This window comes from Salvelinus fontinalis, chromosome 8, assembly GCF_029448725.1.
Source record: "Salvelinus fontinalis isolate EN_2023a chromosome 8, ASM2944872v1, whole genome shotgun sequence".
NCBI lineage: Eukaryota > Metazoa > Chordata > Actinopteri > Salmoniformes > Salmonidae > Salvelinus > Salvelinus fontinalis.
In genome coordinates this window covers 6456906-6601084 of record NC_074672.1, presented here as the reverse complement: position 1 = coordinate 6601084, position 144179 = coordinate 6456906, and the positions used below count along the sequence as shown (strand labels likewise).

The window sequence follows — 144179 nt, the reverse complement described above, 5'->3', positions numbered from 1 at the left end:
CGAATCGCTCCCAAGGTCAATACTCAAACATTTACATTATGTAACGCTTACCATGATGTACCTATGTTTGCCCTCTAGTTGCATGCCTTTCCTTGTTTGCTGAGATCCATACTTTTTCAATAAACGTTAATGAAATACAACCACTGATTGTTTGCTCGTTGCTTTTAGATGGCATGGTGCCAATTTGAATCTCAACAACCAGTCGGTTGTATTTGATTCATGTTTTATAAAAAAAATATGGATTTCAGCAAACAAAGGCACTCAACTACACAAGATTAAACATAGGTACAAGGTAAGCATTTCATTTTTTGTTGTTGACCTTGGACAAATCAATTTAGTCAGAGCTGAATTCCAAAAAGCCTGGTCTCTGCTCAACTCTGTTCATGGAGTTCATCAGAAACTTCCTTCACGGACCTCCTGAAAGGTGCAGCGGTCTAAGGCACAGCTAGAGGTATCACTACAGACCTGAGTTTGATCCTGGGCTGTATCACAACTGGCCGTGATCAGGAATCTCATAGGGCAGCGCATAATTGGCCCAGCATCATCTGGGTTAGGGGAGGGTTTGGCCAGAAAGGGTTTACTTGGCACATTGCGCTCTAGCGACTCCTTGTGGTGGGCCAGACGCCTGCAGGTTGACCAGTGTTTCCTCCGAAACATTGCTGCGGCTGGCTTCCGGGTTAAGCGGGCAGGTGTTAAGAAGCGCGGCTTGTTTTGGGGGATGCATGACTCAACCTTCGCCTCCTGAGCACGTTGGGGAGATGCAGCGATGAGACAAGTTCGTAATCGGGGTGAAAAAATATATAAATAAACTTCCTTTACCATGGAGTTGAGTTTAGTCAGCTAGGTTGATGAAGCATTGTTGTCGCTGTATGTGAGTTGTTGCCATGTTATTATATGTGGAAAAGGACTAACAGAATAAAGAAACTAGCTAGCTATATAGCTAGCCAATTCAAAAATTACATGTTGGGTAAGGATGATCTGCCAGTGTTAGTACTGAATATCAATAGCCTGAATATCAATAGCCTATTTGCCAAATTGCTCTGAGCTGAAGGCCAAATATCCTCAGGCTCATCTGTCCACACATTATTTATATGCAGCAAATGTAGTCATGCTTTGTGAGTCACAGCCAGGCAAGACGTTCTTATTTTGATAGCACACCACATCAACACATTGTGTCTAACACCTTACTATAAACACTTTGTCTACAGATCCATACTCACGTTGCAAACAAAAAGCCTGGTGGTGAAATCTGTTAAAGGAATACCTGTTAACAACCCTTTTCTCTCCTTCCACAGACAGAATGTCAGAAGGGGACAGTGTTGGTGAATCAATCCATGGGAAACCATCCACAATCGGAAGCTTCTTCACACGGGTTGGACAGGTACTGCTGCCAGGGCCTTTAGTTGTTCTCTCATCAAATGTCAAGAGGAAAGAAAACTAGGCCAAACCAAGGGAAACGCTGCCACCACTGTTTTGATGAAGATAACCATTGGACCCACTGTCACGGTGGTGCTGCATTGAAAAGTTAGAAATTAAACTTCAGATAAGACAATGTGAAAATGTGACGCTTTATCTAATGTTTACTGTTGCACTCCTGGTAATGGCTGTGCACTCTCTTTCTGGTTGGTGTCTTTTCCAGATCTATCAGTCATGGCTAGACAGGTCGACGCCGTTCTCCATAGGGCGATGGGGAGTCACTCTTTCGCTAACGGCCATCTACATGATCAGAGTGTACATATTACAGGTAGAGAAACACACCACACTCAGGGCTTATGCTGGATCGCGTTCAGGAGGTTGCAACGTACTGAACACTACAGATAGAAGTGTCATGAGTAGAGCTGACATTTTTCCTTTCTCAGCATGTCAAAGAGGTATGTCTGTTCTGCACAATATATTTCTATCTTAGCGTTCCACAACATTTTGCCCTACTGAATATGCATCTGACGTGTTTTGAAGGTAGACTCTAATCTGGCGTCACCATATACAGTGCGACAACTTCCTCCTTTCACGAAAACAACAACAAAAGTCAAATCTGCCACGATTTGGGTATGCCTCAATGGAGGGAGCCTGTAACTGGCTTGTCAGATTTGAATTCTATTGTTTATGACTGATCATGTTACATTTCTGAGTTTGAACGTTAAGATATTTTGGGGCTCTCCTAGGGTTCTGCAATGTGCCTTTAGGCGTAATATGCACTTGCACACATCCAAGCAGTAGAAGATCACTTTGTGTGATCATGTCTGTGTGAAAATGTAGGCTACTGTAGGCTACTGTTTTCCCTTTGACAATATCTGGGACAATACTAGTCTAATGTGATACATTTGTGAATTATGTGAGGGAATACACATGTTTACGCTTAATTTCCAGTTTGGATAAGAGCGTCTGCTAAATGAGTAACATTTTAAAATGTAATGTATGAAATTCAAATGAACACTAATATAGGTTTTCTCTGCTCCCTCCAGGGTTGGTATATTGTAACATACGCTCTGGGAATCTACCATCTCAACCTGTTCATCGCTTTTCTATCACCAAAAGTGGATCCATCAATGCTTGACGAAGGCAAGTTAGAGTTCACTGTGACATACGACATTCCTTTGGGTTGCAGTCACGTTTAAGATGTTTACTTTCTCACATAAAACGATGCACTTCTAGCGCTCACTCTTCATGAAGATACCCTCAAAGCACTCTCCATGTAGGACTGTGGCTCGAGACTATATTTAAAAAAACTTTGACTAGGGGTGTGCATCTTTGGCCGACTACGCATCTTGATACACTGGTGTGTATATTCTTCAGGAAAGATACATTATAGTTTGGGACGATTCAATACTATATGTTTCAGTTTTCATCCTTATGACTAAACAAAGACTATTAAAAATTACATTTTCTATTTGGGTAATTCTCAAGAAACTCGCAGTTCACAAAAATTCCTCTTGGATCACTAAGATTAGATCTGTATTTATCTATTTAATAATTATGTTTATTAATGAGATTGTCATTTACAACAATTTCCACATCTACCAATGCAAAAATGATCATTATTGCAACAGTTTTAGAAATCCAAAGTAGTAATAACAAATACATTTCTACTATTTGTTTTAGCATTCCTCACTTAATGAAAAGGCCTGAGTTAAACATGACACGGAAATATTTCAAATGTAATTATTATTTTGTAACTTCTCATTACCGCAACACAACCTTTTCTGAATCTTGTGTATACATGGTATTTTCAAGTACACATTTAGAAAAAGGCATAGTATCAGATTAAGCCCAAATAACTAGAGTACATTTTATTTGTTCTAATAGTTTTAAATGTTGTTGCATTACGGTAATGATGAGCAGGTTTCAGAGATGATAATGCGTGTTTGATAGTTGCCGATTTTAAAAATTATACTGAGCTCTACTAGAGATTAGATATACTTTTGTATATATAGTGTACAGTTGAAGTCGGAAGTTTACATACACCTTAGCCAAATACATTTAAACTCAGTTTTTCACAATTCCTGACATTTTAATGTAGTAAAAATTCCCTGTTTTAGGTCAGTTAGGATCACCACTTTGTTTTAAGGATGTAAAATGTCAGAATAATAATACCTTGACTTTGTTGTCCTTAAGCCATTTTGCCACAACTTTTGCCACAACTATGCTTGGGGGTCATTGTCCATTTGGAAGACCCATTTGCGACCAAGCTTTAACTTCCTGACTGAGGTCTTGAGACGTTGCTTCAAAATATCCACATCATTTTCCTACCTCATGATGCCATCTATTTTGTGAAGTGCACCAGTCCCTCCTGCAGCAAAGCACCCCCACAACATGATGCTGCCACCCCCGTGCTTCACGGTCGGGATGGTGTTCTTCAGCTTGCAAGCCTCCCCCTTTCTCCTCCAAACATAACCAAACAGTTATAGCCAAACAGTTCTAGTTTTGTTTCATCAGATCAGAGCACATTTCTCCAAAAAGTACGATCTTTGTCCCCATGTGCAGTTGCAAACAGTAGTCTGGCTTTTTTATGGCGGTTTTGGAGCAGTGGCTTCTTTCTTGCTGTGTGGCCTTTCAGGTTTTGTCGATATAGGACTCGTTTTACTGTGGATATAGATACTTTTGTACCTGTTTCCTCCAGCATCTTCACAAGGTCCTTTGCTGTAGTTCTGGGATTGATTTGCACTTTTTGCACCAAAGTACGTTCATCTCTAGAGACAGAACGCGTCTCCTTCCTGAGTGGTATGACGGCTGCATGGTCCCGTGGTGTTTATACTTGCGTACTATTGTTTGTACAGATGAACGTGGTACCTTCAAGCGTTTGGAGGATGAACTAGACTTGTGGAGGTCTACAATTTTTTTCTGAGGTCTTGGCTGATTTCTTTTGATTTTCCCATGATGTTAAGCAAAGAGGAACTGAGTTTGAAGGTAGGCCTTGAAATGCATCCACAGGTACACCCCAATTGACTCAAATTATGTCAATTAGCCTATCAGAAGCTTCTAAAGCCATGACATCATTTTCTGGAATTTTCCAAGCTGCTTAAAGGCACAGTCAACTTAGTATATGTAATCTTCTGACCCACTGGAATTGTGATACAGTGAATTATAATTGAAATAAACAATTGTTGGAAAAATGACTTGTGTCATGCACAAAGTAGATGTCCTAACCGACTTGCCAAAACTATAGTTTGTTAACAAGAAATTTGTGGAGTGGTTGAAAAACAAGTTTTAATGACTCCAACCTAAGTGTATATAAACTTCCGACTTCAACTGTATGTGGACACCCCTTCAAATTAGTGGATTTGGCTATTTCAGCTACACTCGTTGCTGATGGGTGTATACAATCGAGCACACAGCCATGCGATCTCCATAGACAAACATTAGCAGTAGACTGGCCTTACTGAAGAGCTCAATGACTTTCCACGCTTCACCGTCATAGGATGCCACCTTTCCAACAAGTCAGTTCGTCAAAGTTCTGCCCTGCTAGAGCTGCACCGGTCAACTTTAAGTGCTGTTATTGGGAGGTGGAAACGTCTAGGAGCATCAACGGCTCAGCCACGAAGTGGTAGGCCATACAAGCTCGTAAAGCGAAGCGCGTAAAAATCGTCTGTCCTTGGTTGCAACACTCACTACAGAGTTCCAAACTGCCTCTGGAAGCAACGTCAACAGAATAACTGTTCGTTGGGAGCTTCATGAAATGGTTTCCATGGCTGAACAGCCACACGCAAGCCTAAGATCACCATGCGCAATGCCAAGCGTTGGCTGGAGTGGTGTAAGGCTCGCCGCCATTGGACTCTGGAGCAGTGGAAACGAGTTCTTTGGAGTGATGAATCACGCTTCACCATCTAGCAGTCCGACGGCCGAATCTGGGTTTGGCGGATGCCAGGAGAACATTACCTGCCCCATTGCATAGTGCCAACTGTAAAGTTTGGTGGAGGAATAATGGTCTGGGGCTGTTTTTCAGGGTTCGGGCCATGCCCCTTAGTTCCAGTGAAAGGAAATCTTAACGCTACAGCTTACAATGACATTCTAGACAATTCTATGCTTCAGTTTGGGGAAGAACCTTTCCTGTTTTAGCATGACAATGCCCCTGTGCACAAAGCAAGGTCCATACAGAAATAGTTTGTCGAGATCGGTGTGGAAGAACTTGATTGGCCTGCACAGAGCCCTGACCTAAACCCCATCAAACAGCATTCATCATTTGGGATGAATTGGATTGCCGACTGCGAGCCAGGGCTAATCGCCCAACCTCAGTGCCCGACCTCACTAATGCTCTTGTGGCTGAATGGAAGCAAGTCCCCGCAGCAATATTCCAACATCTAGTGGAAAGCCTTCCCAGAAGAGTGGAGGCTGTTATAGCAGCAGAGTGGGACCAACTCCATATTAATGCCCATGATTTTGGAATGGGATGTTTGACGAGCAGGTGTCCACATACTTTTGGTCATGTACTGTATCATGGGTGAATAAAACTTTATTTAAAAAAAATTCTTTTTACAGAAACTTGAAAAAGTCTTAAGGTAATGGCAAACATGTCCACAGACAGTGTTTTTACTTAATACATATTTAGTTAAATTGTATACCATTTGAAATTCACATTAATGATTGATCAAGTCAAATGTAATTGGTCACATACACATGGTTAGCAGATGTTAATGTGAGTGTAGCGAAATGCTTGTGCTTCTAGTTCCGACAGTGCAGAAATATCCAAACTACAGCAAGTGTTTTATTCGAATACATTAGGTTTCTCGAAAGTAAAATTGTATAAAAGGAACTGAATTTATGGATGCATTTTGGTAATAATTTGGGGTGAAAATGTCCAATTCAGGCTCATATTTATTTGAAATGAGACACTAAACTACGCACCTTAGTCTTCAGAATGATTGCAGATGCAACATGGTTTTCTAAGTCCATTTGCAACTGTCAAACTGGTATCATCAGAATTACTCATTTCTGAAAACATTGCCATTGATATAGGCTAATGCCAAAATTAGATCACAAAATTCAGATATTTGTTACAGTTCAGTTCACCTACATGCAATATTTTGGATAATGGTTGGTTTACCTTGCCCTCACCAGACTTACTAATTAAAAATGTGGAAATGCATTTGGTAAGTGGCGTCTATTGTGCAAGGTTATTTTATGGCTAGGATTGTGACCGAATCGGGGGGGGGTCGTCTCATACCAGTTCTCAAAATATTGGTGAATAGTTAAACCCCTACTCTGTACACTCAAGCAGACTTTCTTTAAGTATGGTTTGCGACCCACCTGTTAATGGTGGGTTGCGACGTGTCACAGTAAATGTATAATTATTTAATTCATTACCGTAATTGATTTGGCCAAGTGCAATTGCGCTCTATGGTCAGTGCTCTCTCTGCTTAGCAGGGGTGTCTCTGCTCATTTTGGTATCTGCGGGGGTGGGAGGGAGACGCCGGTGTGCTTTGCAGTTTGATCCTGTTTCTGCAGTTTTATTGAAGATCGCTGCAGCGCTGTCTTTCAGCAGCAGAGGATGCGCTGTCAGCCACTGATTTGTTATTCTCACTCGCCATCACTCACCGCTGTCATCAAATGGACTCAAGCTAGCCACAAGTTCTGACTGAGCTCATACAGCACAAATACAGCGACGTGTTTCTCTCTCATGCAAACTTTGAGAAATGGTGAGGAGCACCCACAGTGTGTTTTATGCGGGAAGTGCTTAGTAATGAGTCTCTCAAAACAAACAAATTAAAACGACACATCCGACCAAACATCCACAGCATGATGGTAAACCCAGAGGAGTTTTTTCAGACAGGGCACAATGCTTCAGTTGACAGTGCTTCGACAGTGGAAAAGTAAGTCAGCTAGCAAGGCATTGTTGTCATTTTATAACAGGTGATGATAAGCAGAAATAAGGGAGTTCTAACTCTCATTGTAGTAGATGTGAATTTCTCTTTCAAACAATCCCCTTGTACACAGCCAAGCTCTAGCTAATGTTAGCAAAAGCAAGTTAGCTACTGTACTTTAAAAAAAAAAATTAATAATTCACTAGCGAAGTCAGTTAAGAACAAATAATTGTTTTACAATGATGGCCTACCAGAAGGCCTCTTGCGGGGACGGAGACTTGGATTAAAAATAAATATTGGACAAAACACACAACGATGAGACGACAACACTACATAAAGGGAGACCTAAGACGACAACAGCATGGTAGCAACACAACATGATAGCAGCACAAAACATGGTACAAATATTATTGGGTACAGACAACCAGCACAAAGACAAGAAGGAAAAGACAACAGTGCATCACGCGAAGCAGCCACAACTGTCAGTAAGAGTGTCCATGATTGAGTCTTTGAATGAAGAGATTGAGATAAAAACTGTCCAGTTTGAGTGTTTGTTGCAGCTCGTTCCAGTTGCTAGCTGCAGCGAACTGACAAGAGGAGCGACCCAGGGATGTGTGTGCTTTTGGGGCCTTTTAACAGAATGCGACTGGCAGAATGGGTGTTGTATGTGAAGGATGAGAGCTGCAGTAGATTTCTCAGATAGGGGGGAGTGAGGCCTAAGAGGGTTTTATAAATAAGCATCAACCGATGGGTCTTGCGACCGGTATACAGAGATGACCAGTTTACAGAAGAGTATAGAGTGCAGTGATGAAATCTAATGGCTGAATGGTAAAGAACATCTAGCCGCTCGAGAGCACCCTTACCTGCCGATCTATAAATGATTTCTCCGTAATCTAGTATGGGTAGAATGGTCCTCCTGAAATCAGGGTTCGTTTTGCAGCTGGGGTGAAAGAGGAGCGATTACGATAGAGGAATCCAAGTCTAGATTTAACTTTAGCCTGCAACTTTGATATGTGCTGAGAGAAGGACAGTGTACTGTCTAGCCATACTTCCAAGTACATGTATGAGGTGACTACCTCAAGCTCTAAACCCTCCAAGGTAGTAATCACACCTGTGGGGAGAGGGGCATTCTTCTTACCAAACCACATGCCCTTTGTTTTGGAGGTGTTCAGAACAAGGTTAAGGGCAGAGAAAGCTTGTTGGACACTAAGAAAGCTTTGTTGTAGAGCGTTTAACACAATCCGGGTAGGGGCCAGCTGAGTATGACTATCATCTACATATAAATGGTTGAAAGATCTTCCTACTGCCTGAGCTATGTTGTTGATGTAAATTGAGAAGATCGTGGAGCCTAGGATCGACCCTTGGGGTACTCCCTTGATGTGCAGTGGCTGAGACTGCAGATGTTCTGACTTTATACACTGCACTCTTTGAGAGAGGTAGTTAGCAAACCAGGCCAAAGACCCCTCAGAGACACCAATATTCCTTAGCCCGGCCCACAAGAATGGAATGGTCTACCGTATCATAAGCTTTGGCCAAGTCAATAAAAATAGCAGGACAACATTGCTTAGAATCAAGGGCAATAGTGACATCATTGAGGACCTTTAAGGTTGTAGTGACACATCCATAACCTGAGCGAAAACCAGATTGCATACCAGAGAGAATACTATAGACATCAAGAAAGCCAGTTAGTTGATTGACAAGTTTTTCCAACACTTTTGATAAACAGGGCAAAATAGAAATTGGCCTATAACAGTTAGGATCAGCTTGATCTCCCCCTTTAAGTAATGGTTGCGCTGTGGCTGCCTTCCAAGCAATGGGAACCTCCCCAGAAAGGAGAGACGGGCGTGGCTGCGATAAGTGCTGCAACCTTAAAGAAAGAATCTGACCCAGATGTTTTTTGGGGGTCAAGTTTAAAACTTCTTCAGGATTGGTGGGTCCCCTGTGGGACGGCTGAGGTAATGTAGGCTAATGTGATTAACATGAGGTTGTAAGTAACAAGAACATTTCCCAGGACATAGACACATCTGATATTGGCAGAAAGTTTAAATTATTTTTGCACTGTCCAATTTACAGTAGCTAATACAGTGAAAGAATATCATACTATTGTTTGAGGAGAGTGCACAGTTTTGAACATGAAAATATATGAATAAACAAATTAGGCACATTTGGACAGTCTTGATACAACTTTTAACAGAAATGCAATGGTTCATTGGATCAGTCTTAAACTTGCACATACACTGCTGTCATCTAGTGGCCAAAATCTCAATTGCACCTGAGCTGGAATAATACATTATGGCCTTTCTCTTGCATTTCAAAGATGATGGTACAAAATAAATACAAAAAAACGTTTTCTTTGTATTATCTTTAACCAGATCTAATGTGTTATAGTCTCCTACATTCATTTCACAGTTCCACAAACTTCAAAGGGTTTCCTTTCAAATGTTACCAAGAATATTCATATCCTTGCTTCAGGGCCTGCGCTACAGGCAGTTTTTCATCTGTATTGTTACTTAGGGTTGTATTATCAAACTGAGCCTGTGTGACGTGATCAATCTGTTTATTCCTGTTCAGAATGAAAATGATTTATTGTATTTTAACAGCAACAGTTCCAATCTAGACATATGTTCGAGTTAATGGGGAAAATAAACCTGAAATTATCTTTATATGGGTATTTAATTTCATTGTTATTTGTTTTTGTCTATATTGCATTTGTTTTAGGCACAAGGGAAATGAAATGTACCGATAATTACGTATAGTTGCATGTTTTCATTAGCTTGGGTCCCAGGAAAACAGACTTTCTAATTTGGTTCCCAGGCTGAAAAAGTTTAAGAACCCCTGAGAAACAAGATATTGGAGAGCTCCTTTCCTTTCAATGTGATGAGAGTAACTTAGAAAGGTATTTCTTTGGAAGCTCTTGGGTTACTATGTAAATACTATTTAAAATGCCTTTAGTGACATTGTATTTAAGACAGAATGCAAAGTGTCTACACCAGTGCTCTTATCAGGATTCTTTTTAGAGCCGTTTTGAAACTCTGTAGTCACTGTTCTTGTTTTGAGTCCATTTGATTGGCTAGCAACGCGATCATCGCTGTAACTTTGCTCCCCCTCCATTCACCTGTAGATGAGGGCCCGGCGCTCCCCACCAAGCAGAACGAGGAGTTCCGTCCGTTCATCCGGAGGTTGCCTGAATTCAAATTCTGGTGAGATCCCCCAAGGACCACACCATCTCTAGTTGTCATCTACCCAGCTTGGCCTGTCACTGAACTGGACTGAGTTAGAGGCTTGTGCATCATTTGTGCCCACTATTTCAGTGTCCTGTCGGAATATTCTACGAATCTTTGAGTGAATGATGTCACACAGAAAATACACACAATCCATGGAAAGTGAGAACACCCATATTAACATAGTACACTGACATGTACAATACTGTGTTCTATGTCCCACTATTCAATAGCCTGGTTCAAAGAAAAGACCTCCTGCACACTGTCCCTTGCAAATTCTCTCCTTTTTATTCTGTTTACTCACCAAGTAGCCAGCTCGCCCACCAATGTGAAGATATTCTTGGCCTGTGGAAGTATATTTCCAATAGGACACGGCACTAGGATTGCTCTACGGCCTTTTACAATGTGGCCTAGCTTTCCAGTGCAGAGCTGTATCGTTGTACATACTTTCCTTACTATCAAGGCCATTTCATTCTCAACCTGAACCTGTAACAACAATGCTAATATGTACCGGAGGTGGCACTGACAAGTATGTTGTTGCCCATACTTATTTTGATGGTAGGAAACAGAAACCTCTCGTGCTTAGCGTCGTAGCTTACTTGTGCTTTCTTTACCACTGTCTACAGGAAAGGAACTTACTATCGTTAACGCTGACCTTTTTTTGTTGTTGTGTGCATGTGTTTTTCTTTTGTCTTCAGGCATTCGGCAACAAAAGGCATCGTCATCGCCATGATTTGCACGTTCTTTGAAGCCTTCAATGTGCCAGTGTTCTGGCCCATACTTGTAATGTACTTCATCATGCTTTTCTGTATCACCATGAAGAGGCAGATCAAGGTAAGGGAAACCCAGATGACGCTGCTGCTTACTCTGCATGATATATAGTTGTGTCAGACAATTCAAAGCTAAATGGATCACAGTCATACAATCCTAATGAATTCCTCTGCTCTTGATATGCGTCTGTAATTAATCATGCTTGTCAATCTTCAAGACGTTTCACTTAGAATTCAGTCAATAAGAACATCATGTGAATGTGGCTAATTTTAATTTTCTTCTCCTACTTTCAGCATATGGTCAAGTACAGATACCTCCCCTTCACACACGGGAAGAGGACTTACAGAAGCAAGGAAGAAACCGGGAAACCTTTTGCTAGTTAAAATCAAACCCTCCCCCTTAACCCCCCCTTGAGAATTAAAAGTTATGGAAAAATAGTATATGTTGGTAAAAGGGGTCAGTGATTGTCTGAGGGGGAAAAAAGATACAATGAATAGGTTTGATCCAAAATGTTGACAGTATTGGATGGTAGTAGTGCTGAGGATTGACGTAATCACAAGAACACGCTGCCTTTGGTTATTATGGGGAGTCATCTCTCAGCCGCGGGATACCGTTGTCTTTGGTCAGTGGATGAAACGCAGTGCCGCCCTTCGCCTTGTAACCCCCTGGGGTAAGTATGAACTCTGCTGGAGGGGGCGCCACTGGACGGATTGCAGGAGAAATTCAGTTGTGGATTCTTAATGACGCTCCATTTTAACTGCTGGCTCCAAGCGAAATACAACTACTTTTGATTAAAGACATGGTACCTACTCGTTTATAACGTGTACTTGTGGGAAGTCCTTAGGTTTAGAATGAAATAACCTGATTTAGATGTACTTTTTATTTTAATTTACTTGATTTAAATTGATGTGGGTCTATGATCAAGTGTACTTTTTCACTGTCTTGAGACTCACATCAGAAATGTTCCTTTATGTAAAGCAGTTAATTTTTAGTGACTGGTTACCCTTCAGTTGAACACGAATTCACTACATACAGTACAGAACCATGGTCCAACCATCTGATGGCACAAGCAGTGATTTAGGTATAGGAGATTGGCTAGATAACAAGTTAGCGACGAGTGAAAACGCTGCACGGCTAGGACAGAGTTGGTGTACTTTCCAGAGAATATCATCATGGAGAATTATGAAATGTCATGTTTTTTTACAACATTATGTACAGAGAGGTTCAAGTTGTGTGGCTGCTAAAAAGAGAAAAAAAAAAGTATTATTAATTTGTTACTGTTTTTCCCTCTGTAGCCATAGAATCCCTTTTGTGTTTATTCCCTCTGCTTTCCCGTCATGTCAAACATACGATTTGCTTGTACAGTTGAAGAGAACTGTAATTGTCATTCAGCACTCTTGGATACTAAATGACAGATTACTTTACGTATGGGGAAGTAAATCAAGTAGTTACATTTCAGATTTATGCTTTGCGCCCCCTGTGAATATAATTTTTTTGGGTTCAGATTTCTTAAAATGTACGTCAGTATCATACTCTTATTCAAATTATTATTTCCTTACAAAAAAGTTATCCCCTGAAAGACCATATCCTTTGAACAAGCAGTTTAGGCAACTGTTTACAAACTAGGGTGTATTCCATTCAAATCTAGTAGCTTGATACTCACATTCTGTATTTTTCTTTTGACAGATGTGGTAATAGTCTAATCATTCCAAACAAAAATATTTTCTCTTTCGCTTCTTTTGCAGAGGACACATAAGAAAAGTGAGATTGAGAGCTTTTAATGTAACAAATGAATGAAGGGGGTATGCCGGGGATCTTATGAAAAGTGTGCGGTAGTATTTTTGGTAACCAGAGACATTTTGGAAAACCTTTGATCAGCAATAGGGAAGGGGGAAAAAAATAAAAATCCTGTCAAAGTACATAGTGTTTCAAGGGTTTATATCTATTTTAAAGATTACATTTGTTTTGAGATTTATTTTCAACATTTTTTTTTCTTCAAACAACTGTTGAACAAGTGTTCCAAGTCATCGTATGTCATTTAAAAAAAAAAAAACTAGTAAAATTGATTTCTAGATTTATAAACTTTCTCATGAAAGAGATTGCATGTTCTTGGTTGCTCTTGTGCTGCAATTATAAACAAAAAAAGATTTTAATAACTTTTAAGTGTAATTTTTTTCACTCCAAATGCTATTAAAGAGACTGTGTCCCTTCAAATTAGGTGTGGCTGTTTCTGCTTCATGTTTTTGGATCTCACTGACATTTGTCTGTTAACTTTAATCCATTCCTGCTTTTAGAAGTAACCATTAGGGCGGTAGGTAGACCAGCGGAGATGGACAGTTCGAATCCCAGGCCAGGCACTGAAAAAATAGGGGGAAATGATCTGGCAACTGGAGGGCTGCTGGGTTCACATCTTAAAGACCTTCCCCTACTGTTGGGCTCTTGAACAAGGGCATTAACCCCACAACTTGCTCTCCATCCAGGGGAGCTGCTCGTCTCAACTATGTGATGTTGGTGTGGACACAGGCACTCTGCCTTCACATTTAGTATCTGAAGAAAACAATGCTGTAGCATCTCCTAGCCCTGCAGGTAATGCACTACCTGAATAATTCTCTTGCCCAGCCTCTGAGTTTAAACTGGATGGAGAATATATACTGGGAGGACTTTGACATTCATCATGCCAGCAGCTCAGTTCTTTACAACAGACCGGAGACTGGATTGCTCTCTGAGTACTGTAGCACAACATACCTTTCCACATTCAGGGAACTCCCAACTCTAGACCTGGAAAGACATTGGGTGTGCAGGGTTGGGTTTTTTTACAGCCCAACACCCAATTTAATTAAGCAATGCTTGTACTGAATACCAATGTGATTATTGTAAACTGTTCTGTTGGTTTTGGAATAAAAGCCTGCATACACAGTTGGAGTTGGAGACCCCTGAGTTAAATAACACTTATATTTAAGTAAAGTTTCTTCCATAGTACTGTAAATGTATTATACTGGGGCTTTTCAACTATATTCTTACAGGGGCCAATTTGAAAAATGTTATTTACAGGGGTGGCAGACATTTTTTTTTACATGGGATTACTCTTCCTAAAACTGGTATAAAGAACAATGCAGAAACATAATTAATGACTGCTAAAACACAGACTTTATCTTAACCAATTGAAGAGTAGTATGCTTTTTCAAAGTGAATAGCTATATAAGATACACCATTTAAACAAAACCAATGGATTAATGAGTCAATGTGGTGGAATGATAGCTACTGTATACATCTGTTTCAATAACTGTCTCGATAGACTCGATCCTACAAGAGAACAGAAGAAGTGTAACTATCAACAAGAGACAAAATCAGGAGATGGAATTTGAGTCTATATATTATATCATAGGCCTATAGAGTTTATTGCTAGGCCTACTGATTTATTGTCCAAGTTGCCTGATACTCTGCTAATTGACAGCTTGGTATAATGCAGCCAGCTATCATAAACCATTTATAAAAGAGCATTAACATTGTTGTGGATAAATCTAAGAGCTACAGTACACCTGTGCGCTACATTCTTGTTAGCATTACACTGTGCTGTGTTACATGTGTTCTTTCTAGCAGCTATTTGTGCTACACGATGTAGTTGAGAGCCCAATTGGGTAATTGATTAGCAAAAGAATGGGACAAAGGTGACACAATGGTAGATGTCTTGCAGGGTTGACCGTAAGTTTGGGTTGTGTCAGGTAAAAGGGGCATGGCCATTCTTAGGTTAAGTCTCCAAATTCAGCCTTCAAGAGCCTTCATTTTCTCCACAATACTATAATTATGCTCTTTTAGTTCATTTTCATTTGGGCCACACGCCTGCAAGCGCACACACACACACACACACTCGCGCGCACACACACGCATTATACATGACTTTCTCTCACAGGTTCTCTCAAAAATGTCCTTATGGTGCTACAAGAGGTACATGATTTATAGGGAAAGCATCCTTTTATGAATGACTCTTTTCTATCTGAACACATCTGATTTAGCCTATATGTTTGATAGATTTCTTGATTGTTTATAGGAGAATAAAGGTGAATTCTGGAAGGCGGAATTTAAAGGGGAATCTGATTTTAATGTGCCAATGTTGATTGAAAATATACTTGATGCCATTACGGCTATCATTGAAAGTAATTCTATAGTTTATAGAACTGTTTCTACTGTTTTTGTTGCGATTTATTATGTAACTGTCTTCAGTTCTAGATTTTAACTTGTTTTTGAGCTTCATCAAGCCAGGTATCGGGTATCCTCTCAAGCGAAAACGCTCAAGGAGAGAGTTTTGCCCGTTTATATTCTACTTCTGTCTGTGACACAATCTATGAAGTTGGCTTACTGGTAAATCTCTTTTTAGGGGGAGCGGGTGATAACTATCAGCTGTCAATATATTTATTTGTATCTGTTGGTTTTCTGTTAAGTGTAGTTATTGTACTTGTTACAAAGGGACGATCTATATCTAAGAAATGTATAGAGTTAGTTGAAGTGATTTGCAGAGTTGGGAGCTAATGAGTTCCCATTGCTGTTCCAAAAGTCTGTAAGTAGAAATGTTTATTATATAGAAAATAGTTTTTAGTAAGCTCTAGTTGTGTAAGCTTGATTATTCAATTTGTTGGCGCATCGCTTAAGCGGTTGGAGAGGAAGAATTTGAGGGTCGCCATACCTCCATCATTCGGGGATATTGGTATATAGCGATGAGACATCAAGGGTGACTAGGCAGTCTCCTTTACTAATAACTGGTATACTTCGTAGTTTCATTTGAAAATCAGTGGTGTTTTTTTAGATAAGATTGCAACTGTTTGACTAATGGATAAATGTGAATGTCCACATAACGAGACACTTGTTCTGTTTGGGAGCCTGAAACGATAGGTCTTAATGGAGGGTCTGCGGTTGATTTTGTGAACCTTAAACGGACCATAAAGGATCAAAACTGTAGGTTTTGGGACAAAGATATTTCAATTCCTGTTCTGTCAACCAATTTATTTTCTAGTCCTTCATCAAAGACTTTATTCAATTGTATAGTTGGAGGATCGAAAATCTATTTCTTGTAACATGTTGTTTTATCATCCAACAGGCTATTCATTTTTTCGATATACATGTTGGTATTAGAAATCACTGTTTAATTAACGATGATAATGAGGCAGATTGACCAGAATGACATTTCATTCTTTTAAATCCACACACATAGTATGTAACTCACTGTATTTCAGGCATTAGTCATTTTACCTTTTCTCACCTCAGCTGACCTTTATTTTTATGGTTTTTATGTTTTGCGGTCCAGGGTCCCTATTAGACCAGCACATTAAGCTGGTCAACGGCATGCTCACCAGAAATCTGAAAAGGTCTGTATATACAGTATAGTCTTTCTTTACGTTATTTTCGCTTTAGTCCATCTCTGTCTTAATTTTTCCCTGCTTCTTTCAGAATTCCAAAGCTATTCTCTCATTTGTGATCTTCATGTTTTTTTTTCCAGAATGGTCCCATTCAGACATTGTGAAAGCCCCTGTGAAACCAACAGAGAAATGCCAGACCAGAGGTCTCTCCTCTAATGATTAAGACTAACAGGTATGGTTATTTAATGTACAGTTCCAGTCAAAAGTTTGGACACACCTACTCATTCAACGGTTTTTCTTTATTTTACTATTTTATACATTGCAGAATAGTAGTGAAGACATCAAAACTATGAAATAACACATATGGAATCATGTAGTAACCAAAAAAGTGTTAAACAAATCAAAATATATTTTAGATTTGAGATTCTTCAAAGTAGCCACCCTTTGCCTTGACAGCTTTGTACACTCTTGGCATTCTCTCAACCAGCTTCATGAGGTAGTAATTGGAATTATTTTCAATTAACAGGTGTGCCTTGTTAAAAGTTCATTTGTGGAATTTCTTTCCTTCTTGTGACAAGGTAGGGGTGGTATACAGAAGACAGCCCTATTTGGTAAAAGACCAAGTCCACATTATGGCAAGAAGAGCTCAAATAAGCAAAGAGAAACGACAGTCCGTCATTAATTTAAGACATGAAGGTCAATAAATTTGGAACATTTCAAGAACATTGAAAGTTTCTTCAAGTGCAGTCGCAAATACCATCAAGCGCTATGATGAAACTGGCTCTCATGAGGACCACCACAGGAAAGGAAGACCCAGAATTACCTCTGCTACAGAGGATAAGTTCATTAGAGTTACCAACCTCAGAAATTGCAGCCCAAATAAATGTTTCACAGAGTTCAAGTAACAGACACATCTCAACATCAACTGTTCAGAGGAGACTGTGTGAATCAGGCCGTCGTGGTCGAATTGCTGCACACAAAAAGCACTACTAAAGGACACCAATAATAAGAAGAGACTTGCTTGGGCCAAGAAACATGAGCAATGGACATTAGACCAGTGGAAATGTGTCCTTTGGTCTGGAGTCCAAATTGGAGAATTTTGGTTCCAACCGCTGTGTCTTTGTGAGACGTGGTGTGGGTGAACGGATGATCTCTACATTTGTATTTCCCACCGTAAAGCATGGAGGAGGAGGTGTTATGCTGGGTGTTATGGTGTGGGTGTGATTTGCTGACGACATTGTTGTGATTTATTTAGAATTCAAGGCACACTTAACCAGCATGGCTACCACAGCATTCTGCAGCGATACGCCATCCCATCTGGTTTGCGCTTAGTGGGACTTATTTGTTTTTCAACAGGACAATGACCCAACACACCTCCAGGCTGTGTAAGGGCTATTTGACCAAGAAGGGGAGTGGTGGAGTGCTGCATCAGATGACCTGTCCTCCACAATCACCCGACCTCAACCCAATTGAAATGATTTGGGATGAGTTGGACTGCAGAGTGAAGGAAAAGCAGCCAACAAGTGCTCAGCACATGTAGGAACTCCTTCAAGACTGTTGGAAAAGCATTCTAGGTGAAGCTGATTGAGAGAATGCCAAGAGTTTGCAAAGCTGGCAACGGGTAGCTACTTTGAAGAATCTAAAATATATTTTGATTTGTTGAACACTTTTTTAGTTACTACATGATTCCATGTGTTATTTCATAGTTATGATGCCTTCCTCATTATTCTACAATGTAGAATATAGGCTCCCAAGCGGTGCCTTCACTACAGTCCCTGGTTCAAGTCCAGGCTGTATCACATCCGGCTGTGATTGGGAGTCCCATGGGTGGCGCACAATTGCCCCAGTGTTGTCCGGGTTTGGCCGGGGTAGGCCGTCATTGTAAAAAATAATTTGTTCTTAACTGACTTGCCTAGTTAAATAAAAGTAAAATAAAATATCAAGAATTGGGCTGCCTGTGTAAACACAACTTAAAGATTTGGGAGTACATTCAAACTATTTCCCTACACTAACTTTTCAGTCAATGCTATTTTGCTTGACTAAATGGAGAGGAACAAGTCTCCCGAAGGTTTGTGCAAATTTGTTGACGAATAGTTTTATATCTCTCTGATTTAAATCAATTAAAAAAACTAAAATGCCCGTCATTTTTTCTGAAATAGCGCAACTCTACCACTAGATGGCATGGTGTCCTCATTACCTCATTAATGCATGTAAAAAAAACATGGCTGATATCACACATTTTCCAATGCATTTAACAAAACATTTCCAAGTGCTCTGGAGTAAGACTCTGCTTCTCTTTTATCACACTGTCTTTTCGGTCAGAGGTGTGTGCAGTGATTTTTATTTTAAGACCAACTTTAAAATCCCCATGTCACTGGTTTTGCTTATTATCGTTCATCTGTCATTACATAAAGAACATAAAACAAACATTTGGAATGGCTTTCCTGTTTCAGTCTGTTTCCACTGATAGGTGGTTAGAGAGGTAAGGAAACCTCACTATAAAACACACACACACAGGGAAATGTATTGCCAGACACAGAGGATGATGGTGAACAGTGCAATAATAAAGTGTGTGTGTGCGTGCGTGTGTGCGTGCGTGCGTGTGCGTAATCACACCACAGTACTTCTATGAAAATCTATTTAACAGCTGAAGGCCCATTTGGAAGGACCTGATGTCAACCTTAGAGACCAAGCTGGAACAGTTGAATTGTTTATTTTTGTAAGTTATCAATCTTTGTTAACATATCACTGTCAGTATTAGAGCTTCTATTTTTTTTATTTATGTGTAAGGTGGTTGTTCGTATTGTACGTTTGCCTGACCTATGTATAGGGCATCATAAAAAACATTGTGCGGGGACCGCGTTCGTCAGACTGCTTATCCAGACGCAAAGTACACAGGTTTATCCACACGCAAATGATAGCTCACCACACGCACAGGGAGAGGATAGTTCGCTTTTGCTTCGATGATCACCCCTCATAGCTCGCAATGGATTTTGTCGCCTGCACAACACCTGTCAGTCCAAGCGCCTATCAAAATGACACTGTGCTTGTTGTGTAAAGGACTTCGGGCTGTTTGCTAAGCGAGTACCACTTCCTCTCTGTTCTTCATACTATTCGGCCAATACCTGGCACGAACTTCTGCCTCGCTCGCACACGTGACTACTCTCCTGACGCGTCTTACCAGTCGGCGCCTCGAGAAAAGCTAGCTATCCGCTGGCGCAAGTGGGGATACTTCAGGCAGAGGTGCAAGTTTCACAGCTCCCCATGTGCTACACTTGCTCAACTGCCAAACTGCTTTCTATTTGACTAAAACCTTGTTCCTTTAAATGGCATGTTTACTATTTTTACTAACCATTTAAGGCCATATGTTTAAACGTTTGTGTGACAGTTGGTGGGTGCGTCTTGATTACACGCACTTCTGTGCGTAATGATACGTTTTCTTACTAACTAAAATGAAATAGTGGTTTGTCTCAGTCTAAGCCTAGGTTATGGCTACATATATCCTAGTCATGCCAACAAAGACAACTAAGGAAAATTGAAATGAAGAGGAATATACCACGGTATCGTAGTTTTTATTACAGCTAAATATATGTCCAATGCGTAATGGTAATACATATACAAATACATCCCTAAGAGAGACATTTTACGTTTTTAAGTAGCATAACACAACGTGCTTACATATCGTTTATCTGCACAGACCCAGAATACTGAAGTCTAAAGTGCAAATGACACATATAATAACCCTTTGGGTTTACAGAGGCGTTTTCCGTGGCCCTTTTATCATTTAACCCCCAAAGAGGACTAAATTTAGCAAAATAAAATCCATGCAGATCTTAATAAATAAGAAGAATTTCTTCAAACTTGTCCATTTACAGGACAGAAGACGTGTAATTACTTCAGTATATAATACTTAACTAACATGATTTAACGATGAAGTATAGCTTTTCATCAAGAGAATATGACAATGCATGCATCTCTATAGCCTAGTATTGATAAATACATATGCACAAGAGACGTTTCCCCGACATGTACATATCATATAATTTACATTGGCGTTATGGCTTCTTGAATCTACCAGGGTCTCCACATGTTAACATTGACAGCTTGTGGCACTGGCTGGGGCCGGTTGGGAAGCGAGTTCGAGTGGTTCTCGATTCTGGAGCCAACGTTGACTTTGAGGCTCAGGAGTCTCTGCTGAATCTGGGGGAAAGCCCTGGAGCTCTGGGCGCAACAGTTCGGACAAGCTGGGTCGACGGACGCTGACATGGACTGCTGGATGAAGTCGTTCACCCGCTGACACGAGTCTTTGTCCAGGTTTGTTTTGGGGATCAGAGCGGTGACGCGCTGCAGGCAGGCTTTGTACCCTTCTTTGAAGCTGTCTGATGTACTTTTTTTCTGAGAAGCAGGAATATCACTGAGGAATCTCACGGTCATCTCAAGGATGTCAGCTTTCTCAAGCTTCGAGTACCGAGAATTCTGCACAAAAAGAGAACAGGGGGATGGTTAAACCACTATCTATCTATACGCATAACTTCGATGATGAAATGTTTACAGCTGTGTATTCTAGACACGTATAAAGCATAGCCTATTTGTTGGTTATTTGGAACTTACATCTTTTCCTGTGAGTGGAAGGATCAGAGTCTTCAGATGGTTGATGCTGTCATTGATACGAGCGCGCCTTCTCTTTTCCAACAAAGGTTTCATTGTCTGAAAAATGGTAACACACAATTTAGAATCCAGGGCAAACCCATTTATCACGAGAATTTAGAAAAACAAAGTATTTTCTATTCTATTGTATCTATTTAGACCCTTACCTTTCTCAATTCAAGCGCCTCTTTTCTCCTGGCCACAGTTAGCCTTGGAGCAAAGGATTGGACAGATTCGGAGGTTATATTTGGAATCATTTTCATTCTCGTATGTGGAGGAGCACTATTTTCAAGTAGGAATCTTTGAGATTGGAGAGGATATGTTTCCAACGACCTCGGGCCGCAGTTTATATGGAGGTCCCGAGCGTCGGTTCTGTGCGTCACGGGTACGCCCCCAAGCTACCGTCAAATAATTTTGACTGAGGACTTTTGCATTTGAAACAACACGAGCACCAAATGTACAATAATAACCATCTGTCTCCCCATTTAATCCAAGCATAACAACTATGGTTTGTGCAAGCTACATTTGATGATACAAAGCTTGCAAAACGTCTGCGTAAATAAGCGTTGCTTTTTGGTCAAAGGGATTTGAACATCAAATGCTATTGTATACAAGCAGTCTTTAACTTCAAAGATTTCTCATTATTCTCTGGTTATTCTGAATTGCATAGTTTTTTATGTACAGCTTATTATTTACGTTTTTAAATAAGTTAAATGGTTCGATACCCATGCGTAATTACGCATAACCAATGTTCCATGGAACACCTTTTCATGGTTAGTGATTTAGAAACATATCAGCCACACATTAGGCCTACATGTTATTTGAATAAATATTAAACGTGTATGCAATTTCACGTTCAATTCGATAAATAGATGCAGGTTATAGTAGATGGACATGGTTCAATTCAATACACGTTTTTCAAATATACCGTTCAGCCTCTCACGTTTTGTAGATAGCATTAAACATGTTTTGCACAGATGTTGTTTGATATCCATTCTGTATCGTAGTCTAACATTGGTGGAGGGGCTATGGATGGATGGACGATGGAGGGGGCAGTGGGCTTTATGCATTATTTACATCTACACCGACAGATACCCAAGCCAAGCTAACTTCAAATAACATCTGCTTGTAAATTGTGATCAACAATTTTCTTAGTGTGTGATGTCTAGGCCTCTTACATTTCTGATGGGAGCTGTCTTTACCTGTAGCCTACTTGTGCTGCCTGGGGAGGGGCGTGACTTTGGGGGGGTTGCACGACAGATGACGTGTATGAACTGAAATTCGTTTAAGTTCCTACATGAACAAAGCAAATGTAGAAATGTTTAGCATTCGGCCAATATCCTGAGACACATTTAGTAGACGAACCATTGTTGATTCGAGTCATGGTGTATACATTCCATGTGGCATAGTCTACAAACCATTTACCGTTAATTCTATTCAGAAATGCCTTTAGCATGTCTTCCATAGGCTACCAGTTCCTAACAACAATCACTACTCCAGTGTTAACGACCTATCAAACTCGACGGTTCTCATGGGAATCACGCGTGCAGCACGCGCCATGGAGACCAGATGGGCGTATGTTACCGACCCCTAACCCAACCCATCTCTCCCATGTCCCCCTCCTCCCCACTACCATCCCCCTACCACCAGCCCGTGTCACCCTACTATAAGGGAAGAAGCCCCCACCCTACTTGTTCTAAACTATTTCTGCATTAAGTTTTATGAAGCATGTTTTGCTAACAATTTTGGCGTCGGTAGCCTACAAATCTGCATGCGATTGGGTGATGGTCTCCATGGTATCCATGATTAAAAACTAGGATGCCAAAATAGATTTCCCCCCACACCCCCCTTTCTATAGATGCTCTCTCCATATTGCCATAGTCCGGTCGGCTTGACTTTTACATACTTTATAGCGTCCAAGCTATATTTTTGCAAGTGTGTTTTTCAATGTTTGTGCGTAAAAGCCTGTTTGAGTGTAACGAATTGATGATGGTCGATGCCCTAGTTCAGAGACGGGTTGCATCGATGTAGTTTTAAGAAACAGAATCAAACAAATAACATAGCTTTTCATTATAAGCCTTGTATTTTTTCAAGTAATTTACAGATTGTTCGAAACTGGATATTTGCTATCACAAATCACTTTTAATTACCATGTGTACTTGACCTGTGAGGTTTGCATGTTTCAAAACATTTTCAATAAGATAAACAATTGAAATACTTCCAAGATAACCATCGTTCTAATTCTGTGGGGACAGGACCTTCTAACGATGCAGTTGAGCGGACGCTTGGCTTGGAACAAAACGAAGCCGTGAAATTGATACGCGCATTTGCTGCACGCGCCCCTATCACCCCCGCGGGGCCTTCAATTAACATTTCGGCTGTGTGAATCCAGAACTTTTCCATATAGAGCTTACGGTTAGGGTCCCCTTTGTCTTCCCAGCCAATTCGGCGTGGGTAACCCATCTGTGCAAGCTGAATGGACAGTGACCTATTGTCTAAGAATGTTCTGATACGTGAGAATGAAAAATTCAGCTTTTGGGATGGGGGACGATGTCAGCCGCACCACGACTGCCCATGACGAGGAGCTGCGTAGCTTGAGTTGGGCTCTACACTTCTTTTGTCATGGCATGACCAGCGTCTCTTTAGCCAGACAAATGGGAATGAAAAAAAACAAACTCTCAGGTCATGTCTGGTTTTCTTGTGTGAGATCCAATGTAGCATATACCCAATAGTAGATCTATTGTATCTTAACCAAACCAATTAGATGGTAAAGTAGTATTGTAATTTGGTTGAATACAATAATTGTGTGTGTGTGTGTGTGTGTATATAACTCACATAACGGTTATTGTACATCAAATGAGTTTGGAAGCTCTTTTGTACAATGTGCACCTTATAACATTTGTTAGGATCCATCCAAAACATTTCATGTCATAAAATACAGTAAGATATAAAACATCGGTAAAGTAAATCTAAACCGTTTTCGTCGAGCTTATCAGACCACAGTGATATGAGCTGGTGACAAGTGCAGAATCTGACGTTTTAGGCGTGGAACACAGCTGGGAAAAGGGGCCAGAACTCACTTAGTATAGTTGCAGCAGATATTTTGTGATTAAGTGTACGTGAAAACAGATTAATATTCTACATTTATTTTGATGGGTTTATTTATCCAGGGGTTACCAGGTAGACTTTGCACCTGAGGCGAACACTTAAGAAATCCCCGTACTTTTATGGAAGTGGAAGAGGTTTAAATTGTAATTCAAGATTGAAGAAAAGTCGAAGCAGTTAAAATAAGTGAGTGGTTGAGGGATGGATGGTTGGGGAATGTAAAAAAGTACATTTCTTGAAGAAAATGTCGTGTTTGCTAGTTTGTTTTAAAGTATTTATGGTTGTGAAATAAGTTATAATAATAGTAGTAGTAGTAGTGATGACTGCAGTAGTAATGGTAGTGACTGGCTATAGTAGAAAAATTAGGTAGATGGAAAGATATTGATTGATTGACTGATTTGATAGGATGGGATACGATGGAATTGCCGAAACATGTGAAAGTTGGTTTGGTGTCTGTAGCATAAACGGTTCAAGAGTTACTGTTGGTGGGTTATTTTAAGCAAAAATAGTGATGGTTGATAAATATTTTGTACGAATTTGAAGTTAGCATAGCCTGAACATGTGAAAGTTGTTTTCCTTACTGTTGGTGAGTTATTTTCTACAAATCTGTGCACATTTATGTAACTCTAGTTCATAAAGGTTTTAAAGAATTTGAAGTTAGGAAACCCTATATGTTTTTTTTATATCTTAATTGTCAAAGGAGCAGGACCATTTTGAATAGTCAGTATTCAATGATTCTCATTCAAACCCATGTTAATGTATGCACATTTTTAAATGGTTAGAGTTGAAGAAGTATAAATAGAATAAAAAATGGCAAGCAATCTAATTCGGGTCAGTCTGAACATCTCAAAGTGGCTTTTGTATTGATAGCTTATGTAAGAGCAGTGGCACATCCAAATAGGTCCTGTTCAATTCTATGGAGCGTTTATGAACATTTAACACGGTTATAGACTGTAGTTCAGAAAGTGTAATAATATAACAATTCTGAAAGCAGTGAATGTAAGTTGGGTCGGTCTGAACATCTCAACGTTGGTTTGGTGTTGATATGGTTAAATGGTGGAAGAGGAGATGCATGCCAACATTTTCACTGTGGAAGTCTATGGCTCTTTTATTGCCATAGACATGCATTGGGAGCTCATTTAGATCAGTGGTGTAAAGTACTGCGTACGTTTTTGGGGGGTATCTGTCCTTTAATATTTCTAGTTTTGACTTTACTTCACTACATTCCGAAAGAAAATTATGTACTTTTTACTCCATACATTTTCACTGACACCCAAAAGGTACTGGTTACATTTTGAATGCTTAGCAGGACAGAAATTGTCCAATTCGCACACTTATCAAGAGAACATCGCTGGTCATCCCTACTGCCTCTGATCAGGCGGACTCACTAAGCACACATGCTTTGTTTGTAAATGATGTCAACAGCAAAGGTTCTTGTGAAGATGCTGGAGGAAACAGGTACAAAAGAACGCGTCTCCTTCCTGAGCGGTATGACGGCTGCGTGGTCCCATGGTGTTTATACATGCGTATTATTGTTTGTACAGATGAACGTGGTACCTTCAATTCGCACACTTATCAAGAGAACATGCCTGGTCATCCCTACTGCCTCTGATCTGGCGGACTCACTAAACACAAATGCTTTGTTTGTAAATGATGTCTGAGTGTTGGCGTGTGCCCCAGGCTATCCGTAAATTAAAAAACAAGAATATTGTGCCGCCTGGTTTGCTTAATATAAGGAATTTTTAATTAGTCATACTTTTACTTTTGATACTTAAGTATATTTTAGCAACTACATTTACTTTGATACTTAAGTATATCCCTTTAAGACCATCTGCCACAGGGAAGATAGCTTTATGGCATCACAGGATGTAGGCTACACATTTTGGCGCAATGGGGTCTCATGTACTTAGTATGAAACTGACACAATGCATGAAAATGCCAAGGAAAGATGTTCACAGTGAGTTTGCTCAGTGAAGAGTTAATTCCAAGCCACTGGATGTATTAGGGGTGCTATCTGCTGTGAAGCCAATATGTTTTGTTGTAATTTTACTCCAATCATATTTTATTTGTCACATACACGTGTTCAGCTTGTATTCCTAGCTCTAACTGTGCAGTAATATCTAACAGTAATATCTAACAATTTCACAACAATACACACACATCTAAAGGAATGGAATTAAGAATATATAAATACTTGGGCAAGCAATGTCAGAGCGGCATAGACTAAGATACAGTAGAATATGATAGAATGCGTATATACATATGAGATGAGTAATACATAGACTAAGATATAGTAGAATATGATAGAATACAGTATATACATATGAGATGAGTAATACATAGACTAAGATATAGTAGAATATGATAGAATACAGTATATACATATGAGGTGAGTAATACATAGACTAAGATATAGTAGAATATGATAGAATACAGTATTATATATATATATATATTGTTTAGAACTATCATCTAGATCTCATAGACTGTCACTCCTTGCACCTGTTGCTCCTTGACTGAATATGAGTGGTTACATTTCTCTAGCCCCATCCCTCAGCTTAGGATAGACAACTGGCAGGCTCAGGCTTTTGTGCCTTTTAACTTGAATAACAAATACAGATTTTGTTAATAAAATTTTGGGAATCTATACTGAGCCCTAAAGAGACATTGAAATACAGGACAGTAAGAGCAATCTGGTTTCATAAACGGATGTGTCCAAAGACAGAACAATCCATCCATTGGCTTCACATCAACCAGAAGGCAAAGACATTTCCTAAATGTAGCATGTCTTTATACAGAAACATTTTCTGTAAATTGTCATGTTGATGGTGCATTGGTCACTTAGATTACAATCCATCATGATGCTATTATGGGACTCATACTGGTGAATTTTGAAGCACTTTATCTTAGCATTACACTACTTCGTATGGGCTCACCAAAATGTTTTCTTGAATTCGTTTTGTTTGAAATGTCTCTATGGGCTACCCCCATAGACTTTACCCCCAAAACAAACAAGCAAATGGCCTCTTTCCCGAGCAAATTCACGATCAGAAGTTATGAGCAGCGCACCACCCCACAATGGGACGAATGGGGATCAACTGATGTGCAAACAACCAAATAGTTATAGAATTATTCCTATAGCGCCATTTCAGTAAATAAAGAGATTCATATCATTTTAAAAGAAACACATGTTCAATCCAATGTTTCATGTTGTTGGAATAATGTTACCAATACTGAGAAAACACAACAAAACAGTTTCTTCTTTCTTTTTTTTTTTATAATGAGCTTTTATTGAAAGTACATGATCAATGACAAAATCGTTTAAAGTGTCATAGGATACATCAAATAAATTATGTCTTCGTCAAATAAATAATACATTACTACAACACACAGTGTTTACAGTCTACTCCTTTGCACAGACCAAAAATACTTTAAGTCAATAGCGCAAACCTCAAACAAAATAACCCGTGGGGTTTTACAATTGTGTTGTCTACAACCCAAATCTTGGAAACCCCAAAGAGGATTGCATTTAGCCTAACAAAGATCATAGAATTTGTCTGCTCATAAAATCTGTGCTCATCTGATTTTTCTGTGAATAAATAAACACATTACTATAGTCAAACGTGAAATAACTCCCTCATCTCTTCCAGTTAATATCTACATCTAACAGCGTTTATATATATATATATCACAAAACAATGCTCGCTAAGGGGAGCGTCTGTCTAATCTACCAGGGTCTCCACATGTTAACATTGACAGCTTGTGGCACTGGCTGGGGCCGGTTGGGAAGCGAGTTCGAGTGGTTCTCGATTCTGGAGCCAACGTTGGCTTTGAGGCTCAGGAGTCTCTGCTGAATCTGGGGGAAAGCCCTGGAGCTCTGGGCGCAACAGTTCTGACAAGCTGGGTCGACGGACGCTGACATGGACTGCTGGATGAAGTCGTTCACCCGCTGACACGAGTCTTTGTCCAGGTTTGTTTTGGGGATCAGAGCGGTGACGCGCTGCAGGCAGGCTTTGTACCCTTCTTTGTAGCTGTCTGATGAACCTGGAAGAAAAACAGGCGAAAGTTTAGTTTAATGACCCAATGACAAATGTACAACTTATTCATACAATACAGTACACATATACAACATGAAAGAATTAGCTTTCTGAAATAATACTCACTTTTGACTGGAGATGAAGGGAGATCTCGGAGGAATCGGACGGTCATCTCCAGAATATTGGCTTTCTCAAGCTTCGAGTATGGAGCGTTGTCTTTGCCGACCAGAGGGAGGATGAGAGTCTTCAAGTGACCGAGGCTGTCGTTGATGCGTGCGCGCCTTTTCTTTTCCAACAAAGGCTTTAGAGTCTGGAAGAAGCGATAAAAAGCCATTAGTAACTCGAAAAGGGTAGAGCATTGAACGAAAGCTACAGTATAGCGAGTTGATGATAAACACATTTGACTCTTAGTTTCTCTTACCTTTCTCAGTTCGTTCGCTTCTTTCCTCTGGGCCACCGTGGACCTTGAGGGGACAAGCTGGGTAGTCTCGGGAGTGATTCTTGGAGTCATGTCTTTAGCTAGAAGTTGTGCTTTTAGGAGAGAGGCGATGTGCTCTTTGCGAGGCGGTGAGCTGCTGTGTGCTGAGCGGAGGGAGAGCGCTCTATTTATGCGAGTCTCCCGCGTCGAGGGAGGGACCTCCACCCATTGTCTTGGAGTCTTGACGCAGGGGACTATGCCTTTGGGACAGCAACACATGCACTCGACTTGACCATCTGGCCTGTGGGGATACAGGGTTGACATTTGGCTTCCACAACTAGCATGTCTCACTGCTGGTATTGCATTTTGTGGTAGCTATAACTTGAAAGAGATTTAAGGTTTCATTCATTCATGTGCACCATCTACATTCTTGCCTATAACCTACATGCTTATATAACACGTGGGATCCTAAACTATCCTGAGATCCAATTTTAAAGCTAAAACTGTAGTTTTATGACAATATCATGTTTAATAAACAGCATGAAGGTTTATTCGGTTGCATTTATTAGATAGCCTACAGCTTGCTTATTGACACATTGTAAATTGCTTTATTTGCACAGTGGGCTACTGGAACATAATGAACTTGGGGGGGGGGGGGGGGGTCTTACAACCAAACAAGTTGTATTAATAGTTCGTATAATCATGCTTCTATTCAAGTGTAGATTCTGGGTCTAGGTTTGTTTTCTTCAGTCTTGATTCAGAGTTAGGACTCAGGCAAATGTAGCCAGACAAACGTTCTAGAATAGTAAGGCGATGCGATGCGATTCTAAAATGTTGAGAAACAGATCCCCAAGCCACGCTATGTATGGATTAACATTTGCTTGTCCTAATCAACATGTTTTCAATGCAGTCTATCTGAACAAGGACATTCACCTGTGGCCAAGACCCTTCTTAAATGGGGGGGGGGGGGGGGGGGGGGGGGGGGGTGCAGTGGAACCATAGATGTTTATAAAATAATGAAATGTAGATTGTTTGAATTATTTATTATTATTATTTATGTCAAATAGCCTACATTCTGTTGATATTTCAATGCATGACAGGAGATTTATTTCCAAATAAACACCGTTGTGTTAGCCTACTCAGATGGACTTTTCATGTATCACTATATGACTATATGTACCAAAATGCAGAAGTTGTATTTATACATTTTGTATTTTATGTAAGTCTTTGTCAATAGAGCGCTCTCGTTTGCTCTGTGCAGCTATGAGCTGCTGTTAAACTCACGCGCTCGGCACGCGCCATGGATGCGCAACAGATGGGCGTCTGTTGCACGCCCATCCCCCACGTCTCTGCCATTGCGCTGCACTTGCTCCGTGTCCCGTTGCCTACCCATGTTCTTCATTTGTGCTCCCGTCATTTGTGCTCCCGCGTGTTTTTTCAAACATATTTGGCGTCAGTAGCCTATATTCCATCTGCATGATGGTGAGTGGGGGTAGGGACAGTGGTTTACAACACCATCTCTAACAGTTTTGCACCAGAATTAGAAGCTCAAACGTCAAATTTCAAAGTGTTTAAGGTTAAGTTTAGGCATTAACCCCCAATTCTTAAGGTTAGGGTTAAGTGCAGGCATTCATGCCAAATTCTTAATGTTAGGCATTAACTCTGACAGTCAATATGTGACATAATACACCTGGTTTAGGATTGTTAAATGCTGGTGACACTATTGGCTTGTCAAATCTTCCCGAACAGGCGTGTGAAGGCTACTTAACAGTCAATTGCAGCCTATATGCTACAATGTACTGTGCCAAAGTATAGAAAAGTATATGTCCTATACTTTGTCCATTACTTCTAGATTACATTAAGCTACACAATGTATTAGGCTAAATGAAAATACAAAGTCTCTCCAAACAATTTATGCATTGGTTATTCAATATTGCTTATCGAGGTGACCTTGCACCATCCATGTGCTTTGTAAATATATGTTGCATCCTTAGCTACATTTATAGTGTAAGGGAGATGGAAGTTATCATATAGGCTTACACTGTTGCAAGCTGCCCTTGCTTGTAGTCTCTTTGTGAGACAGCTAGGGCACTAGACGGTACACTGTATGGCCAGATGGTACACTGTCCTTCTCTCAGCACATATCAAAGCTGCAGGCTAAAGTTGAATCTAGACTTGGTTTCCTCTATCGTATTCGCTCCTCTTTCCCCCCAGCTGCCAAACTAACCCTGATTCAGATGACCATCCTACCCATGCTAGATTACGGAGACATAATTTATAGATCGGCTCGAGGGTGCTCTCGAGTGGCTAGATGTTCTTTACCATTCGGCCATCATATTTGCCACCAATGCTCCTTATAGAACACATCACTGCACTCTATACTCCTCTGTAAACTGGTCATCTCTGTATATCCGTCGCAAGACCCACTGGTTAATGCTTGTTTATAAAACCCTCTTAGGCCTCACTCCCCCCTATCTGAGATATCTACTGCAGCCCTCATCATCCATATACAACACCCGTTCTGCCAGTCACACTCTGTTAAAGGTCCCCAAAGCACACACATCCCTGGGTCGCTTTTCTTTTCAGTTCGCTGCAGCTAGTGACTGGAACAAGCTGCAACAAACACTCAAACTGGACAGTTTTATCTCAATCTCTTCATTCAAAGACTCAATCATGGACACTCTTACTGACAATTGTGGCTGCTTTGAGTGATGCATTGTTGTCTCTACCTTCTTGCCCTTTGTGCTGTTGTCTGTGCCCAATAATGTTGGTCCCATGTGTTGTGCTGCTACCATGTTGTGTTGCTACCATGCTGTGTTGTCATGTGTTGCTGCCTTGCTATGTTGTCTTCTTAGGTCTCTCTTTATGTAGTGTTGTGTTGTCTCTCTTGTCGTGATGTGTGTTTTGTCCTATATTTATATAGGACAAAACACACATCACGACAAAAGATATATATATATACACACACACACACACACACTACCGGTCAAAAGTTTTAGAACACCTACTCATTCAAGGGGTTTTCTTTACTTTTACAATTTTCTACATTGTAGAATAATAGTGAGTACATCAAACCTATGAAATAACACATGGGATCATGTAGTAACCAAAAAAGTGTTAAACAAATCAAAATATATTTTATATTTGAGATTCTTCAAATAGCCACCCTTTGCCTTGATGACAGCTTTGCAAACTCTTGGCACTCTCTCAATCAGCTTCACCTAGAATGCTTTTCCAACAGTCTTGAAGGAGTTCCCACATATGCTGAGCACTTGTTAGCTGCTTTTCCTTCACTCTACGGTCCAACTCATCCCAAAACATCTCAATTTGGTTGAGGTCGGGGGATTGTGGAGGTATGTCATCTGATGCAGCACTCCATCACTCTCCTTCTTGGTAAAATAGCCCTTACACAGCCTGGAGGTATATTGGGTCATTGTCCTTTTGAAAAACAATTGATAGTCCCATTAAGCCCAAACCAGATGGGATGGCGTATCACTGCAGAATGCTGTGGTTGCCATACTGGTTAAATGTGCCTTGAATTCAAAATAAATCACAGAACGTGTCACCAGGAAAGCACCCCCACACCATAACACCTCCTTATCCATGCTTTATGGTGGGAAATACACATGCAGAGACCGTTCACCAACACCGCGTCTCACAAAGACACAGCGGTTGGAACCAAAAACCTCCAATTTGGACTCCAGACCAAAGGACAAATATCCATTGCTCGTGTTTCTTGGCCCAAGCAAGTCTCTTCTTTCTATTGGTGTCCTTTAGTAGTGTTTTTTCCTCCAGCTATTCGACCATGACGGCCTGATTCACACAGTCTCCTCTGTACAGTTGATGTTGAGATGTGTCTGTTACTTGAACTCTGTGAAGAATTGATTTGGGCTGCAATTTCGGAGGTTGGTAACTCTAATGAACTGATCCTCTGCAGCAGAGGTAACTCTGGGTCTTCCATTCCTATGGCGGTCCTCATGAGAGCCAGTTTCATCATAGCGCTTGATGGTATTTGCGACTGCACTTGAAGAAACTTTCAAAGTTCTTGAAATGTTCTGGATTGACTGACCTTGATGTCTTAAAGTAATAATGAACTGTCCTTTCTCTTTGCTTGTTTGAGCTATTCTTGCCATGATATGGACTTGGTATCTTCTGTATACCCCCCATACCTTGTCGCAACACAACTGACTTGCTCAAATGCATTAAGAAGGAAATTCCACAAATTAAAAAGGCACACCTGTTAATTGAAATGCATTCCAAGTGACTACCTCATGAAGCTGGTTGAGAGAATGCCAAGAGTGTGCAAAGCTGTCATCAAGGTAAAGGGTGGCTATTTGAAGAATCTCAAATATAAAATATAAAGTTTGTTTAACACTTTTTTGGCTAGTACATGATTCCATATGTGTTATTTCATAGTTTTGATGTCTTCACTACTATTCTACAATGTAGAAAATAGTAAAAATAAAGAAAAGCCTTGTAGGTGTTCTAAAACTTTTGACCAGTAGTGTATATATATTTATTTTTTAATCCCAGCCCCCGTAGGCCATCATGGTAAATAAGAATCTTAACTAACTTGCCTAGTTAAATAAAGGTTACATTTAAAAAATTGCCAGAAATGGATAGGCCTACGCATTGTTTTTGCGCTCGCCCTTTTACCCAAATGAACTGCCGCGAAGTCCAGTTTGAGAACAGGGCTTTCGAGATCACACACAAAATACTGGAGGGCTTTCTGTTAGGGCCCTCTTTGTCCATAATTTGGCGTGGGTATCCCATCTGTGCAAGCTGAATGGACAGTGATCCTTTGTTGGGGTATACCTCGAAATGTGGAGGAAATGATCCTGTTTTTGTTGGCCACTGTATCGGAGATGCTGTGCATCATGGATGCGCTGGATGAGGGCTCACACAGCAGCTATAGAACAGACAAGTGTTCCGTTTTAGCTGGGATAATGTCTGTGTGCATCAGGATATAGGCTACATGAGCCATCCATGTTTGTCAACGAGATGTGGGCTAGTGCATCTATTTCAGTATGACAGTACTCCCAGTGCAAGAAACCATTTCATTGCCAGATTATTTTCCAGTTAAGAGCATCCAATGACTATTTTGCACATTGAAGATCTAAACTATTTAATTTAACCTTATTCAATATTTATGCAATTGGCATATTTTCATTATCTAATTCACGTCAATGTGGTACAGGACTGCACTATGAAAGCCTTTGAATTATTGTTCTATTGGCCTATTATGTTGTAAATAAGATCATGCTATGCATCGTAAATGGTGAGATTCTGGGTTTGAGCGGGTTCGCAGACGCAGTGCACCCCCTCATTGAACTCGTTATGAAAACGGCATGAGACTGACACGAGCCAACATTTCAAGACAGATGGGGGTCAAATGAAAATTCAGTGAAGCATAAAGTGGAACATCAAGCTTCTATTTGGGGTAGACTAGCCTTGTTGGAACAGTTATTTGAATATTATAAGAATGCCATGGATTTGCCATCATGGAATGTAAATGTTCCAATATTGAATGGATCCAGATGTTAAATATGTATAGGCCTACATCAAAACTGTATTTGCTAGCATAAGTTACCTATAGTGCTATGATGGATTCATTGTTGTCCATAACGGATATTGATTGCCATTCTAGTGGCATATAGAGTCATAGGCTACCCTCCCTATAGGTCTTTAGCAGAACGATGGAGTGCTTATCTATATACAACACCCTCGTGATGACCAGCCAATGAGTACTGTTACATGCACACAATAATGCTTTACAAGAAGAATAAATTCCCTTATAATCCTGTTTACATGGACACATCTGAAACCTGATGGCATTCCGATAAGTGCAGAAAACCGCCACTCAAAATGAACGTTCTAATAAACAGCGACCATGTTACTTTTGAGAAGCATTTTTGATTCTGAGTTGGGACATATAACGTTTTAATGTGAAAACTACTTCTAAGACACATACATTCAGTTGTTCTGAACTTACTTCACTTGCCCTAAAGAGGGAGGCTCTCGGCTGGTGCTAGCACATGCGCAGATCAAATACATTGCTGAAACGCCCATGAAGGTGTTTACATGTCCTAATAATTCTAAAGATTGCTAAAAAAAACAGATGTTTTAATCGGCATATGCTTACTCCGATTTTGACCTTATGCTGATTCAGATAAGTAGAGTAAGGTGTTAACATGACTTTTGCATAATCTGCCTACTGATACTCAACACGGGGGCCCCTCAGGACTGCATACTTAGTCCCCTCCTGTACACCTTGTTTACCCACGACTGCGTAGACAAACACCATCAATAAGTTTGCTGACGGCACAACAGTGGTAGGTCTGATCACCGACAAATATGAGACAGCATATAGGAAGGATGTCAGAGACCTGGTTGTGTGGTGCCAGGACAACAACCTCTCCCTCAACGTGATCAAGACTAGGGAGATGATTGTGGACTACAGGAAAAGGAGCTGATACTCCTCATTCTCATCGAAGGGGCTGTAGTAGAGCAGGTTGAGAGCTTCAAGTTCCTTGGTGTCCACATCACCAACAAAATCACATGGACCAAGCACACCAAGACAGTCGTGAAGAGGGCATGACAAAACCTATTCCCCCTCAGCAGACTGAAAAGATTTGTCATGGGTCCTCAGATGCTCAAAAGGTCCTACAGCTGCACCATCGAGAGCATCCTGACTGGTTGCATCACTGCCTGGTATGGCGACTGCTCGTCCTCCGACCGCAAGGCACTACAGAGGGTAGTGCGTTTGGCCCAGTTCATCACTGGGGTCAAGCTTCCTGCCATCCAGGACCTCTATACCAGGCGGTGTCAGAAGAAGGCCCTAAAAAGGTTCAAAGACTCCAGCCACCCTAGTCATAGACTGTTCTCTCTGCTACTGCACGGCAAGCGGTACCGGAGCGCCAAGTCTAGGTCCAAGAGGATTCTGAACAGCTTCTAACCCCAAGCCATAAGACTACTGAACATCTAATTAGATAGTTACCCAGACTACCTGCATTCCCCCCCCCCCCCTTACACTGCTGCTACTGTCTGTTATTATCTATGCATAAGTCACTTTAATAACTCTACCTACATGTACATATTACCTCAATTACCTCGACTAACCGGTGCCCCCACACATTGACTCTGTATCGGTACCCGGCTGAGAAGTGAGTTTCACAAATCCCCATATGCTACATTCACCCCCATCTCACTCCACAGCATTAATCTGTGTGCAAACGCAGATCCGGGTCCCAGTACCATTGTAAAGAGCATCACACTGCTTGCTTAATGAGTACAGCTTTCTCCTGATTCAGCTCTTAACGAGGCTCAAAATCATCCCTTCTGGCTTGCAAACACATGCGACTGCCCTCCTAAAGCGTATGACCCTATCTCCACCAAAAAGCCAGCCTTTCGGGAGTGCAAGTGGGGACACTTCAGGCTATGGAGTGAGTTTCACAGATCCTCATCTACTACATTTAGTTCCAGCTGACCATCCTGTTTCTTTTGATCATGAAAAACTCCCCAGACCCTGCCCTTGACAAGCACTCATAACATAATGCAGCCACCACCATGATTGAAAATATGCAGGGTTAGTGATAGGATTTGCCTCAAACCTTTCCAAACAACTCTACTTTAGTTTCATCTGTCCACAGAATATTTTGCCAGTAGCGCTGTGGAACATCCAGATGCTCTTTTGCGAACTTCAGACATGCAACAATGTTTTTTTGGACAGCAGTGGCTTCTTCCGTGGTGTCCTCCCATGAACACCATTCTTGTTTAGTGTTTTACGTATCGTAGACTCGTCAACAGAGATGTTTGCACGTAACAGAGATTTCCGTAAGTCTTTAGCTGACACTCCTGCATTCTTCTTAACCTCATTGAGCATTCTGCACTATGCTCTTGCACTCATCTTTTAGGCTTTTTCTTTTCTTGACTTTATATTGCGATTGGCAACTTTCAGAAATTAGGTGCATTACTGCCACTGACCTAGTTCGTCTTTCAGTCACCCACGTGGGTATAACCAATGAGGAGATGGCACGTGGGTACCTGCTTCTATAAACCAATGAGGAGATGGGAGAGGCAGGACTTGCAGAGCGATCTATGTCACAAATAGAACTGACTTCTATTTTAGCCCTTGGCAACGCAGACGCTCGTTGGGGCGCGCGAGCAGTGTGGGTGCAATAATTGAATAATATAAATTCCTAAATTTATTTTGCAATGCTCGCGAAAGCGACACGAGCGGTGTAGTCAGCCTGTTACCGTGGACTGATGAACATCAAGGCTTTTAGAGATACCTTTTTAACACCGTCTGTGAAGATACGTGTGATGAAAGACTGAAGTGAGAAACAAGAATGATGCAGCCCATAAATAACAATAAACATAGTAGTGTCTAGTCTTCTTAACTAGAGGCTCATTTAACTATACAGGAATACATTGTGTCTCAGTAACACAATTACCAAACACTGCATCAACAGATGTTTACCAAATAACCTGTTAAGTGGGCAATTCTAAATTGGGATTGGGACCCATCATTAATATCTAATGATAAGATTAAACGTTGACACTGTCTCCAACACATTTTGACCATGATGACAGTGTCTCACAGGAGATGTTTAACAAGGTCCCTAGTAGCTATCTATAACCGTTCCCTACTCTCATGCTGTGCGGATTTTCACTCTTCCTCATGGACCTGTAACAGGCAGCCCTCACGGTGATCTCCCCTGTCAATGTATATCTGTTAGATACTGTGTAGAAGACATGAATAACAATTATTTTTTAGCTAGCAAATATAGCTAGCAAGCATAACTTAACCAAGCTAACGAAAATACACACATTCTCAGATAGATTCTGTCAACGTTACATCATTTTACAAAGTAACTAGCTATAGTTAAATTAGCTAGCTAATATGATTGTATCTAGCTAACGTTATATCTGTCACTGACTTGGTACTCACCTTCATAGTTGTCTATGTAGCTTCCTATATACATCTTGAACCCCTTTTCATTCTTGCTAGCTGGAGGCTGATTTAACAATTCGATGTACATCATTAATATTAATTTGAGGCAAGTCCTGAAAACACCTAGTAGAAAACTGCGACATAGTGGAAGTAACATTATATCGTCGATAACAACAAGACTGGCTTCCGTTCTATAGTATGCGCCACCGGACATTGCCACGCCGGTAGGAAGTGTGTTTAGAACGTTCGATCATGGAATGTGCATAAGGGCTATTCGGACTACAACCACACAGACAAACATTGAATAAAATCAATCACCATGCTTACCTTGACCAAGATTCTAGGTACTGTCTTCTCCGCTAACGCACCAGCGTTCTGTCGTGGCAATTTCCTGTATTACCAAATGAGAAGAGTTACAAACCACACACCAGTCAGAGTTATACTTAAACTTCATCTTTAATAATGTGAGCTTTACCATAGCCCTGTGACTTTCAACAATTCACTATCTATAATGAATTGTTGAGAGTCCCAACATAATGGTAACTGAGATATTTTATAGCAAAGATACACCCCTCTCAACTTACATGACGAACCACAGACCTTTAGGAACTCTTCACAAGGGCCTTTTACTTGAGAAAGGAGTATCCCATAGCCAGATAGCATTGGCTATAAATTATCGCTCAGTTTGGTCTCTAAAACGAGGTTCTAATCTCGTTCCTGGTACTTCATAGTACCAAAACATTACCTCGTCCAAGGCATAACTCAATTGTCAACTCTATATACTCCCATCTCAAGTAAACCCCCTCTTCTCCCCACTCCTGGACAAGCTCACTGAGTGACTTGCGCACAGACATTGTGGAGCCAAGAGATAATTGGTTCCCCGTTAATCACGCCATCCCTTCACATGGTTTAACAGATACATTCACATATGAAGACAATGTTCCATTCTGTACTCCTCCCTTTCTGATATTCTGCATATTACCAGAGACATGTAAAAGACAAGCCTGACCTCTCCCCTCTCTGAGAAGGGAAAAGTGCAACTGCCAATAGTATAGTCCAAAAGGATACATTCTAATGACAAGTATCTCACATAAGCATATTATGTAAATAAAACATCTTATTTATCTATGTTACCCAACTAATTCTGATTCATCCGCCACATTTCTTTCTGGAAGGTTCTTCTCTCGCGCGGTTCGAATTGTTCCTCATGACTCGTCATAAATTAACTTTATTGGTTCACACTCCCCCTACATGATTCAAACTAGCAGATCTGATTTTGCTTCATGTTGCATTGATTGCAAGCTAATGATATCGCGTTGAGATGAGAAACAAACATGTTTCAGTAAATCACACACAATATATTTTGTAAATCTGACAGCCCACCTTGTCCCGTTTTTTTCTGTGCAGGAGTACAGTCATACTGTACTTCTGGCATCTTTGTAAAGCTCATTCTCTCCTTTTTAAGGAAACTACTGTTATTTACCGCCCTTGATGGTTATGATTGGAAAATCTGAGCTGTAAATTGTTTCACCTGTAACCAAGGCCTATGGCTGTCATTGGTTACAATCTGCGACAATATCAATGTAGCCGGCTAAGGTATAGGAGGGTATAGTGGGCCTAGTTGGACAAGGCTATTCGAATGTGCACATAATGGAATTTAGAGGTAGTCTAAATATTCATTATTTGGCAGAAAAAAATGCACTGACTATTGTGACTAAAATGGCTGTGAATAATTTCTCAAGAGATTTAGGCGACTGATAAAAACTAAAACTAACAATGATAGATGAAATGACTAAAATGTGACTTAGTCTAAAAGGTATTTTAAGACTAAAATCTAAGACTAAAACAAAATAAAATAGCTGCCAAAATTAACACTGGTTTGTTTTTTTTGCTGCTTTTTATGTGTACCTATCTGTGCACATTTTTATGAGCCATTGGAAAAGGTCCTTGGTCTTTGTGGTAGGGAGGGAGCCTGATCCTAGATCAGCTCTCATACTCTAAAACACTTTAAGTACAGGCACAGGTTTCATTTAGTTTAGTTTTTTTGGATCCCCATTAGCTATTGCACATGCAGCAGCTACTTTTCCTGGGGTCCACATAAAACGTAAAACACATAGGGTTATATTACATTAAATAAAAAATCAAAGAAGAGTTATATATTGTCAAGACACCAAGAGACAACAAATAGACTATTTACACACTATTTATAAATACATATTCATATATTCGTACACTCTTATATTACAGTACAGTTAAAGATGCAGTCCGGGATCTTAAGCACTTTTTGTACGAATTGGAGTTGGAATTCATAACATAAGGTACAAACTCTTTGCAGGACCTAACATATAACACCAAATGGATGACGTAGTGCGCGACTGGCACTGGCTCGTGAACACTACTTTCAAAACTACTGGCGGAAATTATACAAAAGCTCTGGAGCATCACTTTAAATTAGATCTTTAGAAAGAGGAGAGGCGTTGCGAAACAAGAAAATGTTTTATCTGTTTTTTTAAAGCTTAACTTGCTTTTGCCTGAGTAACCTCTGGTGGCAGCGCGTTCCATGATGACATGGCTACATACATAACTGAGCGACGCATTCAATCCGTTTTTTGGTTTGGGTACCGTGAAGAAACCCACAGTGGTGTGTCTGTTGAGGTGTATGCAAATACATTTACGAGTGGTTAGGAATTTTCATAAAACACGAATGTTTTCATAACACCAGAAAATAAGTGGTCAATATCTCCTCAACCCTCAACCAGGAAAGACAAGCATGTTGTTAGTTCTGTGTTGAGCCAGTTGCAGCTTTGCTAGGTCTTTCTTTGCTAAACCTAACCATATCACTAGACAGTAATCAAGATGGGGAAAGACCAAAGCCTGAACAACTAGTACAGTTGAGCTTGAGTCAAAAACATATATTTTTAAAACAGACATACCTCTCCTGATCCTCACAACAACTTTGTCAATATGATCTGACCATGAGAACTGACCATCCAATGTTCCTACTAGGAGTTCAGCTTCTTCGACTTGCTCAACACCCTTCATGCTCGACTCCAGTTTAGGTCTTAGAGAATGTTTTGTCACCTGGTCCCCAGGAAGGTTACGCATCGCACAAGGATCTACATAGTAGTAGTGGGGAGGTGGAGTAGTCAAACATTGGAATATTTTTTTTTACATCTCAAAACATGTAACACACTGCAACAAGAGAAAGATGGTGCTATGTTAACTAAACCAAGGTGCCACGAAGCCTAATGATCTGTGCCCACCCACTTGGCAAAAACTTGTTGCGTCGACGTTGTTTCCACGTCATTTCGACAAAATAATTCAATGTGATGACATTTAACTGCCTCGCCTGGTTCAGCAACTACTTCTCAGACAGAGTTCAGTGTGTCAAATCGGAGGGCCTGTTGTCCGGACCTCTGGCAGTCTCTATGGGGGTGCCACAGGGTTCAATTCTCGGGCCGACTCTTTTCTCTGTATACATCAATGATGTCGCTCTTGATGCTGGTGATTCTCTGATTCACCTCTACGCAGACAACACCATTCTGTATACTTCTGGCCCTTCTTTGGACACTGTGTTGACTAACCTCCAGAAGAGCTTCAATGCTATACAACTCTCCTTCCGTGGCCTCCAACTGCTCTTAAATGCAAGTAAAACTAAATGCATGCTATTCAACCGATCGCTGCCCGCACCTGCCCGCCCGTCCAGCATCACTACTCTGGACGGTTCTGACTTAGAATATGTGGACAACTACAAATACCTAGGTGTCTGGTTAGACTGTAAACTCTCCTTCCAGACTTGCAATAAGCATCTCCAATCCAAAATTAAATCTAGAATCGGCTTCCTATTTTGCAACAAAGCATCCTTCCCTCATGCTGCCAAACATACCCTCGTAAAACTGACTATCCTACCGATCCTTGACTTCGGCCATGTCATTTACAAAATAGCCTCCAACACTCTACTCAGCAAATTGGATGCAGTCTATCACAGTGCCATCTGTTTTGTCACCAAAGCCCCATATACTACCCACCACTGCGACCTGTATGCTCTTGTTCACTGGCCCTCGCTTCATATTCGTCGCCAAACCCACTGGCTTCAGGTCATCTATAAGTCTTTGCTAGGTAAAGCCCTACCTTATCTCTGTTCACTGGTCACCATAGCAGCACCCACCCGTAGCACGCGCTCCAGCAGGTATATTTCACTGGTCACCCTCAAAGCCAATTCCTACTTTGGCCGCCTTTCCTTCCAGTTCTATGCTGCCAATGACTGGAACGAATTGCAAACAAATCACTGAAGCTGGAGACCCATATCTCCCTCACTAACTTTAAGCACTAGCTGTCAGAGCAGCTCACAGATCACTGCACCTGTACATAGCCCATCTGTAAATAGCCCATCCAACTACCTCATCCCCATACTGTTATTTATTATTTTTTGCTCCTTTGCACCCCAGTATCTCTACTTGCATATTCATATTTTGCACATCTATCACTGCAGTGTTTAATTGCTAAATTGTAATTATTTCACCACTATGGCTTATTTATTGCCTACCTCCCTTATCTTACATCATATATATACGTTTTCTCTATTGTGTTATTGACTATACGTTTGCTTATTCCATGTGTAACTCTGTGTTGTTGTTTGTGTCGCACTGCTTTGCTTTATCTTGGCCAGGTCGTAGTTGTAAATGAGAACTTGTTCTCAACTAGCTTACCTGGTTAAATAAAGGTGAAATTAATGAATTAATTAACGTGGAAAGCTATTTGGATTTCCAGAAAGTCATTCAACCTAAGGGGATTTCATATTTTTTACCTAAATCCAATGTCATGGTGAAATGTTTTGTTGGTTTTATATTGAATTCAATCACATGTGAATCAAAACCAGATGTTGAAATGACTTCTGTGCCCGGTGGGACACATTTTTCTTCTTTAAAAGTATTTCTTAATGAGACATATGCATTTTGATTTTGATTTAGTAAATGTTCCATTTCATCTTCCAGTGGTTTAAAAAAGTCCAACTCCTATAGGTCCAGGTGCAGAAGAAATGAAGTACCAAACTTCATTACGGACGGTTACATGTTGTAGTGGTGAAGCATTGCCAGAAGTCTCCCCTATCATACTAGGCATCATAATGGTGCAGATGTATTTCAGGCCAACTTGAATTGTCAATACATGGAACTGCAAACCTAAGAGTATACAGTGGGGAGAACAAGTATTTGATACACTGACGATTTTGCAGGTTTTCCTACTTACAAACATGTAGAGGTCTGTAATTTTTTTTTTTTTTTTTTTTTTAATCATACAATGTGATTTTCTGGATTTTTGTTTTAGATTCTCACAGTTGAAGTGTACCTATGATAAAAATTACAGACCTCTACATGCTTTGTAAGTAGGAAAACCTGCAAAATCGGCAGTGTATCAAATACTTGTTCTCCCCACTGTATGTGTTAGTCTGTGTAGCCTCTCTAGGAAAGACAATGGCCAAAAAACGAAGTTCACATGGACTGAGACATGGAATGATTTTCTCTTTATAGGGAAAAATTGAATAGTTTTATTATAAATTATCAGTATTGTGGAATCCTTTAAACCCAAACATAACAATAGAAAGTAATTCATCCTCTGTAAATCTGGGTACTTTACAATATAACTACATTGGTTTAATCGAAATGTATAGTCCTCTGGATCTGTACAAACGAGTTCCTCTTTAAACATAATTATCATCAGTGTTTCATTAGATTGTAGAAATGACAATACTGTAGTTTATAGTGAAATGCTTTTTACACTGTAACTATCAGATGATAAATCTCAATCAAGTACATTTTGTATAGCATTCAAGTCAATTACACCCTAAACAAGCAAGATCTGGTGTGTACAATGTTCCACTGCCCTTTGTGGTGCATCATATATTTACCATCTGTTTTTGTGAGTGACATGTCAATCAGAATATGCCTCTGGAGGTGTTTGAGCTTGAAACAAGAAACTGGTGTAAGAATTTATAAAACAGCTTGCCAAGCATAAACCAACGTCATTTTCAGGAAGCATCTGCCACTTAGAAGCGTAAACATATAGTAACATTTTTACACTGTAGCGAAGGACTCGAGTCAATACGACCAGGTGACGCGTCTCCTGGCCACAAAGCTTCCGCATCATTTCGAGTCAACAGGGGAACAACAAAGCGACAGGTGATTAATGTATTACTGTACAGACATGTTTATTTAATAACTAAATAAAACATATATTATGTCAACTGCAATGCTGAATACAATATGATACGAGAGTGGGTGACACTGTAATATCTAATTTGTGCTATATAGACTGTGATCACATCCTCATTTGTCTAAATATTTTTTGTTTTGGATTGTGCCATGAAAAAACAATAAACGAATTCGAGTGACATCCTGAAACAACGATTCCTAATTGAACTGACTGTAGTCTAACGGATCGGAGGTTCTTCAGAAATCTATGGTCAGTGTAGGTGAGGACCATTTTAAAACTCCATTTTAACTCGTTCGTATCTATTCTACAGTTTTCCATAGACTATATGTCTCTGAATTTAATGATTGAGCGGCAAATGAAGGGTCGCATTGTCTGCGTAATGGATGTCACGAGAACTGCACGAGCCGGGTGACTCGGGCACCAGTTGGTTGCGCATGTGTGTGTTTGACGCACACAATAACCTACAAGATGAATGTAACAAACCCAAAAGACTGTCTCAGTATGTTTTACATTTAGCCTTTTTATAACAAGTGTATATTCTTTGTTGTTTGTAGGCCACCGAACTACCGGAAAACATAGCATGCGTAAGGGGGGCATAGCGTTCATTCTAACGAGACCTAGAAAAACAAGTCAAAAGATTATATTGTGGATTCATGCATAATATGTTTGGCTTACATGTCACCGTCAAATCAAGTCAAACAACGTTCACTTCTAAATCATTTAATAGTACAGGCTAAGGCACCCCTAGTCCCCAAGCGTGGACAGATTGTAAACGCATATGAACTTCATCAATGACATGAAATGTAAATACCCAAGCCAAAATCCAAGCTAAAAAAGTACACATCTGGTGCCTCAACTTTGGTTTCCCCTTAAACCATGTCAAATGGCTCTATGGCGTCACATTAGAGACTCAAGATATATTCCTAATGTCCTCCAACAGCAGTCTCTCTGACGCATCGGCCTGTATCAGACACGAGATCACGGTAGTCTGCATTAATTCTAGGTAGTAATAACTACAATTTTACTCGTATGGCCTTTTTATAGCCTATGCTTCTATAACTGAAATTAAAGAGATCGTGCGGTATTTCATATTTCAATCCTATGTATTGGACATTGTCTTTCGGTATACAGAATTACAAGTGGGCTAAGCTGCAATCAGACATAGTCGAGGTTATTGGACAGACGGCTCGATGGCGCGTTTTTTGAATGCACGATTTCATATGGGCATTGAGGGGTCTTCATTGTGCGGCCCCTGTAGATATGGGGGGCACGAGAACGACACGAGCCTGAGGAACAAAAGGACAGATGGCCCTCCGGTCCATCTAATGAATTATGGAGAATTTGAAGGAAATTGGACCATCAAATATTTCATGAAGGGTGAGGTATCTTTCTATCTGATAATGTTGCATTATATTATTGTTATATTAGGCCTATAGGCTCCTGAAACTAAATACAATGCTCAATGCTATGGGCATCCAACGATATGATCATATTAATGATAGCCATCACATCTTTAAAAGAAGGTCTACCTTATAACATTATTTTACTGAAAATAGTGTGAGAAGGAAAGATAACTGGATTAATAAACTATATTGAGCTCATTTTGTGAAAGAATCAATCGATATAGATGTTTAACATGAAACAAATCTCGTAAACAACAACCAAAGCCAAACATGTTTTATGTTTTGATGTGGTAATATGCATACGGTTAGGCTATATTCCAGATATTCAGGTTTTGACGCTGAGGGCTTAGTCAAGCCTTAGAAGGCGTGGACCAATCGCCTCCGCCCACAAAGAGCAAACCAGCCACACTGGTTCACCAGCCTAGTGCGCTAAAAGGGCGCTCAATGCAATTCACTGTTCCAGCAATCCACGGGCAACGCCACGCTCCTGCTCCATCGAAGCTCCATCAAAGCAAGGAGGCCGATTTCTGGTATGTAATCATCAATAATATCCTCTATAGTATTATCATTACACGCTTTCCTTGAACGAACGTGTGAACTGTTTATATTATTCGGAGCACTCTCGAATTGGCAGAGCAAGTCGTTTATGTTGCACCATATAAGCATGAACGTCATTAGCATTTATCAGTACATTTGTAAATGCATTAAAGTAGTATCGTAATCATATTGGTATGAAAGTAGCCTATTGTATCGATACAATGTAATCTTGTGCTTGTGCATGATTAAGTAACATGCATATCGAGAGCCTTTATTGTTACTCTGTTATATGTAGAAGGTCTGTTCCATAATATCTGTTGTTATTAGTCGTATTCCTGTTATTCACTCATGTCAAAATGCTCAATTATGTCAAGTTAGTGTTAATTCAATCATGGATAAAGTGCTGTTGTTAATGAGATTCACGAATTTGTCAATTGAGGACAAGTGTGTGAGAAAGTTCGACCATGTAAATTCTCACCAGCAGCTCGCACGGATGACTGCATTGCTGCGGTGTGGCAGAGGAATGGTAAGTTGGTGGTCATTAAGAAAGAATGTGTTAATGTGTTGTCTCAAGGTTATATGGATGTTGGAATAGCTTGTATCTACAGTAAATAGGCTACATCTGTCTGCTAATGTAACATGAAACCTAATTGTAGTTCAATCCGTGCAGTGTCAATAAGTGCATTTTGAATGACATAGTTAGCCTTAAACACTTAATAGTATGGTCAGTAGCTTAAGTCAAACAGTGGTTTTGTCTTTAACACACGTGGCAAATACTTAAAAGCAATGTGGCATCTCAATAAACAGCTCAGATAGTTTTGCTTTATGAAATGTCAATATGTCAAAGGCATGCATTATTAGTACAAAAAAAAAATGAGGGAATCAGAGTTAGGTCTACAAGGAGTTTACAACACATTATGCAGATTCATTTAATTGGAGTTGATTTCAAAGGTCTTTCACTTACATTAGTATTTCAACTTGAAAGAGATGAACACTATATTTCTCACCATGTTAGATATCAGAAATAACACGCATACTCTTAGAAGTAAGTCCTATGACGTTTGCCAGGACATTTCCAGACGTACTTGTTATGAAAATGGGTTTGATGTTTTTATTCCCACATGTTTTTGTTTTCATTGCATTAAGATGCTATGAATATATATTTATATATATTTATATTTGATCTGTAAAAAAATATGCATGAATTATTTACTCACTAACTGTTTTTAAATCATTAGAAAACTGTCAGAATCTCAGTCATTTATAAACACCATAGTTATTTGGAAAAGTGGTTAATCAAATGTTTCATTAAAGCGGCAATCATATAGTTTTAACCATGTTTTTAGGCTATATGGTGTTTGTTTAAATGTACTTTGTTTACAAACATTGGAGTAAAACAAGCGTATATTTTGGGTTCTGATGATGGAACTAAGCTCATGAGGCATTTATAAGTAATACTTTTCAAAAATCAATAGGTAGGTATACATATCATTAATTCACAAGTCCACAAATGGATGTAGCAACAGCAGATTGCCCCTTTATGGATCTTAAAGTGAATTGACTAGTCTTTATGAATATATATATATATATATATGCTATTTATTAAACGATTTTATTCAAAGCGGCTTCCAGTCATGCGGTCCCGGGAATCAAACCCACCATCCTGGCATAGCACCAACCCAAACCAACTGAGCTACAGAGGACCACATGAATGTAGATTGCAGTGTTACCGTGTCATTTTAAACCCCATATAGAGAACAAAAACCCATTGTTTCTGGTTGACCAATTCCACTGGGCACACACTGGTTGAATCAACGTTGTTTACGGGTCATTTCAATAAAATTACGTTGAACCAACGTGGAATAGACGTTGAATTGACGTCTGTGCCCAGTATACCTGTTAGATATACACAGTTAGGTATTGCTTCACAACGTGTGTGTGTGTGTGTGTGTGTGTGTATGCGTCTGTATGTCAAGAGAGAATCCACCATTAAAGTCTTCAGGAGGATCAAACTGGACGGCCAAATAAAGTGATCTCTTGCCGTTTGTGTCTTATTTAATTGTGACAATTTCACATGATGTAGCTATGCTAAACTGAAACACACATACATGCTGAAATATTAAAGTTTTTTTTGTGGTCTGGTCTGGTTATTTATGTATAGTACGCTATGGGTTGGGGTTATAAATGCGGCATTTATAGATTGCAGAAAAGTATGGTGTTGGGATGCATATAAATCCTATTTGTCAATTATATAAGGAAATGTAGTTGTAATTTCCGTGAGAACATATTTACATATATCATTTTATATGGAAAAATTCCAATTGGTCAACGTATCGGTTTTTGTGAGAATAAATCTCCCCTCAGAGACTAGATGATGACGCACAGGACTGTGCCAAAATACATGTAAAACGGTAGGCGTCTTGGAGGTGGGATAATAACGATTGTCACAAAGGTTTAAAAAGAAAAGTGTTGAAAATGGAACCATAAAAAAAGTGACATTAAACACCCAATTGAACTCTGAATAAAAAATAAATAACACGGCCGTTTTATTTGTAATTTGATTTCAAAATGAATTTAAGGTGCTATATGAGAGGCTCTTGATTTAAGAAGCGAATCAATGAATAGGCCTCCAACTGCACGCGTGCTGTTTGCTCAACCGAGGTTAATTCATGGCACGCGCCACCCCGCTGAGCATTTGGACAGATGGGCCAACCTCTCTCTGCGGAGGCTGTGTGGAGGCACTGCCATTAGTAAAGGAATTTGGTAACTGCAGTAGACCTACACTGGAAAATATATTTAATAACATGTTTATATTTAGCCATAAAATGTAAATACATGTTTTCATTTGAATGTAAAACACAAACCTACAATATAGGCCTAGGACTAATTGCAGGGTATAATATGCAGTGATTTGTTGCTCATGTTATTGTTGTCATTGTTTTTAATTCGAGTCAATTTTGTTATCTTTTTTTATTTTGTTTTATTTTATCTGTTTTATAGATTTGGCTATTTCCACCCATAATTTTGGTTTAACTTGCCATTAAAATCTATTTGTAATATCCTACATTGTTAATTTTCACAATTTTCAATAGGTTACTAAAATGTTGAAAACAAATTGGTAGGCCTATATTGGAAACCAAAACGTCAGTGAAGTTCCCCGGGGATGCAGCAGCGTTCCTGATTTGAATGTTCCCGCGCAGGCAAGCAGCAGATGGCGATAACAACGGGCCTTCAGTTTGGCCATGCTCTGAATGTAATTGAATAACTGTCACACGTCAGACGCGTGCAAGGAATACCCCCGCGTTCCCAGACTTCGTCTTCAACGTTCAAATTGAAAAACCGTTGGAAAGCCTGTTCCAAGTCAATCGGGATTTCCAAACATTTGGAGCGTTTAAAATGACCATGGAAACAAATACCCATAAAAGACTAGTCTAGCTCCATAGTGCTTTATTTCTCTATATGGTCTATATAGCCTTATAACCCAAAATGTTTGTGCTATAAGTAGGTTATATACAGCAGCTGTTCTCTACAACAATAAAATAAAGCATATAAATAAATATGTAATATAGCATAGGTCGTTTTTTTGAAAGCCTATTGAAAGCCTAAAAAAGGCATTTTAGCCTAATAATCACAATTGCGCAAAACATATCCATTTATTTCTGGCAATAAAACTAGTGTTCCTTATTTGTGCCATCAATTAATTGCCAGTCCCTCATTGGGTTTTAAAAGTCCAATGCAGCTGTTTTTATCTCAATATCAAATCATGTCTGGGTAACAAGAGGCTACCTTGCCGAGTTTGTTTTCAATTTTTTTTTTAAATAATTTTTTACAAAAATAGCTACTTAACAAAGAGCAATTTCTCAAGCAAGGGAAACCTGAAAAGTAGCTGTTATTAGCAGAGAGGTTTGTAACTCTTTATTATTGGTCTATTAACTCATTTACAGCCTCCATCCAACAGGCTGAAACTTCCGGCAGTATTTTCAAACAGCTCTTACACTAAAAAGGGCATTATCATCATTTTCACAATCTCACAGTATTATTCCAAACTCATAGTGTGGAAATATATATAAAACACGGGGGAAAATCACGTTTTTGACTGCACTGGGCATTTAATAAGCACCTCCTCTTAGCAAGCACCCGCATGGTGTCTATAACAATTGGGCTTATGGCAACAGATTGTCCCATGAGGTACGAGTTAAGCACGGGGCTCAACCCATAGAGACCCAACCAACAGAGTGTGCTTGAGCAGAAAGTGATAAACCAGATAACATGAGGATTAAAATAGAATGCGTGCTTATGATGCAGCAACAATGCTCATATTTCTGTGCTTAAAACCGTTTGTTAAATCATCTTAAGGGCTGGAATTCTATTAAACGCCATTACATGATTCTTGCAAGTCTAACTAAACAAAACGAATAGAATATGATGGGATTAAAGTCTCTGAAAGAATATCATACATACAAATATATATACAAATATACCAATATTATATTAGGCTATACAAATGTTGGGAACTATAAGACCTCAATAATGCTTTTGTGGTAAAGATCAGCCTAACATACAAGTCTCATTTAAAGGCCCAATGCAGCCATTTTTATATTAATATCAAATAATTTCTGGGAAACAGTTAAGTACTCTACTGTAATAGATTTCCATTAAAATCGTAAAAATTTGCTTTTTAGCAAGAAAACATCTCTCAAGCAAGAATTTTGCTAGGGCTAAGACTGAGTGGGGAGGGGATAATGGAAAACTAACTGTTATTGGCAGAGAGGTTTGGAACTCTTTGTTATTGGTCTATTAGCCAATTTACCCCACGGTGATGTCACCATGGAAACCCAAAACTCATGCAAGCCTGCTGATTATAAGGTCCTGTGTTAATTGGGGCGGTTACTAGTCCAACGCTCAAATTAGTGGTTAAAGCGTTGGACTAGTAACCAAAAGGTTGCAAGATCGAATCCCCGAGCTGACAAGGTAAAAATCTGTCGTTCTGCCTCTGAACAAGGCAGTTAACCCACTTTCCTAGGCCTTCATTGAAAATAAGAATTTGTTCTTAACCTACTTGCCTAGTTAAATAAAGGTAAAATAAAATTGTATTTTCAACCAGAAACTATCAGGAAATAACACTGATCACATTTTTTCTCCCTTTTACACTTCTAACACTGAAACTAACAGTGTTAGTATCATCAGCTGTTGTACAATATCATATAAAACACAGGGACATCATTTGACTGCATTAGGGCTTTAAGGCTATATCTTATTCACAGATTATTGATGTTTTATCCAATATTGATGCATACCCAGCTAGGTTGCTTGTGTGAGCTGTGGTCCAACATATGATGATTTCCTGACACACTTTGGTGATGAAACATATTGCAATTCATCACAGTCAACCATGGAGAGGCATGTGCACAGGTATGCTACGGAGATGGAGAATAAAATAAATAAAAATATATATATATATATTTGTGAGATGCGCCGAATACAACAGGTGTAAACTTTGCCGTGAAATGCTTACTTACAAGCGGTTTCCGAACAAAGCAGAGTTAAAAAGTAATAAAACCCCCCACACAAAGTTTCAGAATTGGTCGGGAGCTCGTAAAACAGCCGCTATCCACTGCAGCGCCATCTCCTGATATTGAAATGGCCTACAAAATGCATGAAAAAACGCATGACTCTCCCACGTGTTGCTCCACCCCTACTTCCAATAAATATTATTGCAGGGTTCCCTTTACATGATGCAAGCCATACATTTTGTTTCTGGACTACATCAACAATAAGATCTGTTTTTTGATATGAGCAAAAATGATTTTAAACGTTTTCTGATATAGCATGGGCTACCTGGCCTACAGGCTATTGTGTGTCCCCTGATGCGAACCACTAATTATATTGGGTAATGCAGAGTCTATCTCGAGTATGTAAAAGGATTTCGGAATTAAAATATACATAGGACTAACACTGCTTTGAAAGACATTACAGCCCATTATAATCAGTGGTGTGTAATGATGGATGTCAAGGGAAGCCAGGCGTCCCCAAAAAAATTGACCAAGAAAAACAGAAAATTATCAAATGTTCGTGTCTCTGTTTCATAATTTTCCTTTAATTCAATAGGCTGAATGTACACTACAATGACAAATGTATGTGGACACCCCTTCAAATTAGTGGATTTGGCTATTTCAGCCACACCCATTGCTGACAGGTGTATAAATTTGAACACACAGCCATGCAATCTCCATAGACAAAAATTGGAGCTCAGTGACTTTCAATGTGGCACCGTCATAGGATGTTACCCTTCCAACAAGTCTGTTTGTAACATTTCTGGCCTGCTAGATCTGCTCCAGTCGACTGTAAGTTCTGTTATTGTGAAGTGGAAAAGTCTTGGAGCAACAACAGCTCAGCTGCGAAGTGGTAGGCTACATGTAACAGTGCAGCTTCCGTCCCTCTCCTTGCCCCTACCTGGGCTCAAACCAGGGACCCTCTGCACACAACAACTGACACCCACGACGCATCATTACCCATCGCTCCAAAAGCGGCCCTTGCAGAGAAAGGGGAAAAACTACTTTGAGGTCTCAGAGGGAGTGACGTTACCGATTGAAACGCTATTAGCGCGCACCCTGCTAACTAGCTAGCCATTTCACATTGGTTACACACACAAGATCATAGAACAGGACCGCCGAGTGCTGAAGTGCATAGCGCGTAAACATCATCTGTCCTAGGTTGCAACACTCACTACTGAGTTCCAAACTGCCTCTGGAAGCAACATCAGCACAATAACTGTTTGTCGGGAGTTTCATGAAATTAGTTTCCATGGCCGAGCAGCCGCACACAAGCCTAAGGTCACCATGCGCAATGCCAAGCATCGGCTGGAGTGGTGTAAACCTTGCCGCCATTGGACTCTGGAGCAGTGGAAATGCGTTCTCTGGAATGATGAATCACGCTTCACCATCTACCAGTCCAATGGACGATACTGGGTTTGGTGGATGCCAGGAGATTGCTAACTGCCCGAATGCAAAAATCGAATCAAATTTTATTGGTTACGTACACTTGGTTAGCAAATGTTATTGCGAGTGTAACGAAATGCTTGTAATATAATGCCAACTGTAAAGTTTGGTGGAGGAGGAATGGTCTGGGGCTGTTTTTCAAGGTTCAGGCAGCTCCTGTTTTCTTTGTTACTTTTGATTTAGCATGGGTCCTCAGATCCTCAAAAGGTTTTACAGCTGCACCATCGAGAGGATCCTGACGGGTTGCATCACTGCCTGGTATGGCAACTGCTCGGCCTCCGACTGCAAAGCACTACAGAGGGTAGTGCATACGGCCCAGTACATCACCAGGGCCAAGCTTCCTGCCATCCAGGACCTCTATACCAGGCAGTGTCAGAGGAAAGCCCTACAAATTGTCAAAGACTCCAGCCACCCTAGTCATAGACTGTTCTCTCTGCTACCGCATGGCAAGCGGTACCGGAGTGCCAAGTCTAGGTCCAGGAGGCTCCTAAACAGCTTCTACACCCAAGCCATAAGACTCCTGAACAGCTAATCAAATGGCTACCCAGACTACCTGCATTTCCCCCCCTTTACGCTGCTGCTACTGTCTGTTATTATCTATGCATAGTCACTTTAATAACTCTACCTACATGTCCATATTACCTCAATTACCTCGACACTGGTGCCCCCGCACATTGACTCTGTACCAGTAGCCCCTGTATAAAGCCTCCACATTGACTCTGTACCAGTAGCCCCTGTATAAAGCCGCCACATTGACTCTGTACCAGTAGCCCCTGTATAAAGCCGCCACATTGACTCTGTACCAGTAGCCCCTGTATAAAGCCTCCACATTGTTAATCATTTGTTATTCTTATCTCTACTTTTTTAGGTATTTTCTTAAAACTGCACTGTTGTTTAAGGGCTTGTAAGTAAGCATTTCACTCTAAGGTCTACACCTGTTGTATTTGGCGCATGTGACTAATACCATTTCATTTGATTTGATTTGAACTCTCCCTGGTTCTAAATCAATAGTTGTTTAGTAGTCTGAAAATGTCGTAAACATGAACTAGCATGACCATGCTTTTGGTCATGTAACTGTTTATTACATGCAATATGCTTTGTGGCAATCACCAGAGGTTGCTCTCAGGTTTTGTGATGAAATAAAGGTGTGGTTGAATTTATTCTGCCACTGTGTCTCGACCTTATCACGGTCGCAAGGCATATTAACTAACAGGTTATACAGCAAACAATCCAATTATCAATGCCCCATAGGTTGTAATATGGCTTTTTTTGTTGCTTGGCTTCCCCAGTGATTTTACCAAAGCACTGCTACTGCTTATAAGGGTAGATTTTGCTACAATGTTATTTATCGACCACTGAAATAGCACAATCCCAAACTAAAAAGTGGTCAACTCTCCTCCCGCAGAGCAGATGGGGTCCGGAGGTTTTGGTACCAACCCTTTCTCTAACACACCTGATTCTGCTAATCAAGGTGCTGATTAATATTTGATTAGCAGTGTCAGTGTATAAGGCTGTAGATTGGGTAGCTAGGTTGGTGCAAAAAGCTTGCAAAACAAGTATCTCTCCGTGAGGACTGGCCACCCCTGACATAGGTTACTGTCTCTTTAACTACTGATCCGATTTCTAGAGACCAACATGTTACTGCAGGAGTGATCTTCCCCTGATGGATTATTTAACAAGTGCTGAGTCCCAAATCGCAATCTGCGGCCACAGATACATGAGCCAAGATAGCCGCGCGCAATATTCTTCGTAGCTAATTTAATGGGCTACAACTTCGATAACGTTCTCAAAGCTGAGTAATATCTAAGAAAGAAGGCGATATTAAGACCAAGGAATATCCCTGCAGCAGGTGTTTGAGCTATGGTGTTGAGGCAGCGGAGAACAAGGTAGCCATCAGTTGAACACTATCGTCGTGCGCAATTACAAATCACCGGTACGCAATAATGATTCACTTCATTCGCTCAATTATACGAACATGACTGGTAATTGGTCAAGTCTGTGGATATAAAAACATATGTTTTTACGTAGTAAAATGACCAAATACATGCGCATTGAAAGACATGTCCAAAGAAATAGGCTTTTTCTCGTTCTCAAAAAGTAGGCTTACTTAGAGATGCATTTTAAAAAATCTGTCAATTCAGCAGGATAGGCTTCTAAAGACTGGACATGCATTTCTGTTCCTGTAATGAACACATGACTGAAATGACTTATCTACGAAGAAAATAGTTCTAGAGTTAAATAGAGATTAACCTCATTTAGATGGTCCGTTTATAAATACGGAGGAGTTGTCGAGCCGCAGTTATGGTGGTGGAAAGGACACTGATTGCCGCAAGGCAGGGGGATGTACAAACTCTGAAAGTGCAATTAGCGGAGAAAATACTGAACAGCGGAGTAAAGGACCTTTTGGGAGCCTCACCTGTCCACCACGCCGCCCGTACTGGAAAACTGACTTGCCTACGTTTCCTCGTGGAAGAAGTGGGTTTACCAGGCAACTGTTTGGCGAATAATGGCGCCAGCCCGGCACACGACGCTGCTGCCACTGGCAACCTATCCTGCTTACAGTGGCTATTAACTCAAGGGGGATGTCATACCGCGGTGAGTCAAGTTATTTTCTTGCCTCGGGCATACAGTACAGTAGCTTTTTAAATGGTATGATTAGTTCCCTATAGTCATCACGTAATTCACCACAGGCCTATTTTTCTCCTTTCAAACAAGAGCTTCAGACCTTCCGATATCTATACGACAACGTCTAGAGCAGCCAGGTCAAGGCCTACAGTGTATGGCATTTGTCCCAATAGTCCTGCAGCCTAGACCTGAAAACATGTATTATGTCACAAGAGTAGTCATCTTGTATAGTCCATAACCATCTCTGTCAGGTCATTATTAGTTTGTCTGTAAAATTGAGCATATTGCCACATTTCCAGCCTGAAAATTCCATTCAACACTTTTTCACACTACTTCAACATACTAACACAATTAGTCACTCAAACAGTTCTTTCACATTTGTGATAGGTCTAAAGAAATTACCTTTGTCTATACTACACCACTATGCTTGTCCAGGCTTTTGTCTCAACGAACAACACCTGGGATCATTGTAATAGCTATATCAGGGCTAAAGTGTTAGGATTTATGTTTATGCACTATAGCCTGTTTGAAGATGAATATTGTTTTGTTACACACATACACACAAGCAATACAGAGGGGTGTGTGTGTGTAGGTGTAAGGACTGACCAACACAGGCCATAAAAGTTGTGGACAGTCTGGAGAGGGGATGGGTGCATCTCTCTAGACCAACCAGGAGATTAGAATACTGGACAATACCATATTAGGAACTGTTTCAGTGTAGAATCGACAGACACAAGACTGATCTAATCTACCCAGCAACCAGATGTGGACAAAAGGAACGCGCCAAGGGGCTTGGACAAATCCGAGGGGGGGCAAAGTCTAAACCGCGCCCAGCCTCTACTGTGATAGGCCAACAGACGCGTTGGAACTACGTCATCACGGTATAAGAACAGCTGTTTACGTACTTCCTGCCAGTTCCCTGTTTACCCTGCGCGGGGATACAGCGAACCCGTATATACTAAAATTGCATTTGCCATTCATTGTTTGCGGTAATTAAACATAATTAAAGAAAGTTAGCAGACCTTGCTTTTTATTTATCCTGACACCGGATGTGTTACACGCAGCGTACACAAAAGGCACACCTGTTGCAATTGAGAACACCTGAGATTGTTATTAGTGATTACACCCAGACCCCAGGTACCCATGAGAGAGAGAATTAAGGAGACGGTATGTGTCAAAAAGTGATTGATTGAGCTATTCCTGTGTTCTTCCTGTGCAGCTGTTTCTGCGAAGTAAAGGCCTGTGGTGACATTTTTATCCGACATGTACTTTACTTGTATAAAAAGGTTGGATGGAAACTTGTTTTCAAAGTGTGACATTTGTGTTGTAAATGAATGTTCAGGGAAAGTTTTAGTAAAAAGTGAAGTATGTTCGGATGTCCTCATTTAGGGTGTGCTTATGTATCATGATGGTGCAGCTGTTTCTTCGAAGTAAAGCAAATGTTTGCAATAAAATGTAATGGCCTGATTGTGTAGAGACCTTGTTGAGCTGAAATAAAATGTGAAACAGTTTGTATTGAATGGGGGAGGCCTGAGTTTGAACAATGTGAAACAGTTTGACATTTTTGTGGTGAACTTATGGAGCTGCTGGGTAGTGAGCTTGTGACCCCTTGTATAATGGATAAGTAATTTCCGGGGTTGGTCTGCAGGGTATAAAGTAAGTGTTAGACTTGTCTTGTGAACACTACGAGCGACAAGAAACCTCCAAAAGAGACAAACCACAGAGAACTTGAAAGAAAAAAATGAAGAAAACAAATCCATGTTAATTAAGTACTGGCGACCCTAACATTGGAAGTAGGACCCTGGCTAAAACAGAGAAATATATTGGGTGAACTTCATGTAAACTGGGACATTAATGCCGAGAAGTACATTTTTTGGTCTGACAAGTGAAAATCAAAACCATTGTTACTAATGATGCTTTCAAGACAACTGGGGACTCCGGAGAGGGGGGGTTAAAACGCTTTTTCGCAGTCGGCGCTAGTTAACATTTTTTATTTTTCTTCCCAAGTTCCCAGTTGTCTTGAACACTCTGACGTCGGAAGTCTGAGATTTGCAGAGAAACCGGCAAAATCACTTCATTGGTGGGACATCATAGAGGGGGCGGAGCAAGCTTCAAACAGGAATCTCACCCAGTGAAGCACCTGCCCCCTGAGTCTGTACAGGAGTTGCAGTGATGAGACAAGACTAACTACCAATTGGATACCACGAAAATGGGGTAAAAGTTTAAAAAAAAATATATATATATATGAAGATCAGTGACAGCTTTTTTTATGTTAAGGTTATAAAGCTGTCATAAATAATAAACTGTGACAAATTGTGTTATAAATGTGCATACGATGTACTGGTGCATCAAAATAAAAAGTTGCTAATATTAGGTTCCAATTTTGTAAATCACACTTTCTTTAAATGTTTAATTTTTTTGCTTTACCAACCATAGCTAGCTAACGTAGGACAGCACGGAGTAGGTAAAGTGGCACAGTCTTATAAGCTTTTTCCAATTTAGGAAAGAGATCCAGTTTACGTTAGGGACCCCCTGTACTTAGGTTAGGCTGGGCTTTGGTTCTTGTAGTAGCCTGAAATGAGACACTTTGGTCAAAACAGTTTATAGAAGAATGAAAGACAATCAGCCTGTTACCAACCCTTAATTAACTTTTGAAAAATATTGTGTTTGACCAGATACAATGCTATTTCACAGTAAACAAATTGTCAACAGACTTTCAGCACGATTATAGGGGGAAGGGCACTAAACATGTACAGCACTTACACAATTGACTGACTGGCTGAAATTGCTAAGAAGATTTAGGGGATCTTTTTGTTTGACCTCAGTGTAGTTTTGACATTGATAATAATCTGCTGCTGTATTATGGCTATACATCTCCTGCTATATCGTGGATCAAGAGTTAACTGTCTAGCAGGTCGAGAGAAATTTGAGTAATCAAGGTGACCGACATTGACGCATTCAATACCACCTTGTACACTCCTTGCCTTCATCTAGCTGATCTAGGGTGTAGTCATTAGTCCAACATTTTGCAAATTAGTTTCTTCTATTGGACAAATGTAGGTATTTTTATCCCTGTTTTGTTCCGTTGCTTCCGTTTAAGTAAAGTTAACAGGATCAGTGGAATGAACACACCTCTGACTACACACAAACACAGTTCACTTTCATAGCAGCCACATACATACAGCAGGATCCCTTTGATCGTTGTATAATTACTTCTCACATCTACGTGCTCTCCTCTCACCTTTGTCCCTTTGCTTGTGGACTTCAGTGCACAACACGTCAGCTGTCTGACCAGGAGGAAAAATATTTCCAAGCCAAACCTTCATATCATCTTAACAGCTACACACAGCCTACATCGTTGTCACCATTTTACAACGTCATAGTCAACATAGCTACTGGAACTAACGCTTTAGTAAACCCACTACAATCATGCAGTACAGTCAGCAATGAGTTTAGCAGTTACACTGCCGGGCCCCGGTGGAAATAAAATAATAAAAACAAAAGCTTACCTTGACTTGGAAGACTTTCAGTGTTGGATAGCCAGCTAGCTACCTGACCACACGACTGAACAGTAGTCCAGGTACGACAAAACTAGGGCCTGTAGGACCTGCCTTGTTGATAGTGTTAAGAATGCAGAGTAGCGCCTTATTATGGACCGACTTCTCCCCATCCTAGCTACTGTTGTATCAATATGTTTTAACCATGACAGTTTACAATCCAGGGTTACTCCAAGCAGTTTAGTCACCTCAACTTGCATTCGTGACGAACTCTAATTCACACTGCTTTGTTCACTGACCAATGCAGCAAAAAAACTAGGGATCATTTTTCTCATTCATAAATAGGTCTCAGGGAGTTGGCTACTTATGGTGGAATTGAGGAGGCAGCGACTAGTGCCAGTGTGTGCATTGCGCTTACCTCCACTAGCCTTTCAGTGTTAAAATGTAGCCCCCAGTCCCACATGTCTGAGCTTGTCTATACATGATACAAAGGGTTGACAACAAAATAAACAGGGAGGGCCAAAGAATGCCTTGTCGCCATTTTGAAGCACCACAAATTATTACTTAAGGTGTACACCCATGCTCCTTTATTTGAATGGCGGGATTGACGCTAGTACTGAATTTGCATTAATGTCTCAAAAGGTCTGAAAAGGAAGTAAGGGCTATGGAGGGAAAATTGAGCCTTTCTCTCCTCTGGCTGTTTTACCATGTGTATCTCAGGCTTTAGAGAGAAGGTACATGGAAAGGAGGGATGAGTGACTTCTTGTATGCCATCATTCTCACTAATACTGTGCATCATCAAGCAACCTTTAATAAACACAGCTAAATTCTCTTGATGGTCTGTCTACCAACATATTAGGGGGGGGGGGGTTAAATAAGTGGTTACTCTCCCCCAAATCAATGGCATGACTACCAGTAGCGGTGCATGGGTAAAATCACTGGGGAAACCAAACACCCCCCCCAAATAAAATAAAAAAGCCCTATACGACCTGTTGTGATAATTGCATTGTTTGTTCTATAACCCGTTAATTCATATGCCTTGCGACTGTGATGTATAGGCCTAAAGGCTGAGACAGTAAGAAAACAGTGGCAGAAGAAATTCAACGATAACTTTTTTTTGTTTTATGACAACTGGATAGCAACCTCTGTCCAGTGAAGTCCACAAAGCGTATTGCATGTAACAGTTACAGTTACATGACCTTCAAGCAAGTTAATGTTTCTGACATTTTCGGACCACTAAACAACTATTACGTTAGAACCATGGAGAGTTGCTGCAAGTCACAAAGAAAACAGGAGCTGCCTCCACAATTCCAGCACCATTTCAAAATCATCTAATCACCTCTGCTTAGTCTAATACAGTGACAACTAAGATACCAAAAACGATTTAGTCCAATCAACGGAAGCTAAATATTATGTGGCTGTCCATGCTTCTGATTTGTGTGTGCAAGTAGAACAACATGTTGCAATGCCAATGCCATCCTCCTCTCATGTTGACAACCGTCTATCACTCTGTCATACAGTACACTTATTTATTAATTTTCTTGTCCTAGGCTACCTGCCTAAAATGCTTGCTCGCTAGCCTAACTTCCCTTCATGGGAAATGTTTGCTAGTTAACATTAGCCTTCTACATCTAGCTGCATGTTGAACTTCCATCCTCTCAGGCCAGGTGCACAACAATGTATGAATGGTTCGATCAGAATCACCGTCATAGTCATTGGCCAGTACGGAGAATTAAGTTAAACCACAAGTCCAAATCCCTGTCTGCATACATGGCTAATTTAGGAAAGGGACAATTTTAGCTAGCTAGCCACCGGAGGGCAACACAACGAGATGCAACAATTGTTGCTTTTCTGTCAATGACGTATGCTCTCAATGGGATTTGATGGACGTGATGCCAAATCCAAGTTGGCTTCCTTTGACATTTTAGTTTTTTGGTGCGCCAGGACCATCCCCAGTTTAGCTCAATGCTGATTTGGCTAATTCTGTTTTGTTTTTTTTGTCAAGGGAGGCCAGATGCTCAGTGGCTTCTCTTCCCTTCAATGCTACGGGCCGCAACAATGTCATAGTCGTTTGGACCAGACGGCATCAGATAAATGGCCTACTCGTAGAGAGACAGAAGGGCGCTGTTTCACTCGCTTGGATGCTTTCTCCTGTAAGATACATTCAGCCTCTTGCGATTTGAAGGAAAATGATGAAACGGAGACATTGCTTCCCTTTGCGTCCACGAATACACACTACTGACGACAACTACTACTACAATTATTTTTCCCCTTTTTTCTGCTCAATAAACTAGTGCCAGTAACGGGAGCAGCCTAATAAGAGACCCCTTCATTACCGCTACATGTTTACCATTCAATGCTAGGCTGAAGTGGTTGACCGACTACACAGCCACCACAAAGAGTGCAAGTGATAAGCAAATTGGCAAGCATTTGTATATGGCCTCTCTTACCATTAGTAATGTAGTCTAGATGAAGTTTGACACAGTGGGTGGTCCTTATTCGTTTCCACTCTATATGTCAGCGTGTCATTGACACCTCTTGTTTTGTGAGTGGTTTCAGGCACAGTGTTACCCAATTCAGATCATATATGAACGTCTTTCAAATTATTTCAGGTTCACCCCATCTCTTTTTAATAATGGTTTCATACCTGTTTTTAAATGACTTGAATCTGTTTCAGGCAGACTTGAATGCAGGGCATAATGTCATCTTTTTTAATGCTGTATAGAGCTATTTTGTTGTTTCGAAATAGTACTCTCTTGTTCCTGACATAAAGGTGAAGTGAGTCCAGTGAATTGATTGGACGATACATTAGCACAAACCAGACTGTCACGACTTCTACCGAAGTCGGTTCCTCTCCTTGTTCCGGCGGTGTTCGGCGGTCGACGTCACCGGTCTTCTAGCCATCATCGATCTATTTTTCATGTTCCATTTGTTTTGTCTGGTTGTCGCACTCACCTGGTTTCAATTCCCTAATTACATGTTGTATATGTTCCCTCTGTTTCCTCCATGTCCTTGTCGGGAATTGTTTATTGTAAGTACGTGTGCTTTATGTGATTGGTGCGATACGGGTTGTTGTGCCCATGTGTTTTGTTAGTTTTGTATGCCGGTAGTTATGTACATTAAACGGCTCCGGCTATTTACCAAGTTCTGCTCTCCTGTGTTTGACATCCGATCCACCAGTTACGCACCCATTGACACAGACATTGAATAGTCCTGTGTACGTACGTGATGTAACACGTGTCCTTGATCTAGGCTACTACTAGGATGTAACCAAACTAACCCGACACATAAGCCCTGACGCCTATTTCTAATATTTCCCACGTTTTGCAGGACAGGGATAGTTCCGGAGCCACCGTTCTCCACCTCGCCTCCCGGTTCAGCCATCACGAGATCACTGATTGGTTGCTGAAGAGCGGGGAGGCTGATGCCGGGGTGTCCACAGAGACTGGGGCCCTGCCTGTCCACTATGCTGCTGCCAAGGGAGACCTGCCCTCCCTCCGACTCCTGTTGAGACACATCCCAAAGTAAGCTAACCCACTTACCTAGCCATTATCCACAAACAGCGCTAATGTGGCTAACCCTGACAGGATTTTGGGATGTTTCCAAAAAAATTATCCAAATAATTTCTGGGTAACAATGCATAATATACACTGCTCAAAAAAATAAAGGGAACACTTAAACAACACAATGTAACTCCAAGTCAATGTTTTGGTCACTTTTGAATGCTGGCGGTGCTTTCACTCTAGTGGTAGCATGAGACGGAGTCTACAACCCACACAAGTGGCTCAGGTAGTGCAGCTCATCCAGGATGACACATCAATGCGAGCTGTGGCAAGAAGGTTTGCTGTGTCTGTCAGCGTAGTGTCCAGAGCATGGAGGCACTACCAGGAGACAGGCCAGTACATCAGGAGACGTGGAGGAGGCCGTAGGAGGGCAACAACCCAGCAGCAGGACCGCTACCTCCGCCTTTGTGCAAGGAGGAGCAGGAGGAGCACTGCCAGAGCCCTGCAAAATGACCTCCAGCAGGCCACAAATGTGCATGTGTCTGCTCAAACGGTCAGAAACAGACTCCATGAGGGTGGTATGAGGGCCCGACGTCCACAGGTGGGGGTTGTGCTTACAGCCCAACACCGTGCAGGACGTTTGGCATTTGCCAGAGAACACCAAGATTGGCAAATTCGCCACTGGCGCCCTGTGCTCTTCACAGATGAAAGCAGGTTCACACTGAGCACATGTGACAGACGTGACAGAGTCTGGAGACGCCGTGGAGAACGTTCTGCTGCCTGAAACATCCTCCAGCATGACCGGTTTGGCGGTGGGTCAGTCATGGTGTGGGGTGGCATTTCTTTGTGGGGCCGCACAGCCCTCCATGTGCTCGCCAGAGGTAGCCTGACTGCCTTTAGGTACCGAGATGAGATCCTCAGACCCCTTGTGAGACCATATGCTGACACATGCACATTTGTGGCCTGCTGGAGGTCATTTTGCAGGGCTCTGGCAGTGCTCCTCCTTGCACAAAGGCTAGGCTACACAGATGTCGATTGACCCGCACGAGCAGTTTGGATGAAATGGTTCGATAACTTATGTACATTTATGTTGCAATGGTCTTGCAACGTGGGCAGGCTGGTCAGCATGTTAGATGCCAATACGATGTGTTACGATTGGATGTTCCAAACATACTTCTCACTATACAGTATGTCTGCTGCAGAGAGAGACGAGAGGGAGCTTGAGAATTTTATTTTTGTATTATCTTTTTAAAATGTTATTTACTGTTTATCGGCCTGGGCTGAATCGGTGAATTTGTCCTCCACTGTCATCCTGTCTCTCCACAAAGCTAACAGGATGAGTCTCTGCTGATAGTGCTACTGGAACATAAAATGTGGGGAAAACTGGCAATAAACCTCTGCGAGATGGTCACACACAGAGTTTCACACATGTTTCACAATCAATTAGAGCAGATTAAGAGCTTTGCTAGAGCTTAATTGCAGAATGTGGTCAAGGGGGGCACAGCGACAGGGCCATAAAATAAGCCTTTTAGACTTTCTAAAAGCCTAAGCGACAGGGGGTGAACTTTCAACAGTGTCTCTCGCTCTCTCTGGGTCTAAAGTGTAGGATTTGGATTAGCCTAATGCACTCCCACTTTTCTGTATTGCTTTTTGTTAGATCTTCAACTTTCTAACAAGATGTATTGTTGTCTGGGTTTATCCAAGTCTGTAAGCCACTATTGATGTTTACCTTTCCCATCGCTCTGGATAAGATTGTCTGCTAAATGACTGAAATGTAACATACAGTTTCGGCCAAATATATTGGCACCCTTGCAGTTTTCTTAAATAATTCCCTTATTTCTTCTAAAATCTTTTGAAATTGAAAACTTTTGGTCACCACACCTTATTGGATTTTCTACATTGTAGAACAGATTTTATTTTATAAACATAAGTTTACAATTGTAATAAAATTAAGACAAAATTATTGGCATTCTGGAGCTAGTACCTGGTTGCACAGCCTTTGGCCAAGATAACTGCAGACAAAATGCATCTTGTAGCCATCAATGAGCTTGCTGCACCTTTCTACTGACAATTTGTCCCATGTGCAACCCATAGGTTTTGGATGTGATTCAGATCTCAAATCTTTGCTGGCCACTCCAGAACAGTCCATCTTTTTTTTTAACCCATCCTGGGTGCTTTTTGATGTGTGTTTGGGGACGTTGTCCTGCTGGAAGACCCACAACCTTCAATGGAGCCCCATTTTTAGACACTGGGTTGAACATTGGACTAGGAAACACCTGATAATGTGCCGATTTCATGCCTTGCACATGTTCAAGGCCCCCAGTACCAGAGGCAGCAAACCAACATCACAACTTTATCAAACCTCCCCCATCTTTGATTGTAGGGTCTTCTTTTTATGGAAGGCTTAATTTGGTTGTCAGTAAACACACCGCTGATCTGTATTGCCAAAGAACTCACATTTGTTCAATGGTCCACTGAACATTTCCCCCCAAAATGTAGGCTTTTTTTACTGTAGGTGGGATTTTGAGTGTCTTTTTCAGCAGAGGGATCTTCCTTTGTCTACCAATACTCAAATGAAGTGTTCAAAGAAAAGGACACCCTCCCTACAATGACATATGGGGGAGGTTCGATAATGCTGTGGGGTTGCTTTGCTGTCTCTGGTACTGGGGGTCTTGAATGTGTGCAAGACTTAATGAAATCAGAAGATTATTAAGGTGTTGGAGTGCAATTTTCAACCCAGTGTCCAAAAACAGTCTCTGTTGAAGGATGTGGATCTTCCACAAGGACAACAACCCCAAACACACATAAAAAGCACCCTGGAATGTTTCAAGTAAAAATGCTGGATTGTTCTGGAGTGAACAATGAAGAGTCCAGATTGTAGTCACATCCATAACCTATGGCGCGAGCTGAAAACAGCAGTTTGTCGAGGGCACCCCTCGACATCGAATTAGAGCAGTTTTCTGCTGAGGAGTGGTTCAAATTGCAAGTAGAACATTGCAGCAAGCTCATTGATCGCTACATGAAGAATTTGTTGGCAGTTGAAGTCGGAAGTTTACATACACTTAGGTTAGAGTCATTAAAACTCATTTTTCAACCACTCCACACATTTCTTGTTAACAAACTATTGTTTTGGCAAGTCGGTTAGGACATCTACTTTGTGCGTGACACAAGTCATTTTTCCAACAATTGTTTACAGACAGATTATTTCACTTATAATTCACTGTATCACAATTCCAGTGGGTCAGAAGTTTACATACACTAAGTTGACTGTGTCTTTTTAAACTGCTTGGAAAATCATGGCTTTAGAAGCTTCTGATAGGGTAATTGACATCATTTGAGTCAATTGGAGGTGTACCTTTGAGTTTGACGGTGGGCCTTGAAATACATTCAGTGTCAATTTGCTCGAAAATCGAAAGAAATCAGCCAAGACATCAGAAAAAAATTGTAGACCTCCACAAGTCTGGTTCATCCTTGGGAGCAATTTCCAAATGCCTAAAGGTACCACGTTCATCTGTACAAACAATAGTACGCAAGTATAAACACAATGGGACCACACAGACGTCATACCGCTCAGGAAGGAGACACGTTTTGTCTCCAAGAGACGAACGTACTTTGGTGCGAAAAGTGCAAATCAATCCCAGAACAACAGCAAAGGACCTTGTGAAGATGCTGGAGGAAACGGGTACAAAAGTATCTACAGTGGGGAGAACAAGTATTTGATACACTGCCGGTTTTCCTACTTACAAAGCATGTAGAGGTCTGTAATTTTTATCATGGGTACACTTCAACTGTGAGAGACGGAATCTAAAATCCAGAAAATCACATTGTATGATTTTTATAAGTAATTAATTTGCATTTTTATTGCATGACATAATTATTTGATACATCAGAAAAGCAGAACTTAATATTTGGTACAGAAACCTTTGTTTGTAATTCACCAACACAGCTCCCTAAATCCTCTAGGTTATATCAGAAGGGGAAAGGGATGAAGTGAAGAGGAGACTGTTATTGTGTGTGTGTGGTCTCACCTAGTGTCCACACTAAGTGGCTACACAGTACTTTATGCTGAAAAAGACACATGAGGACAAACAATAGATTATACTGTATGCGACGCAGACGCCTATCGGAGTGTACCTGAAACATTTAAATATAGAGGGCTATGTGTCTCACCTCATGGTTATTGCAAGGCTAACCCCCAGGGAAATCCTGTCTTGGTAGCAACAGATAGTCCAGTGAAAATGGCTGTGCTTATGTGGCTGTAAATCTGAAAATTAGCAATTCGCAAATTATCTTACGTTTTTTTAAATGAATGCATGTGAGACAGGTTCCATGTACAACAAGACAGGCAGAGAGGAAGAGAGAGAAAAGAACACAGAACAGTTTAATTACCTCTGGTTATGGACACTTGCCAGCAATAAAGCTTCCACGGCCTGTTCCTCGGACAGTGAACATCTGGCAATATCTACATTTTCGGCCCCTTGATCAGCTCGCTCTCTGAAAGTAAAGAAAATAGCTTATTTTTTGTAGATATGAAAACAATAACTGAGATAAGACCGAAGCAGCAGATGTCATTTTCAGGATGCGTCAATACAGCACAGAAAGCTTAACACCCGACTGCTATTGTGGTTGTTCATTAGGTGATGGGAAATATGCAATATGCATACAAAATAATATACTTACCTTCCTTGAAAATAGATCTATACCACCAAATGAGACAATGTTGTATCTTGAAATAAAGCATTGGAATTAAAAGTGAAATGTTTAACCTATTAACCTGCTTCATTATTTATCTATTACCAGTTGATGAAGAACAACTCCAGTTTCATACATCATTGAAAATGTGTCTAGGAATAAGTAAGATTAAAAAAGTTAAAATAACTTCTTAGATTTGATGGAGACATTATACATATATAACTCTTCATCTGACATATCAGAATAGCATTCCCTGACAGACTTATTGTGTTCTTTTATCCTTCTGTAAAAAATGCTAACCGTTACACTGTCATGAAATATGATTATATATCGACTATGAAACAAATAGGACATGGCCTGCTTATGAGTTGCCATGAAAGAAAGTTAGATTCATTCAACTGAAAATGGCGAGAACAGGCATTCGTAGCTAAATGCTTTTGGTTAGATTGAGAATAATAATGGCATGATTTATCATTCTACATTATGTATGTAATATAGTTATGTTATGAACCGACACTGAATCGTAGGAGCTAACTACTAGCTATGCAGAAGTTGGATGGAAGAAGGTAAGCCTAGTGCTGCTTACCTGAGATGTCATCATCACATAGTCCTTCTTCGTAGGTATCCGATATGACTTCCTTTGTGTCGGAAAGAAAGGCTGAGCAGTATTGGTTATAGCCAATCTGACACTCAAAAAATTGTCAAAATGGAGGGTGGTTCATAGCAAAATTTGTTTTGTTTTCAAATGCATTTTTTGTTCTCTAAATGACTTCCTTTGTGTCGGATAAAAGTTGCTTTCAGAACAATTATTTTTGATTGGAACTAAAAAGTTTTGCTCTCGACAAAAAGACACATGTACCTCCATAGCATATAACAATTTTCCTGTAAATAACCACACCTTCATACAAACATGCAGAATTCTTGACGCACAACCGAATATGCTCCTATATCCTGCCAGCACTGCCATATCCTGCCAGCACTGCCATATCCTGCCAGCACTGCCACATCCTGCCAGCACGCCCACAAGCAAGCCGCAGAATGATGACACGTGGAAGAGGGAAAGGAACGAGATGGGAACAACAAGAATTTGTTGCAAGTTGGGCCCCTCCCCAACAGCTAATAGCTGAACAATACACTATTCAGCCTTTACTGAAGAATAGTCTAATAACCGAGCTAGGTGTGAACACTCCCCCTCCTATCACAGACCAGATTAGTCCTAATGACCAAGGGGTAGCTTGCTACTCAATGTAATAAAGTAAGGACTTTTCAAATAAGTTATGTTGGCTGACAATTTGTTAGCTACGCTGTCCTTACGAACCACATAGCATATCATTACAGCAGTATGTACCGGTATGTTAGCTATCTAATTACCCAATGTTTATTGACTTGATTATTCCCATCATTCTTAGCTTAGCTAAATGGTATAGTCGTTGTGTGTTCTCAATGGACATTCGGGTGCTTTTGTAAATTCGCTCTGGCTATCTCCACCGATTTCAGAGCGCGCTCGTCTGAGTGTACCAGAGCGCAGAATAATTCATTTTACGAGCGCTCAACACCCATTGAATATGGCCGGTGTCAGTAAACGTCGGCAAAATTGTTTCCAGCAGCACAGTTAGTCACCAACTCTCTAGTTAACACGAGAACTGCCTTACCAGCTCTGCTAGGGTGAGTAAAATGGTCAGAGTGGTCTCATTTGTTTCTGGAAGTAGCTTGCCAGCTAACCAACTTTAGCTTGGATGCTTGACTGCCGTTGTAAGGCCAGAACGCTCAAATCAACCCTACTCCTTGGCCCAAACGTCCAGTGTGCGCTCCGAGAGCGAAACTGTCTGAATTTACGAACTGACAATCTGATAACACTCCGAATTTATGAGCGTCACGTTGTGCAGCGCCATATTTTCTGTTCCATCCTAACGGAAACCCTGAGGGTTTTTCAAATATCATGGAATTGAAACACCATAATATTAATCAAATTAATTAAGCAAGTACCAGTCAAAAGTTAACACACCTACTCATTTCAGGATTTTTCTTTATTTTTACTATTTTCTACATTGTAGAATAATAGTGAAGACATCACAACTATGAAATAACACTGGTCTCCCGCGTACCCCACATTCTGTAGTACAGACATGGTCTGCTCTCCCTTATGTAAGGATTTAGGCACTTTCCCATGTTTCCTGCAGTATGTATTGTAGACTGCACAGTAGCCTAATAAACAAAAAGACATTTAATTAATAAAATAATTATTAAAAAATACTCTTTCAAAATGCAGATGTTGATTTAGTTATGGATCCATAACGAATTACTATGGGAATAAATATCACTGATTTACAGAAATATTGGAACAAAGTTGTCTAATGAGGGCAAACAATTTAGAATCCTGTAGCCTACTCCCGACTGTCACGTTGTACAGCGCCATATTTTCCACTGCATCCTAACGGAAACCCCGAGGGTTTTGTTTTTCTCTGAATAAAAACACCATAATAGTAATCAAATTAATTAAGCCAAATTTCTTAAAATCAATCCCATATGCTATGTTATTACAAAAAGAGGTTAACATTTTCTAGTAATGACAATACGGAATAGTATCAAATGCTTCTCAACGATGCCCTCTGGTGGTCAAACTAGCTCTAACTTGCATTAACATAAATGGCTGACTTTGGCAGCAGCTAATGGGGATCCATAATAAATTCAAATAGGCAAGACAAGCAACCTTAGGCATGACATGCCAGCAACAAATGCTGACACTACACATCCAAGTATAAAGTATATGTAATTTTGAATTCGGTAAAGTGAGTGTGAAAGAGGTGAGAGTCGTTGTTGTCTATCAACAATGACAAGCCACTGGGATCTGACAACTGAGAATAATAGCGAATGATATTGCCAGTCCTATTTGCCATATCTTCAATATAAGCCTACTAGAAAGTGTGTGCCCTTAGGACTGGAGGGAAGCAAAAGTAATTCCGCTACCCAAGAATAGTAAAGCCCCCTTTACTGACTCAAATAGCCTGTTACCAACCCTTAGTAATCTTTTGGAACAAATTTTGTTTGACCGGATATAGTGCTATACAACAGACTTTGAACACACTTATAGGGAAGGACATTCAACAAGCATGGCACTTACACAAATTACTGATTGGCTGAGAGAATTTGTGGGAGCTGTTTTGTTAAACTTCAGTGCGGCTTTTGACAATATCGATCATATTCTGCTGCTGGAAAAAAGTATGTGTTATGGCTTTACATCCCATGTATATTGTGGATAAAGAGTTACCGGTCTAACAGAACACAGAGGGCGTTCTTTAATGGAAGCCTCCAGCATAATCCAGTTACAATCAGGAATTCCCCAGGGCAGTTGACTATTCCTTTTTATTTTTCTCAGTCATTACTAATTTTACCAATTACTTTACAATTTTTTTCTCACATCTGTAGCCTACTCCCGACTGTCACGTTGTACAGCGCCATATTTTCCATTCCATCCTAACGGAAACCCTGAGGGTTTCGTTTTTCTCTGAATAAAAACACCATAATAGTAATCAAGTTAATTAAGCCAAATTTCTTAATCGATCCCATATGCTATGTTATTGCAAAAAAGGTTTAACATTTGTTCTCCGGAGTGCTGCAGCGGTCTAAGAAACTGCATCTCAGTGTTAGAGGCGTCACTGCAGACCCTGGTTTGATTCCAGGCTGTATCACAATCGGCCGTGATTGGGAGTCCAATAGAGCGGGGCAAAATTGGCCCAGCGTCATCCGGGTTAGGGTTTGGCCTGGGTAGGCCATCATTGTAAATAAGAGCCAGAGAAGCACTTTATTATGGACAGTCTTCTCCCCATCTTAGCTACTGTTTATCAACATGTTTTGACCATGTCAGTTTTACAATCCAGGGTTACTCCAAACAGTTTAGTCACCTTAACTTCCACATTATATATTACAAGATTTAGTTGAGGATTAGGGTCTAGTGAATGATTTGTCCCAAATATTCAAAGCCATTGGCATGTCATAATTTTTTTATTTAACTAGGCAAGTCAGTGAAGAACAAATTCTTCTTTACAATGATGGCCTACCCCAGCCAAACCCTAACCCGGACGCCGCCGCCCTATGGGACTCCCAACGGCTGGTTGCGATACAGCCTGGAATCGAACCAGGGTCTGTAGTGATGCCTCTAGCACTGAGATGCAGTGCCTTAGACCCCTGCGCCACTCTACACACATGTACACATGGATGTTGTACTGTAGATATGTGATAGTAGAGTAGTGGCCTGATGGAACACACTTAATGTGTTGTAAAAGTGTTATGAAATGTAATATTTTAAATTGTATAGAACTGCATTAATGTTGCTGGACCCCAGGAAGAGTGGGGGATCCTTAATAAATAGAAATACTATCTCTGGGGTGCCAATAATTTTGTAAATTCCATTTGTCTTTCATTTCTAAAAATGTTTTTGTAAACTTAAGTTTACAAAAATAAAATTGGTTCCGATATGTTGAAATCAAATCAGGTGTGGAGACATTTTTTTTTTTTTAAATAGACTTATTTGAGAAGAAATAGGGAATTATTTACAAAAAGTACACAGGTGTCAATATATTTAGCCGCAACTGTACCTGTTGAGACTGTCTAAGGGTGCAGGCCACAGCAAGCTAGAAAACTGAAATAGTAGCACCTAAATAATTGTTGAGAATGTCAAAAATGTAAGTGATTTTTGCATTAGCATGACCATGTAAAGCAGGGGTGTCAAACATACGGCCCGCGGGCCGGAACGGGCCCCCAAGGAGGTTCGATCAGGCCCGCAGGATAATTTGAAAGTGGAAAAAATGCATAAAAGACATGGAATTAATATTTTTAATTCGCTGCAATTCATGGATTATCCGCTAAGGGGCGCACTCTTTCCATCAGAGTAGAAGACAAGCCGCATCACTGAGACAGACTGAAAACAGCAGACGGTATCAATGCGCCATCTGCTGCTTGTTACGACGTTGTTAATACCTTGGTCTCTACCTCTCCGCTACACCCTCATTAGCCAAAATGTCGTTATCCAAACGGAGAAAAGTAGATAAGGAGTGTAGAATTTTCAAAGAAAAATGGACCACGTCCTATTTATTTACAGAGATGCACGGAAAACCTTCGTGCTTGGTGTGTTTGCAACAAGTTTCGGTATTGAAGGAATATAATATTCGACGCCACTACGAGACTCATCACAGCGAAAAATATGACGGCTTGCAAGGACAACTGAGAAGAGATAAGATTAACGAATTGCTGGCGGGTCTGAGGAAACAGCAGTCAACTTTCATCCAGAGCCGAGAAGTCAGTGAAGCAGCGGTAAAAGCCAGCTACCTAATTGCTAGCGAAATAGCATTAGCATCGAAGCCGTATTCCGACGGTGACTTTGTTAAACGATGCATGATGAAGGCGGCTGAACTTGTATGTCCCAAGAAGCGACAAGCTTTTGCCAATATTAGCCTGACGAGGAATACTATAGCAGAGAGGATTTCGGAACTATCGGCAGATTTAGACAGTCAATTGAAACAGAGTCAAGTCATTTATTGCATTTTCCGTGGCAATTGACGAGAGCACTGACATCACAGACGTGGCCCAACTGGCCATATTTATTCGAGGAGTTGATGAGACATTGACTGTTACTGAAGAGTTTCTTGAGTTGGTGCCAATGATGGACACCACAACAGCCGAGGACATTTTCGGCTCTGTCGTTGCTGCATTGGACAGAGTTGGAGTGGACTGGTCCCGCGCTGTCAGCCTGGCTACAGACGGCGCGCCATCCATGGTCGGAAAGAAAGCAGGTGTCGCGACAAAGTTCAAAGACAAAGTACAAGCCCTTAATGGAGGAGATCGTTTCTGGACATTTCACTGTATTTTGCACCAGGAGGCATTGTGTTGCAAGTCGCTGAAAATGGACCACGTCATGGAGGTGGTTGTTCGCACTGTAAATTTCATCCGGTCCAGAGGTCTGAACCATCGTCAGTTTGACAAACTTCTCAGCGACAGCAACATTACCCACAGCCTGCCATACCACACTGAAGTGAGATGGTTAAGCCGAGGCGCTGTGCTGAGGCATTTCTTTGATCTACGAGAGGAAATCGGACAGTTCATGGAGAAAAAAGGAAAACCGGTGTTGGAATTACAATCTCAGGAATGGCTACGGGACCTTGCATTCTTGGTTGATATTACTGAACATTTGAACAATCTGAACAAAATGTTGCAAGGCCGCAAAAAAGTTGTCACACAGTTTTCTGACAACATACATGCATTTAAGTTGAAGCTGACTTTGTGGGAGATGCAACTGGCAAATGGCAACCCTGCTCATTTCCCCTGTCTGAGAGATGTGTGTGTGACCAGACCTGATGCGGACATGAAACGGTACAAAGACAAAATTGCAGGACTACTGCGGGAGTTTGAGAAACGTTTTCAGGTATTTGGTGAACTTGAGACAGAATTTTCAGTTTTTCGCTCACCTTTCACAGTTAAAGCTTCTGATCTGCCGGTCGAAATTCAGCTAGAGATAATTGATTTGCAGTGTGATGCAGATTTGAAGGGCAAATTTGCCTCTGTAGGTCTGGACAGATTTTATCAGTATCTACTACCAGGGTACCCCAAATTAACAGCCCTGGCTGCTAAAATTTTGTGCATGTTTGGGACAACCTACCTTTGTGAACAAATTTTCTCAGTGATGAATATCAATAAAACAAAAATGCGTTCAAGGCTCACAAACAAGCACTTAAATGACATTCTGAAAGTGACAGCTAGTCAGGACATGACACCTGGTGTTGATGCACTTGTACAGGCCAAAAGATGCCAAGTTTCAGGAACAAATACAAGTCCAGACTAGACTAACACCTTTAAAATGCTGCCTTAGATACTGTTTGCATTGAAAGAATACAGCTCTGTGAAGATGAATCCTTACTGTGGTGATTTAAAAAATGTGCACTTTAATGTTAGTCAGCAGCTTCAAAACAAAAGTTGTGTGATGGAATTCTACTGTTCATACAACTCCATAAATGTTCAGTATGTATTGTATGTGTATGTATGTTTCATGTATGAAGTTTACAGATTTACAGGACAGGCGAACACTTTCTTCATTACACATTTAAAATCACTCTCCTTAGTTTGTAAGGTGTACGCAGGGATTACATTTAGATTTTATATGCGTATGTGTAAGTGGTTTAAAAATTCCTTTCTTTAAAAGTCTCATTTAATCTTAAAGTGCATTACTATATTTTTCAGTACCAATTAAAGTTTTGTGCCTTTGTACAATCAGTGGGATCAGTTGCAATGCATATTTGTGAATGATAAAAGTAAATTGCACATTTGTCTAAGGAAATATGAGGTGTTTCATGAAATGTTTTGTAAAAGGATAGTTCATTAAATTTCAATATTTTCCTAATGTTCTTGTGCTTCTTTACACCAAAACAAAGGAAAGACATGATATTTTGGTTATTTATAGCAGAGTATGGTATAATTTTAATGGTCCGGCCCACTTGACATCTCCCTAGGCCGTATGTGGCCCACGATGCGAAATGAGTTTGACACCCCTGATGTAAAGCGATCTTTCCCTGTGTGTGAGAAATAATGATGATAAGATTGGCCTTACACGGAACACTGGGTAGGGGAGAAGGGTGTATATTGTACATCCAGTAATAGTGGAGGCAATTTCAAGTTGACTAATTGCAGACAAATCTGATAGCTTGAAAAAAATAAAAAATGATTGTGTTTGTTGGACGGTGTCATCTATTGTTGCACTTTATTGCTACCCTCTCACAAGGACAAGCTCTTTGAAATCTACACCTGTACTCAAAGCACTTCCTTTATCGGAGTACCTAAGTATGTATAGGCTAGAACTCAGTAGTCCCCCTTGTCATGAGGCATCTCATAAGAGCACAGACATCTTGGTGCATTTTCTCTCCAGTAGTATTTGAGGGGGGTTGTGTGTTGCGGGAATGTTAGTATATAAGCACCAGCCCCTTTCCATAAACCTATGTTGTTCTCCCTCTCCAGACCCCGGGATGCAGGAGAGCTCCGTCCCACTTTAGTTTCACTCCTGAATAATGCAGTTGTCTGCCCACTTCCTGATGACAGAACTGCAGATAAGGTCCCTTTCCTGTGGTGAAATATTTAAGGGGTGCTTGTTTTGGGTTCTAACTATGTTGGCTCTGTCCGGTGAGGTGAAACGGGGTGGAGTTGACACTCCTACTTCATTAACCCCCCCCCCCCCCCCCCCCCCCCCCCCTCCCTCCATGTCTGGCCTGTCACCACACTGCTGCCTGGTTAACCCTGGGGTAGTGAGGAGCAGGACCAGTGGAGCGGTAAGCCTCTTAAGGGGCTCATTGCCTGCTTGTCAGTCAGTGTCCAACTAAAGAAAGGCCTTATGGGATTTAGAGGGGAAGCGCTTGTTCACTCCGTGACCTCCCGCTGTGACTAGGAGATCTGGGGCAAGTGCTGGAATTGTCATTGGATGGTCCACCCTGTTGGCCTTTGGGGAACAGGGAGAACATTGAGGGTGGAGTTTGGGTCCAGGGGGTGGAGTTGGCTCGACCGAGCTCATTCTGAGGGTGTTATGAAGTTATTGTTGACCTATTAGATTAGTTTGGTTATTCAGAACCCCCCCCCCCACACACACACACACGAATAGCATTAATTCCCAAGTGTTGGCAACCGGATACATGTTTACCCAAAACAATGTCATTTTACATGGTAATTCATTCAATAAAATTGAATACAGGTCTGTTAATCCTCTTTTAGCGTTGTCGATTCCCAAACAAAGAATGGTGCCACACCCCTCTACCTGGCCTGCCAGGAGGGTCACCTGGAAGTCGTCCAATACCTGGTGAAGGACTGCGGGGCGGAGCCGAGCATCAGAGCCAATGACGGGATGACACCTCTGCATGCTGCCGCCCAAATGGGCCATAACACTGTTATTGTCTGGCTGGTAGGTCAATTGTCCTGATTCATACTGTCTGCTTTTGTCATTTCTTCTACTGTATTTGTTGTACTATTGTGTATTTGGGTCCTAGACAAGCACTAAATAAATCCACTGTGGGTGTACATAGGGCTGTTGCGGTGACCGTATTACCTCCACAATAGTAGTCATGAGTCATGACCGCAGTCAAAATCCACGTGACCGTTGAGTCATGGTAATCTCCTCTTATACACTCTGGACATGTTTTGGTAGTACCCAACTTTCTAAATACCATCAGGGCTCTATTGTCCCTCCATCAGGTCCTAATGGCCTGGTACTCAGGGCTCTATTGTCCCTCCATCAGGTCCTAATGGCCTGGTACTCAGGGCTCTATTGTCCCTCCATCAGGTCCTAATGGCCTGGTACTCAGGGCTCTATTGTCCCTCCATCAGGTCCTAATGGCCTGGTACTCAGGGCTCTGTTTTCCCTCCATCAGGTCCTAATGGCCTGGTACTCAGGGCTCTGTTTTCCCTCCATCAGGTCCTAATGGCCTGGTACTCAGGGCTCTGTTTTCCCTCCATCAGGTCCTAATGGCCTGGTAGTCAGGGCTCTACTGTCCCTCCATCAGGTCCTAATGGCCTGGTACTCAGGGCTTTATTGTTCCTCTAACCACTCTGACATCAATGCAAATGCAATAGAAAATCACATCAAACACATCATCCGAACAGTATCACTGTGATGATCAATTTGAAGAAAGTTCAACAACAGGTTGAAACTGAGTGTAACACGTGTGGATGTTGTATGAAAGCCTAAGACAAGGAAATGGACAGCGCTTTCTAAGGTGATGATTCATTCAAAACCCTATTTGCATATTAGAGCTTATGCATATGCACAGGCCTATATATGAGCTCAAGCCTGAAAAAGCTGAATTAAAATAATAATTGTGCTGTTTTACAATACATAGCATATGCATGGCAGAAAAACATTACATTATATTTTAAGATATCTTTGGTACATAATAGGCTAGACCAATATTCTAAAATGAACACATTTGAGTAACCACAGAGTATGGACTGTGCTATTATGCATACTGGATGGACTGGTTACATTATGCTCCAAACTGTCTATTAATGAGTCTGGGAGAGAACGTATAGGCCTAGGCAATGCTGTTGGTTCATTGATTGTGCAGGGTGGCTTACAGAGTTAGCCTACCATTATAGTGAATGTGATTTTAAATAGCCTAGTAAAAGGGATTTTTTAAAAATATATTCATAATTTATAGGCCGACACATTTACCTTTTTTTAGCTACATCATATCTCACAACCATGAGTTTGGGCGGAATATCACCTGTCACGTAGGCAGAGGCTGTATGCTCCTCAAACAGTGGTTGATGCATGGAGTGTAACAACGGAAGTAGACGATCCAACATGATTGAAAAAAGAATTGGTAGGAAAGCGGCCTCCATTCGCTATTGACTGCATACAGATGACATGTCTTTTTGCCCCTGACCCTTTGATAATGGGCCATTCTAAATCGCAACTCATTTTATATATTAGTAAAGACTACATTTAAATTGAGAATAGTCTGATGGGTGAAAGTATGATCACTTTCTCAAATCCTCATTAGCCTATAGTTGCATTATGCAGCCCATTATATATTTTGATTTCTAAAGCATTTTAAGCTTTGTGTCATTCGCAACTAAAGTTGCCAAATAGGTTCTATATGTTAGATTTAGAGTTGTTTTAAATGATCACTTTTACGCTCAACATAGCCACTTCATATGTGCACTCGCTCCACAATGGGAAAAAAATGTCCTTTTCTATTTTATTCAGTTCAATTATATTCTTCTTACTACAAAATGGCACAGGACTGGTTGCGTATCTTGTCTGCTAATTGAACAAGCCTACAGCCTATGGCCCATAGCCAGATGACATACAGTAGGCCTGCTCATATTCTGTTCTTCTGAAATACATTTGTTTCTTTAGACCTACAATCATGGGTTTATTGTAATGGTGTTGAAATAGATTTTTTTTATACTTTAGATTATTTTAATGTAGATGTTAAAAAGGCACCTCAGTGGCTTGTATGAGTGGAGATGCTAAACACGTTTATGTTAATTAAGTGTCAATTACCGTGAGATTGGCAGTTTTTTGCATGCCAATAACCAGCTGGCAAAATGTCATGACCGCCACAGACCCTACATGTACTTTAGTATCCTTTTAACCATAAAGGGCATACAGTGCCTTCAGAAAGTATTCAGACCCCTTGACTTTTTACACATTATATAACAGCCTATTGTCTACTTATTAGTCAAATTAAAGAGATACAGTGTATTCAGACTCCTTGACTTTTTACACATTTTGTTACGTTCCAGCCTTATTCTAAAATGGATTACATCCTTTTTTCCCCCTCAGCAACCTACACACTCCCCATAATGACAAAGCAAAACAGTTTTTTAGAAATTGTTGCTAATTAAAAAATAAATAACATAAAAACTGACTACATTTACATAAGTATTCAGACCCTTTACTCAGTACTTTGTTGAAGCACATTTGGCAGCAATTACAGCCTCGAGTCTTCTTGGGTATGATGCTACAAGCTTGGCATACCTGTATATGGTGAGTTCCTTCAATTATTCTCTGCAGATCCTCTCAAGCTCTGTCAGATTAGATTGGGGAGCGTTGCTGCACAGCTATTTTCAGGTCTCTCCAGAGATGTTCGATCGGGTTCAAGTCTGGGCTCTTGCTGGGCTACTCAAGGACATTCAGAGACTTGTCCCGAAGCCACTCCTGCGTTGTCTTGGCTGTGTGCTTAGTCGTTGTCCTGTTGGAAGGTGAACCTTCACCCCAGTCTGAGGTCCTGAGCGCTCTGGAGCAGGTTTTCATCAAGGATCTCTCTGTACTTTGCTCCATTGATCTTTGCCTCGATCTTGACTAGTCTCCCAGTCCTTGCTAATGAAAAACATCCCCACAGCATGATCTTGGTTTCATCAAACCAGAGAATCTTGTTTCTCATGGTCAAACTCCAAGCGGGCTGTCATGTGCTTTTTTACTGAGGAGTGCCTTTCATCTGGCCACACTACTGTAAAGGCCTGATTGGTGGAGTGCTGCAAAGATCTTTGTCCTTCAGGAAGGTTCTCCCATCTCCACAGAGGAACTCTAGATCTGTGACAAAGGCCCTTCTCACCGCATTGCTCAGTTTGATTGGGCGGCCAGCTCTAGGAAGAGTCTGGTTGGTTCTAAACTTCTTCCATCTAAGAATGATGGAGGCCACTGTGTTCTTGGGGACCTTCAACAATGCAGAAATGTGTTGGTGCCCTTCCCCAGATCTGTGCTGAGACACAATCTTGTCTCGGAGCTCTACGGACAATTCCTTCAACCTTGTGGCTTGGTTTTTGCTCTGACATGCACTGTCAACTGTGGGATCTTTATACAGTTGAAGTCGGAAGTTTACATACACCTTAGCCAAATACATTTAAACTCAGTTTTTAACAATTCCTGACATTTAATCCTAGTAAAAATTCCCTGCCTTAGGTCAGTTGGGGTCACCACTTTATTTTAAGAATGTGAAATATCAGAATAATAGTAGAGATTTATTTCAGGTTTTATTTCTTATATCACATTCCCAGTGGTAAAGTTTACATACACTCAATTAGTATTTGGTAGCGTTGCCTTTAAATGGTTTAATTTGGGTCAAACATTTCGGGTAGCCTTCCACAAGCTTCCCACAATAAGTTAGGTGAATTTTGGCCATTCCTCCTGACAGAGCTGGTGTAACTGAGTCAGGTTTGTAGGCCTCCATGCTTCGGATTGATTTGCACTTTTCGCACCAAAAAATATATATTTCACCTTTATTTAACCAGGTAGGCTAGTTGAGAACAAGTGCTCTCGTTGAGAACAGCCAACGAGAGCGTACAGGTCGCAGTGGTGGGTAGTATATGGGACTTTGGTGACAAAACGGATGGCACTGTGATAGACTGCGTCCAATTTATTGAGTAGGGTGTTGGGGGCTATTTTATAAATGACATCGCCCAAGTCAAGGATCGGCAGGATGGTCAGTTTTACAAGGGTATGTTTGGCAGAATGAGTGAAGGATGCTTTGTTGCGAAATAGGAAACCGATTCTAGACTTAATTTTGGATTGGAGATGCTTAATGTGAGTCTGGAAGGAGAGTTTACAGTCTAACCAGACACCTAGGCATTTGTAGTTGTCCACACATTCTAAGTCATAACCGTCCAGAGTAGTGATGCTGGACGGGCGGGCGGGTGCCGGCAGCGATCTGTTGAAGAGCATACATTTAGTTTTACTTGCATTTAAGAGCAGTTGGAGGCCACGGAAGGAGAGTTGTATGGCATTAAAGCTCGTCTGGAGGTTAGTTAACACAGTGTCCAAAGAAGGGCCAGATGTATACAGAATGGTGTCGTCTGCGTAGAGGTGGATCAGAGAATCACCAGCAGCAAGCGCGACATCATTGATGTATACAGAGAAAAGAGTCGGCCCGAGAATTGAACCCTGTGGCACCCCCATAGAGACTACCAGAGGTCCGGACAACAGGCTCTCCGATTTGACACACTGAACTCTGTCAGAGAAGTAGTTGGTGAACCAGGTGAGGCAGTCATTTGAGAAACCAAGGCTATTGAGTCTGCCGATAAGAATACGGTGTTTGACAGAGTCGAAAGCCTTGGCCAGGTCGATGAATATAGCTGCACAGTGTTGTCTCTTATCGATGGTGGTTATGATATCGTTTAGGTTCTTGAGCGTGGCTGAGGTGCACCCATGACCAGCTCGGAAACCAGATTGCATAGCGGAGAAGGTATGGTGGGATTCGAAATGGTCGGTAATCTGTTTGTTGACTTGGCTTTCGAAGACCTTAGAAAGGCAGGGTAGGATAGATATAGGTCTGTAGCTGTTTGGGTCAAGAGTGTTCCCCCCTTTGAAGAGGGGGATAACCGCAGCTGCTTTCCAATCTTTGGGAATCTCAGACGACACGAAAGAGAGGTTGAAAAGGCTAGTAATAGGGGTGGCAACAATTTCAGCAGATAGTTTTAGAAAGAAAGTGTCCAGATTATCTAGCCCGGCTGATTTGTAAGGGTCCAGATTTTGCAGCTCTTTCAGAACATCAGCTGACTGTATTTGGGAGAAAGAGAAATGGGGAAGGCGTGGGCGAGTAGCAGAGGGGAGGGTCGGTGCTGTTGACCGGGGTAGGGGTAGCCAGGTGGAAAGCATGGCCAGCCGTAGAAAAATGCTTATTGAAATTCTCAATTATAGTGGATTTGTCGGTGGTGACAGTGTTTCCTATCTTCAGTGCAGTTGGAAGCTGGGAGGAGGTGTTCTTATTCTCCATGGACTTTAGTGTCCCAGAACTTTTTTGAGTTTGTGTTGCAGGAAGCAAATTTCTGCTTGAAAAAGCTAGCCTTGGCTTTTCTAACTGCCTGTGTATATTGGTTTCTAGCTTCCCTGAAAAGTTGCATATCACGGGGGCTGTTCGATGCTAATGCAGAACGCCATAGGATGTTTTTCTGTTGGTTAAGGGCAGTCAGGTCAGGAGAGAACCAAGGGCTATATCTGTTCCTGGTTCTAAATTTCTTGAATGGGGCATGCTTATTCAAGATGGTGAGGAAGGCATTTAAAAAAAATATCCAGGCATCCTCTACTGACGGGATGAGATCAATATCCTTCCAGGATACCTCGGCCAGGTCGATCAGAAAGGCCTGCTCGCTGAAGTGTTTCAGGGAGCGTTTGACAGTGATGAGTGGAGGTCGTTTGACCGCTGACCCATTACGGATGCAGGCAATGAGGCAGTGATCGCTGAGATCTTGGTTGAAAACAGCAGAGGTGTATTTGGAGGGCAAGTTGGTTAGGATGATATCTATGAGGGTGCCCGTGTTTACGGTATTGGGGTGGTACCTGGTAGGTTCATTGATAATTTGTGTGAGATTGAGGGCATCAAGCTTAGATTGTAGGATGGCTGGGGTGTTAAGCATGTTCCAATTTAGGTCGCCTAGCAGCACGAGCTCTGAAGATAGATGGGGGGCAATCAGTTCACATATGGTGTCCAGAGCACAGCTGAGGGCAGAGGGTGGTCTATAGCAGGCGGCAACGGTGAGAGACTTGTTTTTAGAGAGGTGGATTTTTAAAAGTAGAAGTTCAAATTGTTTGGGAACAGACCTGGATAGTAAAACAGAACTCTGCAGGCAATCTTTGCAGTAGATTGCAACACCGCCCCCTTTGGCTGTTCTATCTTGTCTGAAAATCTTGTAGTTAGGGATGAAAATGTCAGAATTTTTGGTGGTCTTCCTAAGCCAGGATTCAGACACGGCTAAAACATCTGGGTTGGCAGAGTGTGCTAAAGCAGTGAACAAAACAAACTTAGGGAGGAGGCTTCTAATGTTAACATGCATGAAACCAAGGCTATTACGGTTACAGAAGTCATCAAAAGAGAGCGCCTGGGGAATAGGAGTGGAGCTAGGTACTGCAGGGCCTGGATTCACCTCTACATCACCAGAGGAACAGAGGAGGAGTAGGATAAGGGTACGGCTAAAAGCTATGAGAATTGGTCGTCTAGAACGTCTAGAACAGAGAGTAAAAGGAAGTTTCTGGGGGCGATAAAATAGCTTCAAGGAATAATGTACAGACAAAGGTATGGTAGGATGTGAATACAGTGGAGGTAAACCTAGGTTTTGAGTGATGATGAGAGAGATATTGTCTCTAGAAACATCATTGAAACCAGGTGATGTCATCGCATATGTGGGTGGTGGAACTGAAAGGTTGGATATGGTATAGTGAGCAGGGCTAGAGGTTCCACAATGAAATAAGCCAATAAATACTAACCAGAAGAGCAATGGACAAGGCATATTGACATTAAGGAGAGGCATGCTTAATCGAGTGATCATAAGGGTCCAGTGAGTAGAGGTTGGTTGGGGTCACGGCGATCCAGACAGCTGGTCGGGTAGCTGGCTATCGGTAGCAAGATAGCATAGGATGGAGATCTATTTTTAGTCACCTCGTGCGTTTCCGTCGGTAGATTAGTGGGGTTCCGTGTGGTAGAGGGGATCAATCCAATTGGCAAAATAGATATAGTGACCCAAGAAATTGTCCGATATACTTAATCAGATAGCAGCCGATAAGACAGCTAACGATTAGCGGGCCCCAGATGAGCGTTCAGGTAACGTCGCGACGGAGGTGCCAATTGGATAACTCCCTCGGGCAGATAACGTCGGTAGTCAGTCGTGAAGGCCCGGTGGGGCTCCGCATTTGTAGTAAAAAAAACGGGTCCGGATAGGTGATTGTAGCCCAGGAATGGCTGATGGAACTCTTCAGCTGGCTAGCTCCGGAATAATTTAAGTTTGCTCCGGGATCGACGTAAGCGAATAGTCACACGGTTTGCAGCTAGCTAGCTGCGAAAGCAAGGTGTAAATGTCCAGAGCTTGCGGTTGAAATCCGGAGATATTGAGAAAAATAGGTCCGGTATGTTCTGGTCTGAGTCGCGTTTTACAAAAGTGCCGATAGATTATCGAGCTAAAGGAATAGCTGATGACCACAACGCGGGTAGCTGAAATACTAACGTTAGCCAGTAAACCGGCTAACTTCTGGGTAGTTTCAGGTTAGCTTCTGGCTAGTTTCTGGTTAGCTTCTGGCTAGTTTCTGGTTAGCTTCTGGCTAGTTTCTGGTTAGCTTCTGGCTAGTTTCTGGTTAGCTTCTGGTTAGCTTCTGGCTAGCTTCTGGCTAGCTTCTGGCTAGCTTCTGGCTAGCTTCTGACTAGCTTCTGACTAGCTTCTGACTAGCTTCTGACTAGCTTCTGGTTAGCTTCAATTGTGAATTTTCAGATTTGAGGTAAATAATACTTTTTTTTTCTGTAATTGGTGAGGCGGGTTGCAGGAAATCTTTTTGTAGTTGAGTTCTTGGATAATAAAATATATAAAAGATATGCGAAGAAAGGTGTAAATATATACACGACAATACGAGGACAAAATGACGTCTGAACTGCTATGTCATCTTGGAAGGAACTTTGGAATGGCCAAAGTTCACCCAGCTTGTGGAAGGCTACCCAAAACGTTTGACCCAAGTTAAACAATTTTAAGGCAATGCTACCAAATACTAATTGAGTGTATGTAAACTTCTGACCCACTGGGAATGTGATGAAAGAAATAAAAGCTGAAATAAATCATTCACTCTATTATTCTGACATTTCACATTCTTAAAATAGTGGTGATCCTAACTGACCTAAGACAGATCTTTACAAGGATTAAATGTCAGGAATTGTGAAAAACTGAGTTTAAATGTATTTGGCTGAGGTGTATGTAAACTTATGACTTCAACTGTGTGTGTGTGTGTACACACACACACACACACACACACACACACACACACACACACACACACACACACACACACACACACACACACACACACACACACACACACACGACATTTGACCAGCAAACCAGGAATGGTTGTTTCTGTGGTAGAAATGGCACATTATGCCTTGCGTTTTAGTTATTCATTTGCAGCTCACCACCAGTTACTTACATACATACATACATACATACATACATACACAACAATAACACATTTGATTTACATAATCCCCTTCCATCTAAGTGCTTAAAGCTCTTTAGTCTACAGAGCAACACCCATCCACTACCAATGGTTGATAGAGAATGCTTAATGTTAGGATTAGGGTTAATGGATACCAATTTGTTGGTGGGAAGTTGAACATCTATAAACTAAGGGGAGCCAACTAACAAGTGTTACTGAATCAAATGGCAGCTGGCGCTACATGCTGTTCAACCTCTACTATTGTCCGTTGCAGATGAGCTTCACAGAGATCAGCCTGTCAGACCAGGACGGTGACGGTGCCACGGCCATGCACTTCGCCGCCAGCCGCGGCCATGCCAAGGTGCTCAGCTGGCTGCTACTGCACGGTGGCGAGATCATCACCGATAGCTGGGGCGGAACGCCGCTACACGACGCCGCCGAGAACGGGGAGCTGGAGGTGTGTGTGTGTGTGTGTGTGGGGGGGGGGGGGGGGGGGGGGGGGGGATTTGCCAGTTTATAACCGTACATAGGGAGGGATCTGTAGGAGAACACATGACAATGGTTCAATGGGTTTAGACACCGTATAGGGCTGTGTGTGAGGTCAAGACAGAAAGGGGGATGGGAATTACGAACAGGTAACTTCATACACATCCAGAAATAGCCAAGGGGGCCCATTACACCATGCATTTGAGTGAGAGCGGAAAGTTGATATTGTCTCCCAAAGGTTAGACGTACAGTTCTTTTTTTTTAATGAGCTGACATTCGTCTGTGCTGCTGTCTTTGTCACCATCTCTCTCTTCCTCTATCTCTTTTGGAGTCGTTTCTAACTCTCCTTCTCCCCCCTCTCTCCATCTCTCTCTCCGGTTGACGATGTTGTATGTTCGCCTACTGTTTTTATGTTTGCTATGAGTATGAGCCGCATGCCTGTATTTCTATTCATTAAGGATCCCCAGTAGCCGCTGCCAAGGCAGCAGTTACTCTTCATGGGGTTCAGCAACATTAAGGCAGTTATATACAATTTAAAATATGACATTACATTTCAAAACACTTTCCACAACACATTAAGCGTGTGCCCTCAGGCCACTACTCTACTACCACATATCTACAACACAAAATCCATGTGTGTGTGTAGATTGCGTGTCTTATCATGTGTACGTGTAAGGGTGTGTGTGTCTCTTCACAGTCCCTGCTGTTCTATAAGATGTATTTTAATACTGCTTGCATCATACCTGATATGGAATAGAGTTCCATGTAGACATGGCTCTACGTAATACTGTGCGCCTGTCAATACTTTTCTGCTTGATAATCAGCGGACTTCTGTATGCTGTAAAAGCGTTACATGGTCACTGCCCATATCATTGCATAGTGCAGAAAATACACGAGTTCAGGGGCCTTGCTTTAACAAAGTTAACCATTTTCACTGTAGTGTCCAAAACGTCTTTCAAGCTGTCAGGCATTCCTTTGAAAGCAAGAGTCTCTCGGTGGATGCTGCAGTGTACCCAAGTGGTGTCGGGAGCAACTGCTTGCATGCGCGTTACCACTCAACTGCCCCCCTGTCATGGCTTTTGTGCAATTAGTACAGATACCAACACATCTTGACCAGCAAAGTCCACATGATGTCACAAAGCTGTCCAGTACTTTACAAATATCCTCTCCTGGTTTCCAGTGGTTTTCAGAAGAGGATGCCTTCCTTAATTGACCCCCCCCATAAACGTGACGGACATATACCAGGAGCTGTGCCAGGCCTGCCACGTCTGTTGACTCATCCAGCTGTAACGCATAGAATTCACTGGCTTGTATGCAAAGCAGTAATTGTTTCAAAACATCTGCCATGTCACTGATGCGTTGTGAACAGTGTTGTTTGATGAAGATACTGTCTGTATAGTTTTTTTTTTAGCCTTTTCCCTCAGCGTTGTCCCAGCCATATCTGCGTCAGCAGGAAGAATTAAGTCCTCCACAATAGAATGGGGCTTGCCTGTCCTATCCACTCGGTAGCTCACCATATAAGACACTTCTAGCCCCTTCTTATTAATGGTATCTGTTGCTTTTATACGTGTCTTACTACTCGAAAGGCATCTTAATTATCTTTCAAAAAACTCCTGTGGCTTATTTTTCAAATTGGCATATTTTGTTTCTAAATATCTGTGCAAGAGGGAAGGTTTCATCGAGTTGTGAGATAGTACTTTTGCACATATAACACACCGTGGCTGAGGAAAGGCACTACTCCCAATATAAGTGAACCCCAAATCAATGTAGTTATCATATGTGCGCCTCTTTGATGGTCCAACATCCCTGTCTGTTGTTCAGTGCTTTCCTGGGTAAGGGGGCAGTAGCTCTTCAGCTGCATTAGATTCACAACTGTCAGTGTCCATGCTAGCTGGACTAACAACAAATGTAGAATTACTGATGCTAGCATTGGATGCGCTTGTGGAAGCAACTTGTGTCGTTGACAGGTGCAGGTGTAGTCCTACTGGTAGTAGCAGTACTACCACCAGTAGAGCTGGTGTGTATCTCTATGTACGCGGGCCTTTTTTTTAACCATTCATCAATTTTCGAGCAAACAGAATGAGCAGCAGCTACGTTTAGCTACGTACTGACCGTTAGTGGAATTCCCACAAGAGTAACGGTTAATGTGATTGGATGTTAATTATTTGACAAGGCTACCTGTATTTGACATTGATGTTATTTCGCTGAACACTAGATGGTTTAATTTTATTTTTGGCAGTGAAACGAGGCTACTCAGGCGAGGGGGGGAAAAAACTCACCCAAATGTATAGCCTCGTTGGAAAATATAAATGGACTGTTTGAAAATGTGAGAAAAAAAACGTCAAATCCAATTTTTATTTGGAGTACCCCCAACGGCATTGCGCGTATCCCAGTTTGGTAATACCTGCGTTAGGAGATAAATCAGATTCTTAATTTCACCTGTCACAGACCGGATCCTTGTGAGTCACTCACTGTTGCAGCACTCCAGGAGATCTAGTTACAGTATGGAACACACAACTAAAGGTTTACCAGCCAGATATCTTATCCCTATTAAGTTAACGGTCTAAAATGTGCTAAATGCTCTGTATAGCTAAGTGGTTAGCTTCTTGCAAAATCAAGCTTCTCTAGGTGACAGCAGAGAATCCCCTCCTGGATCAAGAACCTTGCTGTCAAACATTTATTTTGTGTGAGTAGCATTTATTTTAGGTACTTGTATAACTTTATGAGCTGGGATGTCTGTCCTGCAAGTAGTTTGTCAGAGACTGTATAAAATGTTTGCAAAGTGCTTGTTAGCATTTAGCTAGCATTCACTGTGGGATTTTACATGTACTTGTTAGCATTGCTAACCTTCGGATTCAGAGGGTCAGTGGGGTTTGAAAATAGCGGCCCCTGTGTTCAGTGCCGGTATTACCGAATATCCCTGGTTAGCAAAATGTCGGAATGAAGGTTCGACAATCTGGATAACGGCCAAACCTACCGATGACATTTGGCTTACTCCTAAAAAGAACGGACAAAGTTTTTTTCTCTCTCTCTCCCTCCCCTCTTTCTCTCTCCCAGTGCTGTCAGATCCTGGTGGTGAATGGGGTGGACCTGGGCATACGGGACCAGGACGGCTTCTCCTCGGCCGACCTGGCAGAGTACAACGGGCACGTCCAGTGTGCCAAGTACCTGTGCACTGTTGAGAACATGGTGAGACAGAGGATGCATTCGACAGGACACACTGTAGTGAAATTGTTTCAACAGAAAATGTAATGTAGTCCGTTTTCTTCCACTGGTGCCTAATGAATACAACCCAGGTGAAATTTGTAGGTAGACGTCATTCAGGGCGATATCTAGATGAGAGGAAGATTAAGTCTATACCAGCCAGGGCACTAAATTCACTTTTTTCGTTGGTAGCACTGTTGCCCCGAACTTCAAAAAGTAAGGAGCACCAGTCAAAATGTAGATTTTTTTTTTTTTTTTTTACTGCAAATGACTGTCCTATCATTCTTAATTGTCATCAGCTGTTACCTTGATGTAGAACTCACTAGAGTGGGAAAGACATTAGAATAAAAACAACTTTTTAATAATTGTATTCAAAAGTGCAACATCAAACAATTTTATATAGGTGAATAACCTTTTGTATTTAAAAGTACAACTGCAAACTGTTTGCGCAGGATACCTAATTTCCATATGTTGGGTTGATTTGTAATCCATCATTTTTCTGCATGAGTAACATGGGTCTGAATTTGGTAAAAGCCATCTCTTCTTTGGCAATGCAGTAAGCGGTGTTCAATTTAATCTGTAGCTGAGTTAGATGCCTGTTGACCGGCTTGTTCCCTGTCAAATACGACTGTCTGGTAGTAGACGTAGTGATGTTGTTCCTGTCCCCTTCCCCCAATGCACTTGTCCCAGAAATCGATGTGCTTTTGGCATAAGTTATGTTTTAGCAATGACTTGTGTTTTAGGCTGCTGGACCCAGTAGCAAAATAAGTTTCCCTGCTGCTTTTACGCCACACTTACAACAGTACTCGCAGAACTTTGTGTTAGTTTTATCCCTCCTTAGCCACTTGAATTCGCAAAGTCACCCCTCTCGAAACATGTAGATCTTTGACCTTTTCTGAGGTGGATCGGTAGCAGCATATCCGACATTGTCCATCTTCTTGTCACGATCGTCGTAATGATGAGACCAAGGCGCAGCGTGCATAGAGTTCCAAATAATTTTAATAAAGAGAAACTCACTAAACAAAACAACAAAAGCACAAACGAAACGTGAAGCTACTGGAGTGCACAAAGGCAACTTACTGTAGACAAGATCCCACAAACACAAATGAGGAAAATGGCTACCTAAATATGATCCCCAATTAGAGACAACGATAAACAGCTGTCTCTGATTGGGAACCATATCAGGCCAACATAGACATACAAAACCCCCTAGACATACAAAAACTAGAGTACCCACCCTAGTCACACCCTGACCTAACCAAAATACACTGCTCAAAAAAATAAAGGGAACACTTAAACAACACAATGTAACTTCAAGTCAATCACACTTCTGTGAAATCAAACTGTCCACTTAGGAAGCAACACTGATTGACAATACATTTCACATGCTGTTGTGCAAATGGAATAGACAAAAGGTGGAAATTTATAGGCAATTAGTAAGACACCCCCAAAAAAGGAATGGTTCTGCAGGTGGTGACCACACACCACTTAGTTCCTATGCTTCCTGGCTGATGTTTTGGTCACTTTTGAATGCTGGCGGTGTTTTTCCTCTAGTGGTAGCATGCACATTTGTGGCCTGAGGGAGGAAATTTTGCAGGGCTCTGGCAGTGCACCTCCTTGCACAAAGGCGGAGGTAGCGGTCCTGCTGCTGGGTTGTTGCCCTCCTACGGCCTCCTCCACGTCTCCTGATGTACTGGCCTGTCTCCTGGTAGCGCCTCCATGCTCTGGACATTACGCTGACAGACACAGCAAACCTTTTTGCCACAGCTCGCATTGATGTGCCATCCTGGATGAACTGCACTACCTGAGCCACTTGTGTGGGTTGTAGACTCCGTCTCATGCTACCACTAGAGTGAAAGCACCGCCAGCATTCAAAAGTGACCAAAACATCAGCCAGGAAGCATAGGAACTGAGAAGTGGTCTGTGGTCACCACCTGCAGAACCATTCCTTTTTGGGGGTGTCTTACTAATTGCCTATAATTTCCACCTTTTGTCTATTCCATTTGCACAACAGCATGTGAAATTTATTGTCAATCAGTGTTGCTTCCTAAGTGGACAGTTTGATTTCACAGAAGTGTGATTGACTTGGAGTTACATTGTGTTGTTTAAGTGTTCCCTTTATTTTTTTGAGCAGTGTATATAGAAAAACAGAGATATCTAAGGTCAGGGCGTGACACTTCTGGTTGTGGTTGATCATTTCATAATTTGTTTCTTTTGCTAAGGAAAGCTTCAACTCTGCCGCATTTCGTTGTTGTTCTTGCTAGCTAGCTTGCAAGCTAATGCCATTACTTAGCTTACAGAAAGGGGCGGCACAATTCTGAGGGAAAGTTTGCGTAAAAAGGGATTAGTCGTGTGCCTGGGATTTAATTAGCTACATTGAAACTTTTGTAGCGTTATGATTTGTACACAATGTATCAGCCTGTCTTGTTTGCGCCATGAAGAGAAGAGATGGCTGACAAAACATTACAGTGGAACAAAATGTAAGTAGTTATAACGAGAATGATGACGCGTGGAAGAGGGAAAGGAACAAGATTGGAACAACAAGAATGTGTTGCAAGTTGGGGAGTGGGACTAATAGCTGAACAATAGACTATTCAACCTTTACTAAAGAATTGTCTAATAGCCGAGCTAGGTGTGGGAAAAAAACTCCTATCACAGACAAGATTTGTCCTAACGACCAAGGGGTAGCTTGCTACTCAATGTAATAAAGTAATGACTTTTCAAATAAGTTACCTTACACGTTATGTTGGCTGACAATTTGTTCGCTACGCTGTCCTTACGAATCACATCGCATATCATTACAGCAGTATGTACCGGTATGTTACCTAACGTTAGTAGTTATACATCAATCTTGCCATTAACTATAGGCTATCTAACTACCCAACGTTTATTGACTTGATTATTCTCGTCATTCTTAGCTTAGCTAAATGGTATAGTTGTTGTGCGTTCCCAATGGACATTCTGGTGCTTTCGTAAATTCGCTATGGCTATCTACACCGATTTCAGAGTGCGCTCGTCTGAGTGTACCAGAGCGCAGAATAATGAATTTACGAGGGCTCAACACAAGTTGAATATGGCCAAGGTCAATAAACGTCTGCAAAAAAGCATAATTAAATTGTTTCCTGCAGCAGTCACCAACGGTTAACATGAAAACTGCCTTACCAGCTCTGCTAGGGCGAGAAAAATGGTCAGAGTAGTCTCATTTGTGTCTGGAAGTAGCTAGCCAACGTTAGCTTAGATGCTTGACTGCCGTTGTAAGGCCAGAGTGCTCAAATCAACCCTACTCCTTGGCCCAAACGTCCAGTGTGCTCCAAGAGCAAAACGGTCTGAATTTACAAACTGACAATCTGATAACACTCTGAATTTATGAGCGTCACGTTGTGCAGCGCCATATTTTCTGTTCCATCCTAACGGAAACCCTGAGGGTTTTTCAATTATCATGGAATTGAAACACCATAATATTAATCAAATTAATTAAGCAAGTACCAGTCAAGTTTGGGCACACCTACTAATTTCAGGATCACAACTATGAAATAACGCCGGTCTCCCGCGTGCCCCGCATTTTGTAGTACAGACATGGCCTGCTCTCCCTTATGTAAGGAATTAGGCACTTTCCCATGTTTACTGCAGTATGTATTGTAGACTGCACAGTAGCCTAATAAACAAACACATTTCATTAATAAAATAATGATATAAAATATTCTTTCAAATGGCAGATGTTGAGTTAGTTATGGATACATAACGAATTACTATGGGAATAAATATCACTGATTTACAGATATTGGAACAAAGTTGTCTAATGAAGGCAAACAATTTAGAATCCTCCAATCCTGTAACCTACTTCCTACCGTCACGTTGTACAGCGCCATATTTTCCATTCTATCCTAATTGTCCCCTGAGGGTTTTGTTTTTTGTTTTTATCTGACTAGAAACAACATAATGTTAATCAAATTAATTAATCAAAATTTCTTAATCAATCCCATATACTATGTTATTACAAAAATAGTTTTTAAATTCTCTGGTAATTCCAATACGGAATACTATCAAATGCTTCTCAAAGATACCCCTGGTGGTCACACTAGCAATAACTTGCAGTAACAGAAAAAATGGCTGCCAATTTAATGACGTGCCACAGAATGCTGTAGCAGCAAGGTGTGCTGCAGTTTGACGGAATTTTTAAAAGAGGGAACCACTGTACAGTAAGTTGTACAACTTGAGTATGTAGAGCAAGATAGAAATGTATCATTTGTAAGAGAGAGATGATTATTGTCGTGTCAACTCTATTTGTTACATTTCGATATTTAACATTCGAAATGTTTGACATCACTGAACACACCAAGACAAGCAAGCAAACTCATTTTCTTCAGGAAATGTACCTTTTCAGTCCCACTCCCAGGCTAAGTTAGGTTCCTGGTTGACCTTGTTTTGTTAACCCCTCGTTGTGTTTTGTTAACCCCTCGTTGTGGTTGTCTTATCCAGAGTGTGGCGCACCGCGTGCTTTCCAGGGACCCATCGGCCGACCTGGAGTACAGCAAGCAGCCCGACTTGGGCCTGTCGTCCCCCAACAACACGATGCCCCCGGCAGGGTCGCGGCAGGCCCAGCAACCGGCCCACTTCGACATGGGCTCGCCCTCCAGCACCCTGTCCAACTACGACTCAGCCAGCTCCAGCCAGTGTAGCATGGGAGAAAAGCGGAGCGGCTCACCCCCTTCATCACGAGCCCCCGCCGGTCAGTCACACAAGCTTTCACACACACGCACCCCACACGTACCCCACCCCCCACCCCAGCTTTCACACACATGCACCCCACACTTGTGCACACACACACGCTCCCTCAAACACACCATTTTAATTAACTTCCTGAACTGGCTGGATTGAACTATAGGACAATTGAACTAAGGACAATAGTTAAGATTACACAGGGCAAAAAATAGTCATGGTGAGGCAATCGGTGCCAGGATCTATGAATACACTATTTGTATGATTTTCCTAGCCTGGTATAAAAAACAGTTTGCGCTTTAGCCAATTTTAGAGTGTGTGTGTGACCCCAAACATGACATGACATCTTTGATTTGGTAATGTGTACACTGTTATCATAACAATTGTGGGAACTACCACCACTTATCTGACTGGAACAAATTCCATGTAACAATTTGCATTCCTTTGTTTGATGCCACAGCTGCATTCCATACTAGTGCTTCCCTCTAGTGGCAGGTAGGATAAATCATCTGTCTGTGAATCAACCACTGCATGCTCTCCAAACAAAATGCATTCCTGGAGAGCTATTTGGTGTGCAGGCTTTTGTTCCACACCTGCACTATTATTTAACAAGTTAATGGATTTTATAGTCCTTTTCCAGGTGCGCAATGCACTTTACATAATTATGTGCAATACCCAACCTGGGTGTTTCTATGTCCTTAGAAATAGAATTCCTAGAACAGCCGTTAGTCCACCCATTGACTTGAATGGTGATGTCTGTTCAAGGAATTCTAGCTATTGCTATAGCCACCTCATCCATCTCGCCCCTGACCCATTGTGTCCTTGTCGCAGGCGGAGACCCAGCGGAGTCGGCCATAAATGACATGCAGACTTACACGGACACGCTCAACCCTGACGTGGAGGCCGGAGCGCCCCAGTGCAAGGAGCCCGCCGCCACCGCTCAGCCACCTCCCCCACCCCTGCTGGCCTTGCCAACGCCCCCTTCCCCTGACTCCCCCTCCCAAACGCTCCTGCCTCCCCCCGGATACCCTCTGCCACAGTCCCCCGCGGACTCAGCCGATATCTATCTGAAGGTGAAGAGCAACCTGAGGCACGTGGAGAAGGTGAGCTTTCGCTCTTCCTTTACTGGTGAAGGGCAAAAGGGCACAACTCAGGTTCCTCAAGGGACACAGTCCTGTTGTTTTTGTTAACCAATCCCTGGTGATTAAAACACACATGCGCACACACACTGTCAAGCTCTCACTTGCACAAACACACAAGGCTTCATGTCTCACACACTAACTCCAATCTCTCTCTCACACACACACTATTAAGTCACTTGTACATGCAGTCCTATTAATTAAGAAGCCTTTTTGAAGCCTTTTGTGTCCATTGAGAGAACATGCCGGCAGGGATGTTCTTGTCCCATTGCGGACTAGCGACTCCTGTGGCGGGCCCAGGTGCAGTGCACGCTGACACCGGCGCCAGGTGTATAGTTTTCTCGAACACATTGGTGTGGCTGGCTTCCGGGCTAAGTGGGCATTGTGTCAAGAAGCAGTGTGGCTTGGTTGGGTTGTGTTTCGCAGGACACACGGCTCTCGACTTTTGCCTCTCCAGAGTCAGTACGGGAGTTGCAGCGATGAGACAAGACTGTAACTACCAATTGGATACCACGAAAAAGGGGTAAAAATAAATAATTATTTTTAAAAATTCTCTGGGTGCTGGTGACAAATGGCCAAGTCCTCACAGAGGGTTGCCTTTAGATGCCACGCTAAGATAATATCCTAGCACAGTGCAGTAAGCTGATCAAACAGATCTTTAGCCCGCCATAAGAACAAAAAGTTCAAACAGCTGAAGCTCAGATACAATTCAGCTACAGATACAGATCTAGGACCAGCTTACCCCACTCCATATTAGGAGATGGTACACTCAGAGCCTTCAGTTGACAAAGGCAATTGTGAATGCAGGTTTTCATTGCTGTACAAAGGAAATTGTGTATACATGAAATTGTGTATACATACGTGACAGTACACCTTTGGGGGGCGGTGTACTGTCACGCCCTGGCCATAGAGAGGCTTTTATTCTCTATTTTGGTTACGCCAGGGTGTGACTAGGGTGGGCATTCTAGTTTCTTTATTTCTATGTTTTCTATTTCTTTGTGTTTGGCCGGGTGTGGTTCTCAATCAGAGGAATATTTTTATTCTGTACAGTCTTCCTTCTTTTCACTGTCATTTGGGTTAGTATTGTGGAGTAACTACAATGTTGTTGACCCATCTTCAGTTCTCATATTACAACCATTAAACTCTTTAAAATCACCATTGTGAAATCCCTGAGCGGTTTCCTTTCTCTCCGGCAACTGAGTTAGGAAGGACGCCTGTATCTTTGTAGTGACTGTGTGTATTGATAAACTATCCAAAGCCTAATTAATAACTTTACCATGCTCAAAGGGATATTCAGTGTCTTCTTTTAAAATGTTTACACTTTTACCAATCGGTGCCCTTTTTTGCGAGGAAAAAAACCTCCCTGGTCTTTGCGGTTGAATCTGTGCTTGAATTTCACTACTCGATTGAGGGACCTTATAGATAATTGTATGTGTGGGGTACAGAGATGGCGTAGTTGTCACGGCCGTTAAAAAAAGAGGACCAAGGTGCAGCGTGGTAAGCGTACATTTTCTCTTTATTTAGAAAAAAGACGCCGAACAAACACTACAAAAACAAACCGTGAAGCTAAAGGCTATGTGCCCTAATCAAAAGTCCTCTTCCCACAAAGACAGATGGAAAAAAGGGCTACCTAAGTATGGTTCTCAATCAGAGACAACGATAGACAGCTGCCTCTGAGAACCACACCCGGCTTTGTCAACTAGTGACCACTCTGCAGAGCTGCCCCAGAACAAGATGCATGACGAAAAATGCATTACCCACCGTGTGTGTGCACGGGCACGCACACACACTTCACAAAGTGCTACTTGGGGACAGCAGACGTGAGCCGACAATGCAAATACACCCATGAAGCCACAAAGGACAAGAGAAAAGAAGAAACAATAGGACAATACAAAGGGGAAAAGAGAGGTCACTGACGTTGGGGATATCGGTCAATTATTTCTGCCTGTCTTGGATTTTAGAATTTATTCATCTGTTGAATGTCTCTCTAGCTTTTGCCATGGTTCCTTTTGAAAATTAAATGAATATAATGAAAATTGAAAGGGCATTTCTGATGCTTTTGTTTTGGTGAGATTTGACAGGAAAAGTGGGTGTCTGAATTGAGGAAGTTGACCCCATGGCTTCTACAGTGATATACTCAACAGCCATTTAAAAAAAAAAATGTATTTGTTTATTTATTTCACCTTTTATTTGACCAGGTAGGCCAGTTGAGAACAAGTTCTCATTTACAACTGCGACCTGGCCAAGATAAAGCAAAGCAGTGAGACAAAAACACAGAGTTACCCATAAACAAACGTACAGTCAATAACACAATAGAAAAATCTATGTACAGTTTGTGCAAATGTAGAAGAGTAGGGAGGTAAGGCAATAAATAGGCCATAGAGGCGAAATAATTACAAATTAGCATTAACACTGAAGTGATAGATGTGCAGATGATGATGTGCATATCACTTAGTAATATAGCATAATCCTGTATCTGGTTGGTTATACTCTATACACTTGTTAAAAAATATATAATTGTCTATAGTGATAAGTACAGAGCCCATAAGAAGAAATTGTTTTTACCTCAAACTGCTGCTTGGGTGCTGGGTGTAGTTTTGTACAGTGCAAAAAAAAAAGTATGTTTTTCGAGCATAACTTCAGCAATCACCCTTAGGCTGTTCACCCACACTGAATAAGCCTGGCCAAAAGTGGCAATACTTAACTGAGTTGTGAGGAGATGGAAAGAAAATTCAGACGCATCCAAGCTTTTGCTCGAGTCAAACTTGCAATGTAAATAGTTTTAATGCAATACTTTGCATTAGGTAAATACTCTACCCCAAAAAAGACATAGGTGGAAAAGCACTACATTTTTACTTCCCGAACTGATTGAATGGAAAGGAATTGTCCCCAACCCTGGACTACCATAATATCATGAAAAGGCCTAGCTATCTTTGAAACATGGGTCCTTTCGGATAAACTGTTGTCAGGTGTCTGAGCTTTCTTCTCAACAGGTGGCCTAGAGCTAGGAATGGGAAAGTGAGCAGCCCGGAGATGCAGTAGAGGGCCATGTTACTGACCTCTGACCCCTCTCCTGTGAGGTCACGGGGGGGGGGGTTCTCTTACCTCGAACAGGAACTGTGTAAATGTGAAATCTTATTTTCTTTGATCCCAAAGGCTTTTGTGCAATATTAATGGTGATGCTTTAACCCAGAGGCAAAGGAGAAAATACTCTTTGTTCCTGGTGCTGTTGAAGCTGCTTTTGCTCTAACTCCTCCAGAGGTGACACAATATCTTACATTTTTTACCCTCAAATGTCGACAAAACACAATGTCATTTTTGTGTAGATAGGTGTCGTGTTGGGCGATGAAGACTTATTTTGTGAATGTTCTGTGGTCTACGCTTTGCAACTGTTTGCCTAAACATGTATCATATAGAACAAAAGACAATCTGATCACTTAAAAATATCGAACTCCTACTTTTGATCTAACGTAGCCAAGAAAACAACACGCAAACCCTAACATATTTATTTACTCACTGCTCATTGGTCCCTTGTTTCTACCCAGCAACTGACTCCAGAAGAGAGCCACGATAGGCTGCGCCGGGTGGACTCCAACAGAAAGTCTCGAAACTTCAACAAGCAGCCCAGCACGGGGGACTACTACAAAACCCTGGGTAGCGACGCGGTCGACAACCGTGGGGTCCGAACCACGGTGCCTAACAAGGAGGTAAACAGGACCAGACAATCAGGCTTCTCCAACTTCAGTCCTGCAAACTGGATGTGCAGGCTTTTGTTCCAGGCCAGTACTACACACCTGATTCAACTAATCGTGGTCCATACCTAAGACCGTGATTAGTTGATCAACAGGTGTGATAGTACTGGGCTGGAACACAAGCCTCTCCAGAACCGTAGTGTATTCACTGTAGAAGAGGGAGGCATTTGTTTTTGAGGGGGGGGTTCATGGGCTATTCCTCTCTTAACTTTTTAAATATATTGTCTGGATGTTCTGTGACATACACAAAACCAGTTCTGTAATAGTCAAGTCAGCGGCACAGCATCATGATGGCTACCGTACCATGCCCCCCTACAGTCAACTGTCTGGAAACAACAGGACTGGCTCCCCAGAAGTCTGTCCCTCCCAGGCCTTAATCATCACCTCAACCAAGGGCTTGCTGGTCCACCTCTCTGTGGCGAGGCAGGGTCTCCCTTGTAGAAAACATTAAGATCACATCTCTGTTGTATAAAGATAGATGAACACAAACAGAAAATAAACTACTGTCCTTAAGGGCTGCAGTATTGCTATGCTTTGAATTAGGTATGCACCGATACAACATTTTTGGCCGATACCGATATCCAATATTTTCCTTGCCAAAAAAAACCCCGATACCGATATTAAAATTTTTTGCGGCCTTTTAAACATTCTAGTACAGTTCTTAAAAAAATATATGTTTTACCCCTTTTTCGCCCCAATTTCGTGGTATCCAATTGGTAGTTAGTCTTGTCTCCTCGCTGCAACTCCCGTACGGACTCAGGAGTGGTGACGGTTGAGAGCCGTTCATCCTCCGAAACACAACCCAACCAAGCCGCACTGCCTCTTGACACAATGCCTACTTAACCAATGCGTCGGTCGGAGGAAACACCATACACCTGGCGATGGTGTCAACGTGCACTGTGCCCGGCCCACCACAGGAGTCGCTAGTGCGCAATGGGACAAGGATGTCCCCGCCGGCCAAACCCTCCAATAACCCGGACGACGCTGGGCCAATTGTGCGCCGCCCCATGGGTCTCCCGGTCCCGGCCGGACTCGAACCCAGAATCTCTAGTGGCACAGCTAGCACTGCGATGCACTGCGCCACTCAGGAGGCCACAGTTAAATAGGTAACACACACACACATGGACACAGCGGTCTAAGGCACTGCATCTCTGGCACTGCAAGAGGCAGCACTACAGTCCCTGGTTCGAATCCAGGCTGTATCACATCCGGCCGTGATTGGGAGTCCTATAGGGCGGCGCACAATTGGCCCAGCGTCGTACGGGTTTGGCCAGGGTAGGCCGTCATTGTAAATAAGAATTTCTTCCCTTGCCTAGTTAAATAAAGGTTACACACACCACACTGACCAAAAAGTTATTTTGTTGGCGTTTACGTATGTCCCCATTACCACTAAAACATAATCAAAACCTATTTCTTTCACTTACTTGCTGTGCTCTTTCATTGTTCAGTCGTTTCATTCTCAACCAGGATTTCATCATTACATGTCAAGTAGTGAAGTTTCAGCTCTGTCTGTCCGTGGCCTCTCTTCCTCGGTGCGCACTGTCACCGTGTCCGTTTCCATCTTGTCCAGCTGTCTATGTAACACTTAACGTAAACCCTGTTTCTTTTCTGCATCGAATTAGCGGTCCTTGTACCAAGCATCGAGCATGGCTGCGACAGTAAAGAGGCTTAGAGAGAATATCACCGAATTACTTGTTCACAGCCTTGTGTACTTTTGTAGGTTTTACCCCCACGGCCTGTCGGCAGTTTTGTTGAGCAGGAGTTTCAATGCCATGACAGAGGGTATCACGTCTGCTGCAGATGCAGTTGATGAGCTTATTTCTCCAGTCAGATGTTCGAATGGCGCTAGAAGTGTGTTCATGTTCCAAACATGTTCTCAAATGCCATTGAAATGGCAGCAGTAGTATGAGAACCAGCACATTCTTCAGCATGCAATACGATCTTCCTCAGTACGAAATCCTTATCACTGTGCTGTCAGACTCAGCATGCTGATGGGGCTGACATCGCTGGTCCAAATGTCATCGTTACGCTCATAGCAAGTAGCATCATTGAATCCCATTATCGTGGCGTTAATGGATTTCGCCTTTGAGTTTTCTCGCTGAAATGTTCTTACGCTTTCAAATGACTGCTGGACTTGAACTTGTTTAGTTGTTGGAAGTGTGCGCTTAGTATTTTTCTGCTTTTGTTCTGTGTAGCGCTGTATTTTCCGTGGCGTCATTACGTCATCTACCTACGTTATATAGGTATGCACGTCAGCTTTGACATCGGTTTTGCACATCGGCGTTAAACTAGACATCGGGCCGATGTTGGGATTCTTTGCTAATATCGGCCGATTCCGATATGCTCACCGATATATCGTGCATCCCTAGATTGAATTGTTCCCTGGCATTTAATGGATGCCTTCATGTCATTGATAGGCCAGGGGTATAATTTAATCTCTGATTTGAAAAGGCAAGGAGTGTTAGAGCTGTCGCTCTCCTCATCCTCGGAAGAGGTGAGGAGAGAAGGATCTTCTGACCAAAATGCGGAGTCTGGGAAATATGCCATCTTTATTTTACTTTTGACAACGATGCAGATGGCAACACGAAAACTAAACAAAACACTTTCAAACTACAAAATAACAAACACGACGTAAAACGGAACCTGAACATAAACTTACATGGACAAACGTAAACTCACGAACAGGAACGGACATCGAAACATACGAACAGCCAAACAGCTCCAAAAGTGAATACATCGACAACACGAAAACATCACAGGAGACAATCACCCACAAACACACAGTGAATAATGCCCTACCTAAATATGACTCTTGATTAGAGGAAAATGCAAACCACCTGCCTCTAATCAAGAGCCATACCAGGCACACCGAAACCAACATAGAAACAGATAACATAGACTGCCCACCCAAAACACATGCCCTGACCATAAACACATAAAAAACAACATAAAACAGGTCAGGACTGTTACAGTACCCCCCCCTCAAGATGCGCACGCCGGGCGCACAAGCACAAAGTCCAGGGGAGGGTCCGGGTGGGCAGTTGACCACGGTGGTGGTTCCGGCTCAGGACGCTGTCCCCATACCACCATAGTCACTCCCCTCTTCTTTCTACCCCTTCTAATGCCCACCCTAACACTACCTTCCCCTAAATAAACAGCTAGCACCAGGACAAGGGGCAGCACCGGGACAAGGGGTAGCACCGGGACAAGGGGCAGCACCAGAACAAGGGGCAGCACCGGGACAAGGGGCAGCACCGGGACAAGGGGCAGCACCGGGACAAGGGGCAGCACCGGGACAAGGGGCAGCACCGGGACAAGGGGCAGCACCGGGACAAGGGGCAGCACCGGGACAAGGGGCAGCACCGGGACAAGGGGCAGCACCGGGACAAGGGGCAGCACCGGGACAAGGGGCAGCACCGGGACAAGGGGCAACACCGGGACAAGGGGCAGATCCCGGCTGAAGGACTCTGGCAGGTCCTGTTTGGACGGCTCTGGCAGGTCCATGCTGGCTGACGGCTCTCTACGCTCATGGCAGGCTGACGGCTCTTGACGCTCATGGCAGGCTGACGGCTCTCGACGCTCATGGCAGGCTGACGGCTCTCGACGCTCATGGCAGGCTGACGGCTCTCGACGCTCATGGCAGGCTGACGGCTCTCGACGCTCATGGCGCTCTGACGGCTCTCGACGCTCATGGCGCTCTGACGGCTCTGGCTGCTCATGGCTCTCTGACGGCTCTGGCTGCTCATGGCTCTCTGACGGCTCTGGCTGCTCATGGCTCTCTGACGGCTCTGGCTGCTCATGGCTCTCTGACGGCTCTGGCTGCTCATGGCTCGCTGGCGGCTCTGGCAGATCCTGTCTGGTTGGCGGCTCTGGCAGATCCTGTCTGGTTGGCGGCTCTGGCGGCTCCTGTCTGGCTGACGGCTCTAGCGGCTCCTGTCTGGCTGACGGCTCTAGCGGCTCCTGTCTGGCTGACGGCTCTAGCGGCTCCTGTCTGGCGGATGGCTCTGTAGGCTCATGGCAGACGGGCGGCTTTGCAGGCTCATGGCAGACGGGCGGCTTTGCAGGCTCATGGCAGACGGATGGCTCAGACGGCGCTGGGGAGACGGATGGCTCAGATGGCGCTGGAGAGACGGATGGCTCAGATGGCGCTGGAGAGACGGATGGCTCAGATGGCGCTGGGGAGACAGATAGCTCAGATGGCGCTGGGGAGACAGATAGCTCTGTAGGGAGGAGAAGGAGAGACAGCCTGGTGCGTGGTCTAGGCACCGGCTGCGCTGGAGAGGAGGAAACAGCAGGAGAGAGAACCCGGAGAGACAGCCTGGTACGGGGGGCTGCCACCGGAGGACTGGTACATGGAGGTGGCACCGGATATACCGGACCGTGAAGGAGGACACGTGCTCTTGAGCACCGAGCCTCCCCAACCCCACCAGGTTGAATGAACCCCGTAGCCCTGCCAGTGCGGCGAGGTGGAATAGCCCGCACTGGGCTATGCAGGCGAACCGGGGACACCACCTGTAAGGCTGGTGCCATGTACACCGGCCCGAGGAGACGTACTGGAGACCAGCTACGTTGGGCCGGCTTCATGGCACCCGGCTCGATGCCCAACCTAGCCCTCCCAGTGCGGCAAGGTGGAATAGCCCGCACTGGGCTAAGCACGCGTACTGGGGACACCGTGCGCTTTACCGCATAACACGGTGTCTTACCAGTACGACGCCTTCTACCTCCACGGTAAGCACGGGGAGTTGGCTCGGGTATCCTACCCGGCTTTGCCACACTCCTCGTGTGCCCCCCCCCAAGAAATTTTTGGGTCTTACTCACGGGCTCCCAACCGCGTCGTCGCGCTGCCTCCTCATACCAGCGCTCCTGGGCTGTGGCTGCCCTCTTCTCCTCCTTAGGACGGCGATATTCCCCTGGTTGAGCCCAAGGTCCTCTACCGTCCAATATCTCCTCCCAAGTCCAGAAATCCTTATTGCTCCGTCGAGCATTCCCATACCGCTTGGTCTCTGTATTTTGGTGGGTGATTCTGTTAGAGCTGTCGCTCTCCTCATCCTCGGAAGAGGTGAGGAGAGAAGGATCTTCTGACCAAAATGCGGAGTCTGGGAAATATGCCATCTTTATTTTACTTTTGACAACGATGCAGATGGCAACACGAAAACTAAACAAAACACTTTCAAACTACAAAATAACAAACACGACGTAAAACGGAACCTGAACATAAACTTACATGGACAAACGTAAACTCACGAACAGGAACGGACATCGAAACATACGAACAGCCAAACAGCTCCAAAAGTGAATACATCGACAACACGAAAACATCACAGGAGACAATCACCCACAAACACACAGTGAATAATGCCCTACCTAAATATGACTCTTGATTAGAGGAAAATGCAAACCACCTGCCTCTAATCAAGAGCCATACCAGGCACACCGAAACCAACATAGAAACAGATAACATAGACTGCCCACCCAAAACACATGCCCTGACCATAAACACATAAAAAACAACATAAAACAGGTCAGGACTGTTACAAGGAGGAAAACTAGTGTACACTTTGGTCATCAAGGAGTTGTGCACCTGGGGCTATGTGTGACTACGTAGGGCGAGACAGAGTTAGGTGTATTTTGTCTGTGGCCATCGTGTTGCGTTAGCCTTGGGCCACCACCATAGAAATAGAATTGTTATAGAAAGTAATGTTATTTCTAATGGTCACCACAGACAGCAGTGTTTGCCTGTGTCTCACTCTGTGTACCTCTGTTTACCATCCGTTGCCAACTCACTAACTGCTGCACTCTCATTTCCATCACCGCCCGAGTCTACGTCCTGTTGTGCAAAGTCACCTGCAGAACACAGACCCCAAAAAACGGAGTACAGTTCCATATCTTACAAAGTGGAGCTAACCAGGACTGACTGTGCTGACTGCACTGCCAGGGAAATTTAAATGCTTTAAATGCAGACTTGAATTTGTATAAACCAGTGCTTTATCTTTTTAAAGGTAATGTCTTGTTTCAGGTCTAATCTGTTGGCTTTATGGTTTTGTTGTACTCACTAAACCTAAAGAATATTGTCTCAAATAAAATAAGCTAAATGTAAATTTTTGGGGTCAACACAGAAGAAACAGTTGAGCAGACAAATATTTCCACAGACACGGATCAATCAGGTCTTGCACGCATAGTCAACAGGCTCCCCAGGGAGCGGACAAAAATCTCATGGGTATCAGTTTGGTGTAATCTACATTGAGCCAATTAGGACCTCCGTGGGGCGTCCTAACCCTTACACGTCCCCGAGGACCGGACAGATGGCGCCTCACATCGCTCCCGGCTAATCATTATCGCCAGCTGGGGCCCGGCACGTGCTGGAGAGGGACCCCCCCCTGGATGACCCCATCCCCTCATTATAGGGGAAGAGGGGCATAATGACAGGCACGCGTGTAAAAAGAGGAGGAGGAAGGGGGTTAAATGTCACGGTCCATTAACTCTGTAACAGCTGTGTTAGTGTCACTGTCAGGCTGTAGTGGGAGGTGGTGCGGAGGGGTGGGGGGCTATTACTCTGTTACTCACAGCAACAGATGCCTCCCACGCCCCAGAGGGACACTAGATTAACTCCATTATTATTCCCACTGGGCGTAATGTCTTTATGTGTAGATTTAAGACAGCAAATGTTTAATTGAGCCGTCATTTCAGAGTCAACTACAGTACCGTACATCTGTCACAGTATTACTCCCCCTCTCTCCTCCCACTACAATAATGTTACTGGCCCAGCACAGCTACTGTAGACTGACAGGAGTGATATGGTTCATTGGCTCCTACCATTATTACAACTTCCTCTCAGCTGTCAAGGAATGAGATCACAATAAGATCCGAATGGGTGATGGTTTGACTGTGCAAAAATGGGGAGATGTTATCAAAAAAAAAATAGATTCACAATTTTATCTGCATTTCTTCTTTTCACAATGTCCATGGCAAGGGACTGATTTGGGTTTAAAGATAACTGTACCGTGTATGCAATTCAATGAAAACATTTGCTTTCGATCAAGTGTTGTACATAGTATTTGAAATCTCTGCATTTTAGCTCTGTCAAAATGGGGCCCTTTATATTTAAGATGGACAGGCAACCCTTATCATTTTCATCATGTTATATGTTTTGGCTGGTGGGATATGAACTAACCATTTTCTATTCTTTATGATCCAATCAGGGTTCTCTGTTATTGGAGGAGTCCGCCGACAGCCCCGCCCCCAGCCCACAGAACGGCACCACCGAAGAGTTGCCCCTCCCTCCTCCCCCGCCCCCACTCCCCATCAGCAATCCCACCCCGGCACCCCCTCCTCCCCCGCCATTGCCCTCAGAAATGCCCACCTGCCAGTACAGCCCTTCCTCAAGCACCAACCAGCGACGCCCCTCTTCAGGAAGTGAGTCATCACTCCTGCTATCTTTCGCTTTCTCTTTTTCTTAATTTTTCTTTCCTCGCTTTCACTTTCTCTCTATTTTCACGACCCTTTCCTTTCTTTCTGGCATTGTGCTTCTCTCCTCTTGTAAGCTGCAGTCCATTCTGAACATGGTTTCTTTCATGTTACATTTGCTAGTTTCACAGATGGCAAAACCAGTGTGAAGTGTCGATAGACTCCTTCTCCACTCCCCCTGATGGTGCACTAATTCCTGGAAAGCTGAGTTGCGGCAGGCGCAAAACTGGAACAATGTTATCTGATTCTGTAGCCCCGAGAGATGAGCCTGGCTTTACCATCCCAGATAACTGATTACAAATGTATGCCCTCACTCAGGGCTATCGTTACCAACCGGTTTAGTGTTCAGCAATTTCCTTAATTCCCCCCCTCTCTCTCTTGACTGACTGACACTACCTGACATGGTTGCTCTTTGCCCTGTCTGCTCCTCTGTTCTAGTTACAAAAATCGTGGTTATTTTCTATGGTTGGGGGAAATTAGATTTTAGCAATATGTTCAATTGTTCCATTCCAGAGCATTGGGGCGCTGCGTCAGCACTATGATGTCAGCCGCTCTATAGTCAAAACCATAGAGATAAAACTTTCTCATATTTGACTTGTCCTGTTGAATTTGACACTCATCTGTCTTCTATTACGGTCGTCTACTAACAAGCTCTCTTCTTCCTCCTTCAATTGTGTCAATGGCCCTATCCTCCTCTCCTCTCCTCCGGAACACCTGCTATCTGTCTGCATGTGTCTACCCCTTCTCGCTCTCCTCCTCTTCTCTCTCTCCACTGCTGCCTATCTGAAGGTGGGGAGTTTCTGTGCCCCTCTCCTCAGCCTGAAGGCGGCCCACGTAGGGTGATAAAGAGTAAGTACTAGTAGCTTCAATTCAACTTTATTTATCCCCCCGTGGGCAATTAAGGTGCGTCTCAAATCAACATCCTTGTCGTCCCTCTGGGCAGAAGACCTCTCTTTTAACCCATACAAACCATTTCCTTTTATTTTCTTCCTCTCCTTTCTTTCACATCCACCTGCCACGGTGCTTGTCTCACCGTCTGCCTGCTGGAGACACAGTCGATTTGGCAGAAAACTACAAAACAAATAAGTGGTCAGAGGCTGTATCCTGGTTGGTTGATGCGTGTAATAAATGGACAATACATGGGTTATAAAGGGGTAATAAGAGTGAATTAAAGCTGTAATTATAGATGGGTGTGGACAAAGAGACCAGAGAGCTTATTCAAATTAGGTGTGTGCAAAGTGTAGAGCGTCACAGAAAGACATACAATATAGAGCAGACATGATTCTGGTCAATAACATGGCAGAGAAGCATTGAACATACCCTTTCTGCACAACACATTTCTATCAGAATCTTCCGAAGTAGACCCAATAAACCCAGCAACACACGTTTCCTCCTGACGAGAGGGAGTTAAAGGGGAATTTCACCCTGGGCAATCTGGACTTGTTTTCATCATGTCTGAGGCATTTCTAGGACCGTGAGATGTTTCACACATAATTGCCCAGGAGGAAGGCAGGTCAGGGCTTCCCCCGCAGAATGGTGCACCCTATGACGGCTTGCGGTGTATTGATGTAGTCCAGCTCTGTGGCATTTGGCGAAGGCTGTTAAACTGTTTGTGGGTTCAGATATGGTTGTCCTTGTTCGATAGAGAGACGTCTTTCAGCGATGTTCCTATCAGCAGATTCATTGTTAAATATACGAGCAGACATATTTTTTTCAGTCTCTGAAAGACTACAACTTGTGTTGGACGGTGCTTCGTGCTCTGACCCCTGTCCCACTCCCAAGATGGACTTTTTCGAAGAAGAGGCGGCATAGTGTGTTACTGATGGTAGGCTTTGTTACTTTGGTCCCAGCTCTCTGCAGGTCATTCACTAGGTCCCCCCGTGTGGTTCTGGGATTTTTGCTCACCGTTCTTGTGATCATTTTGACCCCACGGGGTGAGATCTTGCGTGGAGCCCCAGATCGAGGGAGATTATCAGTGGTTTTGTATGTCTTCCATTTCCTAATAATTGCTCCCACAGTTGATTTCTTCAAACCAAGCTGCTTACCTATTGCAGATTCAGTCTTCCCAGCCTGGTGCAGGTCTACAATTTTGTTTCTGGTGTCCTTTCCAGCTCTGGTCTTGGCCATAGTGGAGTTTGGAGTGTGACTGTTTGAGGTTGTGGACAGGTATCTTTTATACTGATAACAAGTTCAAACAGGTGCCATTAATACAGGTAACGAGTGGAGGACAGAGGAGCCTCTTAAAGAAGAAGTTACAGGTCTGTGAGAGCCAGAAATCTTGCTTGTTTGTAGGTGACCAAATACTTATTTTCCACCATAATTTGCAAATAAATTCCTTAAAAGTCCTACAATGTGATTTTCTGGATTTTGTTTTCTCATTGTCTGTCATAGTTGAAGTGTACCTATGATGAAAATTACAGGCCTCTCTCATCTTTTTAAGTGGGAGAACTTGCGCAATTGGTGGCTGACTAAATACTTTTTTGCCCCACTAGTAATGACTATATGCTGTGGCAGAGCCAGGGTGAAATTCCCCTTTAATGTGGGGGGGGGTGTCAAAAAGACTAAAGACTGTTAAATCACCAACCCCAGATGCAGTCTCCAGCAATAACCCTTAGAAATGAACGCTGAACCTGGTGCCATTGGTCCCCATTGCCCGTCCCACTGTGGTGCCCATTGCGGTCCCATTGTGATCATATTGCTGTTACATTGTGGTCCCATTACCGTTCCATTGTGGACGGCTATTTACTGAGTAGTGCACCTGTCAGTAGTTATTTCACCTACTTATTTCCTTTCTGGCAAACGTCCTATGTCCACACCCTCAGCCTAAACACAACCATGCACATAGTGTTCGCACACACACACACCAATCCACACCCGTCGTTCTTGCCTCTAGAGAAAATACCACACCATGCAAACCTAAGCCTGTCTGCATTTGTGAACTGCTAAAGTTTAGCTTGTGCTCCTCAATGAAGATTTACTAGGACCAATTAGACGAAAGTAGGCCCAGAGTAATACCATCAGTTGTCAGGGGGTTTCTATTTTATGGATATTTTGTGTATGGTCTTTTTGCATGGGATTTCTATCTAAATATATGTATGAAACGTAGTTAATCAGTCCAATTTTTAAAGAAATTCGGTGAATGTGACGTTGTAACTTTTAGTTTTTGAATGGATGATGGTCCGGGATGGTGTCTTAAGAGCTGAAAGGTGCCTGCTTCTTGATCTCGCCTTATCAATGGTCAGGCTGGCTCTGTGCGCGTGCGCCGGGGTAGGCGGGTGGTCAGGTTGCTCATTAGCTTGACTGACTGAGATCGCTCTCTCCCTCCCACTAATCCACCCTCAGAGCCTCTTTGAGCATGGGGTGGTGCTGGACGAGGCAGGGTAAGGCAAACGGGAGAAGAGGAAAGGGGGGGGTGAGGCTGGATCTTAAATCCAGGCCCAGTTTGGCAAGCCGTTCGCTGTCGGCGCCAATTACCACTGATTCCTGTATATTTCTCCCCAACTGTGATGGGTCTTTTATAGATGGCTGCTCTCTTTTCTCTGAGGATAGAGAGGGAGAGAGCGCAGGAGGGAGCGAGGGGGAGGAGAGGGAGTAAGAAGGGGTGGGTGATTGCATGAAGCTTAGCCCCGGTTGCTCAGTCAGCCTGTTGCCGTTTCCTCCTGTTTCTGTTGCCTCGCAGCAAGTCGGGTTTTTGTCTCAGTCGGGCAGGAATGAAGGAATGATCTAAAGTGAACTGGGTCGTCAAATTCAAAGGAGTTCCACACACAAATTCAGGTATCTATCCTACTGTTTTATTTATTTGTGTCAAGTTTTATGCTTCGTCTGTCATTGGGGATTTTAAAGATTTTACCTTTTGGTGTCTTAGAAAAGGTATGATGAGTCTATTTTCTAGTGTTCATTTTATCATATAGTTAAGTGTTTTACCTGCTGATTGAGCTGTCAGTCTGAGGCATTTAGCAGGGGATTTTGTCGTGAGGGTTCAGGCAGCCCTGTTGAATGTACCTTTTAATTGTTAATGTTATTTGAATACGTTTGTGGTATCTAATCAAATTGAGTTGTTTGCGCTTCATTTCTTTCCATTTTTATAAATCACTTTAGCTGTTCAATATGGCAGGCATTGCATAAGTATGTTTCTCAGGTAACATAATTGTTTAATAACTGTTATTGCGGTAATAGACATTGTCACCATTGTCACTTGATGCATTATGACAGTTCAGACAAATCACCTGTTGGCATCGCAGGTTGTGTAGTCTATTCATTACTTTACCAGATGGAAACTCTCTGTTGTTTCTCTACTGTCCTTTACACCGTTACAATTTCCAAACAAAGTGCCTTTGTTCCCGGATTTAACAATAAAGACACAATTATTAGCAGACCCTATTTTAGGGTCCAATTCTGTTGTAAGAGGATTAGGGCTCGTGGCAGCCTTTTGTTTTAACTAAGATTCCAGTTTTAAGTCTGAAACTTAGTTTTACACAATGAGCTGTGCCGGAGCATCCCTAACCTGTGCATTTTGATTGTTCCGAATCGGTCATGTGAAATCATTTGCTGCCCCTTTCTCTCAATAGCAGCAAAATGGCAGTGTGTCAATCTATCTCTCCATTGGTTCTAGAGTGGTGCAAAGTCCTGTTTTTTTCCCTTAATGCTGCACTCACAGATTATTTGCTGAAATATATAATTCGGTGCACATGACCCCTCTGCCCAAAATTGTTTCGTTTTCGTTTCCAAACCATATGATGAATGGCGATTAGTTAAATGGAAAGTGGAGGCCCCATTATAGTCCTTTCACGAGTCATTTTACCACAAGTGCAGCCAGGCAGTTACTCTAAAAAGAAGACAATAAAAACGGAAGTTTTGTAATTGTAATTTTTACAAATTAATATAAAATGAAAAGCTGAAATGTCTTTAGTCAATAAGTATTCAACCGCTTTGTTATGGCACTAAAGTAATACTACAAAAGACTTGGCAAAGCAATTCACTTTTTTGTCCTGAATAGAAAGTGTTATGTTTGGGGCAAATACAACACATTACTGAGTACCACTCTCTATATTTTCAAGCATAGTGGTGGCTGCATCATGTTGTTGGTATGATTGTATCGTTAAGAAACGGCATGGAGCGAAGCACACAGGAGCGAAAATCTGATATCAACCTTGGAGGGGACAATTACATTACATTTTCTCTGGAGCAATTCCTGAGGGGGGACACCAAAAGTAGTGCTGTAACACATAGCCTACGTTGTAATATGTTAAATGTATATTGAGGAACCATAATCACTACTACTGGATAATTGATAGGTACAGTAGTTAACTGAAGGGTTTTCCCAACTTGTTCAAATGTTTAAATCATTATAATACTACTACTAATAATAGTTATAGCAGTGCTCCTTACCAGTCCAGTATGTATGCAGGTATTTGTACTTACAAACAGCAATATCAAGAAAGGCCAGTAGGTGACAATGGTACTGTACACTGTATGGGTGCAGTTTTCATAAATACAATGAACATGGTGCGATCACATCTGCGCGCTAGCTCTGCAAATTCAGCTATAGTGTGTGTGAATCCTGCCAACATAAAACATCGCTATGGTGCGATTGACTGGATTACCCTCACGTTAATTACCTGCATTTAGTGCCTTTCGGACAGTAGATACTCTATTACCTTGCTAGCTAAAAAACTGGCAGTGGATCAAACCATTGTGAGGCAAAGGGCGGGGGGGTCGCAATCTTTTGAAACTTAAAACGCGCTATTAAGTGTCTATAATCAGCACAAGTGCTTTCATTGCGTATTATTGAAATTACATAGTTATGTTTACAGTGATAGATTGGGGGGGACAAATCATATTTCTCCCAGGATGGGGGGGTCGTGTCCCCCCCGTCCCCCCTGGGATTTCCGCCTATGGAAGCACAGGCAAAATCAGAGGAAAACCTGGTTCAATCTACTTTCCACCAGACACTGGGAGATGACTTCACATTACAGCAGGGCAATAACGTAAAACACAAAGCCAAATCTACACTGGAGTTGCTTACCAAGAAGACAGTTAATGATCCTGAGTGGCCGAGTTACACCTTTGACTTTAATCTGCTTGGAAATCTATGGCAAGACCTAAAAATGGCTGTCTAGAAATGATCTAAAACCAATTTGACAAAGTTTGAAACATTTTGAAAATAATAAATGAGAAAAATGTTGCCCCATCCTGGTGTGGAAAACTCTTAGCCTTACTCAGAAAGACTCAGCTGTAATCATTGCCAAAGGGTATTCTAACATGTATTGACTCAGGGGGTTGAATACTTATCTAATCAAGATGTATTATGGGTTTTATTTGTCATCATGTTAATTCTTACATTTGGAAAATATTCTTACACTTTGACAGAGTATTTTGAGTAGGTTGTTGACAAAATATGATGAATCCCCCTTTGTAACACAATTAAATGTGACTCACGACCTGGATTCGGTCTTATGTAGCAAAATGTGAAATTGTGTTTTTTACATTGGATAAAAGTAGAGACTCAGAGCTACAAAATGGTATATCATGCACTGCATTTGAGGAACAATGAGAAAGTAATTCTGCATTGAAAGGTGATCAACTTGTAAACTCACTTTTGAGAAAATCGCCTTTGAATGTTTGGGCATCTAGTGAATAGCTCTTTGTCTATTCAGCATCATTCACACCCTCTTAGGCTTTAGCCCCACCCATCTCGTTTCGCTCTCGGAGCGTTCAGAGCGCACACTTGACACTGGCCGATTTGTTTACCTCTGGATAACATGAAAATAGCCTAACCAGCACTGCTGGCAACAATTTCATTATGCTTTTTTGCAGACGTTTACTGACACCGGCCATATTCAACGGGTGTTGTACACATATCACGTAAAATTAGCTAACGAGCCAGCCTGCTAACGTTAGCTAGTTAAACAACAATGAACAAAGTGCCTACACTGCCTAACATTAGACTCTCTAGCTACAAAAGCAAACAGCTCTGGGAAACGAATAATAACGTCCGCTAGGGAGCCAGCTAATGTTAGCTAGCTAACAATACACTTTAGCTTAAGACATAGCTAGCTAGCTAACAGTATACTTTAGCTTAAGACATATAACTAGCTAGCTAGGTAAACAATGAACCTAGCTAGGCAAACACCGCTTAAGATCACACACGTCATGTAACGTTAGCTAGCGAGCCATCCAGCTAACGTTAGCTAGTTAAACAACAATTAACAAAGTGGCAACAATGCCACAGTGCTGGGAGCAAACCAACCAGGTCCAATGTTAGCTAGCTAACATTAGGCTCTAACTAGAAAAGCAAATGGCTCTGGGAAACCAATAATAACGTCAGCTAGGGAGCCAGCCAGCTAATGTTAGCTAACAGTACACTAGCTTGAAATGAAACCATTTTGTCAAATTTAGAAACGTGTAATATCTGAATGTAGCTAGACTATCTTACCTGTTTACATCAACATGCATCATGGACGCGTCTCCCTGTCAGGAATCCCATTCCACAGTTGCCCTTAGTTTGAAAATGTAATCTGGAGACAGGTGTTTTCTCCATCTCTTTAACTATCATATTCTAATTCCACTGATTTCAAAAAACTTGATCCTCCAGAAAGTGGAGATCAACACTTATGCAGCTCCACTACACAATACATTTATGTTAAAGCTGCGTCCGATAGCATTATCAAAACAGACTGACAAGCTCAAATAGACAGAAGCCCTCAATATGGCAGACCAATCCAAACTTCTCTCTTGGCATGTCCAGCCCATTCATTATCTCAGCCAATCATGGCTAGTGGGAAGATTCTCCCCTTTTTCTGTGGCTTGACCAACAAGGCTCGTAAATGTAACAATTGTATTCGTATTTACAGATGGCATACAAGTTTGTTATTAAGGCACATGAATGTTCACATGTTCGAGAAGGCATTTCTGCCAAAAAACGCATTTTGTAAAAATAAAATAAAAATTACGTTCAAACGTCTCTTTTGTGAAGTCGTGACTTGCGACATATGCCTAGTTTCCTGAATCGGGTCACAAATGTGGAAAAAGTCAAGGGGTGTGAATACTTTCTGAAGGCACTGTTGGTGTTCCAGGGTGTCTGGGATGATGGTGTTGTGAGCCATGTAATCCATCTGGCCCCGCCTTGTGAATGTTAACCTGTTTTAAAGGTTTTACTCAAATCGGCCATTTAAGAGCGAGATTACAGATGTCCAGAACAGCTGGTGCTCTCGTGCATGGTTCAGTGTTGTTTGTCTTGAAGGAGGCATAGAAGGCATGTAGGCTTTTAGGTTTCCCTTTGTAACCTGTGATAGTTTGCAAGCCCTGCCACATCCTACGAGCGTCAGAGCCTGCGTAGTAGGAGTCGATCTTAGATGTTTGATGACTTGTCGTAGGTTGTTTCCTTATAAGACTCCCAATTGGTGTTCTGCTCCTTGAAAGATGCTACCTTAGCCTTTAGATCAGTAAAGATGCTGCCTGTAATCCACAGCTTCTGGTTGGGATATGTACATACTATCACTGTGGGGATGACTTTGTTGATGCACTTATTAATGAAGCCAGTGCTCAAACCGAGGTTAGTGATAGCTGTTCTGATGTCGAGAAGCTGTTTTCAGTCATAGGAAATGATGGCAGAGACATATACAAAAATAGTTAAGATCAGGATTTTAAAAATCACACAAAATAGCAGAATTGGTCAGGAGCCCATAAAACTACCGCTATCCACTGCAGCACCGACCTTAACTCTCTAAGAGATGTCTCCCACACTACCCGTTCTGAGTGTTAGTGTAAAGGGAAAGGCTCTCCCACACCACATGTCCCTGCAAGAACAACCTTAATTACCTTAATATACCAGTACCACTCTGTTAGCCAGATTAAAAATGAAAGGCTTTTAAAATATCCACACATTTGTGAATCATTACATTAAGCAAGTGTGTAACGCTATGTACAATATGGTTTCAATGAGAAGCTCCTGTATAGTTTGAATTACTTCCATCTTAGGTTATGTTTGTATTCTTTCAATGTATCGCAATTATTCTTGCCGAACATCTGTATCTTGTGGATGGTAATGTTTTGTCTTGGATAAATATCTTTTAAAAAATCCTTGAGCTTACAATTACCATCCAACCATTTCTCTTTTTGAGGTTTCCAATTAGAATATTAGATTTTTTTGTCTCTTGCATAAATGTGCTTTTGTGGCTGCTTTATGATAAATCTAGTGAATGAATTTCTCGCTCGCTCTCTCTCTCACTTTTCCCTCCGTTCTTTTGTCCTCCCCAGGCAACAAATCCTTCAACATGATGTCCCACACCGGAGACAACACGGAGTTGCTGGCTGAAATAAAAGCGGGGAAGAACCTGAAGCCCACCCTACACAGTAAAGGATACACAACAGTCTTCTCCAACAGCGGCCTGCCGGGCAGTAATGTATGTGGCTTCTACACTGTCATAACGTGACTATTATTAAATGTAAAGACTGTTATATTATCAATTCTCTGTAATTATTCCGTGATTTGTTTAATCACAGCATAGTAATTAACTAGGAAGTCGGGGCACCACGGGAAAATGTTTTTAAAGAGCCTCTATTTCAAAAATGTAACTTCAGATATTTTCATATCTTTATTGATTAGTCACTTATTAATGTATTATTACCTCACCAGTCATATTCTGAATGTCGCAAACCCTTGGGTATCTGCACAAACCCTAGCATAAATCATGAATCAGCGATATACAAATTGGCTTAATTATTTATTTACCAACTAAATAAACACACACACAATAGGTCATACGTTGTTTACTATCAGGATACAAAGAAAAGTCCCTAGTAGATGAAACCGATATGACAGCTTGGTAGACAAAGGAAAGGGGTGGGGACAGCTCAAGAGCGGGAAACTCAGTGGACCCACGTACATAGAGTTGATAACTACACTCATGGAAATGCTAATACTTTGAACATGCACAGCCACTCATTCGAAAATAAATGGCAATTTACATATTTACGAGTGTATGCCTTTGTTGTCCCTCTCTTTAATCGCCGGTCCGTCTGCTGGATAGTCAGTAGATGGACAAACCAGAGACTTTCTATCAGAGATCAGTCTTTCGTAGTTGTAGCTTGTTATAATGGATACGTCAGGCGTACAATTCGGTCGTTCGATCGGTTGCGTTTACCAGACTAATGTACTTAAACAGCTGCAGACTGAATAATTGGTCTTTAGTTTGTAGATTTCAGCATGGGGATGATCCCCACGTTCTCTCGTCTTGTCCTTAGGTAGAGTTGTAGTGTAAACCATTTTGCAATATCCGGCTCATGCCTTAGTCTGCTTGGTCAATAGAGTGATAGCCATTTCAACGTGGGGACCCCGTCCCTGCGTTCTCTTGACTAAATGTACATTTTTGTCACAAGTCCTTTTATTAACTCTGTGGAAAGGGGCGTTCCATGACGTTTGGGTGTAATGTCTGTGCTCAAGGGGGCGTGGCCACTGACTGATCATACGTTACTATGAAAAACTATTCTCATTTCGAAGACTAAGATCACATTATCTTTCCAAAAGTATTCTTATACTTAATCATGTATTTCATACAACATTGATACAAACTCCATTTACAAACAAAGATACAGTAATGTCTGTCTCCTGTCTTTCATGGGGTCACCAAATGAAACAAGTTCAACATGGTCATTCTTTACTTCCCCGCTGACCGGTTCCACATTCTCAAAAATATAAGTTTTGATGGGAACCGCTTCTCTGTTACACTGTGAAATCCTCTCTCCCCATACTGCATGTCCAAAGGGGGAGAGGGTAGGGTCTCCAAGAAATTTATGACCTGTCGTTAAGTCAGAAAACTGTGGAGAGAGAGAGAGAGAGGGAGGGGGGCACCTATGATCCTGCCCCGAGGGCAGTCATGACAACACCAACACTAGATAGATAAATAGATATGGTCAATGTAGCAGACACTTTTATCCACACACCACAGCGACTTACAGAATATGCAAATCATATTGTATGGGTCAAATCCTAACTCCAATTTAAGTAACATTTTCACTTAGTCACGCTTTAGTGTCAATAGGAGACAAAGTGAACATTTGACTTAGGGCATCAGAAGGATCCCAGATTGAGTGCTAACAGTGAACTTACCCGTGAAACCTCATTGAAGTGACTAGACACACTCTGCAACATGAGACCAGCTTTCATACCACATGATCAACATACACTGTATGTCAGGGATCATCAACTAGATCGAGCCGCGGACTGATTTTTCTTCTTGAGCGGATAATTATGTAATTATGTTCTCAATCTGAGAACACAATTACACATAATTTGTAGACTGCAAATTCACCACAAGAAACCCAAACAGATATAATGTTGGAATATAAAAAATATAAAAATAAAACCGTGCTTACATTTTATATATGATCACGTGTCTCTTTATTTTGTGGAAGAATACTTGGCAAAAGATTTTCTTAAATTAAAATCACTTGGAGCTGATTTCCTGGTGTTTTACAGTATTTTATGCCCAACAAAGAAAAACATTTTAAAAGTACAAAAGTTTTGCACAGCCGTTTGCACTTATCACAATATGACCATTTAACAGTTGGTCAAATGGTGACTCACTGATGGCTGAACAAACATGTCACTCAGTGGTGGTTTTTAATGCTTTTGACTGTTTACTCTTTCACCGTGGAGAAGAAGTGGGGTGTGCTAACTTGGTGACTCAACCCATTGTTCTCCCCCTCAGAGCTGGCATGGCCTTCACCGCCACGCTCGGTTGCATTACACTGAATTAGGCCAAAGCGTCCACTCAGTGAATGCAATGAGAGAGGAATTCGATATGAGTGGTGCTCTGTGTGGGTGTTATCTGCCGTGTGACACCCCGAAGCAACTCGTTCAGTTCTCCTTTTATTCTATAGGCAGTCAGTCTTGTTTCAAATACATACGTACATAACCAAAAGTATATGGACACCTGCTCGTAAAACATCTCATTCGACAATCATGGGCATTAATAAGGAGTTGGTCCATCCTTTGCTGCTATAACAGCCTCCACTCTGGGAAGGCTTTCCACCAGTTGAAAATTGCTGCAGGGACTTGCTTCCATTCAGCCACGAGCATTAGTGAGGTCGGGCACTGATGTTGGACAATTAGACCTGGCTCGCACTCGAACCATGAAAAACAGCCCCAGATCATTATTCCTCCTCCACCAAACTTTACAGTTGACACTTTATATTTGGGACAGGTAGCGTTCTCCTGGCAGCCAGATAGTGAAGCATGATTCAGGCGTTTCCACTGCTCCACAGTCCAATGGCGGCGAGCTTTACACCACTCCAGCCGACACTTGGCATTGCGCATGGTGATCTTAGGTTTGTGTGCGGCTGCTCGGCCATGGAAACCCATTTCATAAAGCTTGCGGCGAACAGTTATTGTGCTGAAGTTGCTTCCACAGGCAGTTTGGAACTCGGTAGTGAGTGTTGCAACCGAGGAAAGGCGAGTTTTACGCGCTACGTGCTTCAGCACTCGGCGGTCCCGTTCTGTGAGATTGTGTGGCCTACCACTTCACAGCTGAGCCGTTGTTGCGCTTAGAGGTTTCCACTTCATAATTACAGCACTTACCGTTGATTTGACAAACTGACTTGTTGAATGGCCTCCTATGACAGTGCCATGTTGAAAGCCACTGAGCTCTTCAGTAAGGCCATTCTACTGCCAATGTTTCTCTATGGCTGTGTGCTCGATTTTCTACATCTGTCAGCAACGGGTGTGGCTGAAATAGCTGAATCCACATACTTTTTTATATATAGTGTGTCTTGGTTTCTGTCATTCCTCAATGTTGCACACCCTATGTAGTTCATGTATATCACAACTGAGCCTATTTAGTTAAAGCCAAATACATTCCTTTTTGACCTTTAATGAACAATGAAGCTTTTGAACTTTGAACTTTATTCCCCTCTTTCTGCCACCCCCAGGGAGAGAGCCCCATGTCACCGCCCCAGACCCACACGGTCAGCCCGTCCTCAGCCAAGCCCGCGTCTCCGCCCTCCGCCGCCAGCACCACCTCCCCACCCAACGCCCCCAGCCCTGTGGGCACCAGCACGCCCCGGACACTCTCCACCTTCAAGAGCAGCGAGCAGCACCTCAATGGGAACGACAGCGGGGCAGCAAGCCTGATGGGACAGACACGGAAGGGTAGCCTGGCGGACGTGGAGGCCCTAGTGCCCACACACGACGAGCAGGGCCGAGCAATCCCTGAATGGAAAAGGCAGGTGATGGTGCGCAAGCTCCAGGTGAAGATGCAGGAGGAGGATGAACACAAGCGCAAGGTAGGCGTGAATGGAGGAGGTGTGAGAGAAAGGAGTGTGATGACAAACATTTACAATTTCAGCTCTTTCTTTTGTGCTGCTGTCACAGAACGGGCACTGAGGGGAAAACAAGGTCGGAGTGGTTAAAAGGGTTGGGCTGAAATGTGGGTTGGTGTGTGGTTTTGGTGGGTTCGTTTAAACCGGTTTACAAAGCTAACATATGGAATTGTTTTAAGATTTTTAATTTAAGTATCCGAAAAGGGATCCCCTCCAAACATATTGAAATATTAATTGATAAAAATTGAATAACATATTCAAAATTGACAAAAAAAGACAGTCAAGAAATGTATCATAAGGAATAAGGTTTTGAAGTTTCTGTCCTGTATCTAGGAGAAATAAGAGAGCTCAGGGAATATTTTAGTTTTTTGGGACACATTATTAATCTCTTATTTTTGTTGGCACAAAACTACCTCGATACTTCCATTCGTTTGTATGGGTTACCTTCAGACGAGTCCCGTGACACTTATGGGGGTCGCAGAGCAACACAAAAAAAAGTTTCCCCTTTCCATTGAGTGGTCATAATAGTATGTACACTATTCTGAAGTTAGATGTTTTTGTGAGAGGACTGAATTTTGGGATGTCTCATGGTCTGGCAAACACCGCTGTAGCTTGGCCACCTTCCACCACAGATGATGAAAGGCCGACAAGCAGATGCAGTGGATTGAAACGCAACCTTGATACCTGATGGATTTTTTTATCATGTTACTTTAGATTGACTCTTAAGGATTGTAAATGCCTGAGTTTGAGTAAGAACATTGTAGTTGTAGTGCTTGTCATGTTTTATTGGTGTTGTAATATCTGACTGTTGATTTGATCTGTTTCTGGCTCTCATAAGAAGTCGGCCTACAGGTTGGAGTCCGATGATTGATTTGTTGGTTGTGAGGACTTTTACGCGAGCGGTCTTTCACTTTTCACTTTTAAGCTTTTATATCCATGTTTTGTGATTTAAAATTAATTGTCTTTTTGTTAATGATCATTAGGTTGGCATGTAAAGTTGAACTCTCTGATCTGCCTGGCTGCTAGCTACTAGTATCTGTGCCCTTATCTGATACTATTACCTGTAGGAGCTTGAACATAAAGGATTCTGTACATTGGCAGCAGTTCTGTCATAATACAAGTAACACACGTGCGTCTTGAACAATAAACATGATTGACAGGCTAGAACCCTGTAGCCTATGTATTCCCCAGGGAGAATGCCCCTTAAGCAGTTTGAGAGCTTCTTTGCTATTGCCCTTTAAGTGCTCTTGTTAAGGTAGTCCTATCAGACATGTGCAATGTGTTTGTGTATTTCTATAATCTATATTTTATGTAAACGTATCAGTGTCCGATTGCTTTGTTCTGACTGGAATGTTAAATAGGATTTCAGACACTTAACGGTCAGTACTTGTTCCATCCAAGATGGTAGACATTGGCTACTGTACTAATATAGTGACAGATGCCTTAATTGCTTTTCAAGTCCATGAAGGACCCATACATGGTATGTGGATGTAACAATTTCCTAATTTATCAAAAGTGTTTCCCAACTCAAGTCCTCAATTATCTCCAACAGCACACATTGTTGTTGTAGCCCGGGACAATCAGATTTGCTTGTCCATGCTTGTCCCGGGCTACAGCAACTATGTGTGCTGTTGGGGATAATCGAGGATTGAGTTGGGAAACACTGTTCTGAATGATGCCGAATCTAATTGTAGCCTTTCCATCAGGCCATACAGATATTTCCTGTTTTTATATACTGAGTTCATGAGTCACAACCAGGGGTTGGAACCAAAAATTATTTTCCAAATCGTTTAGTTCTACAACAGAACCGTTATTTATTTTTTTGTTCCGACCAGCAAAATAAAGTCCTGAACCGAATGAATGCTAGAGGAGAGAAAGCTAATCTGGGTTGTAGCTTTGAGGTCTCGGGTAACACGTGGTTTTAGGAAGGAAAGGAGCATCCAGCGTGTGATTGGATGTGCGGATGTCAATGCACTTTTTCGATTTGCATATCAGTGGTCAAGACAATCTGATGTCATGATAGAAGAGGGAATGATCTAAATGTGCTTCCACCAATGATTCCCTGAATTCTGAAGAAAAACAAATATGTTTCCGCAGTTGCTACATCAATTGTTGGACTGTTAAATAACTGTTATTGCCGTTGATTCTTGATTCTCGGGGCGGCAGCGTAGCCTAGTGGTTAGAGCGTTGGACTAGTAACCGGAAGGTTGCAAGTTCAAATCCCCGAGCTGACAAGGTACAAATCTGTCGTTCTGCCCCTGAACAGGCAGTTAACCCACTGTTCCTAGGCCGTCATTGAAAATAAGAATTTGTTCTTAACTGACTTGCCTAGTTAAATAAAGGTAAAAAAATAATAATAATAATAATAATATAGCTTATACCTTTTAGCTTAAACGGTCGTACCCCATCAGAACCCAACATTTCAGCTTGTTTTTACTCCAATGTTTGTAAACAAAGTCAATTCAAACAAACACTATACTGTGGCTTCAAAAGATGATGGTCAGTCCTTGCATCCATAGCTTTGTCTATGAATTTGAGTGGTGATATTTCTCCATCCCTCAGGTGTTTACCAAAGCAAGTGGCAGGTTGACCGCTTTGTTTAAGTTTCTTATGTGTTATTGGTTTGATAAAGTAGGTCTTTGAAATCCAAAAGACCGACCCTGATGTTGGAGAATGTAGTGTAGGAGGTGGTTTGTCATCAAAGAACTTATAGAACATATTGTACTTAGGCAATGCAAGTTATGTAACATAATTTGATCAAACCGGAGTATTGCTGAAAATGTTTAAACTTTGAAAATGTCAAATACTGTAGAGAACAGTTGGGCGCTGACTAGGGCCGGGAACATACCAGCATCGCAATATTTTTTCCATGGCAAAAATGAAAAACGTTAAGCAGACCAAAAGTCTTCGGTCCTTTAAAAACCTGCTCTATATTGTGTGATACATCTTGGAAAATAAACCAATGTGACTCTGGATGACAACACAATGATGGGCTGTTTTCCTAAAGTTAAAATCTGCTTTGTGTTTTGTTTCCTTGCAACGATACCAACGAGTATCGCAATACTGATATCATTCTGGCCCTACGCCTGACCCCCCCCCCCCCCCCCCCCCAAGAAACTGCACCCTTGGTATGCTGGAGTAACATTCTAATGACATTTATACTCGCGTATTTTTAGGGTGTGTGCTGTTTCCGCTTCGTCTGGGTTAAACTTCTCCATGAGATACACTGTGCTGTCATTAGTCAGAGATTACTTCTACATGAGATACACTGTGCTGTCATTAGTCAGAGATTACTTCTACATGAGATACACTGTGCTGTCATTAGTCAGAGATACTTCTACATGAGATACACTGTGCTGTCATTAGTCAGAGATACTTCTACATGAGATACACTGTGCTGTCATTAGTCAGAGATACTTCTACATGAGATACACTGTGCTGTCATTAGTCAGAGATACTTCTACATGAGATACACTGTGCTGTCATTAGTCAGAGATACTTCTACATGAGATACACTGTGCTGTCATTAGTCAGAGATACTTCTACATGAGATACACTGTGCTGTCATTAGTCAGAGATACTTCTACATGAGATACACTGTGCTGTCATTAGTCAGAGATACTTCTACATGAGATACACTGTGCTGTCATTAGTCAGAGATACTTCTACATGAGATACACTGTGCTGTCATTAGTCAGAGATACTTCTACATGAGATACACTGTGCTGTCATTAGTCAGAGATACATACAGTACTTGACGTCATCATATAGGTTTGACAAATATTCCCCCGATACTCACAATGGACTATCAAACCAATTACTCCTTACATATACAATTCTTGACTATGAAGATGGCTTTATTATCAAGAATGATGATCACTTTGCCGTCTACAAAATGTTCACCAGAACAGAGCCATATATTCCTCGTCCTCAGTCTCACGTGGTGCTGGTTGTTGCATGAGCTCTAAGAGGAGGAAAGTAGGTCTCCAGTGTTCCTTTCAAGTGTTTAGGGTTACGCAATGGCTTACATGCTATCATTTTTACCCAGCCTGTGACCTTATCAGGATGTAAACAATGCACACCTTTCAGAACAGATTAGGAGCTTGCGGGGTTTGTATTCAATGGAAATGAATTATGATTTTGTTACTGTATTGTTTTGCATCTACACTTTCACATGTTCGTATATTCACATTAGCAAATAAATTGGTTACCAAATTATAATCCTTTAGATTGTTGAAAATACATAGGGTACAGTTATACATCTCATCACACTTTTGAAATTTTTTAATACACTACCCTGACTAAAAGTATGTGGACATCTCCTCGTCGAACATCTCATTCCAAAATCATGGACATTAATATGGAGTTGGCCCCCCTTTGCTGCTATAACAGCCTCCACTCATCTGGGAAGGCTTTCCACTAGATGTTGGAACATTGCTGCAGGGACTTGCTTCCATTCAGCAACAAGAGCATTAGTGAGGTCAGGCACTGATGTTGGGCGATTAGGCTTGAGTCGCAGTCGGCGTTCCATTTCATCCCAAAGGTGTTCAATGGGGTTGAGGTCAGGGCTCTGTGCAGGCTAGTCAAGTTCTTCCACACCGATCTCAACAAACAATTTCTGAATGGACCTCGCTTTGTGCACGGGGTATTGTCATGCTGAAACAGGAAAGGGCCTTTCCCAAACTGTTGCCACAAAGTTGGAAGCACATAATAATAAAAAAATGTCATTGTATGCTGTAGTGTTGACATTTCCCTTCACTGGAATGAAGGGGCTTAACCCGAATCATGAAACTGCCCCTAGACATTTCTACTTCACCATAACAGCACTTATAGTTGACCGGGGCAGTTCGAGCAGGGCCGAAATTTGACGAACTGACTCGTTGGAAAAGTGGCATCCTATAACAGTGCCACGTTGAAAGTCACTGAGCTCTTCAGTAAGGCCATTCTACTTCCCAATGTTTGTCTATGGAGATTGCATTGTTTGATAAATGTGTAAACATGTGGCACCCTCCTGAATTACCCCCAGATATTGGCAATCTTGACATTGGATTGCTTTCGTCATTAGAGATCAACAGTGTTAACGTTTTGCCTGTAGCATAAAACGTGCTTTTCAAGAATCTCCTTTAGAGCCTGAGGTGAAATCAAGGGTTATTTTTCTTTTTAAATTGGACTTTTTGGGCATACATTTTTATAAAAGTGAAGCTGCTCCGAATACCCCAACCAAAAACAACAACCCTCTGTTTGTTCTCTGCACCGACCCCATCCCTCTAACATACCCACCCACTTGCCAACACATCTACAGACCTACCTACCCACCACACTTGCTTAACCTATTCACCGGATGTGAGTGCAAAACAACAATAAGACAAACATTCAACAGGTACTGGTGGGGACAGGCGGACAGGACCGGACATGTAGATAACATTTCATAACAAATTTGACATTTGCCTTTGGGGGAAGTAACCATGTTGTAGGAAAAGATTGTTTTATGGGGTGAATCTTAATTGGCTATGTCAACCTGATTAGACACCGATACCATTGTTTTATAATAATAATAATAATAATAATAATTAGCTAAAAATAAATAGTAATAGCAAGTTGGGCGTTAGAGGAAACACTACGGTGGGGTTCAGCTCATCGGGAGGTGAGTACTGGGGTGCAGTTTGTTGAATGATTTTCATTTTGTCTTTGGTGGATGCTGTCATTTTTCCCTTTGACGTGGCCATTGAAAAACAGAAAATTGGTTTCTGTTTTTCCAGTTGAGTAATAGTGTGTGTAGTGATTGTGAAAGTGAGTGTTTTTTTGCTGATTGTTAAGGCGATTTAAAATGGACAGATGATGTTTGGGAGGCATGTCAGATGACGAGACATCTCCAAGAAAGCAGAGGGATGGGGTGAGGGGAATGCTGTGACCCGAAAGGGTGTTATTTCTTTCCAGAACTGAAGGGTGGTTGGACAGAGCCAGGTGGCGTGAAAGTAGTTCTCTGGAGTGTTGTGACTAGTGTGAACGCATCCAATTGTGTGCATTTTGTGGTGAGGGTTATGTGCTCTGTGAATTTTGTGTTGAGGGTTATGTGCTCGTGAATTTTGTGTTGAGGGTTATGTGCTCGTGAATTTTGTGTTGAGGATTATGTGCTCGGTTATGTGCTCTGTGCATTTTGTGTTGAGTGTTATGTGCTCTGTGAATTTTGTGGTGAGGGTTATGTGCTCTGTGATTTTGTGTTGAGGATTATGTGCTCTGTGAATTTTGTGTTGGGGGTTATGTGCTCTGTGCATTTTGTGTTGAGTGTTATGTGCTCTGTGCATTTTGTGTTGAGTGTTATGTGCTCTGTGCATGATCTTGTACTGTATAAGTTGTGTGCTAGGGTTGTTAGTCATAACTGAAGATGTTATTGCTGATTGGTTTCCAGAAATTGATATTGGGTAGTGATTGCATTCTGTGACCGGTAGAGAGAGATTGGTATCTGGTGGCAGGTAGCCTAGCCTAACCCGAAAAGCCTAACCGAGAAGTTGCTGGTTTAAATCTGAGTCGACTAGGTGAAAAATCTGTTGATATGCCCTTGAGCAAGGCACTTGACCCTAATTGCTGCTGTAAGTCGCTCTGGATAAGAGCATCTACTAAATGATTAAAATGCAAAATGTGTTTTTATAGTAGTCTGTATAATACGGAGAATTGTTTATTTTGATTTGGCTATGCCTGCCAGCTGTTCTAGTAGTGGTGTTTGAAGAAAAGTGTTTAATAGATTGATTTTGGTTTGCAGAGATTTTTTAAATTGGAGATATTGTAGAAGCTTTCACTAGCGGTTGTCATATTTCTAGATTAGTTCGGGGAGTGGTATTAGTGAGCCATTTTCAAATATGTGTTGTAGATGGGTGATTTCTCGGTTTCCATGAGTTGAACATGGGCGGTTTCTTGTTGATTTGAAACCCTGGGTTGTTCCAGATTGGGGTGAATTAATTTAGTGCTGGGGTGTAATTTGTGATCTTATTGATTTTCCACCAAGCTGTCGGAGTTGTCGAGATGATGACCTGGTTTTTGAAGCAGTTGGGGTTTTTTATAGTCTGGTTGAGGAATGGTAGGTCGCTTACAGAGTGATTTGTTGGGGTTCTTTATAGTCTGGTTGAGGAATGGTAGGTCACTTATAGAGAGATTTGTTGGGGTTCTTTATAGTCTGGTTGAAGAATGGTAGGTCACTTATAGAGTGATTTGTTGGGGTTCTTTATAGTCTGGTTGAGGAATGGTAGGTCACTTATAGAGTGATTTGCATTCTTTGTTCTATTTCTAGCCAGGGGTTTGTTGTTGATTGGGATACATTTATTTGACTATGTAGTGGAATTGGTTTGCCAGATGGTAAAGTTTAAAATGTGGTGCAGTTAGACCCCAAGATCTTTAGGTTTTTGTAATGTGGACAATTTGAGGCTTGTTTTTTTTTCTTTTTACATTAGAATGTATTCATCTTAGTCTAGTGTGTTGAACCAGTTAACTGTAGAAATGGTGGATGTCATTCTTGCCGCTACAATGGGTCTACCTGGAGGAGGAGACGCTTGTTTGTGTAATTTAGCGACTGTATAGAAAGTTGGTATCTTAAGAAATGTCACATTCTCTTTTTGGTGATTTGCCCTGATTCCAAACAGCTTTCCACTGTGGATGAGATGTCACAATTCAGTTTGCGATAGAAGTCACGTTTACATAGTTGTTGGCGACATTTATTCACATAGTCACATTTGTTTTGTATGCAAATTCCTCCTACTTTGTCACTTTTTTATGTTATTATAATCGAAGGATCTGACTGTAAGTCCTTAACAGCCATCCTCTCGTCTCTACTCGGGTTATCATAGGCTTTGTGTTTCTGTCTTTCAGTAGGTCACCTACATCATCTTCAACAATCCTTCAGAAGGTTTCTATGGACGCATTGCATTTGGAAGGAGGTATGAATTAACTTCTTGCTCTAAATATGGTTCTCTCGGTACCTCAGCTGGGTTAATGGCTCCAACTCCTCCTTGACTCACGGTAGGGCAGGCACGTCTATTGATTAGCGTGGTAGACCTATGTATACATCTCACTGTTGATGACACTTCAAGTGGAGTCATGTTTCACTCTTATCAAAGAACTCAAGCAATCTCAGATTATGGAAAAACTTGAATAGATATATCTGGACGTCAAAGTCATTAATGGGTACAAATGATAAGCCCTTATTGAGAACACTAAGTTGAGCTGATGTCAGGGTCTTACTTGATAAGTTGAACACATTTAGCTCCTGTTGGACTGGGGGCCCGTCCTGGATCTCAATTGGTAGGTGTCGCGGGGTGGTAGTGGATTTCTCCTTCGCCCGACGTATGGGTCAAACCCTCTTACGTGCTGGGGTAGTTGTCCTCGACATTGTCCCCGGTGTCCCCGCCCTCTGTTGTACAAAAAAACACTCATCGTTGGTAGAGGAGCCAGAGTTAGCGCTGTCTGTGGATAGTTGGTCTGCAGAGGGAGAAGAAAGCCATGAGAAAACTAGTTTAGATCAGTCATGGAAATACGTGCTGAATACAACTTGGCCCCCTATTTAAAAAGAAGATGGAGAACAGGCTATGAAAGAAAAATACTGGAGTTTTGGTACAGATACAGCCAACTACCGCATAAATAATAAAGTGATATTGTCAAAACGATACTATACAATATATCGTCATATTTTTTCCCACATCACTACTGTTCATGATTGGCGCTCTAAGGTTTTGTAAAAGGTCATGCAAGGCTCCCCATACCCAATTAGCCCTTTAATCCAAGCTACAGTATAATTTGATCCATGCAGTAAAACTAAATCGAGTAGGAGTATAGTACACTTTTTTTTTTTTTTGCTTTGTCGCACTACTTAAGTACCACACCACAAAAAGCCAGTCAGTCAATGTAGGTATTTTAACATTCGTCAACCAACATTCCTCTACTGCAACAGACACCCATGACAGCAAAGATGCATTTTGTCATAGCGTTTTCTCTTCTTCCCTCATGTCCAGATTACATTTTTCCCCCCTGGACTATTAACCCTTTTACTGTCATCTGCTGTCATGCTAGCGAATGTGGAACGATGACTTATACTGAAGACATAAGGAGATTACTCCTTACAGTGGACGACTTCCGATCTACTTTCAGCCAATTGGTTCGAGCTGGGATGCGCCCTCGTACAGGCTGGAGTCAAGATTGTGGACTAGATACATGGTTGAGACTGAGGGTACTGTCTAGATATTCGGAAACCCAATAGACAGTTATCTGCGGCAATTTATCAATGAAAACACCGGCCACCCAGAAAAATATTAATTATTCATTTAGAGAGAATGATTGTCAACTTAAATGGACAAGATGGAGGAGATAACCAAATGACATAAAAATAAACCCTGTCCTGTCCAGTGGTTTTAACTTCTGTAAAAAATATAATGAAAAAAGGATTTGGATTAGATAACAATTCAAGTAGCTAAGTCAGGGGTTCCCAAACCTTTTTGGCCATTTTGGCCATTTTAATATTAATGTTTTTGTGACCCCACCATGTTAAAAAAAAGTGTGGCTGCAACCCTTATAATTTAGTGTATTCTGTGCTCACAACCCAGGATGAATTCATAGTCTCCGGCAGCGTTCGGCAGCGTTCGGACCTGCCGATCTGCGGTCAATAAGATGAACTCAGCTTATAAGTGCCCCTTAGCCAAATCAGATCTTACCGTGAAATGCTTACTTACATACATTTCTAAATCAACAATGCAGAGTTTTAAAAAAGGTTTGCTAAACTAAAGGAAAAATAGTAACACAATAAAATAACGGTACAGTTATTACCCTCCATATGGAGCCTCCGACCACATTTTCGATTCAAGCATAAATTGACTTTTAGTCTAGGCCTCCACAATGGATTAGTTCACTGAGATGGGCGCAAATATATATATATACACACAGTACCAATCAAAAGTTTGGACACCTACTCATTCCAGCGTTTTTCTTTATTTCTACATTGTAGAATAATATTGAAATCTATGAATTAAGACATGGAAATATATTTTAGATTCTTCAAAGTAGCCACCCTTTGCCTTGATGACAGCTTTGCACACTCTTAGCATTCTCTCAACCAGCTTCATGAGGAATGCTTTTCCAACAGTCTTGAAGGAGTTCCCACATATGCTGAGCACTTGTTGGCTGCTTTTCCTTCCCTCTGCGGTCCAACTCACCCCAAACCATCTCAATTGGGTTGATGTCTGTGTGATTGTGGGGGCCAGGTCACCTGATGCAGCACTCCATAACGCTCCTTCTTGATTAGATAGCTCTTACACAGCTTGGAGGTGTGTTGGGTCATTGTCCTGTTGAAAAACAAATGATAGTCCTAAGCGCAAACCAGATGCGATTGCGTATCACTGTAGAATGCTAAGTGTTGCTTGAATTCTAAATAAATTACTGACAGTGTCACCAGCAAAGCACCATCACACCACCTCCTCCATGCTTCACGGTGCGTCTCACAAAGACACAGCGGTTGGAACCAAAAATATCACATTTGGATTAATCTGACAAAAGGACAGATTTCCACCTGTCTAATGTCCATTGCTCGTGTTTCTTGGCCCAAGCAAGTCTCTTCTTCTTATTGGTGTCCTTTAGTCGTGTTTTTATTTTAATTTGATCAATTCGACCATGAAGGCCTGCTTCACGCAGTCTCCTCTAAACAGTTGATGTTGATGTGTCTGTTACTTGAACTCTGTGAATCATTTATTTGAGCTGCAATCTGAGGTGCAGTTAACTAATAAATGTATCATCTGTAGCAGAGGTAACTCTGGGTCTTCCTTTCCTGTGGCGGTCCTCATGAGAGCCAGTTTCATCATAACGCTTGATGGTTTTTTGCGTCTGCACTTGAAGAAACTTTTAAAGTTCTTGAAATGTTTTGGATTGACTGATCTTCATGTCTTAAAGTAATGATGGACTGTCGTTTCTCTTTGCTTATTTGAGCTGTTCTTGCCATCTGAATCTGGTCTTATGTGGCAACATTTGAAATGGTGTTTTTTACATTAGATAAAAGTAGAGACTCAGAGCTACGAAATGAATGGCATTTTTGAGGAACAATGGGAAAGTAATTCTGCTTTGAAAGTTGATGAACATGTAAGCTAACTTTTGAGAAAATGGCCTTTAGTGAAGAGCTATTTTTTTGTCTGCACCCATTCAGCATCGTTCACATCCTCTTAAGCTTTACCCCCACCCATCTCGTTTCGCTCTTGGAGAGTTTAGAGCGCATGCTTGACGCTCTGGCCGATGATTTGTTTACCTCTGGATAACATGAAAATTGAAAAATACACCTTGACCTCTTCTCCCCCCTCTCTCCAGATGAAATCCTGTGACTAGAGATGTCTGGCCGCCCAACAACCTGCCAACTTGACCCCATCCTCTCCTCCCTTCTCCAGACCATCTCTGGAGACCTTACTTCCCTCATCAATTCATCCCTGACCACTGGCTGCGTCCCCTCTGACTTCAAGATGGCCAGTCGCTCCCCTTGTCAAGGAACTAACACTCGACCACTCTGACGTTAAACTACAGACCCAAAGCTGACTCTCTCTCCTCTGTTCTCATCCTCCGACATCTTTCCGCTGCCTTCGACACCGTGAACAATTAGATCCTCCTCTCCACCCTCTCAGGGTTGGGAGTCTCACGCTCTGCACACTCCAGGATTGCATCCTACCTAACAGGTGGTGTGGAGAGGATCTGTGTCTTCATGTACTCTCACTACTGGTGTCCACCAGGGCTCGGTTCTAGGCCCTTTTCTCTTCACACCAAGTCACTCTGCTCTGTCATATCCTCACATGGTCTCTCCTATCATTACTATTTGGATGACACTCAACTATTCTTCTCCCCCCCCTTCTGACACACAAGGTGGCAACATGCAACTCTGCGTGCCTGGCAGACATCTCGGTCCACCATCTCTGCGTAACCTCGACCAAACAGCTGCTCTGCCTCCCGGGGAAGGCATGTCTGCTCCAAGACCTCTTCATCCACGGTGGTCCCCTCCCAGATTGCAAAGAACCTTGTCGTGACCCTGGACAACACCCTATTGTTCTCTGCAAGCATCAAAGAAGTGACTCGCTCCTGCAGGTTCATGCTCTACGACATCCGTAGAGTACGACTTTTCAATGCTAGCATGACTAGGTTTTCTCAACTTAACTCACCCAGTACATCGTTTGGCCATGGTTTTCACTTTTGGGACCGTTCCATCAGTCCTAATGTACCAACCCGTATGGTAAAGAATTATGAAAATCTGAAGAATCTTGTATGGCAGAAGATTATTTTAACAAAAATCGATTAAGTAATCTAAGTATCTGGCAAGTTTTTCCTTATGTCAATGGCATATTTGTGTTAACTTATTTGCCATATATGACATGCATGATTTGAATTTCCTACATTGATATTGTATGACATATTTGAGACAAAATATGAGTCATCTATAAATATTACAGAAAAGGTATATGTTCTGACAATATAACCTATACAAAATAAATGCTTTCCTTTTTGAGTTTCACATTCAATATATAGGGCTGCCCAAATGGCGCAGTGGTCTAAGGCAGTGCTAGATGTGCCGCTAGAGATCCTGGTTCCAGGCTCTGCCGCAGCCGGCCGCGACCAGGAGACCCATGGGGTGGTGCATAATTGGCCCAGCGTCTTCCGGTTTAGGGGAGGGTTAGGCTGGCAGGGATGTTCTTGTCCCATCGCACACTAACGACTCCTGTGGCAGACTGGGCGCAATGCATGCCGACACTATCGCCAGGTGTACGGTGTTTCCTCTGACACATTGGTGCGGCTGGCTTCCGTGTTAAGCGGGCACTGTGTCAAGAAGCAGTGCAGCTTGTCTGGGTTGTGTTTCAGGGGCCGCACGGCTCTCAACCTTTGCCTCTCCCGAGTCCGTACAGGAGTTGCAGCGATGGGACAAGCCTGCTTTCCCTCTTCTTCACCTCCTGCTTTCTCCCTTCCTCTTGCTCCTCCTCCTCGCCTCCCCTCCTGCTTTCCTCTTCATCCTCCTGACCCTCCCCTCCTGCTTTCTCCCCTCATGTTTTTTTTATACAATACATTCTATATTTCTGTTCTGTCTAAATGTTACCCACCCATACAAGTCAGATATTACAATAATATTTTATGAAACTTGTATGTGTTTCTGCTGCCATATGTATTAGTTACAAGTTCCAGGTAGAACATATAGAATCATTTAACAGAATTCTTATATCTTTTCCATATGGGATTCCCGCCCACCTGGTGTTCTGGGTGAGCGAAATCGAGTCCACCTGCTGTAGCTTTACCAACTTTACCAACCCAGAGATTCAAGGGGAGGAAAATTATATGTTGTGAGTAGACTCAGCCAGATCATGGGAAAACAAAAATATAATTACTTGACCCCCTGGAAAGAATGAACAAAAACACTGAGCAAATGAAAATGCTATTTGGCCCTCAACAGAGAATACACATTGGCAGAACCACTGTGACTGACCCAAAGTGAAAGAAAGCTTTGACTATGCATAGCCTGGCTCTCGAGCGGACAGGCTATGTGCACACTGCCCACAAAATTAGGTGGAAACTGAGCTGCACTTCCTAACCTCCTGCCATATTAGAGACACATATTTCCCTCAGATTACACAGATCCACAAAGAATTCGAAAACGAATCCAATTTTGATAAACTCTCATATCTACTGGGTGAAATACCACAGTGAGCCATCACAGCAGCAAGATTTGTGACCTGTTGCCACAAGAAAAGGGCAATCAGTGAAGAACAAACACCATTGTAAAAACAACCCATATTTACTTTTTTTTTACTTGAACTATTTGCACAACGTTACAACACTGTACATAATGAAATTTGAAATGTCTTTATTCTTTTGGAACTGTGTAATATTTACTGTTCATTTCACTTGTTTTGGCAATGTAAACATGTTTCCCATGCCAATAAAGCCCCTTGAATGAGTAGGTATGAGGCTCTAGGAGAATCTTAATTGAATACTCCTCACGTCCTCTCATCGCCGCCTCCTCAAACCCATTGGAGGAGAAGGTCACGGGCGGGACCTCTGGCTTTCTCATCCAATGAGTTTTGAGAAGGAGTCTTAAGAGAGCTGACACGAGAGATTCTCCCTCTGTGAATGGATTTGATCAATTGGGTTTTTGTGTCACCTCTAATCTAAATGTCCATATTTTATCATGGCAAAAAAGGACACCATGTTCAAAGGACCATTGAACAATCCATATTTCAATATCTTACCAAGTTCAGCTCACACGTGTATACAATAAGACACAGGATTGGTCTTTGCCTATCAGTTCATAGTATTAGCTCAAGAGAACTTCCATGCATTCCCTAAACAGCAACCGTTCTTGTTACTCGTCCAGGTATGTATGGATGCCTTCCGACTGCGGCCGCCACGCCTTTTATATGATGCAATTAGCATACAACCATGTACATCTAGAATGGATGCTCTGCATGTTGTATAGGTAGCATTAAACTGGCTTTGTCTCACTTTCCTATTTTTACTCCCATTCCAGAGTTCCCAGGGGAACCTTAAAAAATGCAATGTGTCGAGAGCTAAGCTTACACGGATACTGTTGGCTAGGGCCAGTGAAACACTGTGGGGTGAGGGGGATAATGGATCTGTTGCCAGGTGAAGATGAGAAATCCAAGATGGCTCCCATCCTCTAATTAGGACCTGAAAGAGACAGGTTTCAGTGTGTCCACAACCTGTCTGCAATGAGCTGGGTTTCAGTCACTTAAAAATGGCTCTCCAAATCTCATTTTATTTGTCACATGCGCCAAATACTTACGAGCCCTTAACCAACAATGGCGTTAAGAAAATATTTACCAAATAAACTGAAGTCAAAAAATAAAGAGTAACACAAAATGACAATAACGAGGCTATATACAGGGGGTTCAGGTTAGTTGAGGTAGGGGTAAAGTGACTGCATAGATCCTAAACAGCAAGTAGCAGCAGTGTAAAAACAAAGGAGGGGGGGTGTCAATGTAAATAGTCCAGGTAGCCATTTGTTTAATTGTTCAGTAGTCTTATGGCTTGGGGGTAGAAGCTGTTAAGGAGCCTTTTGGACCTAGACTTGGCGCTCCGGTACCACTTGCCCTGTGCGGTAGCAGAGATAACAGTCTATGACTTGGGTGACTGAAGTCTTTGACCATTTTTTGGGCTTTCCTCTGACGTCTGGTATATAAGTCCTGGATGGCAGGAAGTTTGACCCCAGTGATGTACTGGGCCGTACGCACTACCCTCTGTAGTGCCTTACGGTCGGATGCTGAGTAGTTGCCATATACCAGGCGGTGATGCAACCGGTGAGGATGCTCTCAATGATGCAGCTGTAGAACCTTTAGGATTTGGGGACCCATGCCAAATCTTTTCAGTCTCCCGATGGGGAAAAGGTTTTGTCGTGCCCTCTTCACGACTGTCTTGGTGTGTTTGGACCATGATAGTTTGTTGGTGATGTGGATGCCAAAGATCTTGAAACTCTTTACCCGCTCCACTACAGGCCCTCCTTTTCTTGTAGTCCACGATCAGCTCCTTTGTCTTGATCACATTGAGGGAGCGGTTGTTGTCCTGGCACCACACTGCCAGGTCTCTGACCTCCTCCCTATAGGCTGTCTCATCGTTGTCAGGTCTCTGACCTCCTCCCTATAGGCTGTCTCATCGTTGTCAGGTCTCTGACCTCTCCCCTATAGGCTGTCTCATTGCTGTCGGTGATCAGGCCTACCACTGTTGTGTCATCAGCAAACTTAATGATGGTGTTGGAGTCGTGCTTGGCCACACAGTCGAAGGGTGAACAGGGAGTACAGGAGGAGACGCACCCCTGAAGGGCCCCCGTGTTGAGGATCAGCGTGGCAGATGTGTTGTTGCCTACCCTTACCACCTGGGGGCGGCCCGTCAGGAAGTCCAGGATCCAGTTGCAGAGGGGGGTGTTTAGTCCCAGGGTCCTTAGCTTAGTGATGAGCTCTGTTGGCACTATGGTGTTGAATGCTGAGCTGTAGTCAATGAACAGCATTCTCACATAGCCCTTTCCTACCTGGACAAAAATAAAACCTATGTGAAGTGCGATTGCATCATCTGCAGATCTGTTGGGGTGGTATATAAATTGGAGTGGGTCTGGTGTTGATGTGAGCCATGACCAGCCTTGCAAAGCACTTCATGGCTACCGAGGGTGGTAGTCACTTAGGCAGGTTACCTTCACTTTCTTGGGCCCAAGGTCAGCTGATAAGGTGACCTGGGTTCAAATTTAAGAAATTGCTTTAGCTTGGCTGGAATGCCAGATGGGTGACGTTTGCAGTTTTGTGACTACTCTATTTGATACCTTGCGCCAGGCAAGCTCAACAAAGCAACAGGTAATGTATTTGAAATGTTTTTAAAATGGTATTCGATGCCAGGACAGCTCTTTACAGTGTATGTTTCAGCGATACTATGTAATCATTATAAAGGGTCCAAAATCAGGTGCTTCACCTTTTGTGAGCTACATCATTGGAGAAACAACAAAGGATGGGAAAAGTCTCAGTTCCTTGGAGGCTAATGGGATGACTGTAGTAGTGGAGTTGGGCAGGGACAGTGTTAAAAGCTCTTGTGTGTTTGGTCCTCTGCAGGTGGATGAGGAGGTGACGCGCCTGGCGTCCATGCCAGGATGGCGGAGGGACATCATCAAGAAAAAGCTTGATGAAGAGAAGTGAGTGAGAGGCGGTGCTACCCATCCCATTCCTCCAATCAGGAGCTTCCACTGTTACGCCATTATCTCTTCAATGATTTGTCCTCCCTTCTGTCAATTTCTATGGTTGTTTGTCTGTTTGCCTTGGTTCATGTTTTTTCTCATTTTTTTCTGTATTTTCCCCCCTCAAGTTGGGTGGGTTGATAAAGTCATGTAGATCCTGAAATATTTAGAGCAAATAGCATATAGCTATCTACTGTATAACCACTATACACATTATTTTCTGTAGTAGTTAAGTAACATTTTGAATGCCATGCATTAATACTGTATTTCCTTAAATTCCCTTTTGTGCCTAACTTCTCCGGGTCGGGCAGGGAACAAAAAAGGTAAGAAAACATTCTATAAAATGTTCATTTATAATATGCCACAAACTATCATGATCTTGGTTTCCATCCAATTTGCAACAGATTTTAAACAGATTGGTGCATTTTCCCACCAGAGGGGTTTCCATCAAACTGAATTGTTGCGTACAAAAGGTTGTGTGTATTGCGTTTTTTTTATTTTTATACTTTTGCAGTTAAATTCCAACGTACCGAATAACAATGTGTTATATAGAGAATGTACAATACCATGCACAATATTTCTGGATCAAAAATCAAAATTCATTTCATCTGGATGTTCTGATGCCGTTTGGGCAATTTATAGTATAGTTTTTTTGTGGAGTAATGCAACTGTTTTTCTGTGTAATTTTTATGTTTTATTTGTGCTTCCCAGACTGTGTTTTTGTCTTTATATATATACACTGCTCAAAAAAATAAAGGGAACACTAAAATAACACATCCTAGATCTGAATGAATGAAATATTCTTATTAAATACTTTTTTCTTTACATACCGTAATTGCTGGACTATTAAGCGCACCTGAATATAAGCCGCACCCACTGAATTTTTAAAAAAAATGTATTTTGTACATAAATAAGCCGCACGTGTCTATAAGCCGCAGGTGCCTACCGGTACATTGAAACAAATTAACTTTACACAGCCTTTAAACGAAACACGGCTTGTAACAAAAATGAATAGGCTTTAACGAAACACGTCTTGTAACAAAAATAAATAGGCTTTAACGAAACAGGCTTGTAACATATTTTTTTTTTTTTAAATAGCAGTAAACAGTAGTCTACCAAGAAAGTCCTTGGTCACTATCTTCTTCCTCCTGTGCACTGAAACCACTGAAGTCATCTCCTTTGGTGTCGGAGTTGAATAGCCTCAGAATTGCTTCATCCAATGTTGGATCGTTTTCATTGTGCTCTCCTCACTTTCATCCGGAGGCAAATTCCCCGCTGAGCTTATGCTGCCCTCTTCAATACGCAGCAGCTCCACGCTGTCAGGACCCACTGGCAGACTTGACCATAAGTCGCTCTTCGCATGCGGCCCGTTTTAGTGAAGGATTTCTCCCCACTTGTCATCCAAGCCTCATTTTCTAGTTCGGGCCATCTGCTTTTCTTTCCTCTGAAAGCTTTTGTTGTCTTTTTGCACTAAGTCAGTTTCTCACGCTGCTGTTTCCAACGTCTTATCATCGACTCATTAAGGCCAAGCTCCCGTGCAGCAGCTCTATTTCCTTTTCCAACAGCCAGATCGATCGCCTTCAAATTGAAAGCTGCATCATATGCATTTCTCCGTGTCTTTGCCATGATGAGGGTGACAAAATGACTATCGTAATCAGAATGATGGAAAGTTTGAGCGTGCTCGATTTACTTCACATTATGTGACGTGCTCAGTTTTTTGGCGGCATGAATTTGTGAAAGCGGGAAAAATCCATAAATTAGCCGTGTCATTGTATAAAGCGCAAGGTTCATAGCTTGGGAAAAAAGTAGCGGCTTATAGTCCGGAAATTACGGTAGTTGAATGTGCTGACAACAAAATCACACAAAAGTTAGCAATGGAAATCAAATTTATCAACCCATGGAGGTCTGGATTTGGAGTCACACTCAAAATTAAAGTGGAAAACCACACTACAGGCTGATCCAACTTTGATGTAATGTCCTTAAAACAAGTAAAAATGAGGCTCGGTAGTGTGTGTGGCCTCCACGTGTGACCTCCCTACAACGCATGGGCATGCTCCTGATGAGGTGGCGGATGGTCTCCTGAGGGATCTCCTCCCAGACCTGGACTAAAGCATCTGCCAACTCCTGGACAGTCTGTGGTGCAACGTGGCGTCGGTGGATGGAGCGAGACATGATGTCCCAGATGTGCTCAATTGGATTCAGGTCTGGGGAACGGGCGGGCCAGTCCATAGCATCAATGCCTTCCTCTTGCAAGAACTGCTGACACACTCCAGCCACATGAGGTCTAGCATTGTCTTGCATTAGGAGGAACCCAGGGCCAACCGCACCAGCATATGGTCTCACAAGGGGTCTGAGGATCTCATCTCGGTACCTAATAGCAGTCAGGCTACCTCTGGCGAGCACATGGAGGGCTGTGCGGCCCCCCAAAGAAATGCCACCCCACACCATAACTGACCCACCGCCAAACCGGTCATGCTGGAGGATGTTGCAGGCAGCAGAACGTTCTCCACAGCGTCTCCAAACTCTGTCACGTCTGTCACATGTGCTCATGTGCTCAGTGTGAACCTGCTTTCATCTGTGAAGAGCACAGGGCGCCAGTGGCGAATTTGCCAATCTTGGTGTTCTCTGGCAAATGCCAAACATCCTGCACGGTGTTGAGCTGTAAGCACAACCCCCACCTGTGGACGTCGGGCCCTCATACCACCCTCATGGAGTCTGTTTCTGACCATTTGAGCAGACACATGCACATTTGTGGCCTGCCGGAGGTCATTTTGCAGGGCTCTGTCAGTGCTCCTCCTTGCACAAAGGCGGAGGTAGCGGTCCTGCTGCTGGGTTGTTGCCCTCCTACGGCCTCCTCCACGTCTCCTGATGTACTGGCCTGTCTCCTGGTAGCGCCTCCATGCTCTGGACACTACGCTGACAGACACAGCAAACCTTCTTTCCACGGCTCGCATTGATGTGCCATCCTGGATGAGCTGCACTACCTGAGCCACTTGTGTGGGTTGTAGACTCCGTCTCATGCTACCACTAGAGTGAAAGCACCGCCAGCATTCAAAAGTGACCAAAACATCAGCCAGGAAGCATATGAACTGAGAAGTGGTCTGTGGTCACCACCTGCAGAACCACTCCTTTATTGGGGGTGTCTTGCTAATTGCCTATAATTTCCACCTTTTGTCTATTCCATTTGCACAACAGCATGTGAAATTTATTGTCAATCAGTGTTGCTTCCTACGTGGACAGTTTGATTTCACAGAAGTGTGATTGACTTGGAGTTACATTGTGTTGTTTAAGTGTTCCCTTGATTTTTTTGAGCAGTGTATAATGTTGTTTATTTATGTTGTATTATACAGAGCACATTTGGAAAGGAAATTTTAGGTTTCAATATGTCTTCCCTGGCGAAATATAGGTTAAATAATAAAATACAAATGATTTAATCCGTAGCCTAATAAACTGCATGCTTTCCCAAGTCGTAGTGGGAGGACCACACAACATATCGTGACTCCATGTTTACTTCTATATGATGGTTATTATACCAATATTTGCACATTTAAACCACCATTTCTCGCATAATACATTTTACCGATACAAAAAGATCCCACATTGTCTAGTGTGTTTTGCTTTGTCAACATTTGGAAAGTGTTGACGAAGCTGTTAGCTGTTATCCATGATCCCTGTTGTGACATTCTTTATCCGACATGTACTTTACTCGCATAAAAAGGTTGCATGGAATCCTGGTTAGTAGTATATGCCATTTAGCATTTTGATTGTTGGTTTCACATGCACTGAAAAGCCTATATGAATTTGAGATCAAGGTTTCCAACTACTGGTCAGTAATTGTATTAGAATAATACCCATCATTTGATACATCCCCCATACCTGCCGTTATAATGAAGCAGTTAAACGCTCATATAGTAAATATTCTTAAGACATCATATAAAATGGATCAACTAGAGGCAAGGCATTATATTGACTTCTCAGCCCTCAAATGTTGCTGCCTTTTTGATACAATAGGACTCAGTCATTAACAATCAGCAATCAGCGTTAGGTGACTAACTCATTGATCCTGCTCAGTGTAATACGACACGTTTAAAAGTTAGTTAAATCATCCGTAAGGCAGAAGTCTATTTACCTGGTATGTATTTAGACACTAATGTATGTTTACCCGGTAGTAACCAGTTATAGGAGGTACCAAAAGTATTCATTGTCACCAGACCAGGGTCAAATATTTGAGCTTTGGTTTGCCAGGTACAATGGAACCAATAGAATAGTCCCAAAAGTTTTGTGCTTACATTGCACTCCTTGTACTCCGTGTCATGCCAGACAAGACAAGGAGAGGTGAGCGTAACAGAGTCGTGCCCAGGGTGATAGTGACCTTTTTATTTACTCAACAGGGCCAAACCGAGCGAGCTGTACTGGGCTATTCTGGTAACGCATGCACCATAGTTACCATGTAAAAAATAACATATCAGAGACAGTACAGTAGAGTTCGGGTTGGCCCAGAATCAGGCAATTGTTTCTTAATACAAGCTGAGACAGTCACACATTGAATCACACTGACGCCTTGTATTCACCTTCCCTCTTGTTGGTGCACTCAGAAAAGAGGAGGAGCTTGCAAACAAGGCAAAGGAGAGCGAGGAGAAGAACGAGCAGGAGCGACTACGGACCATGGGTTACAACGAGAGCAAGTTGGTGCCATGGCAACGGCAGATCATCCTGAAGAAAGGAGACATAGTGAAACAGTAGATAGCGCCTCCCCATCCAACCCTCTTCCCCTTTAATGTCAACCAACCAACACCCAACCCAACCCTCATCGCACCCCACCCCAACCAGGTTTCCACTAGATAACACAGCCACAAAGTCAGATTCCAGAGCAACAAAGGCAAAATTAGCTACACAAATGTGTGTTTTGGCCTTAATTTAAGGTTATTAGGGTTAGGTTTAAAATAGACGTTTAATCTGAGAAATTATAGAAATGTGCCCAGTGTCTTCGAGAGTTTATGACTTTGTGGCTGTGTTAACTAGTAACGACCCACCAAACAGGACCATGCCACCTCCCAACATGCTTTGCAGCTCTGCCATCCTGAAATAGTGTGGCCGCACCAAGGTCCCGTGGACAAAAACTGTACGTATCGCAACGTTAGCGGTGTCCGATTCAAAGGACTACATGACCACATTGAATAGATGCTCCTACCCCTTTTTGTCCTGGCAAAACATTTGGCTAAAAACTGTACGTATCCCAACTGTATGAAGACCCTTAGTCTTGAATCATATACACTAGCTTTACTTCACATTATTAAACATGACTGTAGGAATTTTCCATACACTCGAACAACCTTTCTCAATGTTGATCTGTTGGTCTGTCTTGTTGGGCATTGTGGGAAAAGTTGTCATTGCTATAGGTTCAGCAGTGTTTCATAAATAGAAAAACTATCCACGATCTGTTTTCTCTGCATTTGATTCACCCACACTTACATTGATAATTGAGCTCTAAAACTAGCCTGTTGTATTCTACTGTAGGTTTGCTTTTAGGATGGAAAATGTCATGGTCAACATAATAAGCAATGGCATTTCGATACTGTATATATCATCTCCATGTATTGCACAAAGACCTATATAGAACCAGACCATTCTACTTAATGATGCTATTTTTCATTGAGCCCATCTGAACTTCCAGAGATATTATTGAACCAAATGGGAAATTGATAAAGTCCCTCCTGTACCTGTTATTTTTACAGTGTACGTTAATATCACATGGATAACTGCAACCATAACAGTCATTTAAAATGGGTTTATTAATATCGTTGTGGAGAACGTAATTCAAGTCAAAAATAACACTGAACAAAAATATAAAAGCAACATGTAACAATTTCAACGATGTTACTGAGTTACAGTTAATTTAAGGAAAGCAGTCAATTGAAATGATTACATTAGGTCCTATGGATTTCACATGACTGGTATACAGATATGCTTCTGTTGGTCACAGATACCATTTTGTTTTTTTTAAGTAGTGGATCAGAAATGCTGTCTGTATCTAGTGTGACCACCATTTGCCTAATGCATTGTGACACATCTCCTTCACGCTGTTGATTGTGGCCTGTAGAATGTTGCCCCACTCCTCTTCAATGGCTGTGCGAAGTTACTGGATATTGGCGGAAACAAACCGTCGTACACGGCAATCCAGAGCATCCCAAATACGCTCAATGGGTGACATGTCTGGTGAGTATGCAGGCCATGGAAGAACTGGGATATTTTCAGCTTCCAGGAGTTGTGTACAGATCCTTGTGACATGGGGCCGTACATTATCATGCTGAAACGTGAGGTGATGGAGGAGGATGAATGGCACAACAATGGGCCTCAGGATCTTGTTACGGTATCTCTGAGCATTCATATTGCCATTGATAAAAAGCAATTGTGTTTGTTGTCCATAGCTTATGCTTGCCTATACCATAACCCCACCGCCACCATGGGGCACTCTGTTCACAACGTTGACATCAGCAAACCGTTAACCCACACGAAGCCATACATGCTGTCTGCCATCTGCCCGGTACAGTTGAAACCGGGATTCATCCAGGAAGAGTACACTTCTCCAGCATGCCAGTGGCCATCAAAGGTGAGCATTTGCCCACTGAAGTCAGTTACGATGCCAAACTGCAGTCAGGTCAAGACCCTGGTGTGGACGACGAGCACGCAGATGAGTTTCCCCAAAACGGTTTCTGACAGTTTGTGTAGAAATTCTTTGATCTTGCAGGTAAAGAAGCCAGATGTGCAGGTCCTGGGCTGGCATGGTTACGTGAGGTCGGTTGGATGTACTGCCAAATTCTCTAAAACGATATTGGAGGAGGCTTATGGTAGAGAATTGAATGCATCTGGCTACAGCTATGGACATTCCTGCAGTCAGCATGCCAATTGCACACTCCCTCAACTTGAGACATTTGTGGTGTTGTGTGACAAAACAGCACATTTTAGAGTGGCCTTTTATTGTCCCCAGCACAAGGTGCACCTGTGTAATCAGCTTCTTGATATGCCACACTTGTCAGGTGGATGGATTGTCTTTGGCGAAGGAAAAATGCTCACTAACAGGGATGTAAATTGTTTTTACATTTATTTATTTAACCTTTATTTAACTAGGAAAACTAGTTAACTTCGTTAAACACGTGTGCACAACATTTAAGATGTTGTGGGATCTTTTATTTCAGCTCATGAAACATGGGACCAACACTACATGTTGCTTTTATATTTTTGTTCAGTTTGAGCATATAACCCTTTTTTACTTTTCAATGAATGTCCTTATTGTGATCATGGTGAATTGTTTGTGTATTGCATGTGTCTTATGGATGTCATAATTGACTGTTGTCCAACCAAAAGCACATCTCTTGTTATCCAAGAGGATTGAACACTCCACAATCATGCTAATTAAAAAAACACAATATTTAGCAAATCGCTATGAATTCAACAAGCAAACATGTTTTCTTTTATCGATTGTATAAAATATTAGGAGCACAATCGTAACAGAAGTCTCATCAGCACACTGAATATTGCAGAAGTCCCACAAATACATCAGTGACTCCTGTGTCCTTTATCTGGCTTTCACCAGTAAACCTTGGAATGTAATATTTTATGAGCAGATCCTTTTACTAGAGGAGAGTTCTCTTTCTCTCTCACTTAATATATTTTCAATCCACCTACTGGTTTTTATCTAGGTAAATGTTGTAGTTTTTTTTTTTTTTTGTCAGGGGACCAAACTATAGGTAACTCGGGCATTATCTTTTTCAGAAATTACCATTGTCACATTGTTGGTTTCGTAGGATGATGTGCACTAATGTTGTGGCTGGAGTTGTTGGACCTCAGAAATGTGCCAGACGTGTGTTTCTGAATGTGTATATAAAACATACAGTATATGGGCATCCCCCAATGTCAAAAAATGTGCTACAGGTTCACTTCAGATGTACATTTTTGCAAGTGTATCAAACATAATATATAATGAAATGCATGGTCCTTGTTGAGAAACTATTTGGAAATATTCAATTCATTGGATGGCATATTGATGTGAAAATGTAAAAGTATGTAAACGTCATTGCCATTAGAAGATTTTCTATACGTTTAATATTGTATATAGTAACCCTCAATATTTTGTTGTTTCATTGTTCCCATATTACAGTTCTCAGCCTTGCTTACATAGATTGTTGGTTCATGAATGTAAAACTATATTTTCAGATTGTCAAATGGAATCTTTGACCTTTGTAAATTGATTTATCTACTACTGCCTTTGTATTTATTATGGATCCCCCGGCAGCAGCTACTTATCGAGTCTGGCAAAATTAAGGCAGCTTTACAATTTTAACACATTACATTGTATTGTTTTTAAACAAATCAAAATATATTTCAGATTCAAATAGCCACCCTTTGCCAAGTGTGCAAAGGTGTCATGAAGGCATTCTCTCAACCAGCTTCATGAGGTAGTCACCTGGAATGCATTTAAATTAACAGGTGTGCCTTTTTAAAAGATAATTTGTGGAATTAATTTCCTTCTGAAAGCGTTGGAGCTAGCAACAGCTAGTTACGGAACCCAAACCATCTGCGCGATCGTGCATACATTTATTTTGTCCCCACACCAAAAGCGTTCACGACACGCAGGTTAAAATATCAAAACAAACTCTGAAACATTTATA

General features: G+C 42.0%; 4 protein-coding genes across 4 annotated transcripts in view; 2 read left to right on the top strand and 2 right to left on the bottom strand.

Moving 5' to 3' along the window:
• The window catches only part of LOC129860442 (protein RER1-like), a 15016-nt gene extending 1512 nt beyond the window's left edge, over positions 1-13504 (top strand). Inside the window, exons 2-7 of the mRNA XM_055930828.1 lie at positions 1296-1381; positions 1640-1744; positions 2463-2559; positions 10417-10495; positions 11215-11350; positions 11581-13504. Of these exons, the coding sequence (XP_055786803.1) occupies positions 1301-1381; positions 1640-1744; positions 2463-2559; positions 10417-10495; positions 11215-11350; positions 11581-11670 (588 nt within the window). The 5' untranslated portion in view covers positions 1296-1300 and the 3' untranslated portion in view covers positions 11671-13504. The remainder of the gene's footprint in view (positions 1-1295; positions 1382-1639; positions 1745-2462; positions 2560-10416; positions 10496-11214; positions 11351-11580) is intronic.
• A 6917-nt stretch (positions 13505-20421) lies between these two features.
• LOC129860300 (transcription factor HES-2-like) lies at positions 20422-21577 on the bottom strand. Its single transcript, XM_055930623.1, has 3 exons — positions 21453-21577; positions 21250-21345; positions 20422-21114 (listed from the first exon to the last, which is right to left on the bottom strand). Exons 1-3 carry the CDS (start codon positions 21546-21548, stop codon positions 20710-20712), a joined length of 597 nt encoding a protein of 198 aa, XP_055786598.1. The 5' UTR covers positions 21549-21577; the 3' UTR covers positions 20422-20709.
• A 6104-nt stretch (positions 21578-27681) lies between these two features.
• LOC129860299 (transcription factor HES-2-like) lies at positions 27682-28992 on the bottom strand. The gene is made up of 3 exons (XM_055930621.1): positions 28849-28992; positions 28554-28737; positions 27682-28434 (listed from the first exon to the last, which is right to left on the bottom strand). The coding sequence occupies exons 1-3, from the start codon at positions 28936-28938 to the stop codon at positions 28118-28120; spliced, it is 591 nt and encodes a 196-aa protein (XP_055786596.1). The 5' UTR covers positions 28939-28992; the 3' UTR covers positions 27682-28117.
• Positions 28993-54610: 25618 nt separating this feature from the next.
• LOC129860441 (espin-like) lies at positions 54611-143770 on the top strand. The gene is made up of 14 exons (XM_055930827.1): positions 54611-55541; positions 62399-62592; positions 76009-76195; positions 84978-85160; positions 88247-88378; positions 92873-93122; positions 93944-94215; positions 97797-97958; positions 105203-105416; positions 114726-114871; positions 118398-118751; positions 135389-135468; positions 135822-135833; positions 140106-143770. Exons 1-14 carry the CDS (start codon positions 55248-55250, stop codon positions 140251-140253), a joined length of 2628 nt encoding a protein of 875 aa, XP_055786802.1. The 5' UTR covers positions 54611-55247; the 3' UTR covers positions 140254-143770.
• Positions 143771-144179: the final 409 nt, after the last annotated feature.

Excerpts from the sequence above, each read along its gene's own strand:
- LOC129860300 (XM_055930623.1), bottom strand. The coding sequence starts at position 21,548 with ATGAAAATGATTCCAAATATAACCTCCGAATCTGTCCAATCCTTTGCT. Across the intron at positions 21,346-21,452 it reads AGGCGCTTGAATTGAGAAAG|ACAATGAAACCTTTGTTGGA; the intron begins GTAAGGGTCTAA and ends ACCATTTTTCAG. Across the intron at positions 21,115-21,249 it reads TTCCACTCACAGGAAAAGAT|AATTCTCGGTACTCGAAGCT; the intron begins GTAAGTTCCAAA and ends CTTTTTGTGCAG.
- LOC129860299 (XM_055930621.1), bottom strand. The coding sequence starts at position 28,938 with ATGACTCCAAGAATCACTCCCGAGACTACCCAGCTTGTCCCCTCAAGG. Across the intron at positions 28,738-28,848 it reads AAGCGAACGAACTGAGAAAG|ACTCTAAAGCCTTTGTTGGA; the intron begins GTAAGAGAAACT and ends CGCTTCTTCCAG. Across the intron at positions 28,435-28,553 it reads CCCTTCATCTCCAGTCAAAA|GTTCATCAGACAGCTACAAA; the intron begins GTGAGTATTATT and ends TTTTTCTTCCAG.
- LOC129860441 (XM_055930827.1), top strand. The coding sequence starts at position 55,248 with ATGGTGGTGGAAAGGACACTGATTGCCGCAAGGCAGGGGGATGTACAA. Across the intron at positions 93,123-93,943 it reads TTCATCACGAGCCCCCGCCG|GCGGAGACCCAGCGGAGTCG; the intron begins GTCAGTCACACA and ends TCCTTGTCGCAG. Across the intron at positions 118,752-135,388 it reads AGGATGAACACAAGCGCAAG|GTGGATGAGGAGGTGACGCG; the intron begins GTAGGCGTGAAT and ends GGTCCTCTGCAG.